Source organism: Anomaloglossus baeobatrachus, chromosome 11 (genome assembly GCF_048569485.1).
Source record: "Anomaloglossus baeobatrachus isolate aAnoBae1 chromosome 11, aAnoBae1.hap1, whole genome shotgun sequence".
NCBI classification, from domain to species: Eukaryota; Metazoa; Chordata; class Amphibia; order Anura; family Aromobatidae; genus Anomaloglossus; species Anomaloglossus baeobatrachus.
The window spans coordinates 49797712-49941890 of record NC_134363.1 but is presented as its reverse complement, the minus strand read 5'-3'; the positions used below and the strand labels follow the sequence as shown (position 1 = coordinate 49941890).

The 144179-nt window shown below is 51.5% G+C and overlaps 1 protein-coding gene across 1 annotated transcript; it reads right to left on the bottom strand.

Annotated features, from left to right (window-relative positions):
• Positions 1–38506: 38506 nt before the first annotated feature.
• On the bottom strand, positions 38507–134391 carry PNKP (polynucleotide kinase 3'-phosphatase). Its single transcript, XM_075328859.1, has 17 exons — positions 134326–134391; positions 131649–131777; positions 130603–130649; positions 128314–129069; positions 127043–127122; positions 108161–108218; positions 106958–107065; positions 104033–104104; positions 103880–103928; positions 103433–103503; positions 49038–49130; positions 46207–46303; positions 42482–42543; positions 42267–42376; positions 41165–41252; positions 40710–40771; positions 38507–39008 (listed from the first exon to the last, which is right to left on the bottom strand). The coding sequence occupies exons 2-17, from the start codon at positions 131773–131775 to the stop codon at positions 38888–38890; spliced, it is 2001 nt and encodes a 666-aa protein (XP_075184974.1). The 5' UTR covers positions 131776–131777; positions 134326–134391; the 3' UTR covers positions 38507–38887.
• Between the last annotated feature and the right edge of the window lie 9788 nt (positions 134392–144179).

The window sequence follows — 144179 nt, the reverse complement described above, 5'->3', positions numbered from 1 at the left end:
AGCATCAGCCTCTCTGTCCCCAGCATCAGCCTCTCCATCCCAGCCTTCCCCAGGATCAGCCTCTCTCATCCCAGCATCAGCCTCTCTGTCCCCAGCATCAGCCTCTCTGTCCCCAGCATCAGCCTCTCTGTCCCCAGCATCAGCCTCTCTGTCCCCAGCATCAGCCTCTCTCATCCCAGCATCAGCCTCTCTCATCCCAGCATCAGCCTCTCTGTCCCCAGCATCAGCCTCTCTCATCCCAGCATCAGCCTCTCTGTCCCCAGCATCAGCCTCCCCCAGGATCAGCCTCTCTCCTCCCAGCCTCCTCCAGCACGCCATGCTCCTCTGCCGACACTCACACACACCCGATCGCATACACTCACACACACTCACACCCACCCGATCGCATACACTCACACACACTCACACCCCCCCGATCGCATACACTCACACCCCCCTGATCGCATACACTCACACACACCCGATCGCATACACTCACACACACACGATCGCATACACTCACACACACCCGATCGCATACACTCACACACACCTGATCGCATACACTCACGCACACACACATTGACGATATTGCATATACGCGCTCATACTCACAACATCCGGAGATACCACATGCTTCTGGCCATGTGATCCTCCGGCAGGTCCTGGAAGGTCACAACAGCACAGTATCGAGGCCGAGAAGCAAGCGATATCGCCGGATGCTGTGAGTGTGTGGATGCGATGTGTGTGTGAGGTGTGTGTGAGAGTGAGTGTGATCTGATGTGTGTGTATGTGTGTGCTGTTATGTGTGTGCGTGTGGATCTTCCGCCGCTGCAGGACCTTGATGTGCTGGTAACTATGCTAGCATGGTTACCAGCTGGTAACTATGCTAGCATGGTTACCAACGTATCCCGTCCCCCGCTCGCACGGGAGCCCACACCAGCATACGGCGGCAAGGCCAGAAATGCGAGGGTAAGTGTCGGCTGGGTTGGCGGCGTACGCTGATGTGGGCTCCCGTTGGGGGGGTGGGGTGGGAGTACAGGACTCACCTGGGAGCCGTGACCGTGTCAGTTCGGGGAATGCGGGGGGGGGGGGGGGCAGAGCTAGCGTGCATTGCGTGAGGGGGGCGGGGCGTGGCCGAGTTGCCAATGCCTGCAGGGTGCCGGGGCGAGAGGCCAATCCGTGTGGGGGCGCAGCCTGGGCGAGCGGCCAATCCGTGTGGGGGGGCGGGGCCATGGCGAGCCCAGCGGCCAATCAGCTTTGTGTCACCGTAAGGACACAATGTCACCGGAAGGACACAATTTTGGAGCATGACAGACAGACAGACAGAATAAGGCAATTATATATATAGATATATATATCTATATGCGCAGTGGAGTGCTGTTCCTCCAGGAGCAATGAACAAACTTAGACCCTACCTTTTGTATTGAAACATCTAATGAGCATGTGCAAAAGTCATTGTAAAGGGCAAGGAGGAACAAGGTCGGCTGTGACATCATCCATAGAGTTGAGTGAGTACCTAACTATTAGTACTTGCTATACTCACAACGAGTACTGTCTAATACTCGCGGCGTATTCATTCTGAATAGCAAGTACAACGCAAGTCAATGGGGAAAAACTCACAATGTAATGAGTAACCTGAATGCAGCACTGTTTGTGCGAATAGTGAGTAGTGCGGCATTCAGGTTACTCGTTACTTTGCCAGTTTTCCCCATTGACTTGCATTGCACACACTATTCAGAACGAATACGTGAGTATTAGACAGTACTCCTTATGAGTATAGCGAGTACGAATAGTTATGTACTCGCTCAACTCTGATCGTCCATTGTGAGTGTGGATCTTGTTTCTCAGCTGTGTATAGTGGTGTTACCTGTCATTATATAGAAAGGTATCATCCTGTCTCTGCTGATAAGGAGACTGCTGAAAACTCTTCCTGAAAAGACAGGAAACATTAGTCTAAAAAAGCCCCAGTGGCCAGTGTGAAAATTGCAACATTTCAAATTTAGTTTTTTTTAATTAAGATTGTTGTATAAAAAAATATATGTAACATAAAAACCTAATTTATACAATAGATAATTTTCTGATGATAGTGTAATGCAGTCACTACTTACGGGTTGTAGAAACAGAAGATTAGTCAGGAAAGTCGGGGGTCTGGTAACAGGAAGACATGTATGGATACAGGGAGCACACGGAGGTGAAGTCAGGTCACAATCCAGGGGTCAGAATTCTAGGATGGCACGTAATAGATTCAAGGAGTAAACTAAGACATGGTCAGCTAATGTTCCAAGGTCTAAAGCCAGGAGGTTGCGATAAGAACAGGGAGCGGGCAGAGAGGAGTCAAACAACAGTCCTGGGTCAGAAAACAAAGATCAGAACACTTGCAGAAAAACAGGCCAACAGCACAACTACAGAACCAGAATGTACGACTGGCAAGGTTCTGTGGGAGCATGCTCAGTAAATACGCAGAGCAATTATCGAAAAGATGAAACACCTGAGTAATCAATCAACCTGCCAGCTCAGTAGCCCAGGAAAATACAGCAGAGCATCTCCTAGTGTGCAAGATGCTCTGGACAGAGGAATTTTGACAGATAGCTTCCATTTTAAAGCCACATATACATTAGATGAAAGTCACCCAGGACAGGCCAACCATCTGATATGTATGGTAATCACCAGGCTGTCCCCCGATAGATGACGAGGAGAAGGATCAGGAAGTTGAAATTTCAGCCAAAGCTGCTGCCAGAAGTGTGTGGCAGCGGCTTTCTCCTCTCTCTTTCTTAAAAACCTATGACTGCTCAAATGAGCTGAACGCTTAGGTGCATTGGGGACTTAGGCCGGCTTCACACTTGCGATTAACTGGCACGAGTGCAATGTGAGAAATTCTCGCATTGCACGCGGACCAATGTTAATCAATGATGCAGCTCCCATCTGCTATTTTTTTTCTCAGTCCAAATTGGACTGAGAAAAAAATCACAGCATGCTGCGTTTTGGAGAGTTTCTCGCGCGAGTCTCCCCAATGAAAGTCTATGGGTGCGTGGGAAAAAACGGATGTCACACGGACGGCCCTCACACCATCCTAGTGACATCCGATTTTCTAAATACATTTATCGCATGTTGCAGAAAACACTGGAAATGAGTGAGGTCTGTCGATGTCGGTCAAATTCTATCTCTGTCTGTCTCTGTCTCCCTGTCATCGGTCTCTATCTCTCTCTGTCTGTCTATCCCTCTCCCCCCTCTCTCATACTTACCGATCACCGGCGCTGCACGGCTGTCACACTGCTCCTCTTTTGAAAAAGCCGGCCGCTCATTATTTCATCTAGTATTCACTTATTTCCCCACCCACCGGCGCCTATGATTGGTTGCAGTTAGACACGCCCCCACATTGAGTGACAGCTGTCTCACTGCAACCAATCACAGCCACCAGTAGGCGGGTCTATATTGTCTACATCTGAATTTCCTGCTTTGACTTTAATCTCCTCACCTGCATATACATTTAAAGTCCCTTTGCTTTTGGTATGCTAACCTGCTGCTTTCCTGTTGTATAATTAGTTAAATCCTGTCTGTATTTTTTTTTTCTTTCTCTTCTTTGAGTGCTTCCTACCTGTTTATAATTCTTTCATGTGCCTCACCCCTGCTGGTCAGCAGATGTTTATCTGGGTCAATGAGACATGTATATAAGTACTGCACTAGGTCTATGACCGTGGTCTGTGTGCGTGCCTCATAAGTGTCAGAAATATACCAGAAATGAACCAGCCATGACCAGAAGGTAAACTTCAGCTCTTTCTAACCAAGCTTTCCACTGACACAACTTACTTGTTAAATCATATACTTACCACACTACTCCCACCATGTTCACCTATGCCCTCACAGTCTTTGCCCCTCTCCTCCTCACTCTCCTTCGCTATCCCCACACCCCAGCACCCTCTAAGCAAATATTCATCTCCCCCTCCCTCCTGCCTTCTCATCTGTCCTCATCTGCTGACCTATTCCTGAACCTCAGATCGCTCCTAATATCGCGCAGACCATGCCGTCCACTCTCCTTCTCCCACCTGCTCTCCCTTTCTCTACTCCTTCTCACTGCTGGTGACATAGCCCCCAATCCTGGCCCCCCATGGATGGTACACCCCTCTTTATCACCCACACACCACTCTCCACATAATAGTAACTACCGCAATCTATCCAACATAAAAACTATTCCCCTCTCACCGACTCCGCCGCCCCCTCTCTCAGGAGCGCTCTGGAATGCCCGCTCAGTGTGTAATAAACTGCACATCATTCATGATCTCTTTACCTCCAGCAATCTATCCTTTCTGGCCATCACCGAAACATGGCTGACACCATCCAACTCTGCCTCCCCAGCTGCACTATGCTACGGTGGCCTGCACTTCTCCCACACTCCTCGCCCTGGCAATAGACAAGGTGGAGGAGTGGGCCTCCTTCTTTCTAACAACTACAACTTCACCACAATCCCACCTCTACCCTCCCTCGACCTGCCTTCCTTTGAAGTGCACTCTGTCCGAATCTAGTCTCCCTCCAACCTCCAAGTGGCTGTCATATACAGACCCCCAGGCGCCACCACTGCCTTCCTCGACCACTTTTCAGCCTGGCTTCTACACTTTCTCTCTGCTGACATTCCCACCATCATCATGGGTGACTTCAACATCCCCACTGACACTCGCCAACAAGCTGCTTCCAAACGCCTCTCCCTTGCTTCGTCTTTTGGCTTAACTCAGTGGTCCACCTCTGCCACCCACAAAGATGGACACACACTAGACCTTATCTTCACCCGCCTCTGTCCCCTTTCTGACTTCACAACTTCCCCCCTCCCCCTATCTGACCACCATCTTCTGACCTTTTCAGCCCTGTCCTCCTCACCTACCCCCCCTGTCCAGCACCTAGCACATCCCCGCAGAAACCTTGCACACCTCAACATGCACACCCTCGCCGACTCTATCCTCCCACTGTCCTCCATATCGTCCCTCCACGACACAGACAGCGCCACCACTTTCTACAACACCACCCTCACATCAGCTATTGATTCAGTCGCTCCCCTTGTGCATGGCAGAGTGAGACGAATCAATAGACAGCCCTGGCACAACAGCCTCACTAAAAAACTTCGGCAAAGGTCTAGGGCTGCAGAGCGGCGGTGGAAGAAAACGCACTCCCAGGAAGACTTCACCACATTCAAAAATGCAATTCACACATTTCGCTCAGTCCTCACCTCCGCTAAACACGATTACTTCAGAAACCTCATATCCTCTCTAACACACAACCCCAAACAGTTATTCAACACTTTCAACTCCCTCCTTCGCCCGCCACTGCCCCCTCCAACCTCCCTCATTTCTGCAGAAGACTTTGCCACCTATTTCCAAGAAAAAATCGACCTAATAAGGCAAGTCTTCTCTGCTCAGCCACCACAACCCCTTCATGTAGCTGACCACTGCCCCTCTCCCATAAACTTCCTCCCCACCATCACCGAAGGAGAGCTTGCACGTCTTCTCTCAAAAGCGCACCTCACCACCTGCGCACTTGACCCCATGCCATCCCACCTCCTTCCCAACCTCACCAACATCCTTATTCCCGCCTTAACCCACCTCTTCAACCTATCTTTAACGACTGGAACCTTCCCCTCTGCCTTTAAACATGCAACAGTCACACCTATCCTAAAGAAACCTTCCCTCGATCCAACCTCTACTACCAGCTATCGCCCCATATCACTACTCCCACTTGCCTCAAAACTCCTGGAACAGCATGTCCATGCTGAACTTTCCTCCCACCTCTCCTCTAACGCTCTCTTTGACAACCTACAGTCCGGCTTCCGTCCACATCACTCTACCGAAACTGCCCTGACTAAAATCACAAATGACTTGCTTACTGCCAAAGCGAACAAGCACTTCTCTATACTCCTACTCCTAGACCTGTCCTCAGCCTTCGATACCGTTGACCACTCCCTCCTATTACAGACCCTCTCTTCCCTTGGTGTCAGAGATCTTGCCCTCTCTTGGATCTCTTCATACCTCTCAAATCGCACTTTCAGTGTCTCCCACTCTCGCACAACCTCTTCATCCCACCATCTCTCTGTTGGCGTCCCTCAAGGCTCTGTCCTAGGACCCCTACTTTTCTCTATCTACACATTTGGCCTGGGACAACTCATAAAGTCCCATGGCTTCCAATACCACCTATATGCCGACGACACCCAGATCTACCTTTCTGGCCCAGATGCCACATCTCTGCTGTCCAAAATCCCGAAATGTCTATCTGCTATATCCTCCTTCTTCTCCTCTCGCTTCCTAAAGCTCAATGTGGCCAAAACTGAACTAATCATCTTTCCTCCGTCTCACGTACACTCTCCACCTGATCTATCTATTACAATAAATAACACCACGCTCTCGCCAGTACCCAAAGTTCGCAGCCTCGGAGTGACCTTTGACTCTGCCTTATCCTTCATACCACACATCCAATCCCTCACCACCTCCTGCCGTCTTCAACTCAAAAATATTTCCAGAATCCGCCCTTTCCTCAATTTGCAATCTACTAAAATGCTAGTGCATGCCCTCATAATCTCCCGCCTCGACTACTGTAACATCCTCCTCTGTGGCCTCCCTGCCAACACGCTCGCCCCTCTCCAGTCCATCCTTAACTCTGCTGCCCGACTTATCCACCTCTCTCCTCAATACCACCCCGCTTCTCCCCTCTGCATGTCCCTCCACTGGCTTCCAATCCTCCACCGTATCCAATTCAAACTTCTAACACTGACCTACAAAGCTGTGCATAATCTTTCCCCTCCGTACATCTCCGAACTACTCTCCCACTACACTCCAACACGTCACCTCCGGTCCTCCCAAGATCTCCTCCTCTCCTCCTCTCTCATTCGCTCCTCACGCAACCGACTCCAAGACTTCTCCCGAGCATCCCCAGTCTCCTGGAACTCGCTGCCTCAACACGTCAGACTATCCCCTACCCTTGCAAACTTCAAACGGAACCTGAAAACGCACCTGTTCAGAAATGCCTACAATCTACAATGAACTCGCTGCCGCCCGACCACCGTGCGGAGCTGCCGCCCGACCACCGTGCGGAGCTGCCGCCTGACCTACACCCCACCTATTGCCTCCTCCCCATAATCCTATAGAATGTAAGCCCGCAAGGGTAGGGCCCTCTTCCCTCTGTACTAGTCTGTCTACTGTAACTTGTATACGTATTTTGTATGTAACCCCCCTTCTCATGTACAGCACCATGGAATTAATGGTGCTCTATAAATAAATAATAATAATAATAATAAAATTGTGCAGTAAATTAAATAATTAAAAAAAAATTCCGGTTCCCCCCAATTTTCATACCAGCCAGGGTAAAGCCATACGGCTGGAGGCTGGTATTGTCAGGATGGGGAGCGCCACGTTATGGGGAGCCCCCCACCCTAAAAATATCATCCAGCAGCCGTCCGGAATTGCCGCATCCATTAGATGCGACAGTCCCGGGACTGTACCCGGCTCATCCCGAATTGCCCTGGTGCGGTGGCAATCGGGGGGTAATAAGGAGTTAATAGCAGCAGTCCATAGCTGCCACTAAGTCCTAGGTTAATCATGGCAGGCGTCTCCCTGAAATACCTTCCATGATTAACCTGTAAGTTAAACAAAAAATAAAGACCCTAACCCTAACCCAAAAATCCTTTATTTGAAATAAATGACAAAAAACCCCACCCTCTTTCACCACTTTATTCAAATCCCCAAATACCCCTCCAGGTCCGACGTAATCCACATGAGGTCCCACGACGCTTTCCGCTCTGCTACATCAGAAGCTGACAGAGAGCGGTCACAGACCACGACCGCTCTCTGTGAGCTCCCCGCAGCGACTGAAGTGAGTCGCGCTATCAGCGGTGCCGTCACTCACGTTACCCGTGGCCACAGATCTTAGCTGGAGGATTGCAGCTGTGGCCACGGGTAACTTCAGTGACGGCACCACTGATAGCGGAGATCACTTCAGTCACTCAGGGGATTTGGGGTCACCGATGAGATCTTCACCGGTGACCGAAAATCAGGCCATGACACACAGACAGAGCCGCGGGATGACAATGAAGTCGGGTGACGATTTTAAAATTTTCCGATTTTACACGCACAAGTGTGACTCCAGCCTTAGGAGGGATATCTGATGAATATATATCTGCTACACCCTGGCCAAGGAATAATGGGGAGAGGAATGCGGCAGAGAACTTATAGATAGTTCTAAAGTCAGAGATGAAGGAAAGAACCAAAACAAGGAAACAAGTGTGATCTCAGCTCGGCCGCATGATGCCTGTGTGAGGAAACATCACATGGAAATTTGTATTGCTTTGTGACCGATTGAAAAAAAATCATGAAAAATAAAATCAGGAAAAAAGTAATTCCCAAAATAATAAAGTTTTGATAAACTAGAGAGTTTTGGAATTTTAAAATCTGCATATACTCCAGGTTAAAGATGGACGTCCAAGAAAAGTTTGTTATGACCCGAGACGTCGTTATCTTAACAGCTTCAGATATCAAATGAGTCATAAAAACCACTGTGTCTTCTGCACTTTCACCAGACGCCGACCATCAATCCCTCGCTGAGGAGCGCACAGATATTTTTAGTCAACCGGTGGATTTGCCTGTAAACAAATAAGCGCAATATCACTGCATGGAGAAAATAAGTCGGTCATACATAATACAATGTCTTAAAGAGGACCAGCCACCAGGATTTTCATATATAAACTAAAGCCAGTGCTATACTGGCGCTATCATGCTGATTCTATACATACCTTTAGTTCTGAGATCGGATGTATAGTTTCTGAAATACTGGCAAGTAAAGTTTGTGAAATGCACTGTTATTTGATTGATAGCAGCTGCAGAATATCTATTAGGTGGGTCAGGTTTTGCTAGTTATTCCCGCCCCTGTCTGCCTGTTCTTCCTCCCGCCCTGTCCTTCCTACCCCTGTAATAACAGAGACTGGGGGAGGAAGGACAGGCAGGCACACTGGGGCAGGAATAACTAGCAAAACCCGACCCACCTATTAGATATTCTGTTGCTGCTATCAATCAAATAACAGTGCATTTCACAAACTACTTGCCTGTATTTCAGAAACTATACATCCAATCTCACAAGTAAAGGTATGTATAGAATCCGCATGATAGCGCCAGTATAGCACTGGCTTTAGTTTATATATGAAAATCCTGGTGGTTGGTCCTCTTTAAGAACCTGAACACCTAAGGTAATGATGGCCAACTATCTAGTGTATGGCGGCCTACCAACTCCTCCCTGACAAATGATTTGTTCACCACTGGATATATACGGGCAGCAGAGGAGCCGTCAGCTTCTTTCTCCACTGAAAACAAATGCATGCTCAGTTGAGAGGAGCATGCATGGGTATAAAGGGTCGGGCTGGATAGCTGTAGGTTGAGGGCAATAACGGCTGATCTCCTGTAAATGTTGGCGCTCGGCTGATGTTCACAGGAGGATCGTAACAACCGACACAGGGGTTATCAGCTGACCCCCAGCTTTCATGACAACAGGGGAATTTAACTGGTTAACAGCTACAGGCGACTGTTATAGGCACATGTGGGTTGATTAGATCAGTCGTCACGTGCAGGGAGAGGTGCGGGCGCAGCGTCTGAGCCTGCATCAAAGACAAGGACACGATCTTGGATGTATCAGTACGTCATAGGTCGTGAAAGGAATACACAGCAATGCCCTCGAGCGGTAATAGCTGTTCACCAGGCGGTACAGATCTTGGCTTAAAGGGAAACTATCAGTAGGATGAGCCCTCCTAAACCGTCAATACGGACATGACAGGTCATAGAAAGTTGAATAAAATGATGCCTTGATATCCTAGATCCGATGTCTTATTCAAGAGAAATCCATGTTTTTCTTAATATGTAAATGAGCTGTTAAGATGTATGGGCTGGACATAGATCTCCCTGTGACTCCACCTCCAGAGCTTATTTTAAATGAAAGTGGGCGTTACCAGTGTGAGACATGTATTTCAGGAGAACAGACTGTCAGTCATTACATGTCTCACACTGGTAACGCCCTATTTTATTTATAAGCAGCTCTGGAGGCAGATTCTCAGGGAGATCTATGCCTGGCCCATAGATCTTAACAGCTCATTTACATATTAAGAAAATGTGAATTTCTCTGGAATAAGACATCAGATCACAAATATTAACTTATCATTTTATTCAACTCTCTATAACCTCCATGCCCATATAGATGACTTAGGAGGCTTACTATGGTCGCCAAGGGGCGGAGAGCATCCGGGAGTGTACCCACTGGGTTGTACACCGGAATATCCTGGAGGAGCTAACCTGGAGCTAACCCCTAAACAGGGATTGTCAGGCGCAGCCCCAGGGGGCCTAAATGTACGACAGCCAGGACCAGTGGTGTCGGCTCTGACGGACTGGTGAGTCTCTGATGTCAGGTACGGATGTGCTGAGACGTGGCAGCACGGAGGAGGTAACTCGGACGTGGCAGCACGGAGGTGGTAACTCGGACGTGGCAGCACGGAGGTGGTAACTCGGACGTGGCAGCACGGAGGGAGTAACTCGGACTTGGCAGTATGGAGGTGATAACTCAGATGTGGCACCATGGAGGTGGTAACTTGGACGTGGCAGCACGGAGGTTGTGGCAGCAAACAGGCTCTAAGAAGAGACACAGGATAGTGGAAGAAGTACCTGTCACTAAGACACGAATCACAGAACTAGACACAGTATTGGGTATGAGACCTGAGAACTAGTAACGCACTAAGGATAGGCAATGTTGCTCAGGCGCCTCCCCTAAGGGGAGGCAGTCTTAAATCACTACATGCTGATAGCTGACCTCAAGGATCACTTCCGAGTAATGGGATGCCGGCCCTTTAAGAAAGGGGCGTGGCCGTGCGCGCACCCTATGGGCACTCCCAGAAGGCCTGCCTGTCGACTGGAAGCAGGAGGTGGCCGCGGCAGACCCCGGGGCATAAGCAGGGCGTATGAGACTGGCAGGCAGGTGACGAGAATGGTACCCCTGCGAGAGCGTGGGTGCCGCACCGGGACCTACAAGGGTTAGCCCTACCGACAGATGCCCTTTACCTTATAAAAGGGGTTTTTCTTGATGAGACTATCAACAATAGATCTTCGGCAGTGATGAACGACCCCAAATTGTAACGTTCGGTACTTGTACCGAACACGGACTTTGAAAAAACTCCAAGTGTCCAAGTTTGGGTGCTGACCACTCGATCGAGCACCGCTGTGCTTGGGTACACTCGGTACTCGGTCTAGTGGGAGCCGCTTAGTCTCTGAATGGCTCTCAAAGGGGGTAAAAACGTTTTTTGGATGTAGTGTGTCAACACGCCCCTTTTAAAGCTCAGTTTATGGCGGGCTGAGAGACGAATTGCCCAATCATTGACTTCCAATGGGGTTCCAGCTCCGGGATCAAGGCTCTACCGGCGTATTTGCATGTAACGATTACCATTTATATGTAATTATAGCCCCAATTTCAAGCATATGTAACAAGCTCAGAACATCATAAATCCCTTTTACAGATGCAGAAAGGGAAGTGCTAAGACGAGGAATTTCGCAGACTCAGGAAGTACTTGAAAGTTTCTATTGTGTTCGCTTCCCCAAGCTGTGGACATTAAAGCCTGTTAAACTTTCCTGGTTTTGTGGTGCGACTTATGTGACTACTGACGATAGAGCTGCCGTGGTGCGTGACTGCGAATCTTTGCAGAGTTTGAAAAATTAAGGGAACAGGTGAAAAAAACCTACAATATCAAGCTCAAATAATACCGTCCTATTTGCCAAATATTTCAACCCCTACATACACTGTGTGCAGACTTATTAGGCAAATGAGTATTTTGATCCCATGATACTTTTTATACATGTTGTCCTACTCCAAGCTGTATAGGCTGAGAGCCAACTACCAATGAAGTAAATCCGGTGATGTGCATCTCTGTAATGAGGAGGGGTGCGGTGTAATGACACAACACCCTATATAAGGGGTGCTTAATTATTAGGCAACTTCCTTTCCTTTGGCAAAATGGCTCAGAAGAGAGATTTGACTGGCTCTGAAAAGTCCAAAATTGTGAGATGTCTTACAGAGGGATGCAGCAGTCTTGAAATTGCCAAACTTTTGAAGCGTGATCACCGAACAATCAAGCGTTTCATGGCAAATAGCCAACAGGGTCGCAAGAAGCATGTTGGGCAAAAAAGGCGCAAAATAACTGCCCATGAATTGAGGAAAATCAAGCGTGAAGCTGCCAAGATGCCATTTGCCACCAGTTGGCCATATTTCAGAGCTGCAACGTTACTGGAGTATCAAAAAGCACAAGGTGTGCCATACTCAGGGACATGGCCAAGGTAAGGAAGGCTGAAAACCACCACCTCTGACCAAGAAACATAAGATAAAACGTCAAGACCGGGCCATGAAATATCTAAAGACTGATTTAAGGTTTTATGGACTGATGAAATGAGAGTGACTCTTGATGGGCCAGATGGATGGGCCAGAGGCTGGATCAGTAAAGGGCAGAGAGCTCCACTCCGACTCAGACGCCTGCAAGGTGGAGGTGGGGTACTGGTATGGGCTGTATCATCAAAGATGAACTTGTGGGACCTTTTCGGGTTGAGGATGGAGTGAAGCACAACTCCCAGACCTACTGCCAGTTTCTGGAAGACAACTTCTTCAAGCAGTGGTACAGGAAGAAGTCGCTATCGTTCAAGAAAAACATGATTTTCATGCAGGACAATGCTCCATCACATGCATCCAACTACTCCACAGCGTGGCTGGCCAGTAAAGGTCTAAAAGATGAAAAAATAATGACATGGCCCCCTTGTTCACCTGATCTGAACCCCATAGAGAACCTGTGGTATCCATAAAATGTGAGATCTACAGGGAGGGAAAACAGTACACCTCTGGGAACAGTGTCTGGAGGCTGTGGTGGCTGCTGCACGCAATGTTGATCGTAAGCAGATCAAGCAATGACAGAATCTATGGATGGTCGGCTGCTGAGTGTCATCATAAAGAAAGGTGGCTATATTGGTCACTAATTTTTTGGGTTTTGTTTTTGCATGTCAGAAATGTTTATTACTAAATTTTGTGCAGTTATATTGGTTTACCTGGTGAAAATAAACACATGAGATGGGAATATATTTGTTTTTTATTAAGTTGCCTAATAATTCTGCACAGTAATAGTTACCTGCACAGATATCCTCCTAAGATAGCCAAATCTAAAAAAAACCCACTCCAACTGCCAAAAATATTAAGCTTTGATATTTATGAGTCTTTTGAGTTGATTGGGAACATAGTTGTTGATCAATAATAAAAAAAATCCTCTAAAATACAACTTGCCTAATAATTCTAAATCAAATAAAACGTCTGGTACCTACTGATGTACTATTACACCAGCTTCCAAATCCTCTGCTGATTGGCTGAATGAAGGGAATATGTCTAGATTTCGGGCACATGCGTGTGGATGTGCTTGTAGTCGCTCCGGCCACGCCTCTATGACTGAAATCCGGTGGCTCACAGGAGGAATAAAAATAATTTTCTCCAGGTAGCTGCACGTTCAGATGGGGAGAATTAAATTGCTCACCTTAAACAATGATGGGATTTCTTATAAATGTAATCTATAAGTGAAAACTGTGCTTTATTATTACTCCTGTGATACATTGTATTCTTGTACACACGGCTCATCCTCCGGGCATGTAATGAAGTGTCCATCGTGAATCAGAGTCCTGGAGACATACAGTCTGTGCATTACAGTCAGCAGGCATTACCTAAGCTGGTTGAGGTCATGTCTTGTCAGCTCAGGTGTAACAATGATGTGTCCTATCACATAAATGTGCTTACTTGGATGAAGTAATGGGACCAGTCATGGGTTGGGCAAGTGGAGAGAGCAGATACAAGGAAGCGTTCTTCTGAAAATAAACAGAGACCACATTCTGTGCCGCTATCTTTCCACTAGGAAATTTCCCAAATTGCTCATGGAGTAATGACATCAGTAATAAGGAAAGCGTCCAAGCAAATTTCTGGTTTTTCTCCTTATTTTCTATATTGACAACCAAAGCTGACTGCAAGGTTTCTGATGCTTTCACTTTCGGAGATTAAACTAAAATGTGAGGTAGGACGCCTATGTAACCACAAAGGGTTGTCTCATGATGCCAATAGCCTATTAGTAAATATGTGTAGCCCTGACATCTGTGCAGAGGCGCCAACTTACTCACCGCTCCGGCCGGGTCACGTGCTTCCCCATACTCCCCTGGCCATCCACGTGTGCTGCTGCCTCCTTCCCCTCCCGGGCAATGCACATGCCGCACAGGGATCCCGGGAGAGCACCTAAGACATGTATGTGCAGACCGGCCCTCCCTAAGGCCGGCGCGCCATTTCCCAGAAGTCAAGGCACGGTGTATTTAAGGCACCCTCCCATTAGCGGAGGTGCCTGCGCAATGCCTTCAGTTAGTCAGTAAGTCTGCTACCTAGCTGTCAGGTCACGACCTCCTGTCCTGTCCTCCCTGCCTTCCCATACCTGTGTGCCCCTGCCATGCCCACCATTGCTGCTCATACCCGCCAATCCAGTCTGCCTCAGTTACCCTGCCTGTAGCTGAGTCTGTCACCTGTCTTGGTGGTGAGCTGCCACAGTCCCGGTCACTGCCCTTGGAGTGGTACCTGGCCTCAACCTCGCGGTGGACGCTTAGTTAAGCCCCTCCCACTAAAGGGTAAGCCTGTGGTCTAGTGGGTCCAATAATCCCACTCGCTGCCACAACACCGGCTGCAAGCGTTACACTATGGATGGTATAGAGGGGGGTGCCACACTTGGAACTGAACTATGAGCCACAAAAAAAAGCAAAGAAGGGAATTTTGTTACTTACCGTAAATTCCTTTTCTTCTAGCTCCTATTGGGAGACCCAGACGATTGGGGTGTATAGCACTGCCTCCGGAGGCCACACAAAGCATTACACTAAAAAGTGTAAGGCCCCTCCCCTTCTGGCTATACACCCCCAGTGGGATCACTGGCTGCTCAGTTTTAGTGCTAAAGCAAGAAGGAGGAAAGCCAATAACTGGTTTAAACAAATTCACTCCGAAGTAACATCGGAGAACTGAAAACCGTTCAACATGAACAACATGTGTACCCGAACAAAACCAACAATCCCGAAGGACAACAGGGCGGGTGCTGGGTCTCCCAATAGGAGCTAGAAGAAAAGGAATTTACGGTAAGTAACAAAATTCCCTTCTTCTTCGGCGCTCCATTGGGAGACCCAGACGATTGGGACGTCCAAAAGCAGTCCCTGGGTGGGTAAAGAAATACCTCATGTTAGAGCTGCAAAGACAGCTTTCCCCTACGGGGAGGTAACTGCCGCCTGCAGGACTCTTCTACCTAGGCTGGCGTCCGCCGAAGCATAGGTATGCACCTGATAATGTTTGGTGAAAGTGTGCAGACTCGACCAGGTAGCTGCCTGGCACACCTGTTGAGCCGTAGCCTGGTGTCGTAATGCCCAGGACGCACCCACGGCTCTGGTAGAGTGGGCCTTCAGCCCTGATGGAACCGGAAGCCCAGCAGAACGGTAGGCTTCAAGAATTGGTTCTTTGATCCATCGAGCCAGGGTGGCTTTTGAAGCCTGCGACCCTTTGCGCTTACCAGCGACAAGGACAAAGAGTGCATCCGAGCGGCGCAGGGGCGCCGTGCGGGAAATGTAGATTCTGAGTGCTCTCACCAGATCTAGCAAATGCAAATCCTTTTCATACCGATGAAGTGGATGAGGATAAAAGGAAGGTAAGGAAATATCCTGATTAAGATGAAAAGAGGATACCACCTTAGGGAGAAACTCCTGAATGGGACGCAGCACTACCTTGTCCTGGTGGAAAACCAGGAAGGGAGCCTTGGACGACAGCGCTGCTAGCTCAGACACTCTCCGAAGAGACGTGACCGCTACCAGAAAGGCCACTTTCTGTGAGAGTCGTGAAAGTGAAACATCCTTCAGAGGCTCGAAAGGCGTTTTCTGAAGAGCCACTAGTACCCTGTTTAGATCCCATGGATCTAACGGCCGTCTGTACGGAGGGACGATATGACAAACCCCCTGCAGGAACGTGCGCACCTGAGAAAGTCGTGCTAGACGCTTCTGAAAAAACACGGATAGGGCCGAGACTTGCCCTTTAAGGGAGCCGAGCGACAAGCCCTTTTCCAATCCAGATTGCAGGAAGGAAAGAAAAGTAGGTAACGCGAATGGCCAGGGGGATACTCCTTGTGCAGAGCACCAGGATAAGAAAATCCTCCACGTTCTGTGGTAGATCTTAGCAGAAGTGGGCTTCCTAGCCTGTCTCATGGTGGCAACGACTCCTTGGGATAATCCTGAAGACGCTAGGATCCAGGACTCAAGGGCCACACAGTCAGGTTCAGGGCCGCAGAATTCCGATGGAAAAACGGCCCTTGGGACAGTAAGTCTGGTCGGTCTGGTAGTGCCCACGGTTGGCCGACCGTGAGATGCCACAGATCCGGGTACCACGACCTCCTCGGCCAGTCTGGGGCGACGAGTATGACGCGGCTGCAATCGGATCTGATCTTGCGTAGCACTCTGGGCAAGAGCGCCAGAGGTGGGAACACATAAGGGAGCCGGAACTGCGACCAATCTTGCACTAAGGCGTCTGCCGCCAGAGCTCTTTGATCGCGAGACCGTGCCATGAACGTCGGGACCTTGTTGTTGTGCCGTGACGCCATTAGGTCGACGTCCGGCACCCCCCAGCGGCGACAGATTTCCTGAAACACGTCCGGGTGAAGGGACCATTCCCCTGCATCCATACCCTGGCGACTGAGGAAGTCTGCTTCCCAGTTTTCTACGCCCGGGATGTGAACCGCTGATATGGTGGATGCTCTGTCCTCCACCCACAATAGAATCCGCCGGACTTCCTGGAAGGCTTGCCGACTGCGTGTCCCTCCCTGGTGGTTGATGTATGCCACCGCTGTGGAGTTGTCCGACTGAATTCGGATCTGCTTTCCTTCCAGCCACTGCTGGAAGGCTAGTAGGGCTAGATACACTGCCCTGATTTCCAGAACATTGATCTGAAGGGTGGACTCCTGCTGAGTCCACGTCCCTTGAGCCCTGTGGTGGAGAAAAACTGCTCCCCACCCTGACAGACTCGCGTCTGTCGTGACCACTGCCCAGGATGGGGGCAGGAATGATCTTCCCTGTGATAATGAGTTGGGAAGAAGCCACCATTGCAGAGAGTCCTTGGCCGTCTGGGAAAGGGAGACTTTCCTGTCCAGGGAAGTAGACTTCCCGTCCCATTGGCGGAGAATGTCCCATTGAAGTGGGCGCAGATGAAACTGTGCAAACGGGACTGCCTCCATTGCTGCCACCATCTTCCCTAGGAAGTGCATGAGGCGCCTTAAGGAGTGCGACTGACCATGAAGGAGAGACTGTACCCCTGTCTGTAGTGACCGCTGCTTGTCCAGCGGAAGCTTCACTATCGCTGAGAGAGTATGAAACTCCATGCCAAGATACGTTAGTGATTGAGTCGGTGACAGATTTGACTTTGAAAAGTTGATGATCCACCCGAAAGTCTGGAGAGTCTCCAGCGCAACATTCAGGCTGTGTTGGCATGCCTCTTGAGAGGGTGCTTTGACCAGTAGATCGTCCAAGTAAGGGATCACCGAGTGTCCCTGGGAGTGCAAGACTGCTACCACTGCCGCCATGACCTTGGTGAAAACCCGTGGGGCTGTCGCCAGACCAAATGGCAGAGCTACGAACTGGAGATGTTCGTCTCCTATCACAAAACGTAGAAAACGTTGGTGCTCCGTAGCAATCGGCACGTGGAGATAAGCATCTTTGATGTCTATTGATGCGAGGGAATCTCCTTGAGACATTGAGGCAATGACGGAGCGGAGGGATTCCATCCGGAACCGCCTGGCGTTCACATGCTTGTTGAGCAGCTTTAGGTCCAGAACAGGACGGAACGAGCCGTCCTTTTTTGGAACCACGAAGAGATTGGAGTAAAAACCTTGCCCTTGTTCCTGAGGAGGAACAGGGATCACCACTCCTTCTGCTCTTAGAGAGCCCACCGCCTGCAGAAGGGCATCTGCTCGGTCGGGATGTGGGGAAGTTCTGAAGAACCGAGGCGGAGGACGAGAATTGAACTCTATCCTGTACCCGTGAGACAAAATGTCTGTTACCCACCGGTCTTTGACCTGTGGCAGCCAAATGTCGCCAAAGCGGGAGAGCCTGCCACCGACCGAGGATGCGGAGGGAGGAGGCCGAAAGTCATGAGGCAGCCGCCTTGGAAGCGGTTCCTCCGGTTGCTTTCTTGGGGCGTGAGTGAGCCCGCCAGGAATCTGAGCCCCTTTGCTCCTTCTGAGTCCCTTTGGACGAGGAGAATTGGGCCTTGCCTGAGCCTCGAAAGGACCGAAACCTCGACTGCCACCTCTTTTGTTGAGGTTTGCTTGATCTGGGCTGGGGTAAGGAGGAGTCTTTACCCTTGGACTGTTTAATGATTTCAGCCAATTGCTCACCAAACAGTCTGTCTACAGATAGTGGCAAGCTGGTTAAACATTTTTTGGAAGCAGAATCCGCTTTCCATTCTTTTAACCACAAGGCTCTGCGCAAAACCACCGAGTTGGCCGACGCCATTGAGGTACGGCTCGTAGAGTCCAGGACAGCGTTGATAGCATAGGTCGCAAACGCAGACATTTGCGAAATTAAGGACTCCACTTGCGGCACTGCTGGACGTATGATAGAGTCCACCTGTGTCAGACCAGCTGAAATAGCTTGGAGTGCCCACACGGCCGCGAATGCTGGAGCAAACGACGCGCCGATAGCTTCATAGACAGATTTCAACCAAAGGTCCATCTGTCTGTCATTGGCATCCTTAAGTGAAGCCCCATCCTCCACTGCAACTATGGATCTAGCCGCAAGCCTGGAGATTGGGGGATCCACCTTTGGACACTGGGTCCAGCGTTTGACCACGTCAGGGGGAAAGGGATAACGTGTATCCTTAAGACGTTTGGAGAAACGCTTGTCTGGATAAGCATGGTGTTTCTGGACTGATTCTCTGAAGTCAGCGTGGTCCAGAAAAGTACTCAGTTTACGCTTGGGATACCTGAAATGGAACTTCTCCTGCTGTGCAGCTGCCTCTTCTGCTGAAGGGGCTGGGGGAGAAATATCCAACAGTCTATTGATGGCCGCTATAAGGTCATTTACCATGGCGTCACCATCAGGAGTATCCAGATTGAGAGCGGTCTCAGGATTAGACTCCTGATCACCCTCCTCTGTCTCATCCCGCAGAGACTCTTCTCGCTGAGACCCTGATCCACGTGATGACGTGGAGGGTCTCTCCCAGCGAGCTCGCTTAGGCTGCCTGGGACTGTCACATCTGAGTCAGAGCCTTCAGCCTGAGATGCCTGGGACCCCCCTGAAGCACGGATTAACTCCAACTGAGGGGGACCTGGGAACATTGACGCAGCAGTGTCCATGGACTGAGTAACTGGCCTGGCCTGCAAGGTCTCTAGGATTTTTGTCATAGTGACAGACATCCTGTCAGCAAAAACTGCAAACTCTGTCCCAGTCACCGGGACAGGGTTCACCGGTGACTCTGCCTGGGCCACTACCACCATAGACTCCGGCTGACGAAGTGGCACAGGGACCGAACATTGCACACAATGGGGGTCTTTGGAACCTGCCGGTAGATCAGCCCCACAAGCGGCACAAGCAGCATATACAGCCTGTGTCTTGGCACCCTTGCGTTTTGCGGATGACATGTTGTCGTCTCCTCAGAGCAATATAGGGTATACAGCCAAGAAGCGACCTTACAGTGCAATATATCTATATATATGGTATAGAGAAAAAAATACACCAATATAACACTGTGGCACTAGTGGGGCCAGCACTAATGTGCTGCTTACCGCCCGCTTAACGCGGGTGTGTGGTCGCCAGAAATCCCTTGTCTGGGTCTCCCAGAGCCTGTGTCCGTTCTCCAGCCAGACTGCATGTAGGAATGGCTGCCGGCGTCCTGTGGAGAGGGGCGGGCCCTGGGCGTGCTGCAGACAAAGAGCGGGAAACTGGCGTCCCACTGTGCTCAGTGAGGGGGCTGGAGTATGTAAAAAGACTCCAGCCCTCTGCGCTGACTATCGTACAGCGTCTCTCCCTTGCCCTGATTGACAGGGTGGGGGCGGGAACGAAGCGGAGCTAGGCCGCAAAAGCCGGGGACTAGATTTATAAGCGCCGCCGTCGTAAAAGCACGGTCGGCGCTAAGTCCCCGGCGCACTACAAGTCTCAGCCGCGCCGCCGCTCCAGGGGCGGCCGGCGCGGCAGTCCCCAACACATAAAGTCCCTCAGAGAAACTGCAGAGACTGTAACCCCAGCGCGCAGCGCTACTGTCCCCGGCGCACTAGCACACCCAGCAAGTCTGGAGTGTGCGCGGCCTGTACATACGGGGACACAGAGTACCTGAATGTTGCAGGGCCTTGTCCCTGAACGGTACCCAGCTCCATATCCAGCAGGTTCTACGGGTCTGTGGATGGAGCCCGGCCTCAGGGCTTGGGGGCCGGTAAGATCCCACTTCCTCAGAGCCCCTCAGGGGGATGTGGAAGGAAAGCAGCATGTGGGCTCCAGCCTCCGTACCCACAATGGGTACCTCAACCTTAACAAACACCACCAATATACTGGGGTGAGAAGGGAGCATGCTGGTGGCCCTAGTATGGGCCCTCTTTTCTTCCATCTGACATAGTCAGCAGCTACTGCTGACTAAACAGTGGAGCTATGCGTGGATGTCTGACCTCCTTCGCACAAAGCTTGAAAACTGAGCAGCCAGTGATCCCACTGGGGGTGTATAGCCAGAAGGGGAGGGGCCTTACACTTTTTAGTGTAATGCTTTGTGTGGCCTCCGGAGGCAGTGCTATACACCCCAATCGTCTGGGTCTCCCAATGGAGCGCCGAAGAAATGTGGCATTAATAGCCCATCCATTCAGTGAATTGATCGTCTGTCAATTAAATGGCTGTCTTGTGCTACTCAGGGTGCTGTGCACATGAGATGGAAGCACTGGAAATGCACAGTTGTGATTTCTAGATGCAAAAGGAGGTAGGACTAAAAGTTAGCTCATCGGTGAGGTACTCGGTGACCTGGTGATGGTGTGTCTAGTGGATATGTATGGACAGATTCCTGTGAAGGGAAGGAAGCAGACAAGTGGGCTCTGAACTGGTAAGTGAACAGAGATGACCATAGAAGGTACTCACCAGATTCACTACAGCAACATTAGGAAAGCTGGGAGCTGGTGCATTTACTGACACCATAAGAACAAAGCAATGAAGTCATGCAACTTAAGTTGTGATTACCTATATTATAATTGTGTGACAGGAGCTGTGCAGTCATCATCTGTGTCTAAGATAGCAGTTCCTATCTTCTTCATCCTTGTGGAAAAGTTAAGTATAACAGTCCTTGCAATTCCATCTTGCTCTGTTGACTGAGATGGTAACCCCATACAGCAACCATAAAGCTACATATAGACAGATTACTGTGAAGTGAAGGATGTAGTCAAGAGGGCACTGAACTGATAAGCGAACAGAGATGACCATAGAAGGTACTCACCAGATTCACTACAACAACATCACGAATGCCGGAAGCTGGTGCAATTATCGACACCATAAGAGCAAAGAAATTAAAAATCATGCAACCTAAGTTGTAATCGCTTACATTATCATCATCATCTGTTACTGGGATAGCAGTTCTTATCTTCATCAAAAAGTCATGGAACCTACATTGTGATCTCCTACATTATAATTGTGTGACAGGAGCTATGCAGGCATCATCTGTTACTGGGATAGCAGTTCCTATCTTCATCAAAAAGTCCTGGAACATACATTGTGATCTCCTACATTACATTGTGTGACAGGAGCTGTGCAGGCATCATCTGTTACTGGGATAGCAGTTCCTATCGTCATCAAAAAGTCATAGAACCTACATTGTGATCTACAATATAATTGTGTGACAGGAGCTGTGCAGGCATCATCTGTATCTGTGATAGCAGTGCCTATCTTCATTAAAAAGTCATGTAACCTACATTGTGATCTCCTACATTATAATTGTGTGACAGGAGCTGTGCAGGCATTATCTGTAACTGTGATAGCAGTGCCTATCTTCATCAAAAAGTCATAGAACCTACATTGTAATCTCCTACAATATAATTGTGTGACAGGAGCTGTGCAGGCATCATCTGTATCTGTGATAGCAGTTCCTATCTTCTTCATCCTTGAGGAAAAGTTAAGTACAATAGTCCTTACAATTCAATCATGCTCTGTTGACTGAAATGGTAACCCCCTAGAGCAAACATAAGCTGTGTGATTCACATAGGGTCACCATGAGATCACATGACCTAACTGAAGTATAATATGAATTTATAAACAGAAAGGAGCAATTAAAGAAGATACTAGCTGAATGACATATATACAGGAACTAGCGACCGGATTTATAAAAAAAACCCGGAAGTACTGCCTTGAATACAAAGGCAGAGAGCGGTTGGGAAGTGTTTTGAGGGCACCTGGTGTACCAAAAGCATGCCGAACATTCAGCCCAGACTATGTTGTGGTACATCCAATAGGTGGCACTAGGGTTCCTGTCCGCTTTCTCTCTATATTCCCAGAGGAGCATTGCATGACCTATAAGGCTCCTTGGTGCTCTCAAGGAGAAACTTTGCCCCTTAGATAAACTATCCTGTACGATTTTGTGACCTGTACACTATATCTCAGCCAAGATGCAGCCGCGACATAGAGTAATGAATCTGCATTTAGAAAGTTAGTATATCCGGAAATTCCATGACACTCCCCGTCTAAATCTGTCGCACTAAAAGGGTGGGGTTGTAAAACTCACCGACAGTTGTCAGACAAGTTGTCATAGTTGGCAAAATGCCCCTCGTAAGTAATATCCTCATTATTTTCCTTATCTTTTACACAAACAGCTCTTCTCCAGACTTATTGAACATAAAGCTTAAAGGGATTTTGCCCAAAAATAACATGGTCACCCTACCACAGGATAGGTAATGCTTGGTAGGGGTCCAACAAATGGATGGTCCACCAATCATGAGAACGCGGGGTACCATAGACCTCTGTGTTAATGAAAAGTTAGTGAGCATGTGCGACCACATTCCATTCACGGTCTATGGGAGTGGTGGTCGCACATGCTCAGTACGGTCACAATTACGTAGGGGAATCTGGGCCCAAATTCTTGCCATTGGTGGGAGTGAACCCCTCTAGGTGAACCCCTTAATGGGCTATTCTCAGATTATGAAGTGTCAATATTATTTATGTTTATGATTAGTGGGGTCAAACCAGATATCTTGAGAATGAAGGGGCGGCAGGGCAAATTCAGCACTGTTGTCCTATCACAGCGGCGCCCTCCTTGTGCAGGACTGCGGCACAGTTTTATTCACGGGAATGGGGACGGCTGTGATTTCCTGCACCATCACCTAACACAGTTATATCACCTAGTCCTACTCACACAGCTGATGATTTGGTACAATGTATTAGCCCAGACAATCTTCTGTGAGCACAATGCAACAGCACAAAAGCTCCTCTTGTCCTGTATTCTAGGTCTAAGCCAAACCAAAATCTCAATTTGCAGACACCGTGTTTTGGGGTATTGCCACTCATCAGTGCAAAGCATGAGATGTGATTTGGCTGGGATTTAAGGGGTACGTTTTCTCCTTGTGGACAGTGGCATGCCAGGATGAGGAAAACTAGCCAAATCAGATCTCATGCTTTGCACTGCCGAGGGGCAATAACCCCGAAACAAGGTGTTTGCAAATTGAGAGTCTGGTGTCCCAAGTCATATGGTAAAGTTCATTAAAGGGTCAATATTGGCTTTTAGGATTGGTACTTCCAATAGGTGGCGCTAGAGTTCGAGCACTCTTCCTCTCTGAAGAGGTAATTTACATATTTAATTTCTCAGAGGAGCATGCAAGGTGTTAAGTCTCCTCATTCTGGCATGTCACTCTCTACATGGAAAAGACTTACCCCTTAGATCCTAGCCTTTGTCTCTCACCTAGTCAAATCAGGTGAGAGGCTAAGACTGGGATCTAAGAGGTAAGTTTTCTCCTTGTCAAGAGTGACATGCCACGATGAGGAAACCTAGCCAAATCAGATCTCATACTTTGCACTGCTGAGGGGCAACACCACGAAACACTGTGTCTACAAATTGAGAGTCTGGTTTGGCTTATACAGTGTGTCCACCCATATCCTGTCCACCGCCATTAACTTGAGAACGGCGGCAGCTATAGGCATAGAAGTGGTGTATAGGTATAGTAAAGCAGCCATGTGCTACGCCATGAAACCACCTATAGCGCCACCTGGTGGAAAACAACGGAGTTAGCATTTTTAGCTCAAAAACAGAACTAGATAGAGAAAAAAAGTGAATTACAAAGTTGTAGGGCATCATCAATTCAATACGAATAGACACCTCACATACAGAAATGCTATGATATGAAACCCATGACCCCCCAAAACATTGAATGCTGGTCACGCATATGGCGCTCATTTACCTTTGATGCTCAAAGTGGCCACCGTCAGCTGCAATGTACATCTGGACTCTGCACAGCATACTGTATCTTGCTGCACGCTGTGCAATATGGTAGGTGACACGTTTCCACAAGCATCTGTGATACGTCGTCGTAGGTCCTGCAATGTTGGTGGAGGGGTCGCATACACCTGCTGTTTGATGTGACCTCACAGAAAGAAGTCCAATGGGGTCAGGTCAGGTGAGCGTGGAGGCCACTCCACACAGCCACTATACCCAATGACTTGTAGGAAGGTCTCCATGAGGTATCGCTTCACGTCCGCAGCCTTGTTACACGTTCTAATCATAGCATTTCTGTATGGAAGGTGTCGATTCGTATTGAATTGATGATGCCCTACAACTTTGTAATTCACTTTTTTTCTCTACCTCATTCCGTTTTCGAGACAAAAATGCTAACTCCGTTGTGTTCCACCAGGTGGCGCTCTAGGTGGTTTCATTGCGTAGCGCATGGCTACTTTACTATACCTAGACACCACTTCTATGCCTATAGCTGCCGCCGTTCTCAAGTTAATGGCGGCGGACAGGATATGGGTGGACACACTGTATATCCAAAGTCACATGACAAGGCTCATTAGATGGTTGATATTGACTTTTAGGATTGCCTCTTCCAATAGGAGGTTCAAGTCCTTCCTGAAGAGGTAATTTGAATATTTAGTTTCCTACAGGAGCATGCAAGGTGTTGAAGTTTCCTCATCTTGGCATGTCAGAACTGGTGTGTCACACTCCACAAAGGAGAAAACATACCCCTTAGATCCCAGTCTTTACCTCTGACCTAACCAAATCAGATGGCATACTTTGCACTGATGAGGGGTCAATACCCCGAAACACGGTATCTACAACTTGAGATTCTGCTTTGGCTTATATAGTCTGTCATATTGTAAGGCTTGTTAAAGAGTCAATATTGACGGTTAGGATTGCAACCTCCAATAGGTGGCACTAGAGGTTGAGTCGTCTTCTGCTCTAAAGAGGCAATTTGCATACTTAATTACCCAGAGGAGCATTGCATGGCGTTCAAGTCTCCTCATTCTGGAGTGTCACTCTCCACAAGGAGAAAACTTAGGGGTACTTTGCACACTGCGACATCGCTAGCCGATTGTACCGATGCCGAGCACGATAGTCCCTGCCCCCGTCGCAGCAGCGATATCTTGTGATAGCTGCCGTAGCGAACATTATCGCTACGGCAGCGTCACACGCATATACCTGCCCTGCGACGTCGCTCTGGCCGGCGACCCGCCTCCTTCCTAAGGGGGCGGGTCGTGCGGCGTCACAGCGACATCACACGGCAGGCGGCCAATAGAAGCGGAGGGGCGGAGATGAGCGGGACGTAAACATCCCGCCCACCTCCTTCCTCATTGCAGGCGGGACGCAGGTAGATGTTCCTCGCTCCTGCGGCTTCATACACAGCGATGTGTGCTGCCGCAGGAACAAGTAACAACATCGTACCTGTCGCTGCAGCGAAATTATGAAAATGACCGACACTACACAGATCACCAATTTTCGACGCTTTTGCGATCGTTTATCGGTACTTCTAGGCTTTACACGTTGCGACGTCGTTACCGGATGTGCGTCACTTTAGATTTGACCCCAACGATATTGCAGTAGCGATATCGCAACGTGCAAAGTACCCCTTACTCCTAAGATCTCAGTCTTAGCTGCTCACCCAGCCAAATCAGATCTCATACTTTGCACTGCAGAGGGGCAATACCCCGAAACACTGTGTCTGCAAATTGAGATTCTGGTTTGGCATACATGTCCTGCCACATGGCAAGGCTCGTTAAAGGGTTGATATTGACTTTTAGGATTGCTACTTCCAATAGGAGGCACTAGAGTTCCCATCCTCTTCCTCTCTGAAGAGGTAATTTGTCAATTTAATTTCCCACAGGAGCATGCAAGGTGTTTAAGTCTCCTCATCTTGGTGAGTCACTCTCCACATGAAGAAAACTGACCCCTTAGTTCCTAGTCTTAGCCCCTCACCTATGAAAATCATAGCTCATACTTTGCACTGCTGAGCGGTAACACACTGAAACACTGTCTGCAAATTGAGAGTCTGGTATCCCATGTCAAATGGCACGGCTCGTTAAAGAGTCGATATTGACTTCTGATTGCTACTTTCCATAAGTGGCATTAAGGCCCTGTCACACACAGAGATAAATCTGCGGCAGATCTGTGGTTGCAGGAAATTGTGGACAATCAGTGCCAGGTTTGTGGCTGTGTACAAATGGAACAATATGTCCATGATTTCACTGCAACCACAGATCTGCCAAAGATTCATCTCTGTGTGACAGGGCCTTTAGAGTTGAAGTGCTCTTCCTCTCTGAAGAAGTAATTTGCATATTTAATTTCCAAGAGGAGCATTGCATGGCGTTTAAGTCTCCTCATCCTGGCATGTCACTCTCCACAAGTAGACAACTTATCCCTTGAATTGTGATGCTCCGTCGGTGTGTTAGCAGGACTAGATCACGAGGGGCTTCCATTCACTTTCAGCCAATGGAATAGGATGGTAGAATTCTGAATATTCTGCTGTTTGCTACATTGTATCCTCTGCTTCCGCAGTAACAGTTTAGTAGGAGGTCGTATATGTAATCACTCATTCTCAAATATGGACTTTTTTTATTTTTTCAGAATTTTGGGCTAAAAAAATGGCGTTTTTTTAAATTTACCGTATATTACAGATAGCGCCATTGTTACCTTCGTTCTTTACTGGCACTTAGATAACCGGCCTCGGTCAGGTTAACGGGTCATGCCCTTGTTTTATAAAATATCTACAGAGCAAATAGAGGAGTTATTGGCTGGCTGAGCATCATGGAAGAAGTAGGTCAGCAACAGCTGGAACCCCGTCCTCGGCCCAGCCCTGCCCGAGGCACAGAAGCCGCTGTCATTCCTCCTTCCCTGTATTTTCATTCTCTAATGAGAGAGTGTCAACATATCGTCGTTGCCCATTAACCCCCCCCAAAAGAAAAAAAAAACCCACCCACGCTGGCCTATTCGGTAAGGCTTCCTGCCTGGTGCTGTCACTCAGGACCAGTGAAGACAATGACTTCAGCAGGTCGTTATTCCTTGAACTCATAGGTCATCTGGGCTCACAGGACACCGTGTTACCGGCGGGGACATTCTTAGGACGGTTTTAATGCCCCAGCAGTATTCGTGCATGCTTAGAATAGGTGTCCTGAGTGTTCACTGTCAGCAAAGATCTCCTGCCTATATGTCCATCCAAAAAGGGGAAGGGTTAATGGTTTTGTGCTGGGGGTGCACGGTGGTACCAGATGCCCCTGAATGCAGAGGTGCATGGTGGTACCAGATGCCCCCTGAATGCCGAGGTGCACGGTGGTACCAGATTCCCCCTGAATGCAGAGGTGCACGGTGGTACCAGATTCCCCCTGAATGCAGAAGTGCACGGTGGTACCAGATGAACCCTGAATGCCGAGGTGCACGGTGGTACCAGATGCCCCCTGAATGCCAAGATGCACGGTAGTACCAGATGCCCCTGAATGCAGAGGTGCATGGTGGTACCAGATGAACTGTGAATGTCAAGGTAGACTGTGGTACCAGATGCCCCCTGAATGCCGAGATGCACTGTGGTATCAGATGCCCCCTGAATGCCGAGATGCACGGTGGTACCAGATGCCCCCTGAATGCCAAGGTGCACGGTGGTTCCAGACGCTTCCTGAATGCCGAGATGCACAGTGATACCAGATGCCCCTGAATGCAGAGATGCACGGTGGTACCAGATGCCCCCTAAATGCTGAGGTGCATGGTGGTAAAAGATGCCCCCTGAATGCCGAGGTGCACAGTGGTACTAGATACTCCCTAAATAGCAAGGTGCACGGTAGTAACAGACGCCCCCTGAATGCTGAGGTGCATAGTAGTACCAGATGCCTCCTGAATGCTGAGGTGCACGGTAGTACCAGACGCCCCCTTAATGACGAGGTGCACGGTTGTGCCAGATGCCCCCTGAATGCCGAGGTGCACACCAGTGGTACCAGACGCCCCCCTGAATGCCGGGGTGCAGGGTGGTACTAGATACTCCTTGAATACCGAGGTGCACGGTGGTAGCAGATGCCTCCTGAATGCCGAGGTGCACGGTGGTACCAGATGCCTCCTGAATGCCGAGGTGCACGGTGGTACCAGATGAACCCTGAATGCCGAGATGCACGGTAGTACCAGATGGCCCTGAATGCCGAGATGCACGATGGTACCAGATGCCCCCTGAACTGATTTACGTGCACTCTGCTTGACTGTAGAGACAACTATGTGGTTGTTAGACCACTGCCATTTGCAACGTTTCCACTGATCAGTGCAGGAAAAGGGAGCTTAAAAGGACTAATCAGGGAACTCTCGTCCCCAACCATGGGCAACATGAATCAGGCACCAGCTGCCTCTAAAACGTTGAAGTTTCATGCTGCCGAAACACCATTTCCATATTTTCTTGCAACACACAATCACTTTGAGAGATAGAAAATACTTCTTTAAAGGGATCTCAGATGACAGGTTCCCATTAAAGGGACTTTGACTGTTCAAACCAAGCACATGCGCCAAACATTTAGACACATTCTTACCTATTGGTTTTCTTTCTATCTCCGCCCCCTTCTTCTTTGATTGACAGCTCGAAGAGCAAGAAAAGAGGGTAGACAGATGGAAAAAACTAGGTGGGAAGGTGCACAGAGTGTCTGCACTTGCTCTGAACAGTCCCTTTAAATAAGTATTTCCCATCTCTCTAACTGATGGTGCATTGCAAAGATACGGAATCACCTAATGAGTGTAGGGGGTCCGACATCCGAGACCCCTCTGGGAATCTGAGATTTGTTTTTTCTGATGCACAGAGGGGTTTCCGTCCACATCAGAGGTCCCCATTAGCAGAGGCGTCACACACACAGGGCACAATTCAGAATTCCGGAGTAGAATATTTGCGCAATGTGAGGTTACAGAATTCTTTTTTGCACTTTTGGTGTTTTTTGCACTCTTTTTGCCCAGTTCTGACAAAGCGGGTGACGCAGGGGCATGACGAGCGGCAGTATTCGCTACGCAACAAATTTTACTCCAGCAAGAACCAGAGTAATATTTGGGGCGAGGTGCACCTAAGCCTGAATCTAGTGGGTATAAACCATCTGCCACACTCCCAGGAACAACATTTATCAGGATGGGAGAGGGTGGGGGTCTGACCGCTCAGAACTACATTGATCAAGAGAACAGGGGTCCCATATTCACAATACGAAAGGAATGATTGTGCGCATGCGAGGCCACCTGCCATGGGTGACAGACAGTCATGTGGTATCTGGCCATAAAGGTCACAGTGTTTGGCTGTGCAGAATGTTCCCTGACTTTCCATTGTTCCTGAGGTCAGCATTCATTGGTATAGGTAGCTTTCCTGCTGGATTCATCTCTCCCCCTTTTGGACCCAGCAGGAGCTCACCTTCCACCCAGCTGCTGATCATCAGTATTCTCTTGGTGCTTCAATACTCCCTTCTTTCCTGGACTGGTGCTGGTGATATTATTCAGTTCAGTCTAGCTCTGGTTGCAAGCAGGTGGCTTGCTCTTATCTGTAGTATCGTTGCTGAACTGTGTCATCTGTGGATAGTAGGATTTTTGTGTACTCACCGTAAAATCTCTTTCTCTGAGTCTTCATTGGGGGACACAGGACCATGGGTTATGCTGCTGTCACTAGGAGGCTGACACTAAGTAAACATAAAAAAAGTTAGCTCCTCCCTAGCAGTATACACCCCGAGCCGGAGGCGGGCTCAGATCAGTTGGTGCACAAGCAGTAGGAGGAGTACCAGAATCACCATACATAAAAACAAGTTGTAACTAAAACAATGCAGCCGTGCAAACAAGAGGTCTATGAACATAAGACCGCTGAAAAATAGCAGGCAAATGCAATTGAACAACCAAAAAACCAAGCAGGGTGGGTGCTGTGTCCCCCAATGAAGACTCAGAGAAAGAGATTTTACGGTGAGTACACAAAAATCCTACTTTCTCTATTGTTTCATTGGGGGACACAGGACCATGGGACGTCCAAAAGCAGTCCCTGGGTGGGAATACCGAAAACCCGCAGATAGGAAGAAAACAACAACCTCCCTCGGCGGGCTTGTACTATAATTGAATGCTGCCACCCTATTACAGGTGTGCAACTGCTGCCTGCAAGACCTTTCTCCCAAAACTAGCATCTGCCGATGCTTTGGTGTGAACCTGGTAGAACCTAGTAAAGGTGTGCAGGCTAGACCAGGTGGCGGCCTTGCAGACCTGGTCGGCCGACGCCTGATGCCTAATCGCCCAAGAGGCTCTCACTGCACGGGTAGAGTGCGCCCTTACCCCCCGCGGCGGAGACTTGTCCCGAATCCGATAGGCCTCTGATATGGCGGAACGGATCCATCTGGCAATTGTGGCCTTGGATGCCGATTCACCCCTCTTGGGACCAGAAGGGAGGACAAACAGACCATCTGACTTACGGAACGGCGCGGTTCTGGAGAAAAAAATTCTAAGTGCACGCACTAGGTCCAGGGTGTGCAAGGACCTCTCCAAGCTGTGAGAGGGGCCAGGACAGAAGGACGGACGAACGATTTCTTCGTTAAGATGGAACGGGGAGACCACCTTTGGGAGAAAAACGGGATCTGGCCGGAGAACCGCTTTGTCCTGGTGAAAAATCAAAAAGGGGGAACGACAAGAGAGCTGCCAGCTCTGACGTCCTGCGAATAGAAGTGATGGCAACGAGAAACACCACCTTCCAAGACAGGTGAGAAAGGGAAGATTCTCGCAAGGGCTCGAATGGGGGGCCCTGAAGTGACCCTAGGACTAGATTAAGGTCCCACGGCTCTAGAGGCCGACGGTACGGCGGTGCCAGGTGAGCCACTCCCTGGATGAAGGTCTTAACCTGTGAACGAGCGGCCAGTGGCTTCTGAAACAGGATTGATAACGCCGATATCTGGCCCTTTAGTGTTGCGAGCGAGAGACCCGCATCTAGGCCTGACTGCAAGAATGCCAATAGGGAAGGAAGGGAGAAGGCGAGAGGAGAAGAAATATTATGCTCTTCACACCACCTGAAGAAAACTTTCCACGTGTGGTAGTAAATTTTTGATGAAGATGGCTTCCTGGCCCTAATCATTGTCTGAATCACTCTTGAGGAAAAACAAGCCTTAGCTAGAACCCAGGATTCAATGTCCAGGCCGTCAAATTTAGGACCTGTGAGTTCTGATGGAAAAGAGGTCCCTGCTGCAGGAGATCTGGACGGTCTGGAAGACGCCACGGAGCGTCTGCGAGGAGCTGAGTTAGTTCAGCGAACCATGCTCGCCTGTGCCAGTCCGGAGCCACTAGGATGACCGGTATTCCTTCCGCTTTGATCTTCTTGAGGACCCTCGGAATTAGAGGGAGCGGAGGGAAGATGTACGGGAGACTGAACTGGCGCCATGACAGGGTGAGGGCGTCGACTCCTAAAGCCAAGCTGTCGCGGCACCGCGCTACAAATTGCGGAACCTGACGGTTGAACCGGGAGGCCATTAGGTCCACGTCCGGCACTCCCCATCTGTCGCAGATATGGTTGAAGACTTCCCGGTTGAGGGGCCATTCTCCGGAGGCGAGGCCTTCCCTGCTGAGGAAGTCCGCTGCCCAATTGTCCACGCCTGGGATGTGTACCGCTGAGATCAGGGAGTGATGACACTCGGCCCAGTGCAAAATCTTCTTGACTTCTCGCATCGCCCCGACACTTCTTGTGCCGCCTTGGTGGTTGATGTACGCCACCGCCGTCGCATTGTCCGACTGGATCCTGACCGGGCAACCCTGTACTAGGTGCCGAAACTGCTGCAAGGCTAGCCGGATGGCTCTTATCTCCAAAATGTTGATCTGGAGACAACTCTCCCTCGGTGACCATCGGCCCTGCGCTGTGTGATGCCGAAACACTGCTCCCCAGCCCTGGAGACTGGCGTCGGTGGTCACTATCTTCCAGTGGAGCGGGAGGAAAGACCTGCCTGATGCGAGGTTGCATTGATTGAGCCACCAACGGAGGGAGTGGCGGGTCTCCGGCGAAAGATGAAACCTGCGGTCCAGAGAAAAGGGAGATCTGTCCCACTTCTTCAGCAAGGCCAGCTGGAGGGGCCGGAGATGGAACTGTGCAAAGGGTACCGCTTCCATCGCCGCCACCATACGACCGAGGACTCGCATGCCGAACCTGATGGAAACTTGGCGCTGACGCCGGAGAGCGCGGAGGCCTCGTTGTAGGGAGGACATCTTTTCCTGTGTGAGGAAAACTCGCCCTTGGATGGTATCGAATACCATGCCTAAAAAGGTGATCCGACGGGCCGGGGTCAGAGAGGACTTCTTCCGATTTATCAGCCACCCTAACCGTGAAAGGGTGTCGATCGTGACCTGAACCCCAAGACGACAGTCCTCGAAGGAAGAGCCCTTTATCAACATATCGTCCAAGTACGGGATGACCATGACACCCCTGGAATGCAGGACGGACATGGCAGCAGCCATGATCTTCGTAAAGACCCTGGGTGCGGATGCGAGGCCGAAGGGAAGAGCCGTGAACTGGAAGTGATCTTCCGCTATCGCAAAGCGGAGGAACTGTTGGTGAGAGGTGGCTATCGGGACGTGAAGATAGGCGTCTTGAATATCCAGCGATGCCAGGAATTCGTCTACCTCCATGGACGCGATGACGGACCGGAGTGACTCCATGCGAAACGGCCGAGGCCTCACCGACCTGTTTAGAAGCTTTAGGTCGAGGACGGGACGGACAGAGCCGTCCTTTTTGGGGACCACGAAAAGGTTGGAATAGAACCCCTTGAAACGCTCTGCGGGAGGGACTGGTACCACGACTCCGGCTCGGAGGAGGGAGTCTATGGAGTGAAAGAACGCGCGAGCCCGCGCGGGAGACTCGGGAGGGCGAGATAGGAAAAAACGTCTCGGTGGCTTTGCTTCGAATTCTATTTTGTAGCCTGATGTGATGATCTCTCTGACCCAGGCATCGGCGGTCAGGGGGATCCACACATGCTGAAAACGAGACAGACGCCCTCCCACAAGTCTGGCGTTGTTGCGCGCCGACCGCGAGTCACTTGGAGGAACGTCGGCGGTAACCAGAAGAGGATCTCGTGGATTGGCGGGGGCGTGAACGCCAGGCGGGATTGGTCTTGAATGACGGGGTCTTCCTGTCCCTCGGAGGAGAGCGGCTTTTCCGCGGCTGGAGATTGGAGTTGAAGCTGCGAAAGGGCCGGAAACGAGCGGTGGGGCGCCGATTCTGGAAGCGCTTGGGGCGCAATTGGGGGAGAGATGTACTCTTTCCTCCCGTAGCATCGGAGATCAACTGGTCCAGCCTATCTCCGAAGAGACGCTCCCCTAGGAAGGGCAGGGAAGTTAGTGACTTCTTAGAGGCCGCATCCGCGTTCCAGGACCGAAGCCAAAGGGCTCGACGGATGGCCACATTGTTGCTGGCGGCCTGGGTCTCGCAACTTGCAGACGCCAGGGCTGCATTGAGCAAGTACTCACCCGCGAGAGAAATCTGCGAGGCGATGGGAACCAGGTCCGGATTGGCAGGAATGGCTCGGAGACCGCAGCGTAGCGTGTCCGCCCAGGACATCAGGGCCTTCGCAACCCAAACCGAGGCAAAGGCCGGAGAGAGGGATGTGCCCGCTGCCTCGAAGGCGGAACGGGCCAACCTGTCAGTCAATAGTACGGTCCGTAGGGTCCTTGAAAGACGTACCGTTAGTGAGTGGAAGGACTGTGTGAGAAGACAGGCGGGAGATTGGGGGGTCGACCACAGGGGAGCCTGCCCAATCCTTTCGAAGACCCTCAGGAAAGGGATAATGCAAATCGATGGACTTACCGCTGGTAAATACCCTGTCCGGCTGTTGCCTGTGGCTGCGCAGTAACTCAGCGAATTCTGGATGTCCGCTGAATGTGTTCTGGGCCCGCTTCACCCGCTTAAACGAGACCTGGGTGCTCTGGGAGGAGACAGGGTCCACCTGTACCTTCAAGGTCTGGTTCACTGCTTCTATCAGGCTATTCACCATGCGCCGAATATCAGCCGCCTGCTCTGAGTCCTGCAGGGGTGCCGCATCGGAATCATCATCGGAGCAGTCAGAAGCCTCCCTGGAGGACTGACGGTCTGGACCTGGGGATGAAGGTGAAACCTGGGAAGAGTCTGAGGACGAGACCTGGCGGGTCCGTTTTTGAGCAGCAGAGGAGGACCCTGCAACGGGGCTCACCTGCTCCGGAGGCGATTGCGCCGGGTCTGCGGGAATCTGGGCGAGCGAAGGCAGCAGGCGCAGAGCTTGCGCGATGGTCCGAGAAGCCTCAGAGAGGGAATCTACGGACTGGGACAGGGACGCTAGCCAGTCGGGGGGGGGCGGGACGCAGGGCCCTGCAGCATATGGCGCTGTGGCGTCTGCGATATCAGGAGCGTCGGCCGCGGAGTCCTGCGGAGGCTGCGCGTCTGTAGAACAGACGGAGCATAGTGGGGCGTCCTGACCCTGGGAAAACTTGGACTTGCAGGAGGAGCATGCAAAAAATAGTGCAAAGGGGGCCTGCTTGGATTGGGTGGGCTTAGCCTTAGGCATGGTGAAAACAGGTACTCTCCCTGGTGGCTGCTAGGAAGGAGACAGGAGAGGGTTAACTCGTCCCTAAACTCAGAGAATGCTGCCTAGTGAGGGCTACTCCTTAGGAGCAGAGCTTACCCAGGTCCTGCGTGCTGCCCACCAGTCCAGAAGGGGAAGTCCAGGAGTGAGCTGGCCAGAAGAGTCAGAACGCCGGCGCGCTGCAGCCTCAGGGGACCAGAGGCAGGCTAAAATGGCGAGGGGACGCTGGAGGAGGCTGGGGGAGGAGCAGGATTCCGGCGCGAAAACCCGGAGGATTCACAGCCCCCACCATCAGCCAGGAGGCAGAGCAGTGGGAGGATACAGAAGGAGACGACCGGCGGCCAATAGCGCTGCAGCGGGGGCGTGGCTAGGGCGCAGGAGCGACTAGGCCGAGACCGGGGACTAAATTTATGGAGAGGGCCGGGGGAAAGTGCAGGAAAGGTCGGTCTTACCTGCAATCGGCGGCGCCGGCCCAGCGATGGATGCGGTGCAGGCAGGGCTCTCTGGCCCTGCCTGTGTACAGCGCTGCTCGTCCAGGAAGGCTCCGGGGGAGAGCGTGCTGAGGCAGGGTAGTGGACATCATGATGGGGGTAGATCAGCCCCCTATCAGGAGAAGGCAGCGTGACAGGGCCCCATCTATTACACACGCTGCGGAGGTTCCATCCCTGCTGTACTTCCCTGTACGCCCTTTGGGGTGATACCGCAGGGCGAATCAGAGGTGCCCACAAAACAACCTGCCCACACGCGCACCCCCGGGAGTGGTACCACGGGGACGGACGGGGGAGAGGGCCCGAAGTCTCAAGCCCCTGCGACCCTGGGGAGTGGTACCCACAGGGCTGCGGAGGATGAGTGAAGAGAATACCTGCAGAGAAAAAGACGACAGGTATGAGAGCGATGAGCGGCGCCGAAATAAAAGAAAAAAGCGCAAAAACATACATGGCTGAGGGGGGCCGAGACGGCCCACATCAGCCTCCTACGACACTAAGCTAAAAACTGATCTGAGCCCGCCTCCGGCTCGGGGTGTATACTGCTAGGGAGGAGCTAACTTTTTTTATGTTTACTTAGTGTCAGCCTCCTAGTGACAGCAGCATAACCCATGGTCCTGTGTCCCCCAATGAAACGATAGAGAAATGTAGTTTATGCTTTTTCCCCAATCTGTATCTTGTGTGCGTTTAGTGGGGTAACCAAGAGCTCATCCCACCCAATCCCTATTTAGGGCCCAGCACTAAGGATACCTAGGGTCAGGTATCCTGCTCGGCGTATAGGTGCGGAACCTATCTAGGGTGGTGAGGGGCCCCAGGGACCAGCAGTAGGCTTGGTCAGGGATCACCATATCTCCCTTCCCTAGACGTAGGGGTGTCCTTCCCTTATGCCACTCGCTTGGTACCTCTTTAGTGGGGTTGACGAAGAGCTCATCCCACCCATTCCTCATTTAGGGCCCAGCACTAGGGATACCTAGGGGCAGGTATCCGGCTTGGCGCATTGGTGCGGAACCTATCTAGGGTGATGAGGTACCAGCAGTAGGTTTGGTCAAGGGTCACCATCTCCCCCCTTCCCTAGACATAGGAGTCCCCTTCCTTTTTGGCACCCGCTTGGTAGTGGGTTTGACAAAGAGCTCATCCCACCCGTTCCCTATTTAGGCTCTAGCAGCAGGGATGCCTATAGTCAGGTATCTGGCTCGGCGCATAGGGGCAGAACCTATCTAGAATGGTGAGGGACCCCAGAGACCAGCAGTAGGGATAACTAGGGTCAGATATCCGGCTTGGCGCATAGGTGCAGAACCTATCTAGGGTGGTGAGGGACCCCAGAGACCAGCAATAGGGATACCTAGGATCAGGTATCTGGCTCAGTGCATAGGTGTGGAACCTATCTAGGGTGGTGAGGGACCCCAGGGACCAGCAGTAGGGATACCTAGGGTCAGGTATCTGGCTCAGTGCATAGGTGAGGAACCTATCTAGGGTGGTGAGGGACCCCAGGGACCAGCAGTAGGGATACCTAGGGTCAGGTATCCGGCTCAGCACATAGGTGTGGAACCTATCTAGGGTGGTGAGGGACCCCAGGGACCAGCAGTAGGGATACCTAGGGTCAGGTATCTGGCTCAGCACATAGGTGAGGAAGCTATCTAGGGTGGTGAGGGACCCCAGGGACCAGCAGTAGAGATACCTAGGGTCAGGTACCCTGCTTGGTGCATGGGTGAGGAACCTATCTAGGGTGGTGAGTGACCCCAGGGACCAGCAGTAGGGATACCTAGGGTCAGGTACCCTGCTTGGTGCATAGGTGTGGGAACCTATCTAGGGTGGTGAGGGACCCCAGGAACCAGCAGCTAGTTTGGTCAGGGGTCACCATCTGGTTTCCCTTCCCTTTCGCCGTTCGTTTGGTACTTCCCTGTACCTAGCGTGACATATACATGTGTATCTGCAGAGGGGCCCACTAGATCATGGGGTCACCATCTCCCCTTTCCCTTAGGTCCCCATACCTAGTGTGATGTCACCGCTCCATTCATTGTGCATGGGACACATGGTCACACATACATACAGTGACTCCCATAGATGTGAACAAAGAAGAGATCATACAAGGACACCTCTACTCCATCAACAGGGAACTTCCCACTCTCTGGGGGTCTTGTTGGTCAGACCCGATTATTACTGATCACCTATCCTGTTTGCTTTTCCGATAACCCCTTTATGGGAATAGCAGGGGACGTAATCTGACCCCCTCTTCCTTCTTTCTGAGCCAAAAACCCAGTCTTCTTGCGGTCCCCGATGCCGGCACATCGTCAGTGTGTTGTCTTCTTGCTGTCCCCGATGCCGGCACATCGTCAGTGTGTTGTCTTCTTGCTGTCCCCGATGCCGGCACATCGTCAGTATGTTGTCTTCTTGCTGTCCCTGATGCCGGCACATCGTCAGTGTGTTGTCTTCTTGCTGTCCCCGATACCGGCACATCGTCAGTGTGTTGTCTTCTTGCTGTCCCCGATGCCGGCACATTGTCAATGTGTTGTCTTCTTGCTGTCCCCGATGCCGGCACATCGTCAGTGTGTTGTCTTCTTGCTGTCCCGATGCCGGCACATCGTCAGTGTGTTATCTTCTTGCTGTCCCGATGCTAGCACATCGTCAGTGTGTTGTCTTCTTGCTGTCCCCAATGCCGGCACATTGTCAGTGTGTTGTCTTCTTGCTGTCCCCGATGCCGGCACATCGTCACTGTGTTGTCTTCTTGCTGTCCCCGATGCCGGCACATCGTCAGTGTGTTGTCTTCTTGCTGTCCCCGATGCCGGCACATCGTCACTGTGTTGTCTTCTTGCTGTCCCCGATGCCGGCACATCGTCATTGTGTTGTCTTCTTGCTGTCCCCGATGCCGGCACATCGTCAGTATGTTCGATTAGGAATCTGAGAAGAATTCTTTTTTTTTTCTTAATTATCCAATGTACAAGAAAAGAAAACGTTCCAGTGTTTATTAAGTGCTTGAATTTAAGGGGACATATTTCGGCGATCTCAGCAGCCAAGAAATGACATCACTGGCACCGGCGGCAAAGTCAAGAAGACACGAGGTGTCGTTCAGTCTGTGCCGAGTTCTATAATCGGTAATGGGATATAATCACTTCCATATTTATAATGACTGCGATTCTTTTTTGGGTCTGGACAATTATATTTATCAATAAGAACAATTAGAAGTAGAAAAAAAAAAAAAAAAGACATCAAATTCTTGCAAATCAATGGCGCCTCCGAGTGGTAAGAAAGTGCAATCAAGTGACAAATAAAGGAGCTTGTCCTGTACAATAAGAAAATTAAAAAAATAGACGACTGCTCCCGTCTTGTAGAAGCTGGGGCTCAGCCCTCTGAGAATTGCTCGTACAGCGCTTTTAGATCCGGATCCTTGAAATTTGGCACAAAATTGATTTTAAGAATTTCACTGAAACCTTCACTCAGAGAGGGAGCCACAAATTTACTTCTGCACGGACATAAAAAACAAAAAGAAACACGCGGTAAGTAAAAAGGACATTTTTATACGGCTTATTTAAAGGGAACCTGTCACCTACTCATCTGCGAGGCGGTCCGATACGGTAAAGTTCAATGGGCGTCGCCCTCTCGGATCCGACGCATCCTCTATCCTTGCAATCGCTGTCCTCCTTGCTTAGTATGGATGACGTGTCCTGCGCCATTCACACAGAGGCCTCCATTGTGCTCCTGCGCATGCGCACTTTGTCTCCCCGCCTGATGACAGAGCAAAGTATTGTAGTGCGCATACATGGAGAAAGGTTAAAGAAGGCTGCGCATGCGCACTACAATACTTTGCTCTGTCCTTAGCAGGGCAGACAAAGTGCGCATGCGGAGGAGCACAATGGAGGGCACTGTGTGGATGACTTAGGACACGGGTCAGGAACCTATGGCTCGCGAGCCAGATGTTGCTTTTTTGATGGCTGCATCTGGCTCGCAGTCAAATCTTTAATAAAAATAATACCGTATTTTCTGGTTTCTAAGACGCACTTTGTTTTCCCCCAAAACTGAGGGGAAAATGGGGGTGTGTCTTACAAACCGCATATGGCATACAGGCTCAGCAGTGGTGGCGCAGGGACGGTGATACTGTGGGCTCCCAGGGTGTAGCGGCGTGAGCCCACAGTAGGTGTCGGACTGTAGGCTGCTTTGAATCTCCCGCAATTGGCAAGATCGACTTCAACAAAATGGCCGCGGAGCATGCGCAGATAGGACTCCGTGGCCATTTTCTTGAAGTCCATTGCGTCGATCTGCGCACACACCACGGCCATTTTCTTGAAGTCGATCTCGTCAACTGCGGGAGGTTCAAAGTAGCCCGCAGTCCACCGGCTACTGCGGGTTTCCACCGTGACACCCCACAGCAGTATCGCCGACCCTCCGCACACTGACCCTCTTGAGCCGCGACACCCCCTCCTATGTGCCTTACCCTGCCTCCTTGAACCTTCTGAGCCGCTCCACCACCGCCGCTCCTCCCCTGGTGAGTATGGCTCTCAGGGAATTACATTTTAAAATATGTGGCGTTCATGGCTCTCTCGGCCAAAAAGGTTCTCGACCCCTGCCTTATGAGGCGTCATCCACACAAAAACAAGGAGGACGGTGATCACAAAAGATGGAGGAGGCGCCGGACCTGAGAGCAGCGACACCCATCGGACCTTACTGTATCAGACTTCTCCGCGGGCGAATAGATGACAGGTTCCCTTTACAGTGTGTTACTGAAAACCTTTAAAATGGGTTGTCCAGTAAAAAAAAAAAGTAATCACCTATTCAAAAGGATAGGCAATATTTTGCTGATCGGAGGAGAGTCCGAACGGGGAACTTTCGGCTAGGTCGGACGCCCAACCAACAATCCGCTCATGTTCTATGGGGCTGCGCACAGATCTCGGCAGCCCCACAGAGAATCAATGGAGTGCAGGTTGCACAAACGCACCACACGTTCCCCGATCCGATTGGTTCGTGTTTGGGAGCTCCGGATACCTCTCCATTAAAAAACAGCACAGAACAGGCACCATCTGAAAGGTAGATGCATGTGATACACTTATAGTATATCCAATGGATATGCCATATATGCCTGAGAAGGGAATACCCCACAAAATATGTTTGATATTGCACCCCAATAATAAAAAATACAGAAAATATTAACAGTTACTAATGAACTTACTTGTAGCTATTGATGACCATATCGTTTACTGACACGTGTCCTTTACTGGTCATCTCCCGAAACTGTGAACAGGTAAAAGAATTATGTCAAACTTAGTCATGTAAAAAGTGGCCAGTTTTTGTTTTTATGTTATTCTTGCTGCTCCTCTGAGTAATCCACTGTTTTCTTTTTTAAAATCAGCCACACGGTTCCAGAGATACGAGCGTTTTTTGTTTAACAGTACCGAGGGGGCGGTGCTTACCGGTTAACAATGCAGACACACCCCTGAGGATCCTGTGAGCATAAAAACTAGAGCTAAATTAAAACACCCATATCTCTGGAATAGTATGGAGTATTAAAAAGAAATAAAAAATGAAATATTCAGGAGAGCAGCGGGAATAAAATAAGATTAAATATTAGTCAGTTAGGACTTGGTTAACGGTCCTCTTAAGTGTAGACTATGTACTCACACCTACCCGATTATTGTGCTTAGCCAACTCGACAGGGGCTATAAAGAAGAAGCAACGGACGGGAACGCCTGCCTTCTGAGCACAGTTGATGTACCTGAGGGATTATAGGAGTACATCAGATTAACAATGTGCATGCAGGCAATTACCTGTAACTTAAAGGGAACCTGTCACCAGATTTGGTGACTCTAAGCTGCGGCCACCACCAGTGAGCTCTTATATACACATTCTAGCATGCTGTATATCAGAGCCCAGGCCGCTGTGTAGAACATATAAAACACTTGATAATACTCACCCAGGAGGTCGCTCCGGTGCAGACTGGTCAGATGGGTGTCTCCGTTCTCCGGGACCGGCGCCTTCTCTTTCAGCCATCTTTGTTCTCTTTCTTCTGAAGCCCGGCGTGCATGACGCGTCCTACGTCATACATACTTGCCGGCAATAAGGTCCTGCGCAGGACCTCAATGTCGTGCACCTGAACAGGACCTCAATACCGGCTGTGTGCATGATGTAGGATGCATCACGCACGCCGGGCTTCAAAACGAAGAAGGAGGACCAAGATGGCCGAAAGAGGAGGCGCCGGTCCTGGAGAACAGTGCCTCCCATTTGACCAGTCTGCTCCGGAGCGACCTCCTAGGTGAGTATTATAGTGATTTTTATGTTCTACACAGCGGCCTGGGCTCTTATATACAGTATTCTGGAATGCTGTATATAAGAGCCCACTGGTGGTGGCTGCAGCTTATAGGTCCCAAATCTACTGACAGGTTCCCTTTAAAAATCACAGCTTTGCTCTCCTGCTTCTGCAAAAGCTTTTTATTCCTATGTTAAAAAAGCTGACGCATCTCTTTTCACACCCCTGGGCTGTAGTGTTCCTCTGTTATACCTCCTGGAAATGTAAGGATTTAAATCACAACTGGAACCATTTCCCTTGTCAATAAGAATTGTCCACATGGAGTCTGACAGGGTTGGCAAGAATTGTACAGTATGTAGGGACACGTCTCATCAACAAGGGTTATCACTGCAGCCATACATTTCCAGGAGGAGTAACGGAGGGACAAGTTTTAAGAAAAGGATACTTCAGACTTGCTATTTATGCTGGAAATCCATTACTAACCGGCTGCGAGACTCCAAGTCAGGGTTGGTATTATCTATCACTATGCTCTTTTGGCTTTTCAGGGCATCCTCACAGGCGGTGACACACTTCTGCCACGTTCCAAGCGTGTCCTAAAACAGACAAGTACACGTCAGGAGATCAGGAAAATCCATGAATTAATTTCCACTATCTCCTACAACACAGTATGTGATAAACTCATTATCCTCTCTACTCACCCTGTTGGCGTAGACGTAACCCTTCGACACCAGGTTTTCTTTTATAAAAGTAGATTTTCCAGCTAGGTATAAAATAAAAGTTTTTGATTCGTCCTGTCCAATCCTTCAAACAAGCAGCATTGAAAGAGAACCACTGCGAGTGGAAGAAAAGCGATTCCGGCAGCAAAATAGGAAAGGGTTCTTTACAGTTAGAGCAGTCAGACTGTGGAATGCCCTATCACAAGAGGTAGTAATGGCAATCAGACTGTGGAATGCCCTACCACAAGAGGTAGTAATGGCAGTCAGACTGTGGAATGCCCTACCACAAGAGGTAGTAATGGCAGTCAGCTGTGGAATGCTCTACCACAAGAGGTAGTAATGGCAGTCATACTGTGGAATACCCTACCACAAGAGGCAGTAATGGCAGTCATACTGTGGAATGCCCTACCACAAGAGGAAGTAATGGCAGTCAGCTGTGGAATGCCCTACAACAAGAGGTAGTAATGGCAGTCATACTGTGGAATACCCTACCACAAGAGGTAGTAATGGCAGTCATACTGTGGAATACCCTACCACAAGAGGTAGTAATGGCATCCAGACTGTGGAATGCCCTACCACAAGAGGAAGTAATGGCAGTCAGACTGTGGAATACCCTACCACAAGAGGCAGTAATGGCAGTCATACTGTGGAATGCCCTACCACAAGAGGAAGTAATGGCAGTCAGACTGTGGAATACCCTACAACAAGAGGTAGTAATGGCAGTCATACTGTGGAATACCCTACCACAAGAGGTAGTAATGGCATTCAGACTGTGGAATGCCCTACCACAAGAGGCAGTAATGGCAGTCAGACTGTGGAATGCCCTACCACAAGAGGAAGTAATGGCAGTCAGACTGTGGAATACCCTACCACAAGAGGTAGTAATGGCAGTCAGACTGTGGAATGCCCTACCACAAGAGGAAGTAATGGCAGTCAGACTGTGGAATACCCTACCACAAGAGGTAGTAATGGCAGTCAGACTGTGGAATGCCCTACCACAAGAGGAAGTAATTGCAGTCATACTGTGGAATACCCTACCACAAGAGGTAGTAATGGCAGTCAGATTGTGGAATACCCTACCACAAGAGGTAGTAATGGCAGTCAGCTGTGGAAAGCTCTACCACAAGAGGTAGTAATGGCAGTCAGACTGTGGAATGCCCTACCACAAGAGGTAGTAATGGCAGTCAGACTGTGGAATACCCTACCACAAGAGGTAGTAATGGCAGTCAGACTGTGGAATGCCCTACCACAAGAGGAAGTAATTGCAGTCATACTGTGGAATACCCTACCACAAGAGGTAGTAATGGCAGTCAGATTGTGGAATACCCTACCACAAGAGGTAGTAATGGCAGTCAGCTGTGGAAAGCTCTACCACAAGAGGTAGTAATGGCAGTCAGACTGTGGAATGCCCTACCACAAGAGGTAGTAATGGCAGTCATACTGTGGAATGCCCTACCACAAGAGGTAGTAATGGCAGTCATACTGTGGAATACCCTACCACAAGAGGTAGTAATGGCAGTCATACTGTGGAATGCTCTACCACAAAAGGTAGTAATGGCAGTCAGCTGTGGAATGCTCTACCACAAGAGGTAGTAATGGCAGTCATACTGTGGAATACCCTACCACAAGAGGTAGTAATGGCAGTCATACTGTGGAATGCTCTACCACAAGAGGTAGTAATGGCAGTCATATTGTGGAATGCTCTACCACAAGAGGTAGTAATGGCAGTCATACTGTGGAATGCTCTACCACAAGAGGTAGTAATGGCAGTCATACTGTGGAATGCTCTACCACAAGAGGTAGTAATGGCAGTCATATTGTGGAATGCTCTACCACAAGAGGTAGTAATGGCAGTCATACTGTGGAATGCTCTACCACAAGAGGTAGTAATGGCAGTCATATTGTGGAATGCCATACCACAAGAGGTAGTAATGGCAGATACTATAACAGCTTTTAAAAAAGGGCTGGATGATTTCCTCAGTACACAAAACATTGTTGGTTATAAATGACTTAGTGACTAAATGTAGAACTGGTGGAGGAAGGTTGAACTAGATGGACCTAGGTCTTTTTTCAACCTAAGTAACTATGTACCCTTCCTGCACATTCAACTTTAATGTGGCCCACGGTCATAAACAGCTGATAGGAGCTAAAAAAGTAACAAACTGTCCCATTGGACCATCAGAGTGAGTTCACTGACAGATTCTTAGTTAACTCATCCTGCAGCCGGCAATAAATAGTACAGTGCAGAATCTCTATAGGGAAAATGGTGCAACATTTTTAATGTGACCCAATTATAAAAATAATGTTTATCCAGAAATACATGGATTTAATGACCGGCTCATTTTCTTTTTTGCCCATCCACTTACTCCATATTTAAGATGGAATGAAATCACAGGTCCGTCCTGCGGGAGCATGGCCCCTGATCTCATTACACCCACACTCATGATAGTCACCCTCTTCAGAGAGGGAGAAGACAGGAACCCCAGTGCCAGCTACTGAAAGTAGCCATCTTAAAATTCAACATTGAGCCTTGCCACATGACTTAGCATAAAAGACAAAACAGACACAGGTGTCAGGGTGCTTGCCCCTCATCAGTGCAAAGCAAGAGATCTGATTTGAGTACGAGAGGATTCTTGCTTTGCACTTACGAGGGGCTAACAAACCTGAAACATGTGTCTGCAAGTAAAGAGTGTCTGGTTTGGCTTCTTATCCTAAGTCATGAGGCAAGAATTGCTACTTCCAGAAAGTGGCACTAAAGTTCCAGTTCTCTTCTCTGAAGAGAAGACAGGGACTCCAGTGTCATCTACTGAAAGCACCAATCTTAAAATTCATCATCGAGCCTTGCCACATGACTTAGGGTAAAAGACAAACCAGACAATATTTGCAGACACGTGTTTCAGGGTGTTTGCCCCTCATCAGTGCAAAAAAAGAGATCTGATTTGGTAAGAAGAGAGGCCTCTTGCTTTGCACTGGTAATGAACAAACGAACCCGAAACATGTGTTTGCAAATAAAGAGTGTCTGGTTTGGCTTCTTATCCTAAGTCATGTGGCATGGCTCGATGTTGAATTTTAAGATTAAAGTGGCACTAAACGTCCGGTTCTCTTCTCTGAAGAGAAGACAGGAACTCCAGTGCCATCTACTGGAAGCAACAATCTTAAAATTCAACATCGAGCCTTGCCACATGACTTAGGGTAAGAAGCCAAACTAGAAACTATTTGCAGATATGTATTTCAGGGTGTTTTCCCCTCATTAGCGCAAAGAAAGAGATCTAATTTGGGTAGAAGAGAGGCCTCTAGCTTTGCACTGGTAAGGGTCAAACGAACCCGAAACATGTGTCTGCAAATAAAGGGTGTCTGGTTTGGCTTCTTATCCTAAGTCAGGTTTTGACTTTAAGGATTGCTACTTCCAGAAAGTGGCACTAAAGTTTCAATTCTCTTTTCTTAGGTGGAGACTTGCATTTTTTATTTCCCAGAGGAGCATTGCATGACCTATAAGTCTCCTCATACATGCATATCACGCTCCACAAGGGGAGACGTTACCCCTTAGATCCTAATGTATAGTAGGGGTACCTCCGATTTTCTATGAGGCGGAGAAGTGCTGGTGTGTCGCGGCACACGCTGTATGACTAAAACATCACCAAAAAGGTCCTACAAATTTACGGGACCACGACACTTCTCTGCGGTGGTCACATTATATTAACAATTACCTGCAGGAAACCCAACCGTTACTACGACTTCTGCAGACGGCGACACCAGGGAGGAAGATGAAGGCTCGTAAGGGGGACCGTTGGGATCCAGAGCTTTCTGTAGGCAGAAAAGGAGATGGTCAACATAGACTAGAAAATGCAATTCATCATCCTCACCGACAATAAGCACCAGCATCTTATAGACCCCGGCCGTGCTGTCCGTACAGTGATCACCGAGGGTATCCAGCTCATTTTTAAGGAATGTATGGAGAGGGGGGACATTTCCATTACAAACTTGGTGCTTTCTCAATTTTAGTGTCTGCAGTGCTCCCTATCAGATCTGAATTGTCACCTCCAGAACTTACCTACTTGTAATGCCCAAACCGGCGTCCCCATGCTATTCTTCCACGGAGGGGACGTCGGCTCTCTCACCTCTCTGGCCATCCTGCGGTGTACGCTCCGTCCACGTCTCCTGGGGCCTGCATACACTTCACAAGCCTCCTGGAAATGCACGTCCACGCCACTTTTTGTTAAAGGGCAAGTGAGCTCAGACCCGGAAGTGCCTCTCAGGTTATTTGAGCGGTTTCAGGTATTTAAGGCACCTTCCCCTAAAGGGAGATGCCTGAGGAACAAGTTCCTAACATTGCTACTTCTCAGGTCCTTATTGCAGCTGTTATTGTGCCACATTCTGCTGCTGAATTGTGTGTTTTAGTGCACTCCTAATCTGCTACTACCATTTATACCTCCTGGGCCCAACCATGCCTCTTTTCTTGAACGGCAAGTGAGCCCAGACCCGGAAGTGCCTCTCAGGTCAGCTGAGAGGTATCAGGTATTTAAGGCACCTTCCCCTTAAGGGAGGTGCCTGGGCAAAGAGTTAGTTATGTTTCTAGTTCTCAGGTTCCTATTGCTGCTGTTATTGTGCTACATTCTGCTGCTGATTTGTGACTGTGTTTTAGTGCACTCCTAATCTGCTGCTGCTTCTACTACCATCTATACCGGCCGTCTACAATACCCGCTGCCGCAAGTATCCTTATGTGCCCAAACGGACGAATCCATGATTACATCTGCTGCTGCTACTACCATCTACGCCGGCGGTCTACGATACCCACTGCTGCAAGTATCCTCATCGGCAGCTGCCATCCGTCTGTCTATCCATCCAAACGGTCGACCACGTTTCCACCTGCTGCCGATCGCTAATCCGAATCCTGGTAGTTTTATTTGGTCACAAATTTGTAATGCATCGTGTATTGTAATGTTGCATACCGTCAAATCAAGTAATATGTGACCCTGCAGATCATGGATGGTCCAGTTGTCTCTGCAATTATATGGGGCTCCCGGCCATCCATGTGCCCCAATAACAAAATGTGCAGAGGTTAGGCTGCTTTCACACTACGTTTTTTTAACATGCGTCATGAACGTTTCTTTTGCTGTAAAAGCAGATCCTGCTTTTACAGCAAAAAAACGTATAAAAACGCATGTGTTATTTTGCAGGATCCTGTCACTTTAAGTTTATGGGCAGGCATTGGAGTCATGTGATCGGGAGTGAGGGGAACTGAACTGATAGACTGGGAGCCGGCTTCTGACAGCTGCAGAGGCTCGTAACCAAGGTAAACATCGGGTAACTTGCTAGGATACCCGATATTTACCTTGGTTACGAGCATCCGCAGCTGCTAGGAGCCGGGCTGCCTGCTCCCTGCACACGTAACCAACGTAAACATTGGGAAACTAAGAGAAGCGCTTTGCTTGGTTACCCGATATTTACCTTGGTTACGAGTGTCCGCAGCTCTCAGGCGGGGGAGAGAGAGAGGAGAGGGAGAGAGAGGCAGAGAAAGAGAGACAGAGAGACAGAGAGGGAGGGGGAGAGAGACAGAGAGGGAGGGGGAGAGAGACAGAGAGGGAGGGGGAGAGAGACAGAGAGGGAGGGGGAGAGAGACAGAGAGGGAGGGGGAGAGAGACAGAGAGGGAGGGGGAGAGAGACAGAGAGGGAGGGGGAGAGAGACAGAGAGGGAGGGGGAGAGAAACAGAGAGGGAGGGGGAGAGAGACAGAGAGGGAGGGGGAGAGAGACAGAGAGGGAGGGGGAGAGAGACAGAGAGGGAGGGGGAGCTAGAGACTGATCACCCGAGGCTGGTTTCTGGGCATGCTCAGTAGAGCATGCAGGATCCTGTCTATCAGCATGCCAGCGTTCACATGCGTTTGCGTGCAGTATAGTCAGGATCCAGCAATTTGCAGTATTTGGACGCAGCTCAAAATCGCTACAAGTAGCATTTTTGAAAAATGTTAAAAAACTGCAACTCGCTGGATCCTCACTATAACGCACGCAAACGCAGGTGAACGCATGTTGACGTGAGTCCATTGCAAATGCATTGAAATGAAAACGCATTTGCACTGGATCCGTTTTTGTGTTAAAAAAAACGCTCAGGACGCATGTTAAAAAACGTAGTGTAAAAGCAGCCTTATATGCTGAAAAAGTGACTTATGATCACTAGATTGATTTCTAGGCCAGATGAGGTGAAATTGCTGAGGATTTGCAATACGGATTATGCAGCACAAATCCCCTGTAATTCACAGTACAATACATGTGGACGAGGATTTCGGAGCACTGTCCATACCCATATGGAGCATGTTGGGGATTTTGAGCCCAGATTTCAGTCTTGGTGAAATCCATAGGAATCCCGCATGTAACTATTCCCCTACAAACCACCTCTATATACCGTATAAACCACAGCCTTTGCCGTCTCCTAGATCACAGCAAAAAAATAATGCATATAGCTACATTACATATGATGGCTCTAGTCTAGTTGGTGCACGGACATGAAAACCATTAAAAAAATTATCCCCCCCCTTCACTTACGGGATCAAATGCCGGCGGTTGAAATGCAGCTTTTTTCCAGCCAAGGAAAAACTCTTCTGGAGTGTAGAACTTAATGCCGACGTTCACTGCGAACTGAGATATAAAACGTTACGGTTATATTTATCTCTATGCATTGGAATGCTGACCCATTGGGCAACATTAAAGGGGTTTATCTGGAGCCGCTCACTTCCACATCGGTGTTCCCCGCTGGGACTGGCTGCAGCGGTTTTGTGTGTGCATTATTGCTACAGCCACACAAACAGTGACGGGCAGGGAAGACAGGGCAAGAGCAACGGGATTGCAGAGAGATTAAATTTGAGTGAACATATTATTTATCATTGTATCACAACTATAGTGAAATGCCGGATAGATCAAAAAAAGAAGATTTTGGGTACTCATCGTAAAATCTCTATCGTGTCATTGGGGGATACAGGAAACCATGTTTAAGCTGTGTACCGCAATGAAGCAATAGTGAAAAGAAGACTTTGGGTACTCACCGTAAAATCTCTCTCGGAGCCTTCATTGGGTGACACAAGAAACCATGTTTAAGCAGTGTCCAGTAATGAAGCGATAGAGAAGAAGGGAATTTTGTTTACTTACCGTAAATTCCTTTTCTTCTAGCTCCAATTGGGAGACCCAGACAATTGGGTGTATAGCTTCTGCCTCCGGAGGCCACACAAAGTATTACACTTAAAAGTGCAAAGCCCCTCCCCTTCTGCCTATACACCCCCCGTGCCTCACGGGCTCCTCAGTTTTGGTGCAAAAGCAAGAAGGAGGAAAAGTTATAAATTGATTTAAAGTAAATTCAATCCGAAGAAATTTCGGAGAACTGAAAACATTCAACATGAACAAAATGTGTACACAAAGAACAACAGCCCGAAGGGAACAGGGGCGGGTGCTGGGTCTCCCAATTGGAGCTAGAAGAAAAGGAATTTACGGTAAGTAAACAAAATTCCCTTCTTCTTTGTCGCTCCATTGGGAGACGCAGACAATTGGGACGTCCAAAAGCAGTCCCTGGGTGGGTAAAGTAAAACCTCGTAATAGAGCCGTAAAACGGCCCCTTCCTACAGGTGGGCAACCGCCGCCTGAAGGACTCGCCTACCTAGGCTGGCATCTGCCGAAGCATAGGTATGCACCTGATAGTGTTTCGTGAAAGTGTGCAGGCTCGACCAGGTAGCTGCCTGACACACCTGCTGAGCCGTAGCCTGGTGCCGCAAAGCCCAGGACGCACCCACGGCTCTGGTAGAATGGGCCCTCAGCCCTGAGGGAACCGGAAGCCCAGAAGATTGGCAAGCTTCGAGAATTGGTTCCTTGATCCACCGAGCCAGGGTTGATTTGGAAGCCTGTGACCCTTTACGCTGGCCAGCGACAAGGACAAAGAGTGCATCCGAGCGGCGCAGGGGCGCCGTACGAGAAATGTAGAGTCTGAGTGCTCTCACCAGATCTAACAAGTGCAAATCCCTTTCACATTGGTGAACTGGATGAGGACAAAAAGAGGGTAAGGAGATATCCTGATTGAGATGAAAGGGGGATACCACCTTAGGGAGAAATTCCGGAACCGGACGCAAAACCACCTTGTCCTGGTGAAACACCAGGAAAGGGGCTTTGCATGACAGTGCTGCTAGCTCAGACACTCTCCGAAGTGATGTGACTGCTACTAGGAAGGCCACTTTCTGCGAAAGGCGTGAGAGAGAAATATCCCTCATTGGCTCGAAAGGTGGTTTCTGAAGAGCCATCAGCACCCTGTTCAGATCCCAGGGTTCTAACGGCCGCTTGTAAGGAGGGACTATGTGACAAACCCCCTGCAGGAACGTGCGTACCTGTGGAAGTCTGGCTAGGCGCTTCTGAAAGAACACAGAGAGCGCTGAGACTTGTCCCATAAGGGAGCCGAGCGACAAACCTTTTTCCAATCCGGACTGAAGGAAGGAAAGAAAAATGGGCAAGGCAAATGGCCAGGGAGAAAAACCCTGATCAGAGCACCAAGATAAGAATATCCTCCACGTCCTGTGGTAGATCTTGGCGGACGTAGGCTTCCTAGCCTGTCTCATAGTGGCAATGACCTCTTGAGATAACCCTGAAGACGCTAGGATCCAGGACTCAATGGCCACACAGTCAGGTTGAGGGCCGCAGAATTCAGATGGAAAAACGGCCCTTGAGACCGCAAGTCTGGTCGGTCTGGTAGTGCCCACGGTTGGCCCACCGTGAGATGCCACAGATCCGGATACCACGACCTCCTCGGCCAGTCTGGAGCGACGAGGATGGCGCGGCGGCAGTCGGACCTGATCTTGCGTAACACTCTGGGCAACAGTGCCAGAGGAGGAAACACATAAGGGAGTTGAAACTGCGACCAATCCTGAACTAAGGCGTCTGCCGCCAGAGCTCTGTGATCTTGAGACCGTGCCATGAATGTCGGGACCTTGTTGTTGTGCCGGGACGCCATTAGGTCGACGTCCGGCATCCCCCAGCGGCAACAGATCTCCTGAAACACGTCCGGGTGAAGGGACCATTCCCCTGCGTCCATGCCCTGGCGACTGAGCAAGTCTGCTTCTCAGTTTTCTACGCCCGGGATGTGAACTGCGGATATGGTGGAGGCTGTGGCTTCCACCCATAGCAGAATCCGCCGGACTTCCTGGAAGGCTTGCCGACTGCGTGTTCCGCCTTGGTGGTTGATGTATACCACCGCTGTGGAGTTGTCCGACTGAATTCGGATCTGCTTGCCTTCCAGCCACGGCTGGAACGCCTTTAGGGCAAGATACACTGCCCTTATCTCCAGAACATTGATCTGAAGGGAGGACTCTGGCTGAGTCCGAGTACCCTGAGCCCTGTGGTGGAGAAATACCGCTCCCCACCCTGACAGGCTCGCTTCCGTCGTGACCACAGCCCAGGATGGGGGCAGGAAGGATTTCCCCTTCGACAGAGAAGTGGGAAGAAGCCACCGCTGAAGGGAAGCCTTGGCTGCCCGAGAAAGGGAGACGTTCCTGTCGAGGGACGTCGACTTCCTGTCCCATTTGCGGAGAATGTCCCATTGAAGTGGACGCAGATGAAACTGCGCAAAAGGAACTGCCTCCATTGCTGCTACCATCTTCCCTAGGAAGTGCATGAGGCGCCTCAAGGGGTGTGACTGGCCTTGAAGGAGAGATTGCACCCCTGTCTGTAGTGAACGCTGTTTGTCCAGCGGAAGCTTCACTATCGCTGAGAGAGTATGAAACTCCATGCCAAGATATGTCCTAGGAAATCTCCTTGGGAGATTGAGGCGATGACGGAGCGGAGCGATTCCATCCGAAACCGCCTGGTTTTTACGTGTTTGTTGAGCAGTTTTAGGTCCAGAACAGGACGGAAGGATCCGTCCTTTTTCGGCACCACGAACAAGTTGGAGTAAAAACCGTGACCCTGTTGCTGAAAAGGAACAGGGATCACCACTCCTTCTGCCTTCAGAGTGCACACTGCCTGAAGAAGAGCATCGGCTCGCTCGGGGGGCGGAGATGTTCTGAAGAATCGAGTCGGGGGACGAGAGCTGAACTCTATCCTGTAACCGTGAGACAGAATGTCTCTCACCCAACGGTCTTTTACCTGTGGCAGCCAGGCGTCGCAAAAGCGGGAAAGCCTGCCACCGACCGAGGATGCGGTGTGAGGAGGCCGAAAGTCATGAGGAGACCGCTTTGGGAGCGGTTCCTCCGGCGGTCTTTTTAGGACGTGACTTAGACCGCCATGAATCGGAGTTCCTCTGATCCTTCTGAGGCCTTTTGGACGAGGAGAATTGAGACCTGCCCGCGGACCGAAAGGACCGAAACCTCGATTGTACCTTCCGTGGTTGAGGTCTGTTTGGTTTGGACTGGGGTAAGGATGAGTCCTTTCCCTTGGATTGTTTAATGATTTCATCCAATCGCTCCCCAAACAGGCGGTCGCCAGAAAATGGCAAACCGGTTAAGAACTTTTTGGAAGCAGAGTCTGCCTTCCATTCACGTAGCCACATGGCCCTGCGGACTGCCACCGAATTGGCGGATGCTACCGCCGTACGGCTCGTAGAGTCCAGGACAGCATTAATGGCGTAGGACGCAAACGCCGACGCCTGAGAGGTTAAGGACACCACTTGCGGAGCAGACGTACGCGTGACTGCATTAATCTGCGCATGACAAGCTGAGATAGCTTGGAGTGCCCATACGGCTGCGAATGCTGGAGCAAAAGACGCGCCGATAGCTTCATAGATGGATTTCAACCAGAGCTCCATCTGCCTGTCAGTGGCATCTTTGAGTGAAGCCCCATCTTCCACTGCAACTATGGATCTAGCCGCCAGTCTGGAGACTGGAGGATCCACCTTGGGACACTGAGCCCAGCCCTTGACAACGTCAGGGGGGAAGGGATAACGTGTATCCTTAAGGCGCTTGGAAAAACGCTTATCTGGACAAGCTCGGTGTTTCTGGACTGCCTCTCTGAAGTCAGAGTGATCCAGAAACGTACTCAATGTACGCTTGGGAAACCTGAAACGGAATTTCTCCTGCTGAGAAGCTGACTCCTCAATTGGAGGAGCTGGGGGAGAAATATCCAACACCTGATTGATGGTCGCTATAAGGTCATTCACTATGGCGTCACCTTCAGGTGTATCTAGGTTGAGAGCGGCCTCAGGATCAGAATCCTGATCTGCTACCTCCGCTTCATCATCCAGAGAGTCCTCTTGCTGAGACCCTGAACAGTGTGATGAAGTCGAGGGAAGCTCCCAGCGAGCCCGCTTAGGCGGCCTGGGACTGCGGTCCGTGTCAGAGACCTCACCCTGGGACCTATGGGTCACCCCAGGAGCACTTTGCTGTTCCAACCGAGGGGGGCCTGGGGTCAATGATTCAACAGTGCCCGGGGCCTGTGTTACCGGTCTGGACTGCAAGGCTTCTAGTATCTTAGCAGACCATTTATCCATACTCTCAGACAGTTTGTCAGCAAATACTGCAAACTCCTTCCCTGTCACCTGGACAGTGGTAGCAGGTGGTTCCACCTGGGCCACCAGTAGCAGAGGCTCCGGCTGAGTAAGTGCCACGGGGGCCGAGCACTGCACACAATGAGGATCGGTGGAACCTGCCGGTAGTATAGCCGCACATGAGGTACAGGTTGCAAAGTAAGCCTGTGCTGTGGCACCCTTGCTTTTTGCGGACGACATGCTGTTGTCTCGTCTGAGTACAATGCAGGAGGGTATATAGCCAAAAATCAACAGTGCGACCGTACAGTGTAAATGTATAGCATATAAGCATATATATATATGTACACTTCGGCACTCAGTGGGGCCAGCACCACAGGTGCTGCTTACCGACCGCTCAAAGCGGTTGTCTGATCATCAGATTCCCTGCCTGGGCCTCCCAGAGCCATGTTGTCTCTCCTCTCCAGCGTCAGAAGTGCTGACAGGAATGGCTGCCGGCGTTCTGTGTGGAGGAGGGGGCCGTGGGCGTGCCCTAGAAAGTGCGGGAATCTGATGCCCCACTGTGCTGAGTGAGGGGGGGAGGAGGATACAAAGTATGCTCCAGCCCTCAGCGCTGACGTCCTGTGCAGCGTCCCGCCCTTCCCCTGACTGGCAGGCCTGGGGGCGGGAATATGCGATACTAGGCCGCAAAAGCCGGGGACTAAAGTTATAAGCGCGGCCAGCAAATAAGCGCGGTCGGCGCGGTAGTCCCCGGCGCACTAACACACCCAGCAGTGCTGCAGTGTGTATGGCACAAGCGCTCCATGCGCGGTCCCCCAAGGGGACACAGAGTACCTCACAGTAGCAGGGCCTTGTCCCTGACGATACCCGGCTCCTGTCCAGCAGATTCCCCAGGGGCTGCGGAGGGAGCACGGTCCCAGTGCCCGGAGACCGATTAGGATCCCACTTCACCCAGAGCCCATTAAGGGATGGGGAAGGAAAACAGCATGTGGCTCCTGCCTATGTACCCGCAATGAGTACCTCAACCTTAACAGCACCGCCGACCAGAGTGGGGTGAGAAGGGAGCATGCTGGGGGCCCTGTTATGGGCCCTCTTTTCTTCCATCCGACATAGTCAGCAGCTGCTGCTGACTAAGATGTGGAGCTATGCGTGGATGTCAGCCTCCTTCGCACAAAGCATAAAAACTGAGGAGCCCGTGAGGCACGGGGGGTGTATAGGCAGAAGGGGAGGGGCTTTATACTTTTAAGTGTAATACTTTGTGTGGCCTCCGGAGGCAGAAGCTATACACCCAATTGTCTGGGTCTCCCAATGGAGCGACAAAGAAAAGAAGATTTTAGGTACTCAGCGTAAAATCTCTTTCCCGCAGCCTTCATTGGGTGACACAAGAAACCATGTTTAAGCTATGTCCCAATGAAGCAATATAGAAGAAGGGAATTTTGTTACTTACCGTAAATTCCTTTTCTTCTAGCTCTTATTGGGAGACCCAGACGATTGGGGTATAGCTACTGCCCTCCGGAGGCCACACAAAGCACTACACTAAAAAGTGCAAGGCCCCTCCCCCTCTGGCTATACCCCCCCGTGGTATCACGGGTTCTCCAGTTTTAGTGCCAAAGCAAGAAGGAGGAAGCCAATAACTGGTTTAAACAAATTAACTCCGAATAACGTCGGAGAACTGAAAAACCGTTCAACATGAACAACATGTGTACCCGCAAACAACCAAGAAATCCCGAAGGACAACAGGGCGGGTGCTGGGTCTCCCAATAAGAGCTAGAAGAAAAGGAATTTACGGTAAGTAACAAAATTCCCTTCTTCTTCAGCGCTCTATTGGGAGACCCAGACGATTGGGACGTCCAAAAGCTGTCCCTGGGTGGGTAAAGAGATACCTCATGTTAGAGCTGCAAAACAGCCCTCCCCTACGGGGATGTCACTGCCGCCTGCAGGACTCTTCTACCTAAGCTGGCATCCGCCGAAGCATAGGTATGCACCTGATAATGTTTGGTGAAAGTGTGCAGACTCGACCAGGTAGCTGCCTGGCACACCTGTTGAGCCGAAGCCTGGTGTCGTAGCGCCCAGGACGCACTCACGGCTCTGGTTGAATGGGCTTTCAGCCCTGAAAGAACCGGAAGCCCTGCAAAACGGTAGGCTTCCAGAATTGGTTCTTTGATCCATCGAGCCAGGGTGGCTTTAGAAGCCTGCAACCTCTTGCGCGTACCAGCGACAAGGGCATCGGAACGGCGTACGGGCGCCGTGCGTGAAATGTAGATTCTGAGTGCTCTCACCAGATCTAGCAAACGTAAATCATTCTCATACCGGTGAACCGGATGAGTGCAAAAGGACGGTAAGGAGATATCCTGATTAAGATGAAACGAGGATACTACCTTAGGGAGAAACTCCGGAATGATGCGCAGCACTACCTTGTCCTGGTGAAACACCAGGAAGGGAGCCTTGGATGACAGAGCTGCCAGCTCAGACACTCGCCGAAGCGATGTGATCGCAACGAGAAACGCCACCTTCTGTGACAGGCGAGAAAAGGAAACTTCCTTCAGAGGCTCGAAAGGCGGCTTCTGGAGAGCAACTAGAACCCTGTTCAGATCCCATGGATCCAACGGCCGCTTGTACGGGGGTACGATATGACAAACCCCCTGCGGGAACGTGCGCACCTTAGAAAGACGTGCTAGACGCTTCTGAAAAAACACGGATAGTGCTGAGACTTGCCCTTTGAGGGAGTCTAGCGACAAGCCCTTTTCTAACTCCTATTGTAGGAAGGAAAGAAAGATAGGCAATGCAAATGGCCAGGGAGACACTCCCTGAGTAGAGCACCAGATTAAGAAAACCTTCCACGTTCTGTGGTAGATCTTAGCAGACGTGGGCTTCCTAGCCTGTCTCATGGTGGCAACGACCCCTTGGGATAATCCTGAAGACGCTAGGATCCAGGACACACAAGCCACACAGTCAGGTCCAGGGCCGCAGAATTCCGATGGAGAAAACGGCCCTTGAGACAGTAAGTCTGGTCGGTCTGGTAGTGACCCCGGTCGGCCGACCGTGAGATGCCACAGATCCGGGTACCACGATCTCCTCGGCCAGTCTGGTGCGACGAGTATGACGCGGCTGCAATCGGATCTGATTTTTGCGCAGTACTCTGGGCAAGAGTGCCAGAGGTGGAAACACATATGTGAGCCGGAACTGCGACCAATCTTGCACTAAGGCGTCTGCCGCCAGAGCTCTGTGATCGCGCGATCGTGCCATAAATGCCGGGACCTTGTTGGTGTGCCGAGACGCCATTAGGTCGACGTCCGGCCCCCCCCAGCGGCAACAGATTTCCTGAAACACGTGCGGGTGAAGGGACCATTCCCCCGCGTCCATGCCCTGGCGACTGAGGAAGTCTGCTTCCCAGTTTTCTACGCCCGGGATGTGAACTGCGGATATGGTGGATGCTGTGTCCTCCACCCACATGAGGATTCGCCGGACTTCCTGGAAGGCTGCTGACTGCGTGTCCCTCCTTGGTGGTTGATGTATGCCACCGCTGTGGAGATGTCCGACTGGATTCGGATCTGCTCCCTTCTAGCCACTTTTGGAAAGCTAATAGGGTAAGATACCCTGCCCCGATTTCCAGCACATCGAACTGAAGGGTGGACTCCTGCTGAGTCCACGTCCCCTGAGCCATGTGGCGGAGACAAACTGCTCCCCACCCTGACAGACTCGTATCTGTCGTGACCACTGCCCAGGATGGGGGCTATGGCAATGAGGTGGGAATAAGCCACTATTGCAGAGAGTCCTCGGCCGTCAGGGAAAGGGAGACTTCCCGTCCAGGGAGGTTGACTGCCCATCCCATTGGCGGAGAATGTCCCATTGCCGTTGGCGCAGATGAAACTGCGCAAAGAGAACTGCCTCGATGGCTGCCACCATCTTCCTTAGGAAGTGCATGAGGCGCCTTAAGGGGTGCGACTGGCCTTGAAGGAGAGACTGCACCTCTGTCCGCAGTGAACGCTGCTGGTTCAGCGGAAGCTTCACTATGGCTGATAGAGTATGAAACTCCATGCCGAGATACGTTAGTGATTGAGTCAGAGACAGATTTGACCTTGCCAAATTGATGATCCACCCGAAAGTCTGGAGAGTCTCCAGCGTAACATTCAGGCTGCGTTGGCATGCCTCGAGGGAGGTTGCTTTGACGAGTAGATCGTCCAAGTACGGAATCACCGGGTGTCCGTGAGAGTGCAAGACTGCTACCACTGCTGCCATGACCTTGGTGCCCACCCGTGGGGCTGTCGCCAGACTGAATGGCAGAGCTACGAACAGAAGATGTTCGTCTCCTATCACAAAACGTAGAAAACGTTGGTGCTCCGTAGCAATTGGCACGTGGAGATAGGCATCTTTGATGTCTGTTGAAGCAAGGAAGTCTCCTCGAGACATTGAGGCAATGACGGATCGGAGGGATCCCATCCGGAACCGCCTGGCGTTCGCATGCTCGTTGAGCAGTTTCAGAACCAGAACAGGACGGAAGGAACCGTCCATTTTTGGAGCCACAAAGAGATTGGAGTACAAACCCTCGCCCTCGTTCCTGAGGGGGGACAGGGATCACCACTCCTTCTGCTCTTAGAGCGTCCACCGCCTGCAGCAGGGCATCTGCTCGGTGGAGAGGTGGGGCCGTTCTGAAGAATGGAGTCGGAGGACGAGAACAGAACACTGTCCTGTGCACGTGAGCACAATGTCCGTCACCCACCGGTCTGTGACCTGTGGCAGCTAAATGTCGCCAAAGGCGGGGGAGTCTGCCATCAACCGCGGATGCGGAGAGAGAGAGAGAGAGCTGAGAGTCCTGAGGAGACCGCCTTGGTAGCGGTTCCTCCGACTGCCTTCCTTGGGCGAGATTGAGCCCGGCCGGAATCTGAGCCCGTCTGAGGTTTTGTAGCCCTTTTGCACGAGGACAATTGGGACCTGCCGAAGCTTGGGAAGGACCGAAACCTCGACTGTACTTTTAGGACAGTATTAACAGGGTAAGTCGCAGTGCAGACATTGCGGGGTTACGGACGCCTCTGCGGTACAGATGTCCCTGCTCAAGGTCAGCTGCGCAAGAACAGCAGAAAAGGTTAGGTTGCCCATACGGCTGTGGATGCCGGAGCAACCGACACGCCGATAGCCTCCTAGACAGATTTCAACCAGAGTCCATCTGTCTGTGAATGGCATCTTGAAGTGAAGCCCCATCTCCAGTGCAACTATGGCTCTATATGCAAGCCTGGAGATTGGAGAATCCACCTTTGGACCCTGGGTCCAGCGCTGACCACGTCAGGGGAAAAAAGGGATAACGTGTATCCTAAAAACGTTTGGAGAAGACGCTTATCTGGTAAGCGTGGTGTTCCTGGACTGCTTCTCTGAAGTCAGCGTGGCCAGAAAAATACTCAATATCTGCGTGAGACACTGAAAAGGAACTTCTCCTGTTCGTCTCCTATCTCCACTGGGGGAGCTGAGGGAGAAGAAGGGAATTTTGTTACTTACCGTAAATTCCTTTTCTTCTAGCTCTTATTGGGAGACCCAGACGATTGGGTATAGCTACTGCCCTCTGGAGGCCACACAAAGCACTACATTAAAAGTGCAAGGCCCCTCCCCCTCTGGCTATACCCCCCCGTGGTATCACGGGTTCTCCAGTTTTAGTGCCAAAGCAAGAAGGAGGAAGCCAATAACTGGTTTAAACAAATTAACTCCGAATAACATCGGAGAACTGAAAAACCGTTCAACATGAACAACATGTGTACCCGCAAACAACAAAAAAACATCCCGAAGGACAACAGGGCGGGTGCTGGGTCTCCCAATAAGAGCTAGAAGAAAAGGAATTTACGGTAAGTAACAAAATTCCCTTCTTCTTCAGCGCTCTATTGGGAGACCCAGACGATTGGGACGTCCAAAAGCTGTCCCTGGGTGGGTAAATAAATACCTCATGTTAGAGCTGCAAAACAGCCCTCCCCTACGGGGGTGTCACTGCCGCCTGCAGGACTCTTCTACCTAAGCTGGCATCCGCCGAAGCATAGGTATGCACCTGATAATGCTTGGTGAAAGTGTGCAGACTGGACCAGGTAGCTGCCTGGCACACCTGTTGAGCCGAAGCCTGGTGACGTAATGCCCAGGACGCACCCACGGCTCTGGTGGAGTGGGCTTTTAGCCCTGAAGGAACCGGAAGCCCCGCAGAACGGTAGGCCTCTAGAATTGGTTCTTTGATCCATCGAGCCAGGGTGGCTTTAGAAGCCTGCAACCCCTTGCGCGGACCAGCGACAAGGACGAAAAGTGCATCGGCACGGCGTATGGGCGCCGTGCGGGAAATGTAGATTCTGAGTGCTCTCACCAGATCTAGCAAACGTAAGGCCTTTTCATACCGGTGAACCGGATGAGGGCAAAAAGAAGGCAAGGAAATATCCTGATTAAGATGAAAAGAGGATACGACCTTAGGGAGAAACTCCGGAATGGGGCGCAGCACAACCTTGTCCTGGTGGAACACCAGGAAGGGAGCCTTAGATGACAGAGCTGCCAGCTCAGACACTCGCCGAAGCGATGTGATTGCAACAAGAAACGCCACTTTCTGCGACAGCCGAGAAAAGGAAACTTCCTTCAGAGGCTCGAAGGGCGGCTTCTGGAGAGCAACTAGTACCCTGTTCAGATCCCATGGATCTAACGGTCGCTTGTACGGGGGCACAATATGACAGACCCCCTGCAGGAACGTGCGCACCTTAGGAAGACGTGCTAGACGCTTCTGAAAAAACACGGATAGTGCCGAAACTTGCCCTTTAAGGGAGCTGAGCGACAAGCCCTTTTCTAACCCCGATTGCAGGAAGGAAAGAAACTTGGGCAATGCAAATGGCCAGGGAGACACTCCCTGAGCAGAGCACCAGGACAAGAAAATCTTCCACGTTCTGTGGTAGATCTTAGCCGAATTCGACTTTCTAGCTTGTCTCATTGTGGCAATGACTCCCTGAGATAATCCAGCAGATGCTAGGATCCAGGACTCAATGGCCACACAGTCAGGTTCAGGGCCGCAGAATTCTGATGGAAAAACGGCCCTTGGGACAGTAAGTCTGGTCGGTCTGGCAGTGACCACGGTCGACCGATCGTGAGATGCCACAGATCCGGATACCACGACCTCCTCGGCCAGTCTGGAGCGACGAGTATGACGCGGCTGCACTCGGATCTGATCTTGCGTAGCACTCTGGGCAAGAGCGCCAGAGGTGGAAACACGTATGGGAGCTGAAACTGCGACCAATCTTGAACCAAGGCGTCTGCCGCCAGAGCTCTTTGATCGCGCGACCTCGCCATGAATGCCGGGACCTTGTTGTTGTGCCGGGACGCCATTAGGTCGACGTCCGGCACTCCCCAGCGGCGACAGATTTCCTGAAACACGTCCGGGTGAAGGGACCATTCCCCTGCGTCCATGCCCTGGCGACTGAGGAAGTCTGCTTCCCAGTTTTCTACGCCTGGGATGTGAACCGCGGATATGGTGGATGCTCTGTCCTCCACCCACATTAGAATGCGCCGGACTTCTTGGAATGCTTGCCGACTGCGCGTCCCTCCTTGGTGGTTGATGTATGCCACCGCTGTGGAGTTGTCCGATTGGATTCGGATCTGCTTTCCTTCCAGCCACTGTTGGAAGGCCAGTAGAGCAAGATACACTGCTCTGATCTCCAGAACATTAATCTGAAGGGTGGACTCCTGCGGAGTCCACGTCCCCTGAGCCCTGTGGTGGAGAAATACTGCTCCCCACCCTGACAGACTCGCATCTGTCGTGACTACTGCCCAGGATGGGGGCAGGAAGGATCTTCCCTGAGACAATGATGTGGGAAGGAGCCACCATTGTAGAGAGTCTTTGGCCGTCTGGGAAAGCGAGACTTTCCTGTCCAGGGACGTTGACTTCCCGTCCCATTGGCGGAGAATGTCCCATTGAAGTGGGCGCAGATGAAACTGCGCAAAGGGAACTGCTTCCATGGCTGCCACCATCTTCCCTAGGAAATGCATGAGGCGCCGCAAGGGATGCAACTGGCCCTGCAGGAGAGATTGCACCCCTGTCTGTAGTGACCGCTGCTTGTCCAGCGGAAGCTTCACTATCGCTGCTAGAGTATGAAACTCCATGCCAAGATACGTTAGTGACTGAGTCGGTGATAGGATCGACTTTGGAAAGTTGATGATCCATCCGAAAGACTGTAGAGTCTCCAGCGTAGCATTCAGGCTGAGTTGGCATGCCTCCTGAGAGGGAGCTTTGACCAATAAATCGTCTAGGTAAGGGATCACCGAGTGTCCCTGAGAGTGCAAGACTGCTACCACCGCCGCCATGACCTTGGTGAAGACCCGTGGGGCTGTCGCCAGACCAAATGGAAGAGCTACGAACTGAAAATGGTCGTCTCCTATCACAAAACGTAGAAAACGTTGATGTTCTGTAGCAATTGGCACGTGGAGATAAGCATCTCTGATGTCTATTGAGGCAAGGAAGTCTCCTCTGGACATTGAGGCAATGACAGAGCGGAGGGTTTCCATCCGGAACCTCCTGGCGTGCACATGCTTGTTGAGCCGTTTTAGGTCCAGAACAGGACGGAACGAGCCGTCCTTTTTTGGAACCACAAAGAGATTGGAGTAAAACCCTTGCCCTTGTTCCTGAGGAGGGACTGGGATAACCACTCCTTCCGCTTTTAGGGAATCCACCGCCTGCAGCAGAGCATCTGCTCGGTCTGGCCGTGGGGAGGTTCTGAAGAACCGAGCTGGAGGACGAGAATTGAACTCGATTCTGTACCGCGAGACAAAATGTCCGTCACCCACCGGTCTTTGACCTGTGACATCCAAATGCCGGAAAAGCGGGAGAGCCTGCCCCCGACCGGCGATGCGGAGGGGGGGGGCTGGAAGTCATGAGGTAGCCGCTTTGGAAGCGGTACCTCCATTTGCTTTCTTGGGGCGTGTGTGAGTCCGCCACGAATCTGAATTTCTTTGCGTCCTCTGAGTCCCTTTGGACGAGGTAAATGGTGTCTTGCCCGAACCTCGAAAGGACTGAAACCTCTGCTGCCACTTTTTCTGCTGAGGTTTGGGTGTTCTGGGTTGTGGTAAAGAGGAGTCTTTACCCTTGGACTGCTTAATGATGTCAGCCAATGGCTCGCCAAACAGTCTCTCTCTAGACAAAGGCAAACTGGTTAAACATTTTTTGGAACCAGCATCCGCTTTCCAGTCCTTTAACCACAAGGCTCTGCGCAAAACTACCGAATTGGCGGACGCCATTGAGGTGCGACTGGTAGATTCTAGGACCGCATTGATAGCGTAAGACGCAAACGCCGACATCTGCGTGGTAAGGTGCGCCACTTGCGGCACTGCTGGATGCATGATAGCATCCACTTTTGCTAAGCCAGCTGAAATAGCCTGGAGTGCCCATACGGCTGCGAATGCCGGAGCAAACGACGCGCCTATAGCTTCATAGACAGATTTTAACCAAAGGTCCATCTGTCTGTCATTGGCATCTTTAAGTGAAGCGCCATCCTCCACTGCAACTATGGATCTAGCTGCAAGTTTGGAAATCGGGGGGTCCACCTTTGGACACTGTGTCCAGCGCTTGACCACCTCAGGGGGGAAAGGGAAACGCGTATCTTTAGATCGTTTAGAGAAACGCCTTTCCGGGTGAGCGTCGTGCTTCTGGATTGATTCTCTGAAGTCAGAGTGATCTAACAAAGCACTCAATTTACGCTTGGGATAAAGGAAACGAAACTTTTCCTGCTCCGCAGCCGCCTCTTCTGCTGAAGGGGCTGGGGGAGAAATATCCAACAGCCTATTGATGGCTGAGATAAGGTCGTCTACCATGGCATCCCCATCCGGGGTATCCAGGTTGAGAGGGGTTCCAGGAGTGGATTCCTGATCACTCTCATCAGACACATCACAGGGAGACTGATTGCGCTGAGACCCTGAGCAGTGTGAAGACGTCGAGGGTCTTTCCCAGCGAGCTCGCTTAGGGTGGCTGGGGCCATCGTCTGAGTCATAATCCTCGGCCTGTGAAGCCGGGGACCCCCCTGTAGGCTGGATACATTCCAAGTAAGGGGGACCTGAGGACAGAGGCCTCGCCGTGCCCAGAGACTGAGCCCCATGCATAGATTGCAAGGTCTCAAGGATTTTTGCCATAGATACAGACATATTATCTGCAAAAACTGCAAAGTCTGTCCCTGTCACCGGGGCAGAACTTACAAGCGTCTCAGCCTGGGTCGCTACCTCTCCTGACTCCGGCTGGCGAAGCAGCACCGGGTCGGAGCATTGCACACAATGGGGGTCATCAGAGCCTGCTGGTAGATTAGCCCCACATGCAGCACACGCAGTATACACAGCCCTTTTTGCCTTGGCCGCCTTGCGTTTTGAGGATGACATGTTGCTGCTTCCACAGAGCGATCTGGGATATGCAGCCAGAAGCGCACCTCACAGTGCAAGAAATACAATATCTATATAACTGTATCCAGTACACTGATACACAGTGAGGCACTAGAGGGACCAGCACAGAAAAAACGCTTACCGCCCGCTTAAAAAGCGGGTGTGTGGTCGCCAGATAGCCCCTAGTCCAGGTCTCCCAGAGCCTTGCGTCCTTCCTCCAGCCAGGCATGCATGTAATGGCTGCCGGCGTCTCGAGAGAGGAAGGGGGGCGGGCCCTGGGCGTTCCTGGCCAAGAGCGGGAAGCCTGCTTCCCTCTGTGCCAAGTGAGAGGGCTGGAGCATGTAAATCAGGCTCCAGCCCTCGTCGCTGCTTGCGAACAGCGTCTCTCCCCTACCCTGAATGACAGGGTGGGGGCGGGAACGAAACGGAGCTGCCGGCGTCCTAGGCCCAAAAAGCCGGGGACTAAAGTTATAACCGCCGCCGCCGTAAAAGCGCGGACGGCGGATCCCCGGCGCACCACAAGTCACAGCAGCGCCGCCCGGTCCAGAGGGGGTCGGCGCTGCGTTCCCATACACAAAACATCCCCCAGTAATCTGTAGGGACACTAACTCCAACATTGCGGTCCCCGGCGCACTACAACACCCAGCCAGCCCGGAGTGTGTCTGTGCCTGCCGGGGACACAGAGTACCTGTAAGATGCAGGGCCCTGTCCCTGATCGTACTCCTGCTCCGAATCCATCAGGTTCTAATGGGTCTGTGGATGGAGCCCGGCATCAGAGCTGAGAGGCCGGCAGGATCCCACTTCCACAGAGCCCTACCAGGGGATGTGGAAGGAAAACAGCATGTCAGGCTCCAGCCCTGTACCAGCAATAGGTACCTCAACCTTACAACACCATCCAGGGGTGAGAAGGGAGCATGCTGGGGACACTATATGTGTCCTCTTTTCTTCCATCCGACATAGTCAGCAGCTACTGCTGACTAAAATCTGTGGAGCTATGCATGGAATGTCTGACCTCCTTCGCACACAAAGCTAAAACTGGAGAACCCGTGATACCACGGGGGGGTATAGCCAGAGGGGGAGGGGCCTTGCACTTTTAATGTAGTGCTTTGTGTGGCCTCCAGAGGGCAGTAGCTATACCCAATCGTCTGGGTCTCCCAATAGAGCGCTGAAGAAAGATCCAACCTTCCATTGATGGACGGTATAGGATCATTCCGTATGGCGTTACCACCCGGTGTATCCGGATTGAGAGCGATGTCAGTATCAAAGCCCTGAAGAGCTGCCTTTTGTTCAAGTAGATTGCCCATGGGTGCAAGTCTCTATATTATGACTACTCCGTCCCTGTCCATGGACAGGGTTGACAGGAAGTTTCTTTGGCCACAACTAGTAGAGCCCCGGCAGACGAAGTGCTAGAGACCCCGGCAGACGACGTGCTACAGGGGAGCATGCACACAATGGGACGGTGTCATGAACAGCATCCCATGTAGTAAAAAACAGCACTGAAATCTGTGTTGCTTTTTAGCCGCTGCCGACTAGCTATCTAGAAGTATATAGCCAAGATTGGTGACCGTACATTGCAATGTATAGCATACAGGCATAAAGTACAAATGACCACTGCAGCACAAGCAATACAAGCAGCATAGAAGCCTGTGCCCTGGCACCCCTGCTCTTCTGCTGCTGTATACTAGTCATCTAGGGGAATATAGCCCAGAAGAGTGACCCTACAGTGCAATGTATAGCATACAAGCACAAGTACAAATGAACACTGCAGCACATGCAATCCAAGCAGCATAGAAGCCTGTGCCCTGGCACCTCTGCTCTTCTGCTGCTGTAGACTGGTCATCTAGGGGAATATAGCCCAGAAGAGTGACCATACAGTGCAATGTATAGCATACAAGCACAAGTACAAATGCACACTGCAGCCCATGCAATACAAGCAGCATAGAAAAAAACCTGTGCCCCAGCACCCTTGGTTTTCTGCTGCTGTAGTCTAGCCATTCCAGGAGAATATAGCTAAGACTAGCGACTGAACAGTGCAATGTATAGCATATCAGCATAAACACAAATAAACACCTCAGTCGTGCAAAACAAGCAGCCTAGAAAGCCTGTGCTTTAGCACACCTGCTTTCCTGCTGCTGATGTGTCGCTCCCCAAGCGGGCATATAGCGACCTATGAAGTTAAAAACAACACATGTATACACTGCAGTTATATCGTGGTCAGCACTATGTGTGCCGCTTACCGCCCGCCTATAAGCGGGTGTATGATCGCCACTGTCCTGCCTTGGTGCCCCGAGCTCTGCAGTAATGGCTGCCGGCTTCTTCCCCAGCTCGTGTGAGTAGGGGCGGGCCGTGGGCGTGCCCCCAAGGCAGAGCGGGAATCCGGCGTCCGACAGAGTGCAGTGAGAGGGCTGGAGCATGTAAAAAGGCTCCAGCCCTCGGCGCTGCTGATTGCTCAGCGCCTGTCCCCTTCCCTGAGTGACAGGGAGGGGGCGGGAACGAAGCGGCACTAGGCCGCAGAAGCCGGGGACTGGAGTTATAAGCGCCGCCGCCGTAAAAGCGCGGTCGGCGCCCAGTCCCCGGCGAACTACAAGTCCCAGCCGCGCCGCCGCTCCCGGAGCGTCCGGCGCGGTAGTTCCCAAAACACAAAGTCACTCAGCAAAGCTGCAGTGACTGTAACCCTTTACTGTCCCCGGCGCACTAGCACACCCAGCAAGTCTGGAGTGTGCTGTGCCTGTGTGTACGGGGACACAGAGTACCTGTAATGGTGCAGGGCCATGTCCCTGAACGGTACTCCAGCTCCGTATCCAGCAGGTTCAAATGGGTCTGTGGATGGAGCCCGGCAGGATCCCACTTCCTCAGAGCCCCTCAGGGGGATGTGGAAGGAAAGCAGCATGTGGGCTCCAGCCGCCGTACCAGCAATAGGTACCTCAACCTTACAACACCATCCAGGGGTGAGAAGGGAGCATGCTGGGAGCCCTATATGGGCCCTCTTTTCTTCCATCCGAAATAGTCAGCAGCTACTGCTGACTAAAATCTGTGGAGCTATGCGTGGATGTCTGACCTCCTTCGCACACAAAGCTAAAACTGGAGAACCCGTGATACCACGGGGGGGTATAGCCAGAGGGGGAGGGGCCTTGCACTTTTTAGTGTAGTGCTTTGTGTGGCCTCCGGAGGGCAGTAGCTATACCCCAATCGTCTGGGTCTCCCAATAGAGCGCTGAAGAAAAGAAGATTTTAGGTACTCACCGTAAAATCTCTTTCCCGGAGCCTTCATTGGGGGACACATGAAACCATGTTTAAGCTGTGTCCCCTAATGAAGCGATAGAGAAAAGAAGACTTTGGGTACTCAGCGTAAAATCTCTTTTGCGGAGCCTTTATTGGGGGACACAGACAACCATGTTTAAGCTGTGTCCCCTAGTGAAGCAATAGAGAAAAGAAGATTTTGGGTTCTAACTGTAAAATCTCTTTCTTGGACCCTTCAATGGGGGACACAAGAAACCATGTTTAAGCTGTGTCCCCTAATGAAGTGATAGTGAAAAGAAGACTTTGGGTACTCACTGTAAAATCTCTCTCGGAGCCTTCATTGGGTGACACAAGAAACCATGTTTAAGCTATGTCCCAATGAAGCAATATAGAAAAGAAGATTTTAGGTACTCACCGTAAAATCTCTCTCAGACCCTTCATTGGAGGACACAGGCAACCATGCATAAGCTGTGTCCCCTAATGAAGCAATATAGAAAAGAAGATTTTAGGTATTCAGCGTAAAATCTCTTTCCCGGACCCTTCATTGGGGGACACAGGAAACCACGTTTAACACTAGAACTACTGAGGTAGTCATTTTGACTACTTTGCACCATGTATTTCTGTATAGGTGTCGCGAGTCCAGTAGTTCTATTGTTAAGCTGTGTCCCCTAATGAAGCAATAGAGAAAAAGAGAATTTTGTTACTTACCGTAAATTCTTTTTCTTATAGTTCCGTATTGGGAGACCCAGACCATGGGTGTTTAGCTTCTGCCTCCGGAGGACACACAAAGTACTACACTTAAAAGTGTAGCTCCTCCCTCTGAGGTTATACACCCCCTGGCAGCCAGTCCTAGCCAGTTTAGTGCAAAAGCTGAAGGAGAATAGCCACCCACAAGTAGAACCGAGTAAGAACCGGAACAACCGAAGACTCTGTCCACGACAACAGCCGGTGATAACACACGGAACAAGAAAATTGCCAACAGGCAACAGGGAGGGTGCTGGGTCTCCCAATACGGAACTATAAGAAAAAGAATTTACGGTAAGTAACAAAATTCTCTTTTTCTTTATCGTTCCTTTGGGAGACCCAGACCATGGGACGTTCCAAAGCTGTCCCTGGGTGGGGATAAATAGAAAAAAACTAAGAAGTAGGCGGAGCCTAACTTCACAAGTGGGCGACAGCCGCCTGAAGGATGCGTCTGCCCAAGCTCGCATCTGCCGAAGCATGAGCATGCACTTGGTAGTGCTTCGAAAAGGTGTGCAGACTAGACCAAGTGGCAGCCTGACAGACTTGTTGAGCCGTAGCCTGGTGCCTAAAAGCCCAAGAGGCACCGACAGCTCTGGTCGAGTGTGCTTTGATCCCCGGCGGGGGAGGCACCTGAGTACTCTGGTAGGCGTCCGAAATGGTCGATCTAATCCAACGGGCCAAGGTCGGCTTAGAAGCAGAGAGACCCTTGCGCCGCCCTGGGGTTAGCACAAAAAGAGAGGTGCACCGCCTAAGCGCAGCGGTGCGAGACAGATAGATCCGGAGAGCACGCACCAGATCTAGATTATGCAGCGCTTTCTCAAAGCGACGAACAGGGGCCGGACAGAAGGAAGGCAAGGAAATATCCTGGTTAAGGTGGAAGGGAGAGACCACCTTAGGAAGAAAGTCCGGGGTCGGACGGAGAACTACCTTGTCTTGGTGAAAAAACAAAAAAGGTGACTCCGAGGAGAGCGCAGCCAAATCAGAGACTCTCCTGAGAGCAGTTATGGCAACTAGAAAGGCCACCTTTTGAGAAAGACGATACAAAGAAACCTCCCTAAGGGTCTCGAAAGGGGGTTTCTGCAATACCGTGAGGACCAAGTTAAGGTCCCAGGGATCCAAGGGCCGCCGATAAGGCGGAATGATGTGAGACGCGCCCTGCATGAAGGTGCGGATCTAAGCCAGCCGGGCGAGACGCCGCTGGAACAGCACTGATAGAGCTGAGACTTGTCCCTTGAGAGAGTTGAGGGACAGTCCTAGCTGCAGACCGGACTGTAAAAAAGACAGAAGGGTCGGCAACGAGAATGGCCAAGGAGAATGGCCGGAAGAGCGACACCAGGACAGGAAAATTTTCCAACTCCTGTGATAGATCCTGACGGAGGAAGACTTACGGGCCCGAGTCATAGTGGAGATGACTTCAGGAGGAATACCAGAAGCCGTCAAAATCCAGGACTCAAGAGCCACGCCGTCAATTTGAGTGCCGCAGAATTCGGGCGGAAAAACGGACCTTGCGAGAGCAGGTCTGGACGGTCCGGAAGATGCCACGGCATCTCCACGGACAGTTGGAGCAGGTCCGGATACCAAGCTCGCCTGGGCCAGTCCGGTGCAATGAGGATGACTCGACGGCCCTCCATTCTGATCTTGCGCAGGACTCTGGGCAAGAGAGCTAGAGGGGGAAACACGTAGGACAGACGAAACTGGGACCAGTCTTGAACCAGAGCGTCCGCGGCGAAGACCTGAGGATCGTGGGAGCGAGCCACGTAAACCGGAACCTTGTTGTTGTGACGGGATGCCATTAGGTCCACGTCCGGAGTGCCCCACTTGCGGCAGATTGACTGAAACACTGCCGGGTGCAGGGACCACTCGCCACCGTCCACGGATTGACGGCTGAGATGAAGGGAATTTTGTTTACTTACCGTAAATTCCTTTTCTTCTAGCTCCAATTGGGAGACCCAGACAATTGGGTGTATAGCTTCTGCCTCCGGAGGCCACACAAAGTATTACACTTAAAAGTGTAAAGCCCCTCCCCTTCTGCCTATACACCCCCCCGTGCATCACGGGCTCCTCAGTTTTGGTGCAAAAGCAGGAAGGAGGAAACTTATAAATTGGTCTAAAGTAAATTCAATCCGAAGGAAGTTCGGAAAACTGAAAACCATTCAACATGAACAACATGTGTACACAAAGTACAACAGCCCGAAGGGAACAGGGGCGGGTGCTGGGTCTCCCAATTGGAGCTAGAAGAAAAGGAATTTACGGTAAGTAAACAAAATTCCCTTCTTCTTTGTCGCTCCATTGGGAGACCCAGACAATTGGGACGTCCAAAAGCAGTCCCTGGGTGGGTAAAATAATACCTCGTAATAGAGCCGTAAAACGGCCCCTTCCTACAGGTGGGCAACCGCCGCCTGAAGGACTCGCCTACCTAGGCTGGCATCTGCCGAAGCATAGGTATGCACCTGATAGTGTTTCGTGAAAGTGTGCAGGCTCGACCAGGTAGCCGCCTGACACACCTGCTGAGCCGTAGCCTGGTGCCGCAAAGCCCAGGACGCACCCACGGCTCTGGTAGAATGGGCCTTAAGCCCTGAGGGAACCGGAAGCCCAGAAGAACGGTAGGCTTCGAGAATTGGTTCCTTGATCCACCGAGCCAGGGTTGATTTGGAAGCCTGTGACCCTTTACGCTGGCCAGCGACAAGGACAAAGAGTGCATCCGAGCGGCGCAGGGGCGCCGTACGAGAAATGTAGAATCTGAGTGCTCTCACCAGATCTAACAAATGCAAATCCTTTTCACATTGGTGAACTGGATGAGGACAAAAAGAAGGTAAGGAGATATCCTGATTGAGATGAAAGGGGGATACCACCTTAGGGAGAAATTCCGGAACCGGACGCAGAACCACCTTGTCCTGGTGAAACACCAGAAAAGGAGCTTTGCATGACAGCGCTGCTAGCTCAGACACTCTCCGAAGTGATGTGAATGCAACTAGGAAGACCACTTTCTGCGAAAGGCGTGAAAGAGAAATATCCTTCATTGGCTCGAAGGGTGGTTTCTGAAGAGCCATCAGCACCCTGTTCAGATCCCAGGGTTGTAACGGACGCTTGTAAGGAGGGACTATGTGACAAACCCCCTGCAGGAACGTGCGTACCTGTGGAAGTCTGGCTAGGCGCTTCTGAAAAAACACAGAGAGCGCTGAGACTTGTCCCTTAAGGGAGCCGAGCGACAAACCCTTTTCCAATCCGGATTGAAGGAAGGAAAGAAAAGTGGGCAAGGCAAATGGCCAGGGAGTAAAACCCTGATCAGAGCACCAGGATAAGAATATCCTCCACGTCCTGTGGTAGATCTTGGCGGACGTTGGTTTCCTGGCCTGTCTCATAGTGGCAATGACCTCTTGAGATAACCCTGAAGACGCTAGGATCCAGGACTCAATGGCCACACAGTCAGGTTGAGGGCCGCAGAATTCAGATGGAAAAATGGCCCTTGAGACAGCAAGTCTGGTCGGTCTGATAGTGCCCACGGTTGGCCCACCGTGAGATGCCACAGATCCGGGTACCACGACCTCCTCGGCCAGTCTGGAGCGACGAGGATGGCGCGTCGGCAGTCGGACCTGATCTTGCGTAACACTCTGGGCAACAGTGCCAGAGGAGGAAACACATAAGGCAGTTGAAACTGCGACCAATCCTGAACTAATGCGTCTGCCGCCAGAGCTCTGTGATCTTGAGACCGTGCCATGAATGCCGGGACCTTGTTGTTGTGCCGGGACGCCATGAGGTCGACGTCCGGCATCCCCCAGCGGCAACAGATCTCTTGAAACACGTCCGGGTGAAGGGACCATTCCCCCGCGTCCATGCCCTAGCGACTGAGAAAGTCTGCTTCCCAGTTTTCTACGCCCGGGATGTGAACTGCGGATATGGTGGATGCTGTGGCTTCCACCCACAGCAGAATCCGCCGGACTTCCTGGAAGGCTTGCCGACTGCGTGTTCCGCCTTGGTGGTTGATGTATGCCACCGCTGTGGAGTTGTCCGACTGAATTCGGATCTGCTTGCCTTCCAGCCACGGCTGGAACGCCTTTAGGGCAAGATACACTGCCCTTATCTCCAGAACATTGATCTGAAGGGAGGACTCTGGCTGAGTCCAGGTACCCTGAGCCCTGTGGTGGAGAAAGACCGCTCCCCACCCTGACAGACTCGCGTCCGTCGTGACCACCGCCCAGGATGGGGGTAGGAAGGATTTCCCCTTCGACAATGAAGTGGGAAGAAGCCACCACCGAAGGGAGGCTTTGGCTGCCTGAGAAAGGGAGACGTTCCTGTCGAGGGACGTCGACTTCCTGTCCCACTTGCGGAGAATGTCCCATTGAAGTGGACGCAGATGAAACTGCGCAAAAGGAACTGCCTCCATTGCTGCCACCATCTTCCCTAGGAAGTGCATGAGGCGCCTCAAGGGGTGTGACTGGCCTTGAAGGAGAGATTGCACCCCTGTCTGTAGTGAACGCTGTTTGTCCAGCGGAAGCTTCACTATCGCTGAGAGAGTATGAAACTCCATGCCGAGATATGTCAGTGATTGGGCCGGTGTCAGATTTGACTTTGGGAAATTGATGATCCACCCGAATCTCTGGAGAGTCTCCAGAGCAATGTTCAGGCTGTGTTGGCATGCCACTCGAGAGGGTGCCTTGACAAGCAAATCGTCTAAGTAAGGGATCACCGAGTGTCCCTGAGAGTGTAGGACTGCTACCACTGTTGCCATGACCTTGGTGAAGACCCGTGGGGCTGTCGCCAGGCCGAAAGGCAGTGCCACGAACTGCAGGTGTTCGTCCCCTATGGCAAAACGCAGGAAGCGCTGATGCTCTGGTGCAATCGGTACGTGGAGATAAGCATCTTTGATGTCGATTGATGCTAGGAAATCTCCTTGGGACATTGAGGCGATGACGGAGCGGAGCGATTCCATCCGGAACCGCCTGGTTTTTACGTGTTTGTTGAGCAGTTTTAGGTCCAGAACAGGACGGAAAGATCCGTCCTTTTTTGGCACCACAAACAAGTTGGAGTAAAAACCGTGACCCTGTTGCTGAAGAGGAACAGGGACCACCACTCCTTCTGCCTTCAGAGTGCACACCGCCTGAAGAAGAGCATCGGCTCGCTCGGGGGGCGGAGATGTTCTGAAGAATCGAGTCAGAGGACGAGAGCTGAACTCTATCCTGTAACCGTGAGACAGAATGTCTCTCACCCAACGGTCTTGTACCTGTGGCAGCCAGGCGTCGCAAAAGCGGGAGAGCCTGCCACCGACCGAGGATGCGGTGTGAAGAGGCCGAAAGTCATGAGGAGGCCGCTTTGGGAGCGGTTCCTCCGGCGGTCTTTTTAGGACGTGACTTAGACCGCCATGAATCGGAGTTCGTCTGACCCTTCTGTGGCCTGTTGGACGAGGAGAATTGAGACCTGCCCGCGGGCCGAAACCTCGATTGTCCCTTCCGTTGTTGAGGTCTATTTGGTTTGGACTGGGGTAAGGAAGAGTCCTTTCCCTTGGATTGTTTAATGATTTCATCCAATCGCTCACCAAACAGGCGGTCGCCAGAAAATGGCAAACCAGTTAACAACTTTTTGGAAGCAGAGTCTGCCTTCCATTCACGTAGCCACATGGCCCTACGGACTGCCACCGAATTGGCGGATGCTACCGCCGTACGGCTCGCAGAGTCCAGGACAGCATTAATGGCGTAGGACGCAAACGCCGACGCCTGAGAGGTTAAGGACACCACCTGCGGAGCAGAGGCACGTGTGACTGCATTAATCTGCGAGTGACAAGCTGAGATAGCTTGGAGTGCCCATACGGCTGCGAATGCCGGAGCAAAGGACGCGCCGATAGCCTCATAGATGGATTTCAACCAGAGCTCCATCTGTCTGTCAGTGGCATCTTTGAGTGAAGCCCCATCTTCCACTGCAACTATGGATCTAGCCGCCAGTCTGGAGACTGGAGGATCCACCTTGGGACACTGAGCCCAACCCTTGACAACGTCAGGGGGGAAGGGATAACGTGTGTCCTTAAGGCGCTTAGAAAAGCGCTTATCTGGACAAGCTCGGTGTTTCTGGACTGCCTCTCTGAAGTCGGAGTGATCCAGAAACGTACTCATTGTACGTTTGGGAAACCTAAAACGGAATTTCTCCTGCTGAGAAGCTGACTCCTCAATTGGAGGAGCTGGGGGAGAAAGATCCAACACCTGATTGATGGACGCTATAAGGTCATTCACTATGGCGTCACCATCAGGTGTATCTAGGTTGAGAGCGGCCTCAGGATCAGAATCCTGATCTGCCACCTCCGCTTCATCCTCTAGAGAGTCCTCCTGCTGAGACCCTGAGCAGTGTGATGAAGTCGAGGGAAGCTCCCAGCGAGCCCGCTTAGGCGGTCTGGGACTGCGGTCCGTGTCAGAGACCTCATCTTGGGACCTATGAGTCACCCCAGGAGCACTCTGCTGTGCCAACCGAGGGGGGCCTGGGGTCAATGATTCAACAGTGCCCGGGGCCTGAGTTACCGGTCTGGACTGCAAGGCTTCTAGTATCTTAGCAGACCATTTATCCATACTCTCAAAGTTTGTCAGCGAATACTGCAAACTCCGTCCCTGTCACCTGGACAGTGGTAGCAGGTGGTTCCACTTGGGCCACCAGTGGCAGAGGCTCCGGCTGAGTAAGTGCCACAGGGGCCGAGCATTGCACACAATGAGGGTAGGTGGAACCTGCCGGTAGTATAGCCGCACATGAGGTACAGGTTGCAAAGTAAGCCTGTGCTTTGGCACCCTTGCTTTTTGCGGACGACATGCTGTTGTCTCCTCTGAGTACAATCCGGGAGGGTATATAGCCAAAAACCAACAGTGCGACCGTACAGAGTAAATGTATAGCATATAAGCATATATATATATATACACTTCGGCACCCAGGGGGGCCAGCACCTAGAAACAGGTGCGGCTTACCGACCGCCCAAAGCGGTTGTGTGACCACCAGATTCCCTGCCTGGGCCTCCCAGAGCCGTGTTGTCTCTCCTCTCCAGCTTCAGACTTGCTGACAGGAATGCCGGCGTTCTGTGAGGAGGAGGGGGCCGTGGGCGTGCCCTAGAAAGTGCGGGAATCTGGTGCCCCACGGTGCTCAGTGAGGGGGGAGGAGGATACAAAGTATGCTCCAGCCCTCAGCGCTGACGTCCAGTGCAGCGTCCCTCCCTTCCCCTGACTGGCAGGCCCGGGGGCGGGAATATGCGGTACTAGGCCGCAGAAGCCGGGGACTAAAGTTATAAGCGCGGCCGGCAAGAAGGGAATTTTGTTTACTTACCGTAAATTCCTTTTCTTCTAGCTCCAATTGGGAGACCCAGACAGTGGGTGTATAGCTACTGCCTCTGGAGGCCGCACAAAGAACTACACTTAAAAGTGTAAGGCCCCTCCCCTTCTGGCTATACACCCTCCCGTAGGAGTACGGATTCCTCAGTTTTAGTACCAAAGCAAGAAGGAGGAAAGCCAATAACAGTTTCAAAAACAAATTCAATCCGATAACAAGATCGGAGAACTTAAGAAACAACATGAACAACATGTGCACCCGAAAAACGAAACCCTAAGAACAAATAGGGCGGGTGCTGGGTCTCCCAATTGGAGCTAGAAGAAAAGGAATTTACGGTAAGTAAACAAAATTCCCTTCTTCTTTTTCGCTCCTAATTGGGAGACCCAGACAGTGGGACGTCCAAAAGCAGTCCCTGGGTGGGTAAAAAGATACCACATGAACGGGCTGTCAGACAGCCTCTTCCTACAGGTGGGCCACCGCCGCCTGAAGGACCTGTCTACCTAGGCTGGCATCTGCCGAAGCGTAGGTATGCACTTGATAGTGTTTGGTAAACGTGTGCAGACTCGACCAGGTAGCCGCCTGGCACACTTGCTGAGCCGTAGCCTGATGCCGCAATGCCCAGGACGCACCCACGGCTCTGGTAGAATGGGCCTTCAGTCCAGATGGGATCGGAAGCCCAGCAGAACGGTATGTGTGAAGAATTGGTTCCTTGATCCACCGCGCCAGGGTGGATTTGGAAGCTTGCGATCCCTTATGCTGACCAGCGACTAGGACAAAGAGCGCATCAGAACGGCGTAGAGACGCCGTGCGAGAAATGTAAATCCTGAGTGCTCTCACCAGGTCCAACAGATGTAAACCCTTTTCAAATTGGTGAACTGGATGCGGACACAAAGATGGCAAAGTGATATCCTGATTGAGATGAAAGGAAGAAACCACCTTGGGAGAAAACTCTGGAATTGGACGCAGTACTACCTTGTCTTGGTGAAACACCAGGAAGGGAGATTTGCAAGATAACGCCGCTAGCTCGGACACTCTTCGAAGAGACGTGACCGCCACAAGAAAAACTACCTTTTGTGAAAGCCGAGAAAGGGGAACCTCTTTCAAAGGCTCGAAAGGCGGCTTCTGGAGAGCAATGAGAACCTTGTTCAGATCCCAGGGTTCCAATGGCCGTCTGTAAGGAGGAACGATATGACAAACTCCTTGGAGAAACGTGCGTACTTTAGAAAGCCGTGCCAAGCGCTTCTGAAAGAATACGGATAGCGCGGAGACTTGACCCTTAAGCGAGCTAAGCGACAAACCTTTTTCCAACCCAGACTGCAGGAAGGAAAGAAAAATTGGCAATGCAAATGGCCAGGGAGAAAATCCTTGAGCCAAGCACCACGCTAAGAATATCTTCCACGTCCTGTGATAGATCTTAGCTGAGGATGGTTTTCTAGCCTGTCTCATTGTGGCAACAACTTCATGAGATAAACCTGAGGCCGCTAGGATCCAGGACTCAATGGCCACACAGTCAGGTTCAGGGCCGCAGAATTCAGATGGAAAAACGGCCCTTGAGACAGCAAATCTGGACGGTTTGGTAGTGTCCACGGTTGGCCTACCGTGAGATGCCACAGATCCGGGTACCACGACCTTCTTGGCCAATCTGGAGCGACGAGTATGGCTCGATGGCAGTCGGACTTGATTTTCCGGAGAACTCTGGGTAACAATGCTAGAGGTGGGAACACATAGGGGAGTCGGAATTGCGACCAATCCTGAACCAAGGCGTCTGCCGCCAGCGCTCGGTGATCGTGAGACCGTGCCATGAAAACTGGGACCTTGTTGTTGTGCCGTGACGCCATCAGATCGACGTCCGGCGTCCCCCAGCGGCAACAGATCTGCTGAAACACGTCCGGGTGAAGGGACCATTCTCCTGCGTCCATGCCCTGGCGACTGAGAAAGTCTGCTTCCCAGTTTTCCACGCCTGGGATGTGAACTGCGGATATGGTGGACGCTCTGCTTTCCACCCACGTCAAAATCCGCTGGACTTCTTGAAAAGCTTGGCGACTGCGTGTTCCCCCTTGGTGGTTGATGTACGCCACCGCCGTGGAATTGTCCGACTGAATCCGAATCTGCTTGCCTTCCAGCCATTGTTGGAAGGCTCGCAGGGCAAGATAGATTGCTCTGATTTCCAGAACATTGATCTGCAGGGTGGACTCTTCCTGAGTCCACGTCCCCTGAGCCCTGTGGTGGAGAAACACCGCTCCCCACCCTGATAGGCTCGCATCCGTCGTGACCACTGCCCAGGACGGGGGAAGGAACGACTTTCCCTGTGACAATGAGGTGGGGAGAAGCCACCAACGCAGAGAGTCCTTGGCAGTCTGAGAGAGGGAGACAGTCCTGTCGAGGGACGTCGATTTCCCATCCCATTGGCGTAGAATGTCCCATTGTAGAGGGCGCAGATGAAACTGCGCGAACGGGACTGCCTCCATTGCTGCTACCATCTTTCCTAGGAAATGCATGAGGCGCCTCAGTGAGTGCGACTGGCTCTGAAGGAGAGATTGCACTCCAGTCCGTAGCGAGCACTGCTTGTCCAGTGGAAGCCTCACTATCGCTGAGAGAGTATGAAACTCCATGCCAAGATAAGTCAGAGATTGGGTCGGGGTTAGATGAGACTTTGGAAAGTTGATAATCCACCCGAAACTCTGGAGAGTGTCTAGTGCCACCTTCAGACTGTGTTGGCATGCCTCTTGAGAGGGTGCCTTTATAAGCAGGTCGTCTAGATACGGGATGACCGAGTGACCCTGCGAGTGCAGAACAGCTACTACTGCTGCCATGACTTTGGTGAAGACCCGGGGGGCTGTTGCCAGACCGAAAGGTAACGCTACGAACTGTAGGTGTTCGTCGTGTATGACGAAGCGTAGGAAACGCTGATGCTCTGGTGCAATCGGCACGTGGAGATACGCATCTTTGATATCTATTGATGCTAGAAATTCTCCTTGAGACATTGAGGCTATGACGGAGCGTAGGGATTCCATCCGGAACCTCCTGACTTTTACGTGTCTGTTGAGCAACTTTAGATCCAGGACGGGTCGATACGATCCGTCCTTTTTTGGGACCACAAACAGATTGGAGTAAAAACCGTGACCTTGTTCCTGAAGAGGGACGGAGGTCACCACTCCTTCCGCCTTTAGAGCGGCCACCGCCTGCAACAGAGCATCGGCTCGGTCTGGTGGTGGAGAAGTTCTGAAGAAACGAGTTGGCGGACGAGAACTGAACTCTATCCTGTACCCGTGAGACAGAATATCCCTCACCCAACGGTCTTTGACGCGTGACAGCCAAATGTCGCCAAAGTGGGAAAGCCTCCCACCGACCGCGGGTGTGGGAATCGGAGACCGCAAGTCAGGAGGACGCCGTCTTGGCAACGGTTCCTCCGGCTGTCCTTTTTGGGCGTGACTGAGACCTCCAAGAATCTGAGCGTCTCTGGTCTTTTTGAGTCTTTTTTGACGAGGCGAATTGGGACCTGCCCGGTCCTCGAAAGGACCGATAACCAGACTGACCCTTCCTCTGTTGGGGTTTGTTTTGTCTGTGTTGCGGTAAGGATGAGTCCTTACCCTTGGAGTGTTTGATGATTTCATCCAAACGCTCTCCAAACAATCGGTCACGAGAAAAAGGCAAATTGGTTAAGCACTTCTTGGAATGAGAATCTGCTTTCCAATGTCTCAACCACAGGGCCCTACGCAAAACAACGGAGTTGGCTGACGCCACTGCCGTGCGGCTTGTAGCGTCAAGAACAGCATTAATCGCGTACGACGCGAATGCCGCCATTTGCGAGGTCAATGGTGCTACCTGCGGGGCAAATGCACGTGTGACTGAGTCGACTCGCGCAAGCCCGGCTGAGATAGCTTGGAGTGCCCATACGGCCGCAAAAGAAGGCGCTAATGACGCTCCAATCGCTTCATAGATGGATTTCAGCCAGAGCTCCATCTGCCTGTCAGTGGCATCTTTAAGTGCCGCTCCATCTTCAACTGCAACCAAGGATCTAGCTGCAAGCCTGGAAATTGGAGGATCCACTTTTGGACACTGGGTCCAACCCTTGACCACCTCAGGGGGAAAAGGGTAGCGTGTATCTTTAAGCCGTTTAGGAAAACGCCTTTCAGGATAAGCGTGGGGTTTCTGGATTGCGTCTCTAAAGTCAGCGTGGTCCAGAAAAGTGCTTAATGTACGCTTAGGGTATCTGAAATGGATTCTCTCGTGCTGCGAAGCTGACTCCTCTACAAGAGGAGCTGGTGGGGAAATATTTAACATCTTATTGATGTTAAATATAAGATCATTAACTATGGCGTCACCATCTGGTGTATCTAGATTGAGAGCGGTCCCAGGATCAGAATCCTGATCAGTTACGTCCGCCTCATCACCCATAGATTCATCTCGCTGGGATCCTGACCATTGAGATGAATGTGAAGGCCCGTCATAGCGAGCCCGCTTAGGCTGCCCGGGGCCATCGTCCGAGTCAGAGTCTTCACCCTGAGGTGTATATGCCCGTCCCGGAGCTTGGAGGTAATTCAGCTGAGGGGGACCAGGGGGCAATGATTGCACAGTGTCCGTGGCCTGAAGTACAGGCCTAGCTCGCAATGTGTCAAGAATTTGTGACATAGTGAGAGACATTCTGTCAGCAAAAGCTGCAAACTCAGTTCCTGTCACCTGGACAGCATTCACAGGTGGTACACCCTGGGTCACGTCCAGCAGAGGTCCCGACTGTGCAAGCGCCGCAGGGGCCGAGGACTGCACACAATGGGGGTCCGTGGAGCCTGCCGGTAGAAAAGTCCCACATGCGGTGCAGGAAGCATATAATGTCTGTGCCTTGGCACCCTTGCGTTTTACGGACGACATGCTGCTGGCTCTCTGCAATGTGAGAGAGTCTATAGCCAAAGGGCGACCAGCGCTATGTAATACCAAGTATTTGTAGAAACAAAATACTAAGAATACTACTGGCACAAGAGGGGGTGAGCCCTGAGGGCTGCTTACCGCCCGCTGAATAGCGGGTAAGAGGCGCAGAATTCCTTGTCTGGGTCTCCCCGGCTCCCCTCTGCAGCTCAGCGTGTCAGCAGGAATGGCTGCCGGCGTCTGTGGAGAGGGGCGGTCCGTGGGAGTTTCCAAACAAAAGTGCGGGAAACAGTGTCCCCTCTGTGCCGATTGTGAGGGCTGGAGTATGTAAAAACGACTCCAGCCCTCGGCGCTGATGCACTGGCCAGCGTCCCGCCCCTCTCCTGACTGGCAGGTCTGGGGGCGGGAACGAACGGAAGCAGGCCGCAAAAGCCGGGGACTCGAGTTATCAGCGCGGCCGCCGTAAAAGCGCGGGCCGCGCTGAAGTCCCCGGCGCACCACAAGTGCCAGCCGCGCCGCAGTCCCAGCGGCTGGCGCGACCGATTCCCAGAAGTGGCCAGCGTCCCGCCCCTCTCCTGACTGGCAGGTCTGGGGGCGGGAACGAACGGAAGCAGGCCGCAAAAGCCGGGGACTCGAGTTATCAGCGCGGCCGCCGTAAAAGCGCGGGCCGCGCTGAAGTCCCCGGCGCACCACAAGTGCCAGCCGCGCCGCAGTCCCAGCGGCCGGCGCGACCGATTCCCAGAAGTGTGCCTGCTTCAGCAAAGCTGAATGAGGCCATGGCACAAGCGCCGTAGCGCTGATGTCCCCCGGCGCACTACAACACCCAGCATGCTGCGGTGTGAGCGCCAAATGCACGGGGACACAGAGTACCTTGAGGAAGCAGGGCCATGTCCCTGATGTACTCCGCTCCATCCAGCATCTTCTCCAGGGGCTGTAGATGGAGCACGGTCTCAGTGCCTGGAGACCAGTAAATCCCACTTCACCCAGAGCCCTGTAAAAAGGGATGGGGAAGGAATCAGCATGTGGGCTCCTGCCGCCGTACCCGCAATGGGTACCTCAACCTTACAAACACCTCCGACATACAGTGGGGTGAGAAGGGAGCATGCTGGGAGCCCTGTATGGGCCCTCTTTTCTTCCATCCGACATAGTCAGCAGCTGCTGCTGACTAAAAACAATGGAGCTATGCGTGCGTGTCTGACCTCCTGCGCACAAAGCTAAAACTGAGGAATCCGTACTCCTACGGGAGGGTGTATAGCCAGAAGGGGAGGGGCCTTACACTTTTAAGTGTAGTTCTTTGTGCGGCCTCCAGAGGCAGTAGCTATACACCCACTGTCTGGGTCTCCCAATTAGGAGCGAAAAAGAAACAAGCGTGGTCAGCGCGGTAGTCCCGGCGCACTAACACACCCAGCAGTGCTGCAGCGTGTATGACACAAGCGCTCCATGCGCCGTCCCCAAGGGGACACAGAGTACCTCACAGTAGCAGGGCCTTGTCCCTGACGATACCCAGCTCCTGTCCAGCAGATTCCCCAGGGGCTGCGGAGGGAGCACGGTCCCAGTGCCTGGAGACCGATTAGGATCCCACTTCACCCAGAGCCCTTAAGGGATGGGGAAGGAAAACAGCATGTGGCTCCTGCCTATGTACCCGCAATGGGTACCTCAACCTTAACAGCACCGCCGACCAGAGTGGGGTGAGAAGGGAGCATGCCGGGGGCCCTGTTATGGGCCCTCTTTTCTTCCATCCGATATAGTCAGCAGCTGCTGCTGACTAAATTGTGGAGCTATGCGTGCATGTGTGCCTCCTTCGCACAAAGCATAAAAACTGAGGAGCCCGTGATGCACGGGGGGGTGTATAGGCAGAAGGGGAGGGGCTTTACACTTTTAAGTGTAATACTTTGTGTGGCCTCCGGAGGCAGAAGCTATACACCCAATTGTCTGGGTCTCCCAATGGAGCGACAAAGAAAATCTGCCTCCCAGTTTTCTACGCCAGGGATGTGGACTGCGGATATGGTGGACTTGGAGTCCTCCGCCCATTGAAGAATGCGTTGGACCTCCAACATTGCCAGGCGGCTGCGTGTCCCGCCTTGGTGATTGATGTAGGCAACCGCTGTCGCGTTGTCTGACTGGACTCGAATGTGCCTGCCCGCCAACAGGTGGTGAAAGGCTAGGAGAGCTAGAAGCACAGCTCTGGTTTCCAGCACATTGATTGAAAGGGCTGACTCGGACGGAGTCCAAGTGCCCTGTGCTCTGTGGTGGAGGTGTACCGCTCCCCAGCCGGATAGGCTGGCATCCGTGGTGAGAATCACCCAGGACGGAGTCAGGAAGGAGCGCCCTTGGGACAGGGAGAGGGGCCGAAGCCACCACTGAAGAGAGCTCCTGGTCCGTGGCGACAGAGCCACTAACCTCTGTAAGGAGGAAGGCCGCTTGTCCCAACAGCGGAGAATGTCCAGCTGCAGAGGACGCAGATGGAACTGGGCAAAGGGAACCGCCTCCATGGAGGCCACCATTTGACCCAGCACCTGCATCAGGCGCCTGAGGGAATAATGGCGGGGCCTCAGGAGAGAGCGCACCGCTAGCCGGAGAGACTGCTGTTTGATTAAGGGCAACTTCACAAGTGCCGGCAAAGTCTCGAACTGCATCCCTAGGTACGTGAGACTCTGGGTCGGAGTCAGAGTGGATTTGGGAAGATTGACAATCCACCCGAATTGGGCTAGGGTGGCGAGAGTGAGCGAAACACTCCGCTGACAGTCTGCGCTGGATGGACCCTTGACCAGAAGGTCATCCAGATAAGGAAGCACTGCTAACCCCTGGAGGTGCAGGACCGCAATCACTGCCGCCATGACCTTGGTGAATACCCGAGGGGCCGTGGCTAACCCGAAGGGGAGAGTCACGAATTGGAAATGATCCTCTCCTATCGCAAAACGTAACCAACGCTGATGTGACACTGCAATTGGCACATGCAGATAGGCATCTCTGATGTCAATGGACGCCAGGAACTCCCCTTGGGTCATAGAGGCAATGACTGATCGCAGAGACTCCATGTGAAAATGCCGCACCCGGACATGCTTGTTGAGAAGCTTGAGATCCAGGATGGGCCGGAAGGTACCGTCCTTTTTTTGGAACTAGGAAGAGATTTGAGTAAAAACCTCTGAACCGTTCCTGAGCGGGAACTGGGACAATCACTCCGTTTGCCTGCAAGGACGCCACGGCCTGCGAGAAGGCGGCGGCCTTGGAGCAGGGGGGAGTTGAGAGAAAAGAAGGGAATTTTGTTACTTACCGTAAATTCCTTTTCTTCTAGCTCCTATTGGGAGACCCAGACGATTGGGTGTATAGCACTGCCTCCGGAGGCCACACAAAGCATTACACTAAAAAGTGTAAGGCCCCTCCCCTTCTGGCTATACACCCCCAGTGGGATCACTGGCTCACCAGTTTTAGTGCAAAAGCAAGAAGGAGGAAAGCCAAGAACTGGTTTAAACAAATTCACTCCGAAGTAACATCGGAGAACTGAAAACCATTCAACATGAACAACATGTGTACCCGAAAAACAACCAAAAATCCCGAAGGACAACAGGGCGGGTGCTGGGTCTCCCAATAGGAGCTAGAAGAAAAGGAATTTACGGTAAGTAACAAAATTCCCTTCTTCTTCGGCGCTCCATTGGGAGACCCAGACGATTGGGACGTCCAAAAGCTGTCCCTGGGTGGGTAAAGAAATACCTCATGTTAGAGCTGCAAAGACAGCCCTCCCCTACGGGGAGGCAACTGCCGCCTGCAGGACTCTTCTACCTAGGCTGGCGTCCGCCGAAGCATAGGTATGCACCTGATAATGTTTGGTGAAAGTGTGCAGACTCGACCAGGTAGCTGCCTGGCACACCTGTTGAGCCGTAGCCTGGTGTCGTAATGCCCAGGACGCACCCACGGCTCTGGTAGAATGGGCCTTCAGCCCTGATGGAACCGGAAGCCCAGCAGAACGGTAGGCTTCAAGAATTGGTTCTTTGATCCATCGAGCCAGGGTGGCTTTGGAAGCCTGCAACCCTTTGCGCTTACCAGCGACAAGGACAAAGAGTGCATCCGAGCGGCGCAGGGGCGCCGTGCGGGAAATGTAGATTCTGAGTGCTCTCACCAGATCCAACAAATGTAAATCCTTTTCATACCGATGAACTGCATGCGGATAAAAGGAAGGCAAGGAGATATCCTGATTAAGATGAAAAGAGGATACCACCTTAGGGAGAAACTCCTGAATGGGGCGCAGCACTACCTTGTCCTGGTGGAACACCAGGAAAGGAGCTTTGGATGACAGCGCTGCTAGTTCAGACACTCTCCGAAGAGACGTGACCGCTACCAGAAAGGCCACTTTCTGTGAGAGTCGAGAAAGTGACACATCCCTCAGAGGCTCGAAGGGCGGCTTCTGGAGAGCAACAAGGACCTTGTTTAGATCCCACGGATCTAACGGCCGCCTGTACGGAGGTACGATATGACAAACCCCCTGCAGGAACGTGCGCACCTGAGAAAGTCATGCTAGACGCTTCTGAAAAAACACGGATAGTGCCGAGACTTGCCCTTTAAGGGAGCCGAGCGACAAGCCCTTTTCCAACCCAGATTGCAGGAAGGAAAGAAAGACAGGTAACGCGAATGGCCAGGGGGATACTCCTTGTGCAGAGCACCAGGATAAGAAAATCTTCCACGTTCTGTGGTAGATCTTAGCAGAAGTGGACTTCCTAGCCTGTCTCATGGTGGCCACGACCCCTTGGGGTAATCCTGAAGACGCTAGGATCCAGGACTCAATGGCCACACAGTCAGGTTCAGGGCCGCAGAATTCCGATGGAAAAACGGGCCTTGGGACAGTAAGTCTGGACGGTCTGGTAGTGCCCACGGTTGGCCGACCGTGAGATGCCACAGATCCGGGTACCACGACCTCCTCGGCCAGTCTGGGGCGACGAGTATGACGCGGCTGCAATCGGATCTGATCTTGCGTAGCACTCTGGGCAAGAGTGCCAGAGGTGGAAACACATAAGGGAGCCGGAACTGCGACCAATCTTGCACTAAGGCGTCTGCCGCCAGAGCTCTTTGATCGCGAGACCGCGCTATGAAGGTCGGGACCTTGTTGTTGTGCTGAGACGCCATTAGGTCGACGTCCGGCACCCCCCAGCGGCGGCAGATTTCCTGAAACACGTCCGGGTGAAGGGACCATTCCCCTGCGTCCATGCCCTGGCGACTGAGGAAGTCTGCCTCCCAGTTTTCTACGCCCGGGATGTGAACTGCTGATATGGTGGATGCTCTTTCCTCCACCCACATCAGAATCCGCCTGACTTCCTGGAAGGCTTGCCGACTGCGTGTCCCTCCTTGGTGGTTGATGTATGCCACCGCTGTGGAGTTGTCCAACTGAATTCGGATCTGCTTTCCTTCCAGCCACTGCTGGAAGGCTAGTAGGGCTAGATACACTGCCCTGATTTCCAGAACATTGATCTGAAGGGTGGACTCCTGCTGAGTCCACGTCCCTTGAGCCCTGTGGTGGAGAAAAACTGCTCCCCACCCTGACAGACTCGCGTCTGTCGTGACCACTGCCCAGGATGGGGGTAGGAATGATCTTCCCTGTGATAATGAGGTGGGAAGAAGCCACCATTGCAGAGAGTCCTTGGCCGTCTGGGAAAGGGAGACTTTCCTGTCCAGGGAAGTTGACTTCCCGTCCCATTGGCGGAGAATGTCCCATTGAAGTGGGCGCAGATGAAACTGTGCAAACGGGACTGCCTCCATTGCTGCCACCATCTTCCCTAGGAAGTGCATGAGGCACCGTAAGGGGTGCGACTGACCCTGAAGGAGAGACTGCACCCCTGTCTGTAGAGACCGCTGCTTGTCCAGCGGAAGCTTCACTATCGCTGAGAGAGTATGAAACTCCATGCCAAGATACGTTAGTGATTGAGTCGGTGCCAGGTTTGACTTTGAAAAGTTGATGATCCACCCGAAAGTCTGGAGAGTCTCCAGCGCAACATTCAGGCTGTGTTGGCATGCCTCTTGAGAGGGTGCTTTGACAAGTAGATAGTCTAAGTAAGGGATCACCGAATGTCCCTGAGAATGCAAGACTGCTACCACTGCCGCCATGACCTTGGTGAAAACCCGTGGGGCTGTCGCCAGACCAAATGGCAGAGCTACGAACTGGAGATGGTCGTCTCCTATCACGAAACGTAGAAAACGTTGGTGCTCTGTAGCAATCGGCACGTGGAGATAAGCATCTTTGATGTCTATTGATGCAAGGAAATCTCCTTGAGACATTGAGGCAATGACGGAGCGGAGGGATTCCATCCGGAACCGCCTGGCGTTCACATGCTTGTTGAGCAGCTTTAGGTCCAGAACAGGACGGAACGAGCCGTCCTTTTTTGGAACCACGAAGAGATTGGAGTAAAAACCTTGCCCTTGTTCCTGCAGAGGAACAGGGATCACCACTCCTTCTGCTTTTAGTGAGCACACCGCCTGCAGAAGGGCATCTGCTCGGTCGGGATGTGGGGAGGTTCTGAAGAACCGAGGCGGAGGACGAGAACTGAATTCTATCCTGTACCCGTGAGACAAAATGTCTGTTACCCACCGGTCTTTGACCTGTGGCAGCCAAATGTCGCAAAAGTGGGAGAGCCTGCCACCGACCGAGGATGCGGAGGGATGAGGCCGAAAGTCATGAGGCAGCCGCCTTGGAAGCGGTTCCTCCGGTTGCTTTCTTGGGGCGTGAGTGAGCCCGCCAGGAATCTGAGCTCCTTTGCTCCTTCTGAGTCCCTTTGGACGAGGAGAATTGGGTCTTGCCGGAGCCTCGAAAGGACCGAAACCTCGACTGCCACTTCCTCTGTTGAGGTTTGTTTGATTTGGGCTGGGGTAAGGAGGAGTCTTTACCCTTGGATTGCTTAATGATTTCAGCCAATTGCTCACCAAACAGTCTATCTACAGATAGTGGCAAGCTGGTTAAACATTTTTTGGAAGCAGAATCCGCTTTCCATTCCTTTAACCACAAGGCTCTGCGCAAGACCACAGAGTTGGCAGACGCCATTGAGGTACGGCTTGTAGAGTCCAGGACAGCGTTGATAGCGTAAGTCGCAAACGCAGACATTTGCGAGGTTAGGGACGCTACTCGCGGCACTGCTGGACGTATGATAGAGTCCACCTGTGCCAGACCAGCTGAAATAGCTTGGAGCGCCCACACGGCCGCGAATGCTGGAGCAAACGACGCGCCAATAGCTTCATAGACAGACTTTAACCAAAGGTCCATCTGTCTGTCATTGGCATCTTTAAGTGAAGCCCCATCCTCCACTGCAACTATGGATCTAGCCGCAAGCCTGGAGATTGGGGGGTCCACCTTTGGACACTGGGTCCAGCGTTTGACCACGTCAGGGGGAAAGGGATAACGTGTATCCTTAAGACGTTTGGAGAAACGCTTGTCTGGGTAAGCATGGTGTTTCTGGACTGATTCTCTGAAGTCAGCATGGTCCAGAAAAGTACTCAGTTTACGCTTGGGATACCTGAAATGGAACTTCTCCTGCTGTGCAGCTGCCTCCTCTGCAGAAGGGGCAGGGGGAGAAATTTCCAATAGACTATTGATGGCCCCTATAAGGTCATTTACCATGGCGTCACCATCAGGAGTATCCAGATTGAGAGCGGTTTCAGGATTAGACTCCTGATCACCCTCCTCTGTCTCATCATGTAGAGACTCTTCTCGCTGAGACCCTGATCCGCGTGATGACGTGGAGGGTCTCTCCCAGCGAGCTCGCTTAGGCGGACTGGGACTGTCATCTGAATCAGAGCCGTCAGGCTGAGATGCCTGGGACCCCCTTGAATCACGGATTAACTCCAACTGAGGGGGACCGGGGAACGTTGCCGCAGCAGTGTCCATGGTCTGAGTAACTGGCCTGGCCTGCAAGGTCTCTAGGATCTTTGTCATAGTGACAGACATCTTGTCAGCAAAAACTGCAAACTCTGTCCCCGTCACCGGGGCAGGGTTCACAGGCGACTCTGCCTGGGCCACTACCACCATAGACTCCGGCTGACGAAGTGGCACAGGGACCGAACATTGCACACAATGGGGGTCATTGTAACCTGCCGGTAGATCAGCCCCACAAGCGGCACAAGCAGCGCTTACAGCCTGTGTCTTGGCACCCTTGCGTTTTGCGGATGACATGTTGTCGTCTCCTCAGAGCAAGATAGGGTATACAGCCAAGAAGCGACCTTACAGTGCAATATATATATACATATATATATGGTATAGAGAAAAAGGTACACCAAAATAACACTGTGGCACTAGTGGGGCCAGCACTAAAGTGCTGCTTACCGCCCGCTTAACGCGGGTGTGTGGTCGCCAGAAATCCCTTGTCTGGGTCTCCCAGAGCCTGTGTCCGTTCTCCAGCCAGACTGCATGTAGGAATGGCTGCCGGCGTCCTATGGAGAGGGGCGGGCCCTGGGCGTGTGCAGACAAAGAGCGGGAAACCTGCGTCCCACTGTGCTCAGTGAGAGGGCTGGAGCATGTAAATAAGACTCCAGCCCTCGGCGCTGATTACTCGTACAGCGTCTCTCCCTTGCCCTGATTGACAGGGTGGGGGCGGGAACGAAGCGGAGCTAGGCCGCAGAAGCCGGGGACTAAATTTATAAGCGACGCCGTCGTAAAAGCACGGTCGGCGCTAAGTCCCCGGCGCAGTACAAGTCGCAGCCGCGCCGCCGCTCCAGGGGCGGCCGGCGCGGCAGTCCCCAACACATAAAGTCACTCAGAAAAACTGTAGTGACTGTAGCCCCCGCGCGCAGCGCTACTGTCCCCGGCGCACTAGCACACCCAGCAAGTCTGGAATGTGCGCGACCTGTTTGGGACACAGAGTACCTGAATGTCGCAGGGCCTTGTCCCTGAACGGTACCCAGCTCCGTATCCAGCAGGTTCCATGGGTCTGTGGATGGAGCCCGGCCTCAGGGCTTGGGGGCCGGTAAGATCCCACTTCCTCAGAGCCCCTCAGGGGGATGGGGAAGGAAAGAAGGGAATTTTGTTACTTACCGTAAATTCCTTTTCTTCTAGCTCCTATTGGGAGACCCAGACGATTGGGTGTATAGCACTGCCTCCGGAGGCCACACAAAGCAATTACACTAAAAAGTGTAAGGCCCCTCCCCTTCTGGCTATACACCCCCAGTGGGATCACTGGCTCACCAGTTTTAGTGCAAAAGCAAGAAGGAGGAAAGCCAATAACTGGTTTAAACAAATTCACTCCGAAGTAACGTCGGAGAACTGAAAACCGTTCAACATGAACAACATGTGTACCCGAAAAACAACCAAAAATCCCGAAGGACAACAGGGCGGGTGCTGGGTCTCCCAATAGGAGCTAGAAGAAAAGGAATTTACGGTAAGTAACAAAATTCCCTTCTTCTTCGGCGCTCCATTGGGAGACCCAGACGATTGGGACGTCCAAAAGCTGTCCCTGGGTGGGTAAAGAATACCTCATGTTAGAGCTGCAAGACAGCCCTCCCCTATAGGGAGGCAACTGCCGCCTGCAGGACTCTTCTACCTAGGCTGGCGTCCGCCGAAGCATAGGTATGCACCTGATAATGTTTGGTGAAAGTGTGCAGACTCGACCAGGTAGCTGCCTGGCACACCTGTTGAGCCGTAGCCTGGTGTCGCAATGCCCAGGACGCACCCACGGCTCTGGTAGAATGGGCCTTCAGCCCTGATGGAACCGGAAGCCCAGCAGAACGGTAGGCTTCAAGAATTGGTTCTTTGATCCATCGAGCCAGGGTGGCCTTAGAAGCCTGCGACCCTTTGCGCTTACCAGCGACAAGGACAAAGAGTGCATCCGAACGGCGCAGGGGCGCTGTGCGGGAAATGTAGATTCTGAGTGCTCTCACCAGATCTAACAAATGTAAATCCTTCTCATACCGATGAACTGCATGAGGACAAAACGAAGGCAAAAAAATATCCTGATTAAGATGAAAAGAGGATACCACCTTCGGGAGAAACTCCTGAATGGGGCGCAGCACTACCTTGTCCTGGTGGAAGACCAGGAAGGGAGCCTTGGAAGACAACGCTGCTAGCTCAGACACTCTCCGAAGAGATGTGATCGCTACCAGAAAAGCCACTTTCTGTGAAAGTCTAGAAAGTGAAACCTCCTTCAGAGGCTCGAAGGGCGACTTCTGGAGGGCAACTAGTACCCTGTTCAGATCCCATGGATCTAACGGCCGCTTGTACGGGGGAACGATATGGCAAACCCCCTGTAGGAACGTGCGCACCTTAGAAAGTCGTGCTAGACGCTTCTGAAAAAAGACGGATAGCGCCGAGACCTGTCCTTTAAGGGAGCCGAGCGACAAACCTTTTTCTAACCCAGATTGCAGGAAAGAAAGAAGGGTAGGTAATGCAAATGGCCAGGGAGACACTCCCTGAGCAGAGCACCAGGATAAGAATATCCTCCACGTTCTGTGGTAGATCTTAGCAGACGTGGGCTTTCTAGCCTGTCTCATGGTGGCAACGACCCCTTGGGATAAGCCTGAAGACGCTAGGATCCAGGACTCAATGGCCACGCAGTCAGGTTGAGGGCCGCAGAATTCCGATGGAAAAACGGCCCTTGGGACAGTAAGTCTGGTCGGTCTGGTAGTGCCCACGGTTGGCCGACCGTGAGATGCCACAGATCCGGATACCACGCCCTCCTCGGCCAGTCTGGAGCGACGAGTATGACGCGGCTGCAGTCGGATCTGATCTTGCGTAGCACTCTGGGCAAGAGTGCCAGAGGTGGAAACACATAAGGGAGCCGGAACTGCGACCAATCTTGCACTAGGGCGTCTGCTGCTAGAGCTCTTTGATCGCGAGACCGTGCCATGAATGTTGGGACCTTGTTGTTGTGCCGGGACGCCATTAGGTCGACGTCCGGCCTTCCCCACCGGCGACAGATTTCCCGAAACACGTCCGGGTGAAGGGACCATTCCCCTGCGTCCATGCCCTGGCGACTGAGGAAGTCTGCTTCCCAGTTTTCTACGCCGGGGATGTGAACTGCGGATATGGTGGAGGCCGTGGCTTCCACCCACATCATAATGCGCCGGACCTCCTGGAAGGCTTGCCGACTGCGAGTCCCTCCTTGGTGATTGATGTATGCCACCGCTGTGGAGTTGTCCGATTGAATTCGGATCTGCTTCCCTTCCAGCCACTGCTGGAAGGCTAGTAGGGCAAGAAACACTGCTCTGATTTCCAGAACATTGATCTGAAGGGTGGACTCCTGCTGAGTCCACGTACCCTGAGCCCTGTGGTGGAGAAACACTGCTGCCCACCCTGACAGACTCGCGTCTGTCGTGACCACCGCCCAGGACGGTGGTAGGAAGGATCTTCCCTGTGATAATGAGGTGGACAGGAGCCACCACTGCAGAGAGTCCTTGGCCGTCTGGGAAAGGGAGACTTTCCTGTCCAGGGATGTCGACTTCCCGTCCCATTGGCGGAATGTCCCATTGAAGTGGACGCAGATGAAACTGCGCAAACGGAACCGCCTCTATTGCCGCCACCATCTTCCCGAGGAAGTGCATGAGGCGTCTTAAGGAGTGCGACTGACTTTGAAGGAGAGCCTGCACCCCAGTCTGTAGTGACTGCTGCTTGTCCAGCGGAAGCTTCACTATCGCTGAGAGAGTATGAAACTCCATGCCAAGATACGTTAGTGATTGGGTCGGTGACAGATTTGACTTTGGGAAGTTGATGATCCACCCGAACGCCTGGAGAGTCTCCAGTGCAAAATTCAGGCTGAGTTGGCATGCCTCCTGAGAGGGTGCCTTGACCAGTAGATCGTCCAAGTAAGGGATCACAGAGTGTCCGTGAGAGTGCAAGACTGCTACCACTGCTGCCATGATCTTGGTGAACACCCGGGGGGCCGTCGCCAGACCAAATGGCAGAGCCACGAACTGAAGATGTTCGTCTCCTATCACGAAGCGTAGAAAGCGTTGGTGCTCTGTAGCAATCGGCACGTGGAGATAAGCATCTTTGATGTCTATTGATGCTAGGAAATCTCCTTGGGACATTGAGGCAATGACTGAGCGGAGGGATTCCATCCGGAACCGCCTGGCGTTCACATGCTTGTTGAGCAGTTTTAGGTCCAGAACAGGACGGAAGGAGCCGTCCTTTTTTGGAACCACAAAGAGATTGGAGTAAAATCCTCGCCCCCGTTCCAGAGGGGGGACAGGGATCACGACTCCTTCTGCTCTTAGAGAGTCCACCGCCTGCAGCAGGGCATCTGCTCGGTTGGGGTGTGGGGAGGTTCTGAAGAACCGAAGTGGAGGCCGAGAACTGAACTCGATTCTGTACCCGCGAGACAAAATGTCTGTTACCCACCGGTCTTTGACCTGTGACAGCCAAATGTCGCAAAAGCGGGAGAGCCTGCCACCGACCGAGGATGCGGAGGGCGGAGGCCGAAAGTCATGAGGTAGCCGCCTTGGAAGCGGTTCCTCCATTTGCTTTCCTGGGGCGTGAGTGAGCCCGCCAGGAATCTGAGCTCCCTTGTCCTTTCTGAGTCCCTTTGGACGAGGAGAATTGGGGCTTGCCCGAGCCTCGAAAGGACCGAAACCTCGACTGCCACTTTTTCTGTTGAGGTTTACTTGCTCTGGGCTGTGGCAAGGAAGAGTCCTTGCCCTTGGACTGTTTTATGATTTCAGCCAATGGCTCACCAAACAGTCTGTCTCTAGATAATGGCAAGCTGGTTAAACATTTTTTGGAACCAGCATCTGCTTTCCAGTCCTTTAACCATAAGGCTCTGCGCAAAACCACAGAATTGGCGGCCGCCATAGAGGTACGGCTCGTAGATTCTAGGACAGCATTGATAGCATAGGTCGCAAACGCAGACATTTGCGAAGTTAGGGACGCCACCTGTGGCACTGCTGGATGTATGATAGCATCCACCTGTGCTAAACCAGCTGAAATAGCTTGGAGAGCCCACACGGCCGCGAATGCTGGAGCAAACGACGCGCCGATAGCTTCATAGACAGATTTCAACCAAAGGTCCATCTGTCTGTCGTTGGCATCTTTAAGTGAAGCGCCATCCTCTACTGCGACTATGGATCTAGCCGCAAGCTTGGAAATTGGGGGATCCACCTTTGGGCACTGGGTCCAGCGTTTGGCTACTTCAGAGGGAAAAGGATAACGGGTATCCTTAGAACGTTTAGAGAAACGCTTGTCTGGATGAGCGTCGTGCTTCTGGATTGATTCTCTGAAGTCAGAGTGGTCCAAAAAAGCCCTTAATTTACGCTTGGGATACAGGAAATGGAACTTCTCCTGCTGTGCAGCTGCCTCCTCTGCAGAAGGGGTTGGGGGAGAAATATCCAACAGTCTATTAATGGCCGATATAAGGTCATTAACCATGGCGTCACCATCAGGGGCATCCAGATTGAGAGGGGCCTCAGGATTAGAATCCTGATCACCGTCCTCAGTCTCATCACAGAGAGACTCTTCTCGCTGAGACCCTGAGCAGTGTGATGACGTGGAGGGTCTTTCCCAGCGAGCTCGCTTAGGCTGCCTGGGACTGTCATCTGAGTCAGAGACTTCAGCTTGTGATGCCTGAGACCCCCTTGAAGTACGGATTAGTTCCAACTGAGGGGGACCAGAGAGCATAGCCACAGCAGTGTCCATGGTCTGAGGAACTGGCCTGGCCTGCAAGGTCTCCAGGATTTTTGTCATGGCCTCAGACATCTTATCAGCAAACACTGCAAAGTCTGTCCCCGTCACCGGGGCAGGGTTCACAGGCGTCGCTGCCTGGGCTACCACCACAATAGGCTCTGGCTGACGAAGTGCCACTGGGACTGAACATTGCACACAATGTGAATCATTGGAGCCTGCCGGTAGATCAGCCCCACATGCAGTACAAACAGTGCACACAGCCCGTGCCTTGGCAGCCTTGCGTTTTGCGGATGACATGTTGCTGCCTCCTCAGAGCAGTACAGGGTGTCCAGCCAAGAAGCGACCTACAGTGCAACTATATATATATATGGTACCCAAACAAAAGTACACTATATATAACTGAGGCACTAGAGGGGCCAGCACTACTGTGCAGCTTACCGCCCGCTTAGGAGCGGTGTGTGATCGCCAGAAATCCCTCTAGTCTGGGTCTCCCAGAGCCTGCTGCCTCTCCCCAGCCAGATCGCATGTAATGGCTGCCGGCGTCCTTGTGGAGAGGGGGGGCGGGCCCTGGGCGTACACCGACGAAGAGCGGGAAGTCTGCTTCCCCTTGTGCCTAGTGAGAGGGCTGGAGCATGTAAATAAAGCTCCAGCCCTCGGCGCTGCCTATTGAGCAGCGTCTCTCCCCTACCCTGATTGACAGGGTGGGGGCGGGAACGAAGCGGCGCTAGGCCGCAGAAGCCGGGGGCTAAAGTTAGAAGCGCCGCCGCCGTAAAAGCGCGGTCGGCGCAAAGCCCCCGGCGCACCATAAGTCGCAGCTGCGCCGCCGCTCCAGGAGCGGTCGGCGCAGTAGTTCCCAATACACAACGTCACTCAGCAAGCTGCAGTGACCTAACCCCCAGCGTACATCGCCACTGTCCCCGGCGCACTACAACGCTCAGCAGGCCCTGAGAGTGTCCGTGCCTGCCGGGGACACAGAGTACCTGAAAGTTGCAGGGCCTTGTCCCTGAACGGCACTCCCGCTCCCAATCCAGCAGGTTCTATGGGTCTGTGGATGGAGCCCGGCCCCAGGGCTTGGGGGCCGGCAAGATCCCACTTCCACAGAGCCCTAAGGGGATGTGGAAGGAAAACAGCATGTGGGCTCCAGCCTCCGTACCAGCAATAGGTACCTCAACCTTACAAGCACCAACCGCGGGTGAGAAGGGAGCATGCTGGGGGCCCTATATGGGCCCTCTTTTCTTCCATCCGATAGAGCCAGCAGCTACTGCTGACTACAAACAGTGGAGCTATGCGTGGATGTCTGACCTCCTTCGCACAAAGCAGAAAACTGGTGAGCCAGTGATCCCACTGGGGGTGTATAGCCAGAAGGGGAGGGGCCTTACACTTTTTAGTGTAATTGCTTTGTGTGGCCTCCGGAGGCAGTGCTATACACCCAATCGTCTGGGTCTCCCAATAGAGCGCCGAAGAAATGTAGATTCTGAGTGCTCTCACCAGATCTAACAAATGTAAATCCTTCTCATACCGATGAACTGCATGAGGACAAAACGAAGGCAAAGAGATATCCTGATTAAGATGAAAAGAGGATACCACCTTCGGGAGAAACTCCTGAATGGGGCGTAGCACTACCTTGTCCTGGTGAAAGACCAGGAAGGGAGCCTTGGATGACAGCGCTGCTAGCTCGGACACTCTCCGAAGAGATGTGATCGCTACCAGAAAAGCCACTTTCTGTGATAGTCTAGAAAGTGAAACCTCCCTCAGAGGCTCGAAGGGCGGCTTCTGGAGGGCAACTAGTACCCTGTTCAGATCCCATGGATCTAACGGCCGCTTGTACGGGGGTACGATATGGCAAACCCCCTGTAGGAACGTGCGCACCTTAGGAAGGCGTGCCAAACGCCTCTGAAAAAAGACGGATAGCGCCGAGACCTGACCTTTAAGGGAGCCGAGCGACAAACCTTTTTCCAACCCAGATTGCAGGAAAGAAAGAAAGGTAGGCAATGCAAATGGCCAGGGAGACACTCCCTGAGGAGAGCACCAGGATAAGAATATCCTCCACGTTCTGTGGTAGATTTTAGCGGACGTGGGCTTCCTAGCCTGTCTCATGGTGGCAACGACCCCTTGGGATAGTCCTGAAGACGCTAGGATCCAGGACTCAATGGCCACACAGTCAGGTTCAGGGCCGCAGAATTCCGATGGAAAAACGGCCCTTGGGACAGTAAGTCTGGTCGGTCTGGTAGTGCCCACGGTTGGCCGACCGTGAGATGCCACAGATCCGGATACCACGCCCTCCTCGGCCAGTCTGGGGCGACGAGTATGACGCGGCTGCAATCGGATCTGATCTTGCGTAGCACTCTGGGCAAGAGTGCCAGAGGTGGAAACACATAAGGGAGCCGGAACTGCGACCAATCTTGCACTAGGGCGTCTGCCGCCAGAGCTCTTTGATCGCGAGACCGTGCCATGAAGGTTGGGACCTTGTTGTTGTGCCAGGACGCCATTAGGTCGACGTCCGGCCTTCCCCATCGGCGACAGATTTCCTGAAACACGTCCGGGTGAAGGGACCATTCCCCTGCGTCCATGCCCTGGCGACTGAGGAAGTCTGCTTCCCAGTTTTCTACGCCGGGGATGTGAACTGCGGATATGGTGGAGGCCCTGGCTTCCACCCACATCAGAATCCGCCGGACTTCCTGGAAGGCTTGCCGACTGCGTGTCCCCCCTTGGTGGTTGATGTATGCCACCGCTGTGGAGTTGTCCGACTGAATTCGGATCTGCCTTCCTTCCAGCCACTGCTGGAAGGCTAGTAGGGCAAGATACACTGCTCTGATTTCCAGAACATTGATCTGAAGGGTGGACTCCTGCTGAGTCCACGTACCCTGAGCCCTGTGGTGGAGAAAAACTGCTCCCCACCCCGACAGACTCGCGTCTGTCGTGACCACCGCCCAAGACGGTGGTAGGAAGGATCTTCCCTGTGATAATGAGGTGGGAAGAAGCCACCACTGCAGAGAGTCCTTGGCCGTCTGGGAAAGAGAGACTTTCCTGTCCAGGGATGTTGACTTCCCGTCCCATTGGCGGAGAATGTCCCATTGAAGCGGGCGCAGATGAAACTGCGCAAACGGAACCGCCTCCATTGCCGCCACCATCTTCCCAAGGAAGTGCATGAGGCGTCTTAAGGAGTGCGACCGACTTTGAAGGAGAGCCTGCACCCCAGTCTGTAGAGACCGCTGTTTGTCCAGCGGAAGCTTCACTATCGCTGAGAGAGTATGAAACTCCATGCCAAGATACGTTAGTGATTGGGTCGGTGACAGATTTGACTTTGAGAAGTTGATGATCCACCCGAACGTCTGGAGAGTCTCCAGTGCAACAGTCAAGCTGAGTTGGCATGCCTCTTGAGAGGGTGCCTTGACCAGTAGATCGTCCAAGTAAGGGATCACAGAGTGTCCCTGAGAGTGCAAGACTGCTACCACTGCCGCCATGATCTTGGTGAACACCCGTGGGGCTGTCGCCAGACCAAATGGCAGAGCTACGAAGTGAAGATGTTCGTCTCCAATCACGAAGCGTAGAAAGCGTTGGTGCTCTGTAGCAATCGGCACGTGGAGATAAGCATCTTTGATGTCTATTGATGCTAGGAAATCTCCTTGAGACATTGAGGCAATGACTGAGCGGAGGGATTCCATCCGGAACCGCCTGGCGTTCACATGCTTGTTGAGCAGTTTTAGGTCCAGAACAGGACGGAATGAGCCGTCCTTTTTTGGCACCACAAAGAGATTGGAGTAAAAACCTTGACCTCGTTCCTGAAGAGGAACAGGGACCACCACTCCTTCTGCTCTTAGAGAATTCACCGCCTGCAGAAGGGCATCTGCTCGGTCGGGATGTGGGGAAGTTCTGAAGAACCGAGGCGGAGGACGAGAACTGAACTCTATCCTGTACCCGTGAGACAAAATGTCTGTTACCCACCGGTCTTTGACCTGTGGCAGCCAAATGTCGCAAAAGCGGGAGAGCCTGCCACCGACCGAGGATGCGGAGGGAGGCGGCCGAAAGTCATGAGGCAGCCGCCTTGGAAGCGGTACCTCCGGTTGCTTTCTTGGGGCGTGAGTGAGCCCGCCAGGAATCAGAGCTCCTTTGCTCTTTCTGAGTCCCTTTGGACGAGGAGAATTGGGGCTTGCCCGAGCCTCGAAAGGACCGAAACTTTGACTGCCACTTCCTCTGTGGAGGTTTGCTTGATCTGGGCTGGGGTAAGGAGGAGTCCTTACCTTTGGACTGTTTAATGATTTCCGCCAATTGCTCACCAAACAGTCTGTCTCCAGATAATGGCAAGCTGGTTAAACATTTTTTAGAAGCAGAATCTGCTTTCCATTCTTTTAACCACAAGGCTCTGCGCAAAACTACAGAGTTGGCGGATGCCATTGAGGTACGGCTCGTAGAGTCCAGTACCGCATTGATAGCGTAGGTCGCAAACGCAGACATTTGCGTAGTTAGGGACGCCACTTGCGGCACTGCTGGACGTATGAGAGAGTCCACCTGTGCCAGACCAGCTGAAATAGCTTGGAGCGCCCACACGGCCGCGAATGCTGGAGCAAACGACGCGCCGATAGCTTCATAGACAGATTTCAACCAAAGGTCCATCTGTCTGTCATTGGCATCTTTAAGTGAAGCCCCATCCTCCACTGCAACTATGGATCTAGCTGCAAGCCTGGATATTGGAGGGTCCACTTTTGGACACTGGGTCCAGCGTTTGACCACGTCAGGGGGAAAAGGATAACGTGTATCCTTAAGGAGTTTAGAAAAACGCTTGTCCGGATAAGTATTGTGTTTCTGGATGGATTCTCTGAAGTCAGAGTGGTCCAGAAAAGTACTCGATTTACGCTTGGGATACAGGAAATGGAATTTCTCCTGCTGGGCAGCTGCCTCCTCTGCAGAAGGGGCTGGGGGAGAAATATCCAACAGCCTATTGATGGCCGCTATAAGGTCATTTACCATGGCGTCACCATCTGGTGTATCCAAATTGAGTGCGGCGTCAGGACAAGACTCCTGATCACCCACCTCTGAGTCATCATATAGAGACCCTTCTCGCTGAGACCCTGATCCGCGTGATGACGTGGAGGGTCTCTCCCAGCGAGCTCGCTTAGGCGGACTGGGACTGTCATCGGAGTCAGAGCCCTCAGCCTGTGATGCCTGGGACCCCCTTGAATTACGGATTAATTCCAGCTGAGGGGGGCCGGGGAACATAGACACAGCAGTGTCCATGGTCTGAGCAACTGGCCTGGACTGCAAGGTTTCCAGGATTTTTGTCATAGTCACAGACATTTTATCAGCAAACACTGCAAATTCTGACCCCGTCACCGGGGCAGGGTTCACAGGCGTCTCAGCCTGGGCTACCATCACCATAGGCTCTGGCTGACGAAGTGCCACTGGGACTGAACATTGCACACAATGAGAGTCGTTGGAGCCTGCTGGTAGATTAGCCCCACATGCTGTACAAGCAGTGTAAGCAGCCCTTGCCTTGGCACCCTTGCGTTTTGTGGATGACATGTTGTTGTCTCCTCAGAGCAATATAGGGTATACAGCCAGGAAGCGACCGAACAGTGCAGTATATATATATATTATATATATCTGGTACAGAAATACAATACAACACTGTGGCACTAGTGGGGCCAGCACTACTGTGCTGCTTACCGCCCGCCAAACGCGGGTGTGTGGTCGCCAGAAATCCCTAGTCCGGGTCTCCCAGAGCCTGTGTCCGTCCTCCAGCCAGACTGCATGTAAGGAATGGCTGCCGGCGTCCTGTGGAGGGGGGGGCGGGCCCTGGGCGTGCTCAGACTAAAACCTGCGTCCCTCTGTGCCTAGTGAGAGGGCTGGAGCATGTAAATATGGCTCCAGCCCTCGGCGCTGACGATTGCACAGCGTCTCTCCCTTTCCCTGATTGACAGGGAGGGGGCGGGAACGAAGCGGAGCTAGGCCGCAAAAGCCGGGGACTAAAGTTATAAGCGCCGCCGCCGTAAAAGCGCGGTCGGCGCTAAGTCCCCGGCGCACTACAGGTCCCATCCGCGCCGCCGCTCCAAGAGTGGCCGGCGCGGTAGTTCCCATCACCTGAAGTCACACAGCCGAACTGCTGTGACTCAAACCCAGCGTGCAACGCCACTGTCCCCGGCGCACTAACACACCCAGCAAGTCTGGCGTGTGCGTGCCTGCCTGTACGGGGACACAGAGTACCTGAAAGTTGCAGGGCCTTGTCCCTGAACGGTACCCAGCTCCGAATCCAGCAGGTTCACTGGGTCTGTGGATGGAGCCCGGCCTCAGGGCTTGGGGGCCGGTAAGATCCCACTTCCGCAGAGCCCCTCAGGGGGATGAGGAAGGAAAACAGCATGTGGGCTCCAGCCTCCGTACCCGCAATGGGTACCTCAACCTTACAAACCACAAGTGGGGTGAGAAGGGAGCATGCTGGGGGCCCCATATGGGCCCTCTTTTCTTCCATCCGACATAGTCAGCAGCTGCTGCTGACTAAACAGTGGAGCTATGCGTGGATGTCTGACCTCCTTCGCACAAAGCAGAAAACTGGTGAGCCAGTGATCCCACTGGGGGTGTATAGCCAGAAGGGGAGGGGCCTTACACTTTTTAGTGTAATTGCTTTGTGTGGCCTCCGGAGGCAGTGCTATACACCCAATCGTCTGGGTCTCCCAATGGAGCGCCGAAGAAACAGCATGTGGGCTCCAGCCTCCGTACCCACAATGGGTACCTCAACCTTAACAAACACCGCCGACATAAAGTGGGGTGAGAAGGGAGCATGCTGGGGGCCCTAGTATGGGCCCTCTTTTCTTCCATCCGACATAGTCAGCAGCTGCTGCTGACTAAACAGTGGAGCTATGCGTGGATGTCTGACCTCCTTCGCACAAAGCAGAAAACTGGTGAGCCAGTGATCCCACTGGGGGTGTATAGCCAGAAGGGGAGGGGCCTTACACTTTTTAGTGTAATGCTTTGTGTGGCCTCCGGAGGCAGTGCTATACACCCAATCGTCTGGGTCTCCCAATGGAGCGCCAAAGAAAAATCTGTTTGAAGGGCTGGAAGAGAATTCTATCCTGTAGCCGTGAGATTTGATGTCTCTCACCCACTGATCGGAGACTTGCTTTAACCAAGCGTCGCCAAAGTGGGAGAGCCTGCCACCGACTAAGGACGTGGCTGGAGCGGGCCGAGAGTCATGAGGAAGCTGCCTTAGTGGCAGAACCTCCTGCGGTCTTCTGCGGACGCGCTTTTGGGCGCCAGTTGGATTTCTGATCCTTGGCTGAATTAGCGGACGAGGCGGAAGGCTTAGAGGATGACCAGTTGGAGGAACGAAAGGAACGAAACCTCGATTGATTCCTACCCTGGGCGGGTTTCCTGGTCTTGGTTTGTGGCATGGAAGTACTCTTCCTGCCAGTAGCTTCCTTAATGATTTCATCCAGCTGTTCACCAAACAGCCGTGAACCAGCAAAAGGGAGCCCAGCAAGAAACTTCTTGGAAGAAGCATCTGCCTTCCACTCTCGAAGCCACAAAATCCTGCGGATAACAAGAGAATTGGCTGAAGCCACCGCAGTGCGGTGAGCAGCCTCTAGCATTGCAGACATGGCATAAGATGAAAAAGCTGAAGCCTGAGCAGTTAAGGTAACCATTTCAGCATAGATTCCTTGGTGAGGGAATGCATCTCCTCTAGAGAAGCAGAGATGGCTTTGAGAGCCCACACTGCTGCAAAAGTCGGGGAAAACGCGGCCCCCGCAGCTTCATACACGGATTTGGCCAGAAGGTCAATCTGACGGTCAGGGGAATCCTTAAGTGAGGTGCCGTCAGCCACCGACACAACGGTCCGGGCTGATAGCCTAGACACCGGAGGGTCTACCTTTGGGGAGTGAGACCACTCCTTGACCACCTCAGGTGGAAATGGAAACCGGTCATCAGAACCACGCTTTGGAAAGCGTTTGTCAGGGCAGGCCCTGGGTTTGGTCACAGCGGTCTGAAAACTGGAGTGGTTAAAGAACACACTCTTCACTCTCTTAGGCGAGGTAAACTGATGTTTTTCTGCCAAAGAGAGTTGCTCCTCTGACACTGGCGGATTGAGACTCGGCTCAGGCAGCAGGAGTATACATGCAGTGCATGTAGAATAAAGCTTTGGAGCCTTGCTCCTTGTGTTGCTGCTGGAGTGGGGGCTTTGCAGAGAATGAACCCCAGGGAGAATATACAGAGGTCCACAACCGGAGACCGGCTGTGGCTTACCAGACCGCTGAGCGCGGTGTTGTGTGCCCTCCAGATCCCGAAGCCCGGTCCCCCAGTCGCAGCACCTCAGCAGAGATGCAGAATGCAGGATGTCCCAGAGCAGAGTGAACTCTGCCTGAGAAGAGGGCGTTCCTATAAAAGAGCGGGAACTGGAGGGCTATAGAGACCTGCAGGGAAGGAGGGACGCCCCAGCAGTGGGGAGTGTCCCTCCCCTGTGTAGAACGGCCGCCGGGAGGAGCCGAACCTGTCCCTCTGCATGAGTGACATGCGAGGGCAGGAAAATGAAACTAGGCCTCCGGCGAAGCCAGGGCCTAAATTTAAGCGGCGAGGCTGACAAGCAGGCACCATCGGCGCGGTTCTCAGGCAAAAGCTAGAGAACCCGCCGGAAAAGTTAAAACAATCACATACAGCATACTCTCCCCTTACAATAAAGAACTGGGACCCCCAACATAAACGTCTCAGGTACTTAGCTGCTGAGACGCAGGGCCATGTCCCTGGGGATGAGTGCTCCGGTCCAACAGAATCCTCAAGGGGCTGTGGATGGAGACCGGACTCCTGCCAGGCATGGAGACCGTGCTGGCTCCCACTTCAAGCCAGAGCCCAGAAGGGATGGTGAAGGAGCGCGGCATGTAAGGCTGCAGCCTTGTAAATCAACCTTAACAACACCGCCGACACAGTGGGGTGAGAAGGGACATGCCGGGAGTCCAGACATGGACCCGCTTTTCTTCAAACTCTTTCCAAAAGTCAAACAAATCAGATGAGAATGCATGTGTGGATGTATGCCTCCTGACACAAAGCGACAAACTGGCTAGGACTGGCTACCAGGGGGTGTATAAGCTCAGAGGGAGGAGCTACACTTTTAAGTGTAGTACTTTGTGTGTCCTCCGGAGGCAGAAGCTAAACACCCATGGTCTGGGTCTCCCAAAGGAACGATAAAGAAAAGAAGATTTTAGGTACTCACCGTAAAATCTCTCTCCTTCTCTATCGTTTCACTGGGGGATACAGGAAACCATGTTTAAGCTGTATCCCCTAATGAAGCGACAGTGAAAAGAAGACTTTGGGTACTCACCGTAAAATCTCTTTCTCTGAGCCTTTATTGGGGGACACAGCTTAAACATGAAGCGTTAGAGAAGAGGCAAATTTTCTCATCCATGTCTGACCTGAGCCGACTTACCAAGCGGTCACTGGAGGAGAAATCTTTCTTCTTCCGGTCTGGAGCCCAGTTTGCAGGTCTTCCAGCAGCGTCTGTGCAGATATAATAAAGTAATTAATTAAAACATCTCAATAGTCTCTTAATTGTGGGGACAACTCAGATTCAGATTTTTCTAACTGCATAATGAATCCACTAATACAATGAAATGAAAGAGTCTGTTCTTCTTCCTGACATCCAGTGTTACTGCTCAGTTACCATATTTAACAAAAGTTTTACATGTATTAATTTTGTTTTTTACATTGGTTGCAAATATACCTCCGTCTAATCCACGACTCACATTACAAAACAGCTACAGAGGAACGGGACCCCCCAAAAGGTGCTCTCTCCTCGGCCCAGCTTCTAAATAACTCTAGTGAATTACTTTTTAAAATATTGTCAGTATTTGATCAAGATTCCGCCGATCGTTACCTCCTATGTAGACGCAATCTTCTTTTTTGACTTCAATACCATCATTAGCCTACAAAAAAATAAAAAATAAAAAAAAATCCAACATTAAAATTGCATAATGGCCCTTTATTACAAAAACTTGCCTCCTATGGACTGGCTATGAACCTGCCTCACCTTATCGCACAGGTAATCCCACATTCCAGTGACAGGTTTGCGGTAAATGCCCATACCAGTCGCCACAAAAATCTGCAAAAAAATATAATATATGAGTTCAAGTGTTCAGAATCAGTAAAGGAGGATTAAATAATAACTTAACAATGTATACTTAAAGGGGTTGTCCACTATATTTACATTGATGATCTATCCTTAGGGGTACTTTGCACACTACGATATCGCAAGCCGATTGTAGCGATGCCGCGCGCGTTAGCACCCGCCCCGTCGCACATACGATAGTGTTATAGCTGCCGTAGTGAACATTATCGCTACGGCAGCTTCACATGCACTCACCTGCCCTGCGAAGTCGCTCTGGCCGGCGACCCGCCTCCTTCCTAAGGGGGAGGGTCGTGCGGCGTCACAGCGACGTCACACGGCAGGCGGCCAATAGAAGCGGAGGGGTGGAGATGAGTGGGACGTAAACATCCCGCCCACCGGCTTCCTTCCGCATAGCCGGCGTGAGCTGCAGGACGCAGGTAGGTGATGTTCCTCGCTCCTGCGGCTTCACACACAGCGATGTGTGCTGCTGCAGGAACGAGGAACAACATCATAACATCGGTCTTTCCGAAATTATAGAAATGACCGACGCTACACCGATCATACGATTTTGACGCTTTTGCGCTCGTTAATCGTATCAAAAACGATTTACACACTACGATACCGACAGCGAAGCCGGATGTGCGTCACTTTCAATTTGACCCCACCGACATCGCAGGTGCGATGTCGTAGTGTGCAAAGTGCCCCTAAGAATAGGGCATCAATGTCTGATCAGCCGGGGTCCGACAACCCGCACCACCTCCGATTAGCTGTGCTTGGTGCCGGTAGCCATAAATGCTGAGTTCTGGAGTTGCCCTGTCTTCTGATAGTTGCCGCGACTGGATACTAAACATCCACTTTCCATTCAAATCAATAGGAAGCTGATGTGCAGTACCCGGCCACGCCGCTATCAGAAGATGGGGCAGCTCTGGGATTGACTATTTCCGACCGCCCACACCAAGAACAGCTGATTGTCATCGGACCCCGGCCGATCAGACATTGACCTATCCTAAGGGGCACTTTGCACGCTGCGACATCGCAGGCCGATGCTGCGATGCCGAGCGCGATAGTCCCCGCCCCCGTCGCAGCTGCGATATCCTTGTGATAACTGCCGTAGCGAACATTATCGCTATGGCAGCTTCACATGGACTCACCTGTCCTGCGACCGTCGCTCTGGCCGGCGACCCGCCTCCTTATTAAGGGGGCGGGTTGTATGGCGTCACTGCGACGTCACACGGCAGGCGGCCAATAGGAGCGGAGGGGCGGAGATGAGCGGGATGTAAACATCCCGCCCACCTCCTTCCTTCCGCATAGCCTACGGAAGCCGCAGTGACGCCGGTAGGAGATGTTCCTCGCTCCTGCGGCTTCACACACAGCGATGTGTGCTGCCGCAGGAATGAGGAACAACATCGGACCGTTGCGTCAGCGTACGCCGACGCTGCACCGATGATACGATTACGACGCTTTTGCGCTCGTTAATCGTATCATCGAGCCTTTACACACTACGATGTCGCATGCGATGCCGCAAGTGCGTCATTTTCAATTTGACCCCACCGACATCGCACCTGCGATGTCGTAGTGTGCAAAGCCCGCCTAAGGATAGACCATCAATGTAAAAGTAATGGACAACCCCTTTAAAGAAGGATTTTTGTGTACTCACCGTAAAATCTCTTTCACTGAGTCTTCATTGGGGGACACAGCACCCACCATGGTCCTGTGTTCCCCAATGAAACGAAAGAGAAAAGTAATCTGTCACCAGGTTTTTCCTACCTAAACTAAGTTGCAATCTCATCCTGCACAAAAATGCAAACTCCTATACGGCTATGTCCATGGAAAAAAAAAAAGTGATGGCTTCTGAAAGCAGGGGAGGAAAAAATACAAGCTGGGAAGGGTTCAATATTTTGTCCCTTTGGATACAGTAGACAGAAGAGATAAAAGGGAGAAAATAACTGAGTTTTATGAAGCCTTGCATAATCAACGACAGTGCATCACTATTTAGTAATGTAAGATTTATTCAAAAACAAGGAATAAGGGCACTGTCATGTAGAAAAACATATAAAATACAGACAATGTTTGGAGAAGAAATCAGGAAATCCCAAACAGGGACCTCGACAGCATCATATTGTATTAGAGAGTATTAGCTCCAGATAAATGTATAATGGTATCCCAAACATTCATAACAGGAGGGGGCCCCACAGGGCACACACAAAGAAGGGCTTCCCCCACCTTCACTTGGACCATTGACACGGCATCGATATTGACAAACATATATGGGTAAGCACTGCTCTTGAATTTAACTAGTTCCTATGGTTCCCTTCTTTGTGTGTGCCCTGTGGGGCCCCCTCCTGTTATGAATGTTTGGGATACCATTATACATTTATCTGGAGCTAATACTCTCTAATACAATATGATGCTGTTGAGGTCCCTGTTTGGGATTTCCTGATTTCTTCTCCAAACATTGTCTGTATTTTATATGTTTTTCTACATGACAGTGCCCTTATTCCTTGTTTTTGAATAAATCTTACATTACTAAATAGTGATGCACTGTCGTTGATTATGCAAGGCTTCATAAAACTCAGTTATTTTCTCCCTTTTATCTATTATGCTATACTGAGTAGCCGATTTTACTTGATGGGAACCCCATTTGTTATTCCCTTTAATCTTTCATTAACAGTAGACAGAAGGTTCCTCCTTTGGAGCAGCTCTTCCTTTGGAGGACCCGTCCCTTATGCACGTCCCCTAGTGTAATGCCTTTGTCTCCTGCTATGTTGCCGCTGGGACACTTGCTGCCCACTTTCCCTGCTGACCATTGAATGACAAACCCTTTAATGCAGACGAGTCCAAACTAACCTGAACGGGTATACCCAACTGATCCAAAATGGCTTCTGCTTTGGCTTTGAAAACTTCCGGCCTCAGTTTGCCACGGCTAATTCCCAACTGATTTGTGAAGAAGACCACCTGACGGAAGACAGAAAAAAAATACATGGAAAAGAATGAAAGTGAAAAGACAAAAAGTCACACGAATTGGAGCGAAAGGATTAGCCGGATCTGGTCCATCGGCCACGTGAAAAATCTGTGGCCGCTAGACAGAGTTATTGGCATCTGCAGCTCTTCTTTTGATTAGACGGCCAGTCACGTGCGCACCAAGCTGCAATAATGAAGGTGGCGGCTAATCAAAAGACGTGCATGAAGGTAGGAGGCCATTTTTAGGGCTCAATCCAGCGGCCACAGATTACGGACATGATGGATCAGGTCCTGAGAATCAATTCGCACCAACTCTACGGGGTACTTTGCACGGTGCGACATCACTAGCCGATTGTAGCGATGGCGAGCGCGATAGTCCCCGCCCCCGTCGCACATGCGATATCTTGTGATAGCTGCAATAGTGAACATTATCGCTACGGCAGCGTCACACGCACTTACCTGCCCTGCGACGTTGCTCTGGCCGGCGACCCGCTTCCTTACTAAGGGGGCGGGTCGTGCGACGTCACACGGCAGGCGGCCAATAGAAGCGGAGGGGCGGAGATGAGCAAGATGTAAACATCCCGCCCACCTCTTTCCTTCCGCATAGCCGGTGGACGCAGGTAAGGAGATGTTCCTCGCTCCTGCGGCTTCATACACAGCAATGTGTGCTGCCGCAGGAACGAGGAACAACATCGTATCTCCTATTGGTGCGACATTATGGAAATGACCGACACTACACAGATCACCGATTTACGACGCTTTTGCGATCGTTTATTGGTGCATCTAGGCTTTACACGTTGCGACGTCGTTACCGGCGTCGGATGTGCGTCACTTTCGATTTGACCCCGACGATATCGCAACATACAAAGTACCCCTACCAGTCACTCGTATTCATTATCTTCCCACACATCCATCTTCACATTTACACACTGCTGAAAAATCATCCAATTTTATTTCTATTCTTCCCCATGTTCACCATTTCTGTTAACCCCATATTCCTCAATCAAGGGCACACAACACTTCACAAAAAAAACACCATAAACTGTGACTTATCCACCTCTCACTGCTGCATAACACCAATAGTCTTACCTTATATCCCTCTGCCAAAAGCGCTTTCAATTTTTTGGGAATTTCAGGAAATAAAATTCTGCGTGAAAAAAGAAAAAAAAAAAAATTTTAGGCATCACCTCTATGGTAATATAAATGAGTATAAAGTTGAAACCGATCTGCAGAATTCACTTGATTATTGCAGAAAATATTATTAAAAAATACAAATAATGTTATTTGTACATAATATTTAAATATTAAATAAAAAATTGGGAAATGACCGCTACATGGCTCCATTATATTTGTGCTTATGAGACATAGAAGAGAGCAGAACAAGTCCATCACGGATGGGGGCAGACGTATGAGACGGTAAAGGGTTATTCCCAAAATAATATGTCATCCCCTATCCATAGGATGGGAGTTAACTGTCTAATCACTGGGAGTTCGACTCCATTGATCTCCAGATTGGGGCTCGTGTAGAGGGGCGCATGTTTGGCCTCCGCTCCATTCACTTTCTAAGGCACTGCCAGAAAAGTTTGGCGTGCGATCCTCCACATTCTCTGCCAGTCTAGTAGACCATTAATTGGGCGGAAGTCGAGCTGTTCTTGATGGGATTGCTGGGAAGCTCAATGATGAGCAAGTTATTCCATATCTGATGAATAGGGGATAATATGATCTTTTGGGAATAACACTTTAAAGGGAACCTGTCACCAGATTTTGGCTGTCTAAACTAATACTAGCGCTTTGAGCAGCGCCTGTGTTACATTCTATAAAGGTGCACGTTACCCCGAGCCCCCGTAGACCCCACAAATACCCTTATAAAATCTCCCGCCCCGGTCTGGTCTGATGGACACCCTAATCTGCGCCTCCTGTCCCTCCTTTCTCCTGTGCTGATTGACGTGGATGACGCTTTGGACGCCATAAATGTAGGTGGGCAAAATCTCCATATTCCCGGCTCGCGCAGGCGCATGTCACTCTGCCCTGTTGCAGGCAGAGTCGAAAACATAGTTGCGCCTGCGTGTACCGGCGCATTCTCTGTGCAGGCGCGAGATTTTGCCCAGCGAAGTGGATAACGTCACTCACTTCATCCACATCACTGGGCAGGATCTTGCGCCTGTGCAGAGAACGCGCCGGTTCGCGCAGGCGCAACTATGTTTTCGGCTCTGCTTGCAATAGGTAAGAGCAAAGTGCACCTGAACAAGCTGTTAATATGGAGATTTTGCCCACCTATGTGGATGGCGCCCGAGGTGTCAGCCACGTTAATCAGCACAGGAGGACGGCGAAAGGAGGGACAGGAGGCGCAGATTAGGAGGACAACCATTGGACCAGACCGAGCAATTTACGTACATGGTGGGAGACTTAATAAAAGGTGTTTGTGGGGGCTACAGGGGGTAACGTGCAGCACAGGCGCTGCTTAAAGTGCTAGTTTTAGCTTAGAAGGCCAAAATATGGTGACAGGTTCCCTTAAACTCCAATCTGCAACACAATCACAACAAAATGGAAAAATGAAACCAGGGCTCAGTTTCTGTTTTCATTTCCCCCCCTTTCTTTTGTGGTCACATTTGTTTTTATATATCAATTATTGTGTTTTTTTAGATTTATATTGAAAAGAGATGTCTTATTAGATAATAATGAAGGGAATTTTGTTACTTACCGTAAATTCCTTTTCTTCTAGCTCCTATTGGGAGACCCAGACGATTGGGTGTATAGCTACTGCCTCCGGAGGCCACACAAAGCATTACACTAAAAAGTGTAAGGCCCCTCCCCTTCTGGCTATACACCCCCAGTGGGATCACTGGCTCACCAGTTTTAGTGCAAAAGCAAGAAGGAGGAAAGCCAATAACTGGTTTAAACAAATTCTCTCCGAGTAACATCGGAGAACTGAAAACCATTTAACATGAACAACATGTGTACCCGAAAACAACCAAAAATCCCGAAGGACAACAGGGCGGGTGCTGGGTCTCCCAATAAGAGCTAGAAGAAAAGGAATTTACGGTAAGTAACAAAATTCCCTTCTTCTTCGGCGCTCCATTGGGAGACCCAGACGATTGGGACGTCCAAAAGCTGTCCCTGGGTGGGTAAAGAAATACCTCATGTTAGAGCTGCAAGACAGCCTTCCCCTACGGGGAGGCAACTGCCGCCTGCAGGACTCTTCTACCTAGGCTGGCGTCCGCCGAAGCATAGGTATGCACCTGATAATGTTTGGTGAAAGTGTGCAGACTCGACCAGGTAGCTGCCTGGCACACCTGTTGAGCCGTAGCCTGGTGCCGTAATGCCCAGGACGCATCTACGGCTCTGGTAGAATGGGCCTTCAGCCCTGATGGAACCGGAAGCCCAGTAGAACGGTAGGCTTCAAGGATTGGTTCCTTGATCCATTGAGCCAGGGTGGATGTTGCAGCCTGCGATCCCTTGCGCTGACCAGTGACAAGGACAAAGAGTGCATCCGAGCGGCGCAGGGGCGCCGTGCGGGAATGTAGATTCTGGGTGCTGTACACCAGATCCAACAATGCAAAGCCATTACATATCGATGAAATGGATAAAAGGAAGGTAAGGAGATATCCTGATTGTGATAAAAAGGGAATACCACCTTAGGGAGAAACTCTGGGATCGGACGCAGCTCTACCTTATCCTGGTGAACACCAGGAAGGGAGCTTTGGATGACCGCGCTGCTAGTTCGGACACTCTCCGAAAAGACGTGACCGCTACCAGAAAGGCCACTTTCTGTGAAAGTCGAGAAAGTGAAAACATCCCTCAGAGACTCGAAGGGCGGCTCCTAGAGAGCAATTAATACCCTGTGCAGATCCCATGGGTCTGACGGCCTCTTGTACGGAGGGACAATGTGATAACCCCCCTGCAGGAACGTGCGTACCTGAGGAAGTCGTACTAGGCGCTTCCGAAAGAATACCGACAGCGCTGCGACTTGTCCTTTAAGGGAGCCGAGCGACAAACCTTTTCCCAATCCAGATGCAGGAAGGGGGGAAAAAGGAGACAATGCAAATGGCCAGGGAGACACTCCCTAAGCAGAGCACCAAGATAAGAATAACTTCCACGTCTTGTGGTAGATTTTGGCAGACGTCGGCTTCCTAGCCCGTCTCATGGTGACAATGACGTCTTGAGATAATCCTGAAGACGCTAGGATCTCGGACTCGATGGCCGCACAGGCCGGATCAGGGCCGTAGAATTCAGTGGAAAGAACGGCCCTTGGGACAGTAAGTCTGGCCGGTCTGAGAGTGCCCACGGTTGGCCGACCGTGAGATGCCACAGATCCGGGACCACGACCTCCTCGGTCAGTCTGGGACGACGAGGATGGCGCGGCGGCAAGCTGAGCTGAGCTTGCATAGCACTCTGGGCAACAGTGCCAGAGTAGAAAACACATAGGGTAGCTGGAACTGCGACCAATCCTGAACTAGGGCGCCTGCCGCCAGAGCTCTTTGCTCTTTGCTCGTGAGACCGCGCCATGAAAATCGGGACCTTGTTGTTGTGCCGAGACGCCATTAGGTCGACGTCCGGCATCTCCCAGCGGCTACAGATTTCCTGACACCATACTGGGTGCAGAGGCCATTCCCCTGCGTCCATGCCCAGGCGACTGAGGAAGTCTGCTTCCCAATTTTCTACGCCCGGGATGTGAACTGCGGATATGGTGGATGCTCTGTCCCCCACCCACATCAGAATCCGCCGGATTGCCTGGTAGGCTTGGCGATGCGTGTTCCGCCTTGGTGGGCGATGTCTGCCACCGCTGTGGAATTGTCCGACTGAATTCGGATCTGTTTTCCTTCCAGCCACTGCTGGAAGGCTTGCAGGGCAAGATGCACTGCCCAGATTTCCAGAACATTGATCTGAAGGATGGACTCCTCTGAAGAGAGTCCTTGACCGTCTGAGAAGGGAAACGTTCCTTTCTAGGGACGTCGACTCCCCAACCCATTGGCAAAGCATGTCCCATTGAAGTGGACGCAGATGAAACTGCGCGAAAGTGACTGCCTCTGCATGAGGCGTCTTAAGGGGTGTGACTGGCCTTGAAGGAGAGACTGCACCCCCGACTGTAGTGAACGCTGCTTGTCCAGCGGAATTCACTATCGCTGAGGGAGTGTGAAACTCCATGCCCAGATATGTCAGCGATTGGGTCGGTGCCCGATGTAACCTTGAAAAGTTGATGATCCACCCGAAACTCTGGAGAGTCTCCAGCGCCACGTTCAGTCTGTGTCGGCATGCCTCTTGAGAGGGTGCCTTGACAAGTGGATCGTCCAGTAAGGATCACAGAGTGACCCTGAGAGTGCAGGACTGCTCCCACTGCTGCCCTGAACTTGGTGAAAACCCGTAGGGCTGTCGCCCGACCGAAGGGCAGTGGTACGCACTGAAGATGCTCGTCTTCAATAACGAAACGTAGCAAACGCTGGTGCTCTGGAGCAATCGGCACGTGGAGATAAGCATCCTGATGTCTATTGATGCTAGGAAAACTCCTTGAGACATTGAGGCAATGACGGAGCGGAGGGTTACATCCGGAACCGCCTGGCCTTCACGTGCTTGTTGAGCAGTTTTAGGTCCAGAACGGAACGGAAAAAGCCACCCTTTTTTGGCACCCCAATAAGATTGGAGGAAAAAAACGTGTCTTGTTCCTGAAGAGGAACAGGGATTACCACTCCTTCTGCCTGCAGAAGAGCATCGGCTCGGTGGGGGGGGGGGGGGGGAGTTCTGAAGAGTCGAGCCGGAGGACGAGAACAGAGCTCTATCCTGTACACGTGAGACACAATGTCTCTCACCCACCGGTCTGTGACCTGTGGCAGCTAAATGTACCCAGAAGCGGGAGATTCTGCCACCAACCGCGGATGCGGAGAGAGAGAGCTGAAATACATGAGGAGATCGCCTTGGTAGCGGTTCCTCCTGCTGCCTTCCTTGGGCGTGAATGAGCCCGGCCGGAATCTGAGCCCCTCTGAGCCTTTTGAGCCCTTTTAGACGAGGACCATTGGGACTTGCCCGAGCCTGGGAAGGACCAACCTCGACTGTCCCTCCAGGACAGCATTACTAGGGTAAGTCGCAATGCAGACATTGCGAGGTTAAGGACACCACCTGCGGCACAGATGTACATGTGCTCAAGAGCAGCTGCGCAAGACCAGCTGAAATAGGTTAGAGTGCCTATACGGCTGCGAATGCCGGAGCAACCGACACGCTGATAGCTTCACAGACAGATTTCAACCAGAGGTCTATCTGTCTGTCAATGGCATCTTTAAGTGAATTCCCATCTCCACTGCAACTATGGATCTAGCCGCAAGCCTGGAGATTGGGGGATCCACCTTTGGACCCTGGGTCCAGTGCTTTACCACGTCAGGGTAAAGGGATAACGTGCATCCTTAATACGTTTGGAGAAAACGTTTATCTGGTAAGCGTGGTGTTTCTGAACTGCGTCTCTGAAGTCAGCGTGGCCAGAAAAAGTACTCAATCTATGCATGAATACTGAAAAAGGATTTCTCCTGCTGTGAAGCTGACTCCTCCACTGGGGGAGCTGAGGGAGAAATATGCAACATTCCATTGATGGACGCTATAAGATCATTCACTATGGCGTCACCATCCGGTGTATCCGGATTGAGAGCGGTGTCAGGACCAAAGCCCTGATCAGCTACGTCTGCCTCATCATACAGAGAGTCGTCCTGCTGGGACCTTGACCAGTGATGAAGCCGAGTGCCGCACCCAGCGAGCTAGCTTAGGCTGTCTGGGACTGCCGTCCGTGTCAGAGCCTTCACCATGGAATGCCTGGGACCCCCCCGGAGCACTGAGTGCGTTCCAAATGAGGGTGGCCAGGGAGCATTAATCAAGATTGCCCATGGCCTGTCTGGACTGCAAAGTCTCCATCCCATGACAATCTCCGTCCCTGTCCCTGGACAGGGTTCACAGGTGGTTCCTTTGGCCACCGCTAGTAGAGACCCCGGCTGACCAAGTGCTACAGGGGTGCATTGCACACAATGGGGGTCAGTGGAACCTGCCGGTGGAACAGTATCACATGCAGGAAAAACAGCATAGAAAGCCTGTGTTGCTTTTTTGCTGCTGTATTCTAGTCATCTATGCAATGTATAGCATACAAGCATAAACACTTCAGTACATGCAATACAAGCAGCATAGAAAGCCTGTGCCTTGGCACCCTTGCTTTTTTTGCTGCTGTTGTCCAGCCATCTAGGAGAATATAGCCCAGAGTAGCGACCGTACAGTGCAATGTATAGCATACAAGCATAAGTACAAATGAACACTTCAGCACATGCAATACAAGCAGCCTATAAAGCCTGTGCCTTGGCGCCCATGCTTTTTTGCTGCTGTTGTCCAGCCATCTAGGAGAATATAGCCCAGAGTAGCGACCGTACAGTGCAATGTATAGCATACAAGCATATATACAAATGAACACTTCAGCACATGCAGTACAAGCAGCCTAGAAAGCCTGTGCCTTGGCACCCATGCTTTTTTGCTGCTGTTGTCCAGCCCTCTAGGAGAATATAGCCAAGAGTAGCGACCGTACAGTGCAATGTATAGCATACAAGCATAAGTACAAATGAACACTTCAGCACATGCAATACAAGCAGCCTAGAAAACCTGTGCCTTAGCACCCTTGCGTTTTTGCTGCTGTTATCTCGCCATCTAGAAGGGCATATAGCCAAAGATAGCGACCTTCAGTGCAGTGTATAGCATACAAGCATAAAATACAAATGGACACTTCGGTATTTAGTGGGGTCAGCACTTCAGGTGCTGCTTACCGCCCGCCTATAACGCGGGTGTGTGGTCGCCAGAGCCCTGTGTTGTTGCCCAGAGCATGTCTCCGTTCCCCAGCTCGGACTGCGTGCAGGAATGGCTGCCGGCGTCCTTCTCCAGCTCGTGTGACGAGGGGCGGGCCGTGGGCGTGCCCCAGACAAGAGCGGGAAACTGGCGTCCCACTGTGTCCAGTGAAGGGGGCTGGAGAATGCAAAGCAGACTCCAGCCCTCGGCGCTGACTGTCTGTACAGCGTCCCGCCTCTCCCCTGACTGGCAGGGCTGGAGGCGGGAACGAAACGAAAACTAGGCCGCAAAGCCGGGGACTCGAGTAATAAGCGCGGCCGTCCATGTGCACGGCCAGCGCGGAAGTCCCCGGCGCACCACAAGTCCCAGCCGCGCCACAATGTCAAAAAACACCCAGCAACGGCCGGCGCGGCAGTTCCCAATACATAAAGTCACTCAGCAAAGCTGTAGTGAATAATAGCACGAGCGCTCCGCGCTGTTGCCCCCGGCGCACTAACACTCCCAGCAATGCTGGTGTGTGTGTGCGCGCTTGCCCGGGGACACAGAGTACCTTAATGTAGCAGGGCCTGTCCCTGACGATACTCAGCTCCATATCCAGCAGGTTCTCTGGGTCTGTGGATGGAGCCCGGTCTCAGTGCCTGGAGACCTGTAAGATCCCACTTCGCCCAGAGCCCTGAGGGGGGATGGGGAAGGAAAACAGCATGTGGGCTCCAGCCTCCGTACCCGCAATGGGTACCTCAACCTTACAAACCGCAAGTGGGGTGAGAAGGGAGCATGCTGGGGGCCCCATATGGGCCCACTTTTCTTCCATCCGACATAGTCAGCAGCTGCTGCTGACTAAACAGTGGAGCTATGCGTGGATGTCTGACCTCCTTCGCACAAAGCAGAAAACTGGTGAGCCAGTGATCCCACTGGGGGTGTATAGCCAGAAGGGGAGGGGCCTTACACTTTTTAGTGTAATGCTTTGTGTGGCCTCCGGAGGCAGTAGCTATACACCCAATCGTCTGGGTCTCCCAATGGAGCGCCGAAGAAAATAATATTTATTCATTTATATAGCGCTGTTAATTCCACAGCGCTTTACATACAAAGGGAACACTGTCCCCATTGGGGCTCACAATCTAGAGTCCCTATCTGAATGTCTTTGGAGTGTGGGAGGAAACCCACGCAAACACGGGGAGAACATACAAACTCCTTGCAGATGTCGTCCTTGGTGGGAATTGAACCCAGGATGCGGCAAGAATGCAGTGCTAACCACTGAGCCACAAGACTACAGTGCTAACCACTGAGCCACCACAAGACTGCAGTGCTAACCACTGAGCCACCACAAGACTGCAGTGCTAACCACTGAGCCACCACAAGACTGCAGTGCTAACCACTGAGCCACAAGAATGCAGTGCTAACCACTGAGCCACCACAAGAATGCAGTGCTAACCACTGAGCCACCGTTCCGCCCCATCAGAGTGCAGTCACATTGGCTTTTTGGGAATATTACATGTCAGGTGTTAAAATTAATGCTTTAAGCGTTATTCCCATCTTCATAGATGGCTATTGTTGGAGAGAGCTTGTAAATACAAGCACTTTTGCAATTTACAGCTTATTCAAATTTGCAGCCATACTTGAGACATTAACGCTTTTCTTTCGTTTATGGCTCGTTGCCTAGGAGACCGACCACCGTTGTTATGTAACCTGTAAGCACTGCGCTGAAGCTGGCTGGGATTAGGAGGTAACAGCTGCAAAAGTGTTTACAGGGTTAATAGAAAAGTGCTGGTAAGCGCTGTGCATGTTCTGTTTATTAGCAGCAGTGGTCTCCAAGGCAACGAGATATAAACAAAAGAAAAAAAGAGAATTTTGTTTACTTACCGTAAATTCTTTTTCTTATAGTTCCGACATGGGAGACCCAAACCATGGGTGTATAGCTTCTGCCTCCGGAGGACACACAAAGTACTATAGTAAAAAGTGTAGCTCCTCCCTCTGAGCTTATACACCCCCTGGATAACCAAATCTGGCCAGTTTAGTGCAAAAGCTGAAGGAGAATAGCCACCCACAAGTAGAGATAGAGCAAGAACCGGAACAACCGGAACCTCTGTCTACAACAACAGCCGGTGATAACACGCGGAACAAGAAACTGCCAACAGGCAACAGGGAGGGTGCTGGGTCTCCCATGTCGGAACTATAAGAAAAAGAATTTACGGTAAGTAAACAAAATTCTCTTTTTCTTCATCGTTCCTATGGGAGACCCAGACCATGGGACGTCTCAAAGCAGTCCATGGGTGGGAAATAAACAGAAAACTGAGAAGTAGGCAAAACCTAACTTCACAAATGGGCGACAGCCGCCTGAAGGATGCGTCTGCCCAAGCTCGCATCTGCCGAAGCATGAGCATGCACTTGGTAGTGCTTCGAAAAGGTATGCAGGCTAGTCCAAGTGGCAGCCTGACAGACCTGCTGAGCCGTAGCCTGGTGCCTGAAAGCCCAAGAGGTACCGACAGCTCTGGTCGAATGCGCCTTGATCCCCGGCGAGGGAGGCACCTGAGTGCACTGGTAGGCATCGGATATGGCCGACCTAATCCAACGAGCTAGGGTCGGTTTAGAAGCCGAGAGACCCTTACGCCGACCTGTGGTTAGCACAAAAAGAGGTGCACTGCCTAAGAACAGCGGTGCGAGACACATAGATCCGGAGCGCCCGCACCAGATCTAAAGTATGCAACGCTTTCTCAAAGCGATGAACAGGAGCCGGACAAAAGGAAGGCAGGGAAATGTCCTGGTTAAGGTGGAAAGGAGAATGTCCAGCTGCAGAGGACGCAGATGGAACTGGGCAAAGGGAACCGCTTCCATTGACGCCACCATCTAACCCAGCACCTGCATGAGGTGCCTGATGGAATGGCGGCGGGGCCTCAACAGAGAGCGCACCGCCAGATGAAGGGACTGCTGTTTGACTAAGGGCAGCTTCACAAGTGCCGGCAGAGTCTCGAATTGCATCCCTAGGTACGTATGAACAAGCGTGGCGAGAGTGAGCGAGACACTCCGCTGCCAGTCTGCACTGGATGAAGCCTTGACAAGAAGGTCGTCCAGGTAAGGGATTACTGCCAACCCCTAGAGGTGCAGAACCGCAACCACTGCTGCCATGACCTTGGTAAATACTCGAGGGGCTGTGGCTAACCCGAAGGGGAGAGCCAGAAATTGGAAATGTTCCTCTCCGATTGCAAACCGTAGCCAACGCTGGTGTGAAACTGCAATTGGACTAGGAAGAGATTTGAGTAAAAACCTCTGAACCGTTCCCTGGCGGAAACCGGTACAATTACTCCGTTGGCCTGTAAGGATGCCACGGCCTGAGAGAAGGCGGCGGCCTTGGAGCAGGGGGGAGTGGACAGAAAAAATCTGTTTGGCGGCCTGGAAGAGAACTCTATCCTGTAGCCGTGGGAGATGATATCCCGCACCCACTGATCGGAGACGTGTTGAAACCACACGTCGCCAAAGTGGGAGAGCCTGCCACCGACCAAGGACGTTGCTGGCTCGGCCAGATAGTCAAGAGGAGGCTGCCTTGGTGGCAGCAGCTCCTGCGGACTCTTGTGGACGCGGCTTCTTGCGCCAGGTGGGCTTCTGGCCCTTGGCTGAGTTAGTGGACGAGGCCAAGGGCTCAGAGGCCGCCCAGTTAGAGGAACGAAAGGAACGAAACCTCGACTGGTTGCTGCCCTGGACAGGTTTCCTGGGTTTAGTCTGTGGCAAGGAAGTACTCTTCCCGCCAGTAGCCTCCTTAATAATTTCATCCAGTTGTTCACCGAACAGCCTGCACCCAGCAAATGGGAGCCCAGCAAGGTACTTCTTTGAAGAAGCATCTGCCTTCCACTCTCGAAGCCACAAGATCCTGCGGACAGCAAGGGAATTAGCGGAGGCCACCGCCGTGCGGTGAGAAGCCTCCAGCATGGCAGACATGGCGTAGGCTGAAAAGGCTGAAGCCTGGGAAGTTAGGGCAACCATTTCAGGCATAGAGTCCCTAGTGAGGGAATGCATCTCCTCTAGGGAAGCAGAGATGGCGTTGAGAGCCCACACTGCTGCAAAGGATGGTGAGAACGAGGCCCCTGCCGCCTCATAGACAGACTTGGCCAGGAGGTCAACCTGGCGGTCAGTGGGATCCTTAAGTGAGGTGCCATCAGCCACAGATACGACTGTCCGGGCTGAGAGTCTAGACACCGGAGGATCTACCTTTGGTGAGTGAGCCCACTCCTTGACCACCTCTGGTGGAAACGGAAAACGGTCGTCAGAACCACGCTTTGGGAAGCGTTTGTCAGGACAGGCTCTGGGCTTGGACACAGTGGCTTGAAAACTGGAGTGGTTAAAGAACACACTCCTTGTTCTCTTAGGCAAGGTAAACTGGTGCTTTTCTGCCAGAGAGGGTTGTTTCTCTGATAGTGGTGGATTGAGGTCCAGTACAGAATTAATGGACGCAATCAAATCACTAACATACGCATCACCCTCGGACGGATCAATGGGGCACATGGGGGTAGCGTCCGAGCCCCCAGTAAAGACCTCCTCCTCGTCCTGTGAGTCGGCTCGTGAATCGGAGCCGTGGGACGAGGAAGGAGAGGGGTCCCTGCATCTCCTTTTAGGAGGACGGGGTCTGGGAGCAGATGAAAAATCCTCTGTGAGCTCTGCAGAGCGAGTCGGAGCAGCAGAGGCGCCCTGAGAAGGGGGCTGATGCATGCTCAGCAGAGTCCGGGACAGCTGTCCCATGGAGTCGGCAAAGGACTGGGAGATAGCCTTAGAAAACGATGCTACCCAAGCCGGGGGTTCAGCCACCGGGGCCGGAGCAGCCGGAGGGACCCCTGGGGAGACTCCAGGCTGAGGCACCACCATGTTAGAGCAGGCATCACAATGTGGATATGTGCTCGGTTCAGGCAGTATGAGCTTACATGCAGTGCATATTGAGTACAGCCTTGCAGCGTTGCTCCTAGTGAGAGACATGCTGCTGAGGTGGGGGCTCTGCAGTAAAGAACACACTCCTTCAGAACGACCCCCAGAGAGTGTATAAGAAAGTCCACAACCAGAGGTTGTGGCTTACCAGACCAATTTGTGTGCCCTCCGGATTCCACAGCTCGGACCCCCAGACAGATTGCAGAGATGCAGCAGCCAGCGCCGATCAGTGTGTGAACGCTGATAAAATGGCGCCGGAGTAAGGTGGGGGGGCGGGGCTTAGTCCAAGAGCGGGAACCGGAGGGCCAAGGAGATATACAGGGGAGGGAAACATCTCCTCAGAGAGGAGTGTCCTCCCCTGTGCTGAACGGCCAGTGGGCGGCGCCGCACTGTCCCCCTGCATGACTGACATGCAGGGGCAGTGAAACCGAAAGTAGGCCGCAGCCAAAGCCGGGGCCTAAATTTTTCAATGCGGCCGGCGAGCAGGCACCCTCGGCGCGGTTCTCAGGTGAAAACCAGAGAACCCGGCTGGAAAAGTCACCAAAAGTAACCTGACACACTCTCCCCAACAATAAAGATGCAAAGGACCCCCTGCAATAACGTCTCAAATACTTAGCTTGTGAGACGCAGGGCCAGGTCCCTGAGGGATGAGTGCTCCATCCGGCAGGGTCCTGCAAGGGCTGCGGATGGAGACCGGTCTCATGCAAAGCAGTGAGAACCGTGATGGCTCCCACTTCAAGCCAGAGCCCGAGGGATGGTGAAGGAGCGCAGCATGTAAGGCTCCAGCCTTGTAAAATCAACCTTAACAGCACCGCCGACATAGTGGGGTGAGAAGGGACATGTCGGGGGTCCAGCTTGGACCCGCTTTTCTTCCAACTCTTTAAAATCAAAAATCAGATGAGAATGCATGTGTGTGTGACCTCCTGAACACAAAGCATTGAACTGGCTAGATTTGGTTATCCAGGGGGTGTATATGCTCGGAGGGAGGAGCTACACTTTTTAGTGTAGTACTTTGTGTGTCCTCCGGAGGCAGAAGCTATACACCCATGGTCTGGGTCTCCCATAAGGAACGATGAAGAAAGTATCAATATGTATGTTCTGCTTACTAGTAGCAGTGGTCTCCAAGGCAACGAGATATAAACAGAAGAAAAAGTATCAATATGTATGTTCTGCTTACTAGTAGCAGTGGTCTCCAAGGCAACGAGATATAAACAGAAGAAAAAAAGAGAATTTTGTTTACTTACCGTAAATTCTTTTTCTTATAGTTCCGACATGGGAGACCCAGACCATGGGTGTATAGCTACTGCCTCCGGAGGACACACAAAGTACTACACTAAAAGTGTAGCTCCTCCCTCCGAGCATATACACTCCCCGGATGACAAATCCAACCAGTTTAGTGCCAAAGCTGAAGGAGGACATCCACCCATGAGTAGAGATAAAGTAAAACCCGGAATAACCGGAACCTCTGTCTACAACAACAGCCGGTGAAAACACACGGAACAAGAAACTGCCAACAGGCAACAGGGAGGGTGCTGGGTCTCCCATGTCGGAACTATAAGAAAAAGAATTTACGGTAAGTAAACAAAATTCTCTTTTTCTTCACCGTTCCTTATGGGAGACCCAGACCATGGGACGTCTCAAAGCAGTCCATGGGTGGGAAATAAACAGAAACTGAGAAGTAGGCGAAACCTAACTTCACAAATGGGCGACAGCCGTCCGAAGGATGCGTCTGCCCAAGCTCGCATCTGCCGAAGCATGAGCATGCACTTGGTAGTGCTTCGAAAAGGTGTGCAGACTAGACCAAGTGGCAGCCTGACAGACCTGCTGAGCCGTAGCCCAAGAGGCACCGACAGCTCTGGTCGAGTGCGCCTTAATCCCCGGCGGGGGAGGCACCTGAGAACATTGGTAGGCATCGGATATGGCCGACCTAATCCAACGAGCTAGGGTCGGTTTAGAAGCCGAGAGACCCTTGCGCTGACCTGTGGTCAGCACAAAAAGAGAGGTGCACCGCCTGAAAAAAACAGCGGTGACACAGATCCGGAGCGTCCGCACCAAATCTAAAACATGCAACGCTTTCTCAAAGCGATGCACAGGGGCCGAACAAAGGGAGGACAATGAAATGTCCTGGTTAAGGTGGAAAGGAGACACCACCTTAGGGAGAATGCCCGGAGTCAGACGGAGAACCACCTTGTCTTGGTGAAAAAAAACAAAACAAAACAAAAGAGGGTGACTCCGAAGAGAGCACAGTCAAATCAGAGACTCTCCTGAGAGAAATTATGGCCACCAGAAAGACCACTTTCTGTGAAAGACGAAACAACGAAACCTCCCTAAGAGGCTCAAAGGGGGGTTTCTGTAAGGCCATGAGGACCAGATTAAGGTCTCAGGGATCCAGAGACCGCCGGTAAGGCGGAATGATGTGAGATGCGCCCTGCATGAAAGTGCGCATCTGGGCCAGCCGGGCGATACGCCGCTGGAACAACACTGACAGAGCCGAGACCTGTCCCTTGAGGGAACTGAGGGACAGTCCTAGCTGCAGGCCGGACTGTAGAAGGACAGGATGGTCGGCAAGGAAAAACGGCCAAGGAGCATGGCCGGAAGAACGACACCAGGACAGGAAAATTCTCCAAGTCCTGTGGTAAATCCTGGCCGAGGAAGACTTCCGAGCCTGAGTCATAGTGAAGATGACCTCGGAAGGAATGCCTGAAGCCGTAAGGATTCAGGGCTCAAGAGCCACGCCGTCAATCTGAGAGCCGCAGAATTCTGGCGGAAAACGGACCTTGTGAGAGAAGGTCTGGCCGGTCCGGGAGATGCCACAGCACCTCTACGGACAGACGGAGCAGGTCTGGGAACCAAGCTCGCCTGGGCCAGTCTGGGGCGATTAGTACGACCCGACGGCCCTCCATTCTGATCTTGCGCAGGACTCTGGGCAAGAGAGCTAGAGGGGGAAACACGGAGGCCAGACGGAACTGGGACCAATCTGGAACCAGCTCGTCCGCTGCCAAGGCCTGAGGATCGTGGGAGCGAGCCACGTAAACCGGGACCTCGTTGTTGTGCCGGGTTGCCATTAGATCCACTTCCGGAGTGCCCCGCCTGCTAAATTGACCGGAACACTGCCGGATGCAGGGCCCACTCGCCGCTGTCCACAGTTTGACGGCTGAGATAATCTGCCACCCAGTTTTCTACGCCTGGGATGTGGACTGCGGATATGGTGGACTTTGAGTCCTCCGTCCACTGAAGGATATGTTGAACTTCCAACATTGCTAGGCGGCTGCAAGTCCCGCCTTAGGTGATTGATGTAGTCAACTGCTGTCGCGTTGTCTGACTGGACTCGAATGTGCTTGCCCGCCAACAGGTGGTGAAAAGCTACGAGAGCTAGGAGTACAGCTCTGATTTCCAGCACATTGATCGAGAGGGCTGATTCGGACGGAGTCCAAGTGCCCTGTGCTCGGTGGTGGAGAAACACTGCTCCCCAGCCGGATAGACTGGCATCCGTGGTGAGAATCACCCAATACGGGGCCAGAAAGGAGCGTCCCTGGGACAGAGAGAGAGGGGCCGAAGCCACCACTTAAAGAGAGCTCCTGGTCTGTGGCGACAGAGCCACCAGCCTGTGCGAGGAAGAGGTTCCTTGTCCCAACAGCGGAGAATGTCCAGCTGCAGGGGACGCAGATGGAACTGGCAAAGGGAACCGCCTCCATTGACGCCACCATCTGACCCAGCACCTGCATGAGGTGCCTGATGGAATGATGGCGGAGCCTCAGCAGAGAGCGAACCGCCAGATGAAGGGACTGCTGATTGACTAAGGGCAGCTTCACAAGTGCCAGCAGAGTCTCGAATTGCATCCCTAGGTACGTAAGTTCCTGGGTCGGGGTCAGAGTGGACTTGCAAGCGTGGCGAGAGTGAGCGAGACACTCCGCTGAGAGTCTGCACTGGATGAAGCCCTGACTAGAAGGTCGTCCAGGTAGGGAATCACTACCAACCCCTGGAGGAGCAGAACCGCAACCACTGCTGCCATGACCTTGGTGAATACTCGAGGGGCCGTGGCTAACCCCAAGGGGAGAGCCACGAATTGGAAATGTTCCTCTCCGATTACAAAACGTAGCCAACGCTAGTGTGAAACTGCGATTGGCACATGCAGATAGACATCTCTGATGTCGATGGATGCTAAGAAATCTCCTTGGGTCATTGACTGATCGCAGAGATTCCATGCAAAAGTGCCGCACCTGAACATGCTTGTTGAGAAGCTTGAGATCCAGGTCGGAAGGCACCGTCCTTTTCGGGAACTAGGAAGAGATTTGAGTAGAAATCTCAGAACCGTTCCCAGTGGGGAACTGGTACAATTACTCCATTGGCCTGCAAGAATGCCACGGCCTGTGAGAAGGCGGCGGCCTTGGAGCAGGGGGGAGTTGACAGAGAAAATCTGTTTGGCGGGCTGGATAGAATTCTATTCTGTAGCCGTGGGAGATGGTAACCCACACCCACTGATCGAAGACGTGTTGAAACCACACGTCGCCCAAGAGGGAGAGCCTGCCACCTACCAAGGACGTTACTGGCGCGGCCAGATAATCAAGAGGAGGCTGCCTTGGTGGCAGCAGCTCCTGCCGACTTAGGACGCGGCTTCATGCGCCAGTTGGTTTACGGACCTTGGCCGAGTTAGTGGACGAGGCCGAGGGCTTAGAGGACGACCAGTTAGAGGAACGAAAGGAACGAAACCTCGACTGGTTCCTGCCCTGGACAGGTTTCCTGGGTTGTGGCATGGAAGTACTCTTCCTGCCAAAAACTTCCTGAATAATTTCATCCAGTTGTTCACCAAATAGACTGGTCCCGGCAAAAGGGAGTCCAGCAAGGAACTTCTTAAGAAGCATCTGCCTTCCACTCTCGAAGCCACAGGAACCTGCGGATAGCGAGGGAAGTAGCCGAGGCCACCGCAGTGCGGTGACAGTCTCCAGCATGGCAGACATGGCATAGGATGAAAAGACTGAAGCCTGAAAGTTAAGGCAACCATTTCGGGCATAAAGTCCCTGGTGAGGGAATGCATCTCCTCCCGAGAAGCAGAGATGGCTTTGAGAGCCCGCACTGCTGCAAAAGATGGGGAGAACGAGGCCCCTGCCGCCTCATATATAGATTTGGCCAGAGGGACAACCTGGCGGACAGTGGGATCCTTAGAGAGATGCCGTCAGCCACTGATACAACTGTCCGGGCTGAAGTCTAGACACCGGAGGGTCCACCCTTGGTGAATGAGCCCACTCCTTGACCACCACTGGTGGAAGGGGGAAACAGTCATCAGAACCACGCTTTGGAAAGCATCTGTCAGGACAGGCTCTGGGCTTGGTCACAGTGACCTGAAGCTGGAGTGGATAAGGAACACACTCCTTGTTCTCTTAGGCAAGGTATGCTGATGCTTTTCTGCCAGAGGGGGTTGCTCCCCTGATACAGGCGGATTGAGGTCCAGTACAAATATAATGGACGCAATCAAATCATTAGCATCTGCGTCACTTTCGGACAGATCAATGGGGTACATGGAGAAGCGTCCGAGCCCCCAGTAAAGGCATCCTCCTTGTCCTGCGAGTCAGCTCGTGAACCAGAGCCGCGGGGCGAGGAGGGAAAGGGGACCCTGCGTCTCCATTTTAGGAGGACGGGGTCTGAGACCAGATGAAGAATCCTCTGAGCTTTGCTGAGCTAGCCGTAGCAGCAGAAGCGCCCTGAGAAGGGGGCTGATGCATGCTCAGCAGTGTCCGGGACAGCTGTCCCCTGGAGAGAGGGATTCTACCCAAGCCGGGGGTTCAGCCACCGGAGCCGGAGCAGCCGGAGGGACCACTGGGGATAAGCCTCCAGGCTGAGGCACCACTATGTTAGAGCAGGCATCACAATGTGGTTATGTGCTCGGTACAGGCAGTACGAGCCTACAGCAGTGCATAATAAGAACAGCCTTGCTCTGATGTGAGACATGCTGCAGAAGTGGGGGCTCTGTCCAGGATGACCCTCAGCAGAGTATATAAACAGAGTATATAAGCAGCTGCACAACCGGAGGTTGTGACTTGCCAGACCGTTTACATAGAGACATCTCTGTGCCCTCCAGATCCCCCAGCCCAGGCCCCCATTTGTCACAATGTGTTATGCAGACATTGAGAACGCTGAGAAAATGGCGTCCGCAGCCTGCGTCTCCACGAGGAGAGGGGGCGGGGCCTACTGTGAGAGCAGGACGGAGGGCAAATGAGACATACAGGGGAGGGAATCTTTCCTCAGTGAGGAGTGTCCCTTCCCTGTGCTGAATAGCCGCTGGGCGGAGCCACACTGTCCCACTGCACTGACTGACATGCAGGAGAAGAGAATCGAAACTAGGCCTCAGGCGAAGCCGGGGCCTAGATTTAAACATGCGGCCAGCGTGCAGGCACCATCGGCGCGGTTCTCCAGAGAAAACTGGAGAACCGGCCGGAAATGTTAACACAGTTATGAAACACACTCTCCCCAATAAATAAGGTACAAGGGACCCCTGGAAAGACCACCGTCTGTGGTAATAACGTCTCAGTACTTAGCTTGTGAGACGCAGGTGCCAGGTCCCTGGGGGGTGATCGCTCCGTCCGGCAGGATCCTGAAAGGGCTGCGGATGGAGACCGGTCTCCTGCAAAGCAGTGAGAACCGTGATGGCTCCCACTTCAAGCCAGAGCCCGAGGGATGGTGAAGGAGCGCGGCATGAAAAAGGGCTCCAGCCCTGAAATCAACCTTAACAGCACCGCCGACACAGTGGGGTGAGAAGGGACATGCCGGGAGTCCAGATTGGACCCGCTTTTCTTCCAAATCTTTGAAATCAAAAATCAGAGGATGCATGTGTGTGTGTGACCTCCTGAACACAAAGCATTGAACTGGTTGGATTTGTCATCTGGGGAGTGTATATGCTCGGAGGGAGGAGCTACACTTTTAGTGTAGTACTTTGTGTGTCCTCCGGAGGCAGTAGCTATACACCCATGGTCTGGGTCTCCCATAAGGAACGATGAAGAAAGTATCAATATGTATGTTCTGCTTACTAGCAGCAGTGGTCTCCAAGGCAACGAGATATAAACAAAAGAAAAAGTATCAATATTACAAGGAAAGACGATAATTTTAATAATCAGTAAATTGCAAAATTGTTAGTATTTATAAGTACTATTAGACAACACGCAATTCTGAAAATGTGAATAACCCCTTTAAGAAACAAACAATTCATTTTGGTGTCCAATTTAAAAGCAGGATGAGCATTTTTTGTAAAGGACGTAAAATGCCTCTTACCTCCAGTCGTCTGCGCTAGTTGGGAAGACTTTCCCCGACTTTGTGGTGATAATCGTTCCATCAATGTCAAACCCGGCGATCTACAAGGTAATCAATACAATATTGGTGACAGTTTCCAAGCCCATAAGCAAAATAATCCAATCAAGACTGGCAGTGTGTGAGGAAAAAAAACGGTCATTATGGAAATATATTGGGGAGGGCATTACTGTAGATGGTCAAAGAAACTGGACACAATGGGAGCGAGCTGTGGCGGCTCGGTATATCCATCTAATAATACCACCCACATGGCTGCAGCATTGTCCCGGGTGTGAGTAGAAAGGGCTGATCATTAGCCCCCTCCCCCCATGGTAATGTCTTATAAGATAACCTAAATTTCCCCTTTAAGACCCAGCACTACTATGCTCAGGGGCTCGGTACTCGTAACTAGTGATGAGCGGGCACTACCATGCTCAGGGGCTCGGTACTCGTAACTAGTGATGAGCGGGCACTACCATGCTCTGGTGCTCAGTACTCGTAGCTAGTGATGAGCGGGCACTACCATGCTCGGGTGCTCAGTACTCGTAACTAGTGATGAGCGGGCACTACCATGCTCGGGTGCTCAGTACTCGTAACTAGTGATGAGCGGGCACTACCATGCTCAGGTGCTCAGTACTCGTAACTAGTGATGAGCGGGCACTACCATGCTCGGGTGCTCTGTACTGGTAACTAGTGATGAGCGGGCACTACCATGCTTGGGTGCTCAGTACTCCTCGTAACTAGTGATGAGCGGGCACTACCATGCTCTGGTGCTCTGTACTCGTAGCTAGTGATGAGCGGGCACTACCATGCTCTGGTGCTCAGTACTCGTAGCTAGTGATGAGCGAGCACTACCATGCTCGGGTGCTCAGTACTGGTAACTAGTGATGAGCGAGCACTACGATGCTCAGGTGCTCAGTACTCGTAACTAGTGATGAGCGGGCACTACCATGCTCGGGTGCTCAGTACTCGTAACTAGTGATGAGCGGGCACTACCATGCTCGGGTGCTCAGTACTCGTAACTAGTGATGAGCGGGCACTACCATGCTCGGGTGCTCAGTACTCGTAACTAGTGATGAGCGGGCACTACCATACTCAAGTGCTCAGTACTTGAGCCCGCATTAAAGGGCAATATACAACCAATGACATATATGTATGTCATTAATCGTGAAGGGGCTAATGGGTGGGCAGAGCTGCGAAAACCCTTCAATGTGCAGATGCATGTACATACAGAGGGGGTTTAGCCGTTGCTGTACCTTAGCAGATGACTGCACGCCCTTCTTGTTAAACACCAGAAGCTTGCCGTGTTCCTCCCAGCTGTCTCTGCTGCAGGCTGGGCCTCTCTCGGAGTCATTGGACGCTTTGGTGCTCGTTTTATCCTCTTGGGCGGCCGTCTCCTGCAATTCTCTCAGTTTGTGGGCAATCTCTTCGTCCTCTGAATCCTCGCTGTTTTCCGCCGGTTTTGCTGCAGACGCTTGAAGCTTTGTCCTCTTGCCGCTCGGCTCTGATTTTCCGTCTTCCTCCCGTTGGGTCCTCTTGGTGCTCGGCTCTGATTTTCCGTCTTCCTCCCGTTGGGTCCTCTTGGTGCTCGACTCTGATTTTCCGTCTTCCTCCCGTTGGGTCCTCTTGGTGCTCGGCTCTGATTTTCCGTCTTCCTCCCGTTGGGTCCTCTTGGTGCTCGGCTCTGATTTTCCGTCTTCCTCCCGTTTTGTCCTCTTGGTGCTCGGCTCTGATTTTCCGTCTTCCTCCCGTTTGGTCCGCTTGCTGCTCTCTGATGTTGATGCGCTAAAAAAGTCAGTAATGGTTTTCTTTGGGGAAGCGGCAGCCGCGGGTTTTCTACTCCCCGGCTTTGTGGCTTTGGGTTTTCCGGTGTTTCTTGGATTTTCGTTAGTGAAGACGACGGTGTAAGGATGGGAGGAATTGACAATATAAAGAGTCTGACTCTCATTCATCAAGGTGCTCTCTCTCGGCTTCAGCTTCACCTCGCCAACTGATGTGGGGTTCGCACCCAGCTAAGAAAATACACAAAAACACACGCATTACCTTAGATATTAATGATTTCCATCTGCAAAGGAAGATCTGTGCCCCGCCTGCAACTAATGGTGACCAAGGGTGAAGGCTACAGATGGGCAAAAGGATTTGGTAGCATCCGTCCGGTCTTCTGTGTCAGCCGGACAAGAGCAGTCTAGACCCTCGGCCCGCTTCTTTTATTTCAGGGCCTAGTAAACACAAGAGGCGCTAAGGATGCTGGACGCAGAAGTGACGACCACCGCGGAGGACCGGGACACCTAGTAAATGGGAGCCGAGCTGCAGAATCCAAGGACAGCCACGACACAATGTATGGGGATGTGGTGCCCTGGCTTCATAAATGGAGACTCGAGGCTGATTTTGGGATTGTCAGACCCCCACCAATGTGATATTGATGACCTATCCTAAAAATAAGCTCATTAGCATCTAAGTCCTGGACAAACCCTTTAACTTGTAGACTACTACAGTAATAACGTATTTTTCGAATTATAAGACGCACTTTTCCTTCCAAAAATTTGGGAGGAATATGAGGGGTGCATCTTATCCGAATGTAGCTTACCGGGGGGTGGTGGAGAATGGTCACAGGAGGCAGGGGCAATGCTGTGGCAGCTGTGCTGGTGCGTGCTGCGGACGGTGAGGCAGGGGCCATCCTGAAAATGTCGGAGGTGCGCGCTTCAAATAATGGCGCACGGAGTCGGGAGCTTTCGATTCAAGATTTCATCTACGCATGCGCCGCCTCCACCCCACTGATGTCCCAGCAGCGACTTAAGAAACATGGCGCCTGGAGGTGGCGTGTGTGCAGATGAGATCTCGGCACATCATTGAGCTGATAACTCAATATCTGCGCATGCGCCGACTCTGGGCGCCATGTCTTTGGAGCCCGCACCGACGACAGTTTCTGGATGTTCCTGGTCACAGCACCCGCTGCAGCATCTCCCTACTCCACACCTGCCCCTGGCTCCTGTGACCCTGCTCCACCGTTACCCTCTGAAAAACACCGGATTATAATACGGACCCCATTTTTTTTTTTTTTTTTACCTTTTCTCCCTCTAAATTTGGGGTGCATCTTATAAACCGAAAAATGTGGTAATTATTATCTATGGAGCTTTTCTTACACTACGGATATTTAATATAATATTTATTCATTTATATAGCGCTATTGGTTCCACAGCGCTTTACATACATTGTGAGCCCCAATGGGGACAGTGTGTCCAATCTAAATTCCCTATCTGTATGTTTTTGGAGTGTGGGAGGAAATCGGAGACCCCGGAGGAAACCCACGCAAACACGGGGAGAACATACAAACTCCTTGCAGATGGTGTCCTTGGTGGGATTTGAACCCAGGACCCCAGCGCTGCAAGACTGCAGTGCTAACCACTGAGCCACCACAAGACTGCAGTGCTAACCACTGAGCCACCGTGCCGCCCATATATATAAACCTCTTTCTCGGTGGATCGGACATCCATTGGTTTTTGGTGTCTCCGGTCTTGTGATCGCACAGGTGACCTGTTCCTTACCTGAGTGACACGCACTACTTTCTTCTCCACGTTGGCTACAAGCTCCACTGTAAGACAAAGGAGTATATATTATATTCAGGTCAATTACACTGTAATAAGTAATGGATTCTAGTTGCCGTTATAGAGATGGAAACATTGTACAGCCAGAAATTATATGGCATTTGATTGAGTTCCTTCCCTACCAGGTGCACGGAGCGGGCTCAGGAGCTTAGACCGTACCAAACCTGCCAAATGTCAGCTGTATCATACAGCCAGCATCAGGATGTAAAAGCAGCTATTAATAATAATTTTATTCATTTATATAGCGTTATTAATTCTGCAGCGCTTTACATACATTGGCAACACTGTCCCCATTGGGGCTCACAATCTAGAGTCCCTATCTGTATGTCTTTGGAGTGTGGGAGAAAACCGGAGTGCCCGGAGGAAACCCACGCAAACATGGGGAGAACATACAAACTCCTTGCAGATGGTGTCCTTGGTAGGATTTGAACCCAGGACCCCAGCGCTGCAAGGCTGCAGTGCTAACCACTGAGCCACCACAAGACTGCAGTGCTAACCACTGAGCCACCACAAGACTGCAGTGCTAACCACTGAGCCACCACAAGACTGCAGTACTAACCACTGAGCCACCACAAGACTGCAGTGCTAACCACTGAGCCACCACAAGACTGCAGTACTAACCACTGAGCCACCACAAGACTGCAGTGCTAACCACTGAGCCACCACAAGACTGCAGTGCTAATCACTGAGCCACCGTGCCGCCCTTTAACCCTGTTAAATGATGCTGTCAATTTTTGACAGAGATATATAAGGGTTTGTCCGGTCTAAACTGCTACGTCTGCGGTTACTCTATATATCACTGCAGACTTATGAATCCTCCCAGTGCACGCACTGAGTGCTGCAGGATTTGCCGGTTCTGAGCCGGGACCGGCGGTCATAAACAAAAAGTGTAGGTTCTTTTTTAGGACTATTTACATCCATAACCCTTTAACATGATAAATAGCACATGGCCCCTAACATGAAGACTAAAACAAGAGGACACTGACCTTGCTGCTTGGAACATTTCCTATCTGTGATGCCGGTCTCTGGCCCTCTCCCCAGGACGACTCCTTCCCCATCTGGAAGCTCTATAGGACTGTGTTTGCCGCCTGCGCTGTGAATGTGGCACTTCATCTCTGCACAGCCATGAAAGAGAAAAGGCAGAGATGTAATTTCATTATTGCGTCTTCACAGACTGTTATATATCATTGAGGAACACATTTCATGTAGACTCGCTCATCACTAGTTACAAGTATCGAGCACCCGAGCATGGTAGTGCCCGCTCATCACTAGTTACAAGTATCGAGCACCCGAGCATGGTAGTGCCCGCTCATCACTAGTTACAAGTATCGAGCACCCGAGCATGGTAGTGCCCACTCATCACTAGTTACCAATACTGAGCACCTGAGCATGGTAGTGCCCAATCATCACTAGTTACCAGTACAGAGCACCCGAGCATGGTAGTGCCCGCTCATCACTAGTTACCAGTACTGAGCACCCGAGCATGGTAGTGCCCAATCATCACTAGTTACGAGTACTGAGCACCCGAGCATGGTAGTGCCCGCTCATCACTAGTTACCAGTACTGAGCACCCGAGCATGGTAGTGCTCACTCATCACTATTTACGAGTACTGAGCACCTGAGCATGGTAGTGCCCACTCATCACTAGTTACGAGTACTGAGCACCCAAGCATGGTAGTGCCCGCTCATCACTAGTTACCAGTACTGAGCACCCGAGCATGGTAGTGCCCGCTCATCACTAGTTACGAGTACCGAGCACCCGAGCATGGTAGTGCTCACTCATCACTAGTGATAACTTGTAGGAGGAGAGCATCAAAATTATGAATTGGCACATGTGGAATGAAATACTTAACAAAAAAGTGTGAAACAACTGAAAATATGTCTTATATTCTAGGTTCTTCAAAGTAGCCCCCTTTTGCTTTGATTACTGCTTTGTACACTCTTGGCATTCTCTTGATGAGCTTCAAGACGTAGTCACCGGAAATGGTTGTCACTTCACAGGTGTGCCCTGTCAGGTTTACTAAGTGGGATTTCTTGCCTTATAAATGGGGTTGGGACCATCAGTTGTGTTGTGCAGAAGTCTGGTGGATACACAGCTGATAGTCCTACTGAATAGACTGTTAGAATTTGTATTATGGCAAGAAAAAAGCAGCTAAGTAAAGAAAAACGAGTGGCCATCATTACTTTAAGAAATGAATGTCAGTCAGTCCGAAAAATTGGGAAAACGTTGAAAGTGTCCCCAAGTGCAGTGGCAAAAACCATCAAACGCTACAAAGAAACTGGCTCACATGAGGACCGCCCCAGGAAAGGAAGACCAAGAGTCACCTCTGCTGCGGAGGATAAGTTAATCTGAGTCACCAGCCTCAGAAATCGCAGGTTAACAGCAGCTCAGATTAGAGAGCAGGTCAATGCCACACAGAGTTCTAGCAGCGGACACATCTATAGAACAACTGTTAAGAGGAGACTGTGCAGCAGCCTTCATGGTAAAATAGCTGCTAGGAAACCACTGCTAAGGACAGGCAACAAGCAGAAGAGACTTGTTTGGACTAAAGAACACAAGTAATGGACATTAGACCAGTGGAAATCTGTGCTTTGGTCTGATGAGTCCAAATTTGAGATCTTTGGATCCAACCACCGTGTCTTTGTGTGAAGCAGAAAAGGTGAACGGATGGACTCTACATGGCTGGTTCCCCCCGTGAAGCATGGAGGAGGAGGTGTGATGGTGGAGGGGGGGGGCCTTTGCTGGTGACACTGTTGGGGATTTAATCAAAATTGAAGGCATACAGAACCAGCATGGCTACCACAGCATCTTGCAGCGGCGTGCTATTCCATCCGGTTTGCGTTTAGTTGGACCATCATTTATTTTTCAACAGGACAATGACCCCAAACACACCTCCAGGCTGTGTAAGGGCTATTTGACTAAGGAGAGTGATGGGGTGCTACGCCAGATGACCTGGCCTCCACAGTCCCCAGACCTGAACCCAATCGAGATGGTTTGGAGTGAGCTGGACCGCAGAGTAAAGGCAAAAGGCCAACAAGTGCTAAGCATCTCTGGGAACTCCTTCAAGACTGTTGGAAAACCATTTCCGGTGACTACCTCTTGAAGCTCATCAAGAGAATGCCAAGAGTGTGCAAAGCAGTAATCAAAGCAAAAGGCGGCTACTTTGAAGAACCTAGAATATAAGACATATTTTCAGTTGTTTCACACTCTTTTGTTAAGTATTTCATTCCACATGTGATAATTCATAGTTTTGATGCCTTCAATGTGAATCTACAATTTTCAGAGTCATGATAATAAAGAAAACTCTTTGAATGAGAAGGTGTGTCCAAACTTTTGGTCTGTACTGTTTATATGTATAAAATATAATAATAAACACGGTTTATAGGAGGGAAATCTCAGACTTGCACATTATGCATGAGCAGCGGGGTGCAGAGACCACACTGCAGCCTCCGGCGTTTCCGCCTTGCAGGACAAGTCTGGGCGCATCACTTTCAGGTAGCACAACTTTCTAAACCACAGCTGTAAACTACATTTCCCAGAATGCACTGCAGTCTGACGAATAAAAGCATTCTTTATGGATGTCTGTGAGCCGATATTGCACAACCCGATCCCCCGATATCGCACAGACCTAGCCCCTCCGACCGCGCTCCCCACAAACTGACCTGACCGACACAGCCCTCAGCAGCCAGGCGCTTCTCTCTCAGCACTTCCGTGTTTGGCCGCTGGGTGGCGCGCAGGTGCAGCATAGTAAACATTCCGCCACAACCGGAACAACGCGCGATGGTTCCGGGGCAGAATCCACACACACAATTGTTATTTGCTGTTATCGTTGGTCACTGTACTCGGAGCGTTTTTTGATACATTTTTGTATACAGATTTTAGTGAAGCTGACAACTAACATGTCAGCAGTTATAGCTCCCTTGTACAGGGTGTATGGAGCGTATACAGAGTGCATAGAGCGTGTACAGGTTGTATGGAGCCTGTATAGAGTGCACGGAGCGTGTACAGTGTGCATGGAGCGTGTACAGGGTGTATGGCAAGTATATAGGGTGTATGGAGCGTGTACAGGGTGTATGGAGCGTGTACAGTGTGCATGGAGCGTGTACAGGGTGGATGGAGCGTGTACAGGGTGTATGGAGCGTGTACAGGGTGGATGGAGCGTGTACAGTGTGCATGGAGCGTGTACAGGGTGGATGGAGCGTGTACAGTGTGCATGGAGCGTGTACAGGGTGTATGGAGCGTGTACAGGGTGTATGGAGCGTGTACAGGGTGTATGGAGCGTGTACAGGGTGTGTGGAGCGTGTACAGGGTGTGTGGAGCGTGTACAGGGTGTGTGGAGCGTGTACAGGGTGTGGAGCGTGTACAGGGTGTGTGGAGCGTGTACATGATGTATGGAGTGTGTACAGAGTGTGTGGAGCACGTAGAGGGTGTATGGAGCGTATACAGAGAGTATAGAACGTGTACAGGGTGTGTGGAGCGTGTACAGTGTGTATGGAGCGTGTACAGGGTGTATGGAGCGTGTACAGGGTGTATGGAGCGTGTACAGTGTGTATGGAGCGTGTACAGGGTGTATGGAGCGTGTACAGGGTGTATGGCGCGTGTACAGTGTGCATGGAGCGTGTACAGTGTGCATGGAGCGTGTACAGTGTGCATGGAGCGTGTACAGGGTGCATGGAGCGTGTACAGGGTGTATGGAGCGTGTGCGTGTACAGGATGTATGGAGTGTGTACAGGGTATGTGGAGCGTGTACAGGTTGTATGGAGCCTGTATAGAGTGCATAGAGTGTGTACAGTGTGGATGGAGCGTGTACAGGGTGTATGGAGCATGTACAGTGTGCATAGAGTGTGTACATTGTGTATGGAGCGTGTACAGGGTGCATGGAGCGTGTACAGTGTGTATGGAGCGTGTACAGGGTGTATGGTGCATGTACAGGGTGTGTGGAGCGTGTACAGGGTGTGTGGAGCGTGTACAGGGTGTGTGGAGCGTGTACATGATGTATGGAGTGTGTACAGAGTGTTTGGAGCGTATACAGAGAGTATAGAACATGTACAGGGTGTATGGAGCGTGTACAGGGTGCATGGAGCGTGTACAGGGTGTATGGAGCGTGTGCGTGTACAGGATGTATGGAGCGTGTACAGGGTATGTGGAGCGTGTACAGGGTGTATGGAGCGTGTACAGAGTGTGTGGAGCGTGTACAGTGTATGGAGCGTATACAGAGTGTATAGAACGTGTACAAGCTGTATGGAGCATATACAGTGTATAAAGTGTACAGAGTGTATGGAGCGTGTGCAGAGTGTATAAAGTGTACAGGGTGTATGGAGCGTGTACAGTGTGCATGGAGCGTGTACAGGGTGTATGGAGCGTGTGCGTGTACAGGATGTATGGAGCGTGTACAGGGTGTGTGGAGCGTGTACAGGGTGTATGGAGCGTGTACAGAGTGTGTGGAGCATGTACAGAGTGTGTGGAGCATGTACAGTGTGTATGGAGCGTATACAGAGTGTATAGAACGTGTACAAGTAATGTTTCTGGATTGAAATGAGGTTTATTGTACTAACAGAAAATGTGCAATCTGCATTTAAACAAAATTTGACCGGTGCAAAAGTATGGGCACCCTTATCAATTTCTTGATTTGAACACTCCTAACTACTTTTTACTGACTTACTAAAGCACTAAATTGGTTTTGTAACCTCATTGAGCTTTGAACTTCATAGGCAGGTGTATCCAATCATGAGAAAAGGTATTTAACCCCTTAACGACCTTTGACGTACTGAGTACGTCATGGTGACATGGTGCTAAACGACCCATGACGTACTCAGTACGTCATGGCGAAATCGCGGTCCCGAAGCCCCGGGGAGTGAAATTTGTTTAATTAAACGGTAGATTCGGGAAGGAGGGGACCTCTGCCTGACCTCAGGAGGGGTGGTGCCTCCTCCCCGAACGTACAGAGGCTGTGATTGGCTGACGAACGCCGCTCAGCCAATTACAGCCACTGTAATGTTCCAGCCATTGAAAATGGCTGGAACATTGAAATCCAGCCCTGATCAGTGCTGCTGTAGCACTGGCCATTGGCTGGAGCTGGGTAATCGATGCTTCACCCGCCCCCAGCTCTGATTGGAGAGACCGGTCTTGTGACCGCTCTCTCCAATCAATGTGGATCTGCGGCCTGTGACCGTCCCTGGAAGCTGAGGAGAGCGGTAAGTTGCTGTCCCCGCCGCCCACCCCTGTCCCCGATCGCCCCGCCGCTGCTCCTGATCCACCGCTGTCTCCGATCGCCCCGCCGCTGCTCCCGCTCCACCGCTGTCCCCGGCGCCATGCTCCCGCTCCACCGCTGTCCCCGGCGCCATGCTCCCGCTCCACCGCTGTCCCCGGCGCCATGCTCCCGCTCCACCGCTGTCCCCGGCGCCATGCTCCCGCTCCACCGCTGTCCCCGCCGCTGCTCCCGTGCACCGCTGTCCCCGCCGCTGTCTCCGATCGCCCCGCCGCTGCACGCGCTCCACTGCTGTCTCCGCCACTGCTCCCGATGCACCGCTGTCCCCGCCGCTGTCTCCGATCGCCCCGCCGCTGCTCCCGATCCACCGCTGTCCCCGCCGCTGTCTCCGATTGCCCCGCCGCTGCTCCCGATCCACCGCTGTCCCCGGCGCCACGCTCCTGATCCACCGCTGTCCCCGGCGCCATGCTCCCGCTCCACCGCTGTCCCCGCCGCTGCTCCCGATGCACCGCTGTCCCCGCCGCTGTCTCCAATCGCCCCGCTGCTGCTCCCGCTCCACCGCTGTCCCCGCCGCTGCTCCCGATGCACCGCTGTCCCCGCCGCTGCTCCCGATCCACCGCTGTCCCCGGCGCCATGCTCCCGATCCACCGCTGTCCCCGGCGCCATGCTACCGATCCACCGCTGTCTCCGGCGCCATGCTCCCGATCCACCGCTGTCCCCGCCGCCGCTCCCGATCCACCGCTGTCCCCGGCGCCATGCTCCCGCTCCACCGCTGTCCCCGCCGCCGCTCCCGATCCACCGCTGTCCCCGCCGCCGCTCCCGATCCACCGCTGTCCCCGCCGCCATGCTCGCCACTGTCCCCGCCGCCGTCGCACCCACCTTTTTCAGCCGCTGCTGCCCCCGAATCGGCCCCCACTGTTCCCGATCGGCGGCCGCCGCCACCTCCTTCATCGGCTGCCCCTTCTCCATTGCCACACCTCCTATCCCTCCATGTGCTGCAAGCCACCCTCCCCCCACGTGGGGCGAGGGTGGCTTGCAGCACATGTGGGGGGAGGGTGGCTGGCTTGCAGCACATGTGGGGGGAGGGTGGCTGGCTTGCAGCACATGTGGGGGGATGGTGGCTGGCTTGCAGCACATGTGCTGCAAGCCACCCTCCCCCCACATGTGCTGCAAGCCACCCTCCCCCCACATGTGCTGCAAGCCACCCTCCCCCTACATGTGCTGCAAGCCACCCTCCCCCTACATGTGCTGCAAGCCACCCTCCCCCCACATGTGCTGCAAGCCACCCTCCCCCCACATGTGCTGCAAGCCACCCTCCCCCTACATGTGCTGCAAGCCACCCTCCCCCTACATGTGCTGCAAGCCACCCTCCCCCCACATGTGCTGCAAGCCACCCTCCCCCCACATGTGCTGCAAGCCACCCTCCCCCTACATGTGCTGCAAGCCACCCTCCCCCTACATGTGCTGCAAGCCACCCTCCCCCCGGGGCCCCCCCTCCTCCATGTGCCATCTCTCTCTCCCATCAGACTCTGCCCCCCTCCCCGATCTGCTGCCTGCTCTCTCCCATTTTCCATCTACTGCCCCCTCTCACCCTCCTCGATCTGTTGCCTCCTTCATCTGCTGCCTCTTCTGTCTGCTGTGATCCTGCTGCCTAGATCCATCCTGTAAGGTAGGTATCCCCATCTCACCTCCCCCCCCCATCCTCTGCCGCTCCTCCATCCACTGCGCCATTTCCCATCCATCCGCTGCGCCATTTCCCATCATCCATCCGCTGCGCCCTTTCCCATCCTCTGCCGCTCCTCCACCCGCTGCGCCCTTTCCCATCTTCCATCCGCTGCGCCCTTTCTCATCTGCCGCCCCGCCCTCTCGCATCGCATTATCCAGCGCAGTTGCTCGCTTCCAGACTGCAGTGGATGATGCGATGCGAGACTCGTGCATTGCTCTCACGTTTGGCACTGGTCTTAGTGGCAGGCGCTCATTTTTTTTTTTTATTTTTTTTACTGATGTCTGTATTTTTTATTTCGCCAAACTAATTTTTTTTGTATGGGGGGGGGTCTAGTTTCCAAAATGGGATCACATGTGGGGGAGCTCCATTGTTTAGGCACCTCAGGGGGTCTCCAAATGAAACATGGCGTCTGCTAATAATTCCAATCAATTTTACTGTGAAATGGCGCTCCTTCTCTTCTGAGCCCCGCCGTACGCCCAAACAATTGATTTCCACCACATATGAGGTATCGTCGTACTCAGGAGAAATTGCACAATACATTTTATGGTGCATTTTTTCCTGATACCCTTGTGGAAAAAAAAGCTACCTGTTTGAAAAAACAATTTTGTGGTAAAAAAAAAGAATAAAATATTTTCACGGCTGAACATTACAAACGTTTGTGAAGCCTCCAGGGGATCAAAGTGCTCACTAAACAGCTAGATAAATTCCATGAGGGCTCTAGTTTCCAAAATGGGGTCAATTGTGGGGGAGCTCCATTGTTTAGGCACTTCAGGGGGGTCTCCAAACGCAACATGGCGTCCGCTAATAATTCCAACCAATTTTGCTGTGAAATGGCGCTCCTTGCCTTCCGAGTCCTGCCGTGCGCCTAAACATTTGATTTCCACCACATATGGGGTATCTGCGTACTCAGGAGAAAATGCACAATACATTTTATGGTGCATTTTTTCCTGATACCCTTGTGATAAAAAAAGCTACCTGGTTGAAGCAACAGTTTTGTGGTAAAAAAAAAATTTTTTCTTTTCACGGCTCAACGTTATAAACTTCTGTGAAGCCCCCAGGTGTTCAAAGTGCACATCAAACATCTAGAAAAAATATTTGAGGGCTCTAGTTTCCAAAATGGGGTCACTTATGGGGGAGCTCCATTGTTTAGGCACCTCAGGGGGTCTTCAAACCCGACATGGCGTCCGCTAATGAGTGCAGCTAATTTTGCACTCAAAAATTCAAATGGCGCTCCTTGCCTTCCGAGTCCTGCTGTGTGCCCAAACATTTGATTACCACCACATATGGGGTATCTGCGTACTCAGGAGAAAATGCACGATACATTTTATGATGCAATTTTCCTGATACCCTTGTGAAAATACTATTTTTTTATGGCTAAAGTAACATTTTTGTGTTAAAAAAGTAAAATTTTCATTTTTTCGTCTACATTGCTTTGGTTGCTGTGAAGCTCCTAAAGGGTTAATAAACTTCTTGGATGTGGTTTTGAGCAGAGTGAGGGGTGCAGATTTTAGAATTGGATCACTTTTGGGTATTTTCTGTCGCCTAGGTTTCTCAAATCACTCCAAATGTGATGTGGTACCTAAAAAATTTTTTTTTGTAAATTTTGTTGGAAAAATGAGAAATTGGTGATGAACTTTGAACCCTTCTAACTTCCTAATGGAAATTTTTTTTTTCAAAAATTGCGCTGGTGTAAAGTAGACATGTGGGAAATGTTATATAGTAACTATTTTGTGTGACATATCTCACAGATTTATGGGCATAAAATTTTCAAATTTTGAAAATTGCAAAATTTTCAAAATTTTCGCCAAATTTCCGAAATTTTCACAAATAAACGCAAAACATATCGGCCTAAATTTACCACTGACATGAAGTACAATATGTCACGAAAAAACAATCTCAGAATCGCCAGGATCCGTTGAAGTGTTCCAGAGTTATAACCTGTCAAAGTGACACTGGTCAAAATTGCAAAAAATGGCCGGGTCTTTAAGGTGAAAACAGACTGGGGGCTGAAGGGGTTAAGGTGGCCACTTGCAATCTAGAAATATTACTGTGTCCATCAGTTATTAGATATATGAAACTGAAATAGCTGTTGCAAAAACCCAAATTGTTATAAAGAAAAAAGGTTAACATTAATAGGGGTGCCCAAACTTTTTCATATGACTGTATATACCAGGAGGAGGACATATATACCGAGAAGGGGACAAATAAACAAGGATGGGGATATATATGTACAGTATATACCAAGAGGGGGCTAGGAAGGGGACATATATACCAGAAGGAGGACACATATGCTAGGAAGGGGAAAAATAAACCAGGATGGGGACATATATACCAGAATGGGCCGAGGAGGTGGACATATATACCAGTATGGGGATATATACCAGGAGGGGGATATATATATATATATATATATATATATATATATATATATATATATATATATATATATATATACTAGCTGTAGTACCTAGGTGTTGCCCGGGAAAGTAACTGTCTCTCTGTCTCTCTTCCAGTCTCTGTCTGTCTGTCTCTTTCCTTGCCTGTCTCTGTGTGTCTGTCTGTGTCTATCTCTCTGTCTCTGTATCAGTCTCTCTGTCTCTCTCTATCTTTGTGTCTCTGTGTATGTCTCTCTCTATCTCTGTGTCTGTCTGTCTCTATCTCTGTGTTTGTCTCTCTCTATCTCTCTGTCTGTCTCTTTCCAGGTCTGTCTCTTTCCAGGTCTGTCTCTTTCCAGGTCTGTCTCTTTCCAGGTCTGTCTCTTTCCAGGTCTGTCTCTTTCCCCGGTCTGTCTCTTTCCCCGGTCTGTCTCTTTCCCCGTCTGTCTCTCTGTCTGTCTCTTTCCCCGTCTGTCTCTTTCTCCGTCTTTCCCTGTCTGCCTTTGTCTCTCTGTCTGTCTCTTTTGCTTTCTGTCTCTTTCCAGGTCTGTCTCTTTCCCCATCTGTCTCTTTCCCCATCTTTCTCTTTCCCTGTCTGTCTCTTTCCTTGTCTGTCTTTGTCTGTCTCTTTCCTTGTCTGTCTCTCTCTGTCTCTTTCCCTGTCTGTCTCTTTCCCCTTCTCTTTCCCTGTCTGTCTTTGTCTGCCTCTCTGTCTATCTCATTCCCTGTCTGTCTTTTTCCCCGTCTGTCTCTTTCCCTGTCTGTCTCTTTCCCCATGTGTCTTTCTTTCTGTCTGTCTGGCTTTTTTTTCCCTATCTGACTCTGTGTGTGTCTCTGTCTCTTTCCCTGTGTGCCTCTTTCTCTGTATGTGCCTGTCTGTCTGTCTCTGTCTGTCTGTCTCTCTGTCTGTGTCTGTTTCTGTCTGTCTCTATCTGTCATCCCACCGACATCATATAACCTCACACATAAGCTTCTTATACTATGAATGTCCTTTGTTCCTATAGTAACCAATCACAGCTCCTATTAATAGCCTGTAGCTCGCAGCTCCGTTTAATGGAGGCATGTTTTTTGGAGAGTAACAGTAAAGCGCGGGGTTACATTTTCTTGTCAAAACATAGTCTATGACGTTCCCTGAATCACATGGGGTGTCTGCAAAAGTTTGTGATTGTACATGCAACGGTGCGGATTCCTTTAGCAGACACACACACATACATACACTCACACACAAATACATACACACATACACTCAGCTTTATATATATATATATATATATATATATATATATATATATATATACACACACACAGACACCTACTGCCACATTTATGGAGATGCTCCACAGCCAGGTATTGTGTTTTGGGATGATATTATTTATATACGGACACTGCCTTGTTTAATAGTTATTGTGCATTCTATTATCAGTGCCCTGATACTTCATTGGGGATAAGTGCAGGATTATTATGTCCATCCCCCTATTTCTTCCATTCTTTTGCTCTTGTCTATTATGTGTTTAACCTTTTGTTAATGTTTTGCGTCAGTAACAGCCATGATTATATATAAATAGCTGGATGTGCAAAATTTTTTATTAGTCCCACTACCACAATAAAATAATACCAGCATAGTAAAACAAATGGGTAATGAATGACACAACATGAAAGCAACCCTAGGTTTCTTCAGCAGGAAACATCATAGCTGCAACTGAAAAGACACCACAGCTATGCAGAGTCAAGCTCCTTCACCGTGGTCAGTATAGAGAATCTATCACCAGCATGGAGTAAAGGCAGGAGTGGGTATATATAGCAGAAGGGCTATCAAAAATCATGATTTTTCAAATTGGAAACTGCTTAAGAAAATATTCCTTCTTTAGTTTTTGAAACAAATTTTTAAAGCATTTTGGAAGGTTTTCTCCTGAAGCATTTTGATTGGACAGTGTCTAGTTAGGAGTGGATTCCATCAGGAGCTACTTCTTGGAAGTGATATGCATTTTTTTTTTGTATCATACCAGTCGTTTATCAAAACTGGATATCATTTATCGAAAATCTCAATTTTTGCAAAGTGTAGGGGAACACCCTGTTTTGCACTAGTAGTAATTTTACACTAGAGGGCGCCCAAGCTTTAAAAGTCAAAGCTCAATTCTTGCTCTAGTACAAATTACGTGTCCACAAGAAAAGAGTGATTGAAGCCAATGGGTGGTAACCCGATTACTGGACAGATGTACCCACACACCCATATGGTGAACATTACTGCATAGCAATTCAGAGGGAGGCACAAAGCTATGCTGAGAAATAGTGAATGAAAAACGAGGGCTTGGATGCCAACAAAGCTTAACACACTCTCCTTATACAGCCCAGTTTACACCTGACCCCTTATATTGTTAAAACCCAACCTTATCTGACAGCAGTAAAATGTCTCAAAGGTTGTAGCAGTCATAGGGCTATTCAGAGATCTTTACATTGTTTCAAAAGGTTGGTGCCATCATCCTTACCCCTGTGCATTGTGACTACGCAGCACTCTGGGTTTTTTTTCATTTTCATACTTAGTAGCACTACCATGCTCAAGGGCTCAGTACTGGTAACAAGTGATGAGTGAGCACAACCATGCTCAGGTACTCAGTACTCCCAACTAGTGATGAGCGGGCACTACCATGCTCAGGTACTCAGTACTCCCAACTAGTGATGAGCGGGCACTACCATGCTCGGGTGCTCAGTACTGGTAACTAGTGATGAGCGGGCACTACCATGCTCGGGTGCTCTGTACTGGTAACTAGTGATGAGCGGGCACTACCATGCTCAGGTGCTCAGTACTCGTAACTAGTGATGAGCGGGCACTACCATGCTCAGGTGCTCTGTACTGGTAACTAGTGATGAGCGGGCACTACCGTGCTCAGGTGCTCAGTACTCGTAACTAGTGATGAGCAGGCACTACCATGCTCAGGTGCTCAGTATTCATAACTAGTGATGAGCGGGCACTACCATGCTCAAGGGCTCGGTACTGGTAACTAGTGATGAGCGGGCACTACCATGCTCAAGGGCTCGGTACTGGTAACTAGTGATGAGCGGGCACTACCATGCTCGGGTGCTCAGTACTGGTAACTAGTGATGAGCGTGCACTACCATGCTCAGGTGCTTAGTACTGGTAACTAGTGATGAGCGGGCACTACCATGCTTAAGGGCTCGGTACTGGTAACTAGTGATGAGCGGGCACTA

Coding starts and splice junctions, on each gene's coding strand:
- PNKP (XM_075328859.1), bottom strand. CDS start 131,775: ATGAAGTGCCACATTCACAGCGCAGGCGGCAAACACAGTCCTATAGAG. Junction 130,650..131,648: donor GAAATGTTCCAAGCAGCAAG/GTCAGTGTCCTC, acceptor TTTGTCTTACAG/TGGAGCTTGTAGCCAACGTG. Junction 42,377..42,481: donor GTTACGTCTACGCCAACAGG/GTGAGTAGAGAG, acceptor TGTCTGTTTTAG/GACACGCTTGGAACGTGGCA.